We start from the raw sequence: 118,493 nt of genomic DNA on the forward strand, positions 1-118,493 counted from the left end.
GCTCTTGTATAATGCAAGCTCCTTGAGCGTACAGACTCTTCCTTAGGCCAGGCTTTCCAATGTCCACCCACAGCCACTGGGGTTATCTTAAAACCGAGTACTGAAGAGAGGCCACCCTACTCACCAGTGCTGTTTAATTCAGATCAGTGCAATTCAGCAAACTTCTATTTAGTGTTAATTCTGGGCTGAGCACTGTGCTAGGTACAAGGCTATTCAACGAGGACTTAGAAATAGTCGGGGCCCTCCAGGAACTCCCACTGCCTATGAGATGCTGCCCAACTCCATGGGATGGCATTTGGGCTTTGGAAAAAAAAAATCTGTCACCAATTTAATAAACTAACCATGTAAAAAGGCAGTTTTGAGAAAAATGGAGAAATTTAATATGACCTTCTATTAGATGACATTTAAGAATTATGACTGATTTTGTTTGTGATAATGGCATTGTGATTATTTAGGACAATGCCCATTTCTAAGAGACACATATTGAAGTCAGAAGAGTTGAACTGATACATGTCTGGGATATACTTTTAAAAAACTCAGGAAAAAAAGAAAAGAAAGTAGATGAAACAAATCTGCCAAACTTGATAATCTTTTGTTTTTAAAGTGGAACTGGTTTTTTTTTTTTGGTGAGGAAGATTGGCCCTGAGGTTTGTTGCTGATCTTCCTTTTTTTTTTTTCTCCCCAAAGTCCCAGTATATAGTTGTATATCCTAGTTGTAGATCATTCTAGTTCTTCTGTGTGGGTTGCCACCACAGCATGGCCTGATGAGCAGCGTATAGGTCTGTATAGGATCCAAACTAGGGAACCTCAGGCCCCTGAAGTGGAGTGTGCAAACTTAACCACTTGGCCACAGGGCCAGCCCCTTGACAATCTTTAAATGTAGGTGATGGGCATTTGAAGGATCATTTTATCATTCTCTCTCCTTTTGTAAATGTTTGGAATCTTTCATAATAAACACATTTAAAAATTGATTGCCTAGGGGGCCAGCCCTGTGGCCGAGTGGTTAAGCATGTGCACTTCGCTTTGGTGTCCTGGGGCTCACTGGTTTGGATCCTGGGTGTGGACTTACATACCGCTCATCAAGTCATGCTGTGGTGGCATCCCACATAGAAGGAATAGAATGATCTACAGGTAGGATATGCAACTATGTACTGGGGCTTTGGAAAGGAAAAAAAAAGAGAAAGATTGGCAACAAATGTTAGTTTAGCGCCAATCTTCCTCACCAAAAAAAAAAAGCATTAAAAAAATTGGTTACCTAAACTTATAGCCTTTTTTGTTCTTCCACTTTACCTAGGATAAGCCTGAGCACCTTCAGCATGGGCTACACACTGGTGTGTGTGTCCTCAAGTGGCATGGAATGTCTCCAGTATCCTATTTGATACAACCCTTGAAGGCCTCAATGTCACTTCCGCTGGGAAGCCTTTGCTTAGTGGCTCAGATGGAACCAATTTCTCCCATCTTTGGGTACCCAGAGCACTTGATTCACGGTTCTGTTATGGTGTTTGTACAATTATATTCTATATAATTGTTACTTTCTGTTACTTGTCTTGTTCTTTCTCTAAAGGCATGGAAACACTTCCAGATGGGGCACTGCGTCTTAATTGTCCTTCTTTCCCTTTATTTATCACAGTCTGCTCTCCCTCAAATAAGGCCCTTCACAGTGCCTGTGGGATAGCAGAGTTATGAGTCTTCACGGTAGAGCGCAGCACAATGGTCATTTCATGACCTCAGGGAGGGTAGCCCCAAAAAGTATATTTTGGCAGCTAATCTGTGCAAATTATATTTTGACTGTAGAAATATGGAGTAAGGCAAAGCTTAGGTGTATTTGTTTAGCTTACCCTAGTCACGAGAGCAATTTCTGAAGCCTCCTCATTCATTTCAGGTGTTAGATATTTGATTGAGCAGAGCCAGTAGGAGCCCGTTGTGGAGAACCCTGCTTAACTCAGCCTCATTCTGGTGCCAGGCGCGCTGTTACTATCCACAAAGCGCTTTTGGTTTACCAGAAAGTCTTTTGACAAAGCTCTTTTCCCTTCAGGGAAGTGTGGGTGGTGGTGCTGGCGGGGCCAGACAGAGGAGCAAAAAAAATAGACGCTCCAAATAAAGCAGTGAAGTTCTTCTCCGCTGTGATAATGCGATCTGATCAGATAAAGCCGATTTGCTCTCTTTACTTTCACAGAAAATAATTTTATGAATCTTTGTAAAAAGGAGTGTTCCAGGGGCAAAACAAACATGTGACACTTTCTAAAGGCCAACTCTACATACAAATTTAGACCTTGCTAAAATAACTAGTTATCATGTGATCAGATCTCCACGGGCTTTTAAAAATCAGCACGGGAAATATATTTTGTTAGTTTCATGTGGTTGCCAGAGCCCACTCTGGATGCATGATTTACTAGGGCACGTGGCACATGTTTTGAAAAATCACCCTCCTTTGGGAATTGGACTCCTTAAGATATTTGTTCAGAGATGTTCAAGCTGTCAGTTACAAGATGCTCGAGCCAGAAACGGGCAAGTCTGGGTAAAGTGTGTTGTTATGTAGTCTTTCCTTGTGTGTGTGTGTGTTTGACAGTTGTGGTCAAATGTATAGGTGTCATTTCCCTCCAGTAATCTTTACCATCTGTTGCCTTAGCTCATCTTAGAGTTCATAATTGTGTTGTTTCTCTTAGGACCAAGTTGCGAGGATAATGTTCAGCTTAATATAGAATTGTTAGCAGGTTTTTTTCCCACTAGTCTAACCATATGTGCTTGTCCGAAGAAGCCTACATGCTGTTTATAGTATTTGACCACAGGTTTTGATTTCCAACTTCGCTTCTTTCCTTACCCCACCCTGAAGCTGCAACTTCTTTGTCTTTATCCTGCAAATTAATGATAGTGGTCAACAGCATTTGATAAAGAATTCATCTTTTCTGGAGCAATTATTTAAAAAGGATTTTAAAAATTATTGTTATAAAAACTAAAGAAAATTACCGTATACAAATTTTTTTTTCAGGCAAAATCCATTAGTCGTGACCAAGGGTTCCGGAGTCCTGAAGACGAACATGCATAATAAACATACTTTGGTGGTAAGTTTGCTTTAGGGTAAGAACGAAGCTTCTAGCTCTTCATGGAATAATGTGCCTTTGATTTGAGTACTTGAACGCCATTATGAGCTTAAGCCAATTGAGTATTTTTGTTACATTTAAGCCCCATTTTCTTGGGAATACAAACTCTATATTTGTCATGGGACTTACTTATGGATTTCCAGAGTCTATGATAGGTTAATCTTTATTATTTGAATCACTCTTTCCTACTTTTATAGGAAGTGCTGTCGTTCTCTTCTGTAATGGTTATGTAATTTATGCAGTTTAACAGCAGAATTAGCATCCACTCTCTCAGTTTAGAATAATAACATTCTTTAATAAGATATATTTAGACCCAGATAGACAGGAGTTTACGATATTGTTCAAGTTTTATTTATTGAACAGAATAAGGAGGAAAAGCTGTTTAGAAATTCAACGAAAATCTTATGAAATATACCCAATCTATAATGAAAAGTTTGCTTGTATGGCATCCTTGGGACTATGCAATGAGAGTAGTGACAAGTAAACAATAAAACGAAAGTAAATCAGTTTACCAGACTGAGAAAGGTGAAAGCATTTGATGAAACACAGCTCCGCAAAGAAATGTAAAGTCTGGACAGAACTGTTATATAAGCTTCAATTTATTTGACTAATGCTGGAAGGGCAGATTTCAGAGCTGCTCCTGGAAATCTTTTTGAGGTTTCCAGGATGTCCCTATGAATTTTTTTAAAGCACCTACTGTATTGTGCAACCTGTAACCAGAATTGACTAATTTATATTGTGTTTCCTCTCAAAACTGACTCAGGTTCAGTTCTCCTAAGAAGGGTTCAACTGAGCAGCATGTAGGAGTCATATGCAAAGAAGTTTCTGGATGCAGGACAGAGCACAGCCTCAGGAAGGTCACATGGGTCAAGCTGATTACCTCCTCCAGCTCTGGCAAGCAGAGGGCTCAGCTGGGTTACCCAAGTTCACAGGGAGCTATTGACATTCAGCTGCAGCTCTCGCTCATTACTGATCAGCGGGAGACAGTCTGGGTTAACTCTTGCTGCCCTGTTTCAAGAATACAGGGAGGCCACAAAAGAAGCTGTAAGGTAACTTCGCCTCAGCTCATGCCTGGTTGTAATCCAAGAAATGAACCTTTTAAACCAGTAGCTAATAAACCTCTTACAAAGGGAAGCAACGATTCACTTAATCATTTTAAAGGTGCTGGATAAAACACAAGTGAATATATTTGTCCCATATTTGTTCATTACGCAGTAAATGTTTATTTCCGGGGAGAGTTGGGGGTAGGATATGTTTTATCTTCCCATCAAGAAGAATTCCTGCTTCGTCTTTAAGAAAGAAGGCCCCTACCATTTCTCAAAAGATAATAGCATTTGTAATTCTCCGTCACTTAAAAGTGCATCTTTCCCAAGTTGCTCATGTGAAACTAACCTCAGGGAAAAGCTTAGTGATTCATCATCTGAGAAGTGAAGTTTTAAGGAAGTTTGGAACCTCTCTATTAGGTTACAGACTTGGGGCTCTTGGTGGTAAACCAGTTCCTCCAGGCTTTGATCTCCTGCTGACACATTATGATCTTCTAGAAGTGACTTAACCTGTCTGCTTCTATAAACTCATTTGTAAATTGAGAATAATAGTTAATTAATCCTTGAAGCATGTCTTTCTGGTAGCTATGGGAAGAGTGACTCACTGTTAAATCCGAGGGCCTCTAAATCATCTTTATCATCACTAGCTCTCTGCTTTTCAGCATCCTGCTGGGCCCGGAACACACGTTATGTTGAATCCTTGATTCTCTTTTGTTCCTAATCACTCCTGCAAATGGTTGAGGATCTATACACAGTTGAGGCCGATTTTCACTCAACTATTATATTTAACCAAAATGTGCTAAGCTTCCTTTAAGGGCCAAGCACTTGCAAGACCAAAGTCCTACCCTTAAGGAGCTTAGAGTTTAGGCAGAAAACAAGGAGTTAGAAAAAACAATGTGGTCAAGTCTAGAAAATCCAAAGGAATGGTTTAGACTCCAGGTGGATTTGGTGAGTTAGGAGTTATCCCATTTGATTTCTGACTTTGTCAGATGACCTAGCTAACCGCCAAATCTACGCTTGACCTGAGGAAATGAAAAGACTACTTATCTAGATTCTCTCAATCGTGACTTTAATCACAAATGCAAACAGAAATCCCCAGATCTAGCTCTTTCTGTTACATTTGACGTTGTTGACCGTTCTGTCTTACAGAGGTTCCGGGAGCTGCATCAGTCTTAGTGTTTTAATTTAGTGTAAATGAAGGAATTTGGGTAGTGCTAGTCACGAATAATTATTAGCTCTCTACGTTTCTATCACCATACTCTTGCACTTGATGATTTCAGTCACCCCCTCTGTGGCTTCAACCATTTTCCAAATCTTTAACACTAGCACCCAGCCCTCTTTTGAGCCCCAGCTCCATTTTTGCATTTGCCTGCTCTGCATTTCCTCCAGTACATCCTACCGGCATTTTTAACTCGTTTGTAGTAAAGACTTTCCCCAAACCAGCTGCTTTTTCTGACTTCCTTTATGCCATATATAGAGTCACCATCCACCCAGTTAACCAGGCTCTCAACTTCAGAGTCATCTTTGATTTCTCCCTCTGCTTGACCCACACAGTTTCTCTCCTGTCAGTATCTCACGAATCCGATTTTCAGACTTTCCTTAATCTTTTTTGTACACACCCGTCATCAGATCAGTCTTCTTAAAACAAAACTGCCATTGTCTCATTCCTTTGTCACAACCTTAAGGACCACAGGGTAAATTCTACACTCTTGAATATTATTTTTAAATTTCTATAATCTAGGACAAAAATTTGCCTTTTGTCACCTTTATCGTTGATGATGCCCTGTGTTGTCTTTATAGACATCCTCTGAATTTATTCCATTCCAGAATATGCTCCAGATAGTACTGCCTCCTCCCCTCCACACTTGCCTTCTCTACGCTCAGTATTCTACAACTCCTTAAGAACTAGTTCAGATGTCCACAAAACTGTCACTGACTCATCTTGCAAATAATCTACCCTCTGATATGTAGCTTTTAAGTTCTACTTTAAAAAAAAAAATTAACATTTACTATCAGGACCATCACAACTTGTGAATTTACCTTACTTCTAAGTTCTATGAAGATAGAGACAATTGTGTCTTGTTGATGTTTGATCTTCCTCAGCACCTAACACAATGCTTTGTAGATAGTAGAAAGTTAATAATATTTATTGTAAAAACAATATGAATGAAATAGAATTAACACCTACCTTTTTCTGAATAGTTTGAAATAAGTAAAACTTTTGAATGTCCATACTGTAGTAAGATCTATTTTGGTTCATTACTTCCTGTATTCAAATTTCCTCAAGAGGACAGAGAAAATCAAATTTATTTTTTGACCTGTAGAGTTAAGGACAACAGATAGCTTATAAATGAAGATTAAAATTTAAATGTGAAGAGTTAATGATATCAAGAGTGAATATCATGTTGGATTGCAAATAGAATGGGACTAATCAGACTATTCTCATTTGACTCTCAAGTACCAACCAGCAGTAACAAAGTTGCCTCAGGGATGTTAACAGCAACGTCCAACCAAGACTGTCTGTGATCAGATCTATGTAAGAAATCAAGAGAAAGAAATGAAATGAAACAAAATAGTTTCTGGAAAATGTGGATAATTTATTATTATATTATGGTGAGGCAATTTACAAATTAAATATTAGTAAGTCAAATCCTAAAAGAAAAATAAATTTTATGTCTTTATATATAAAAAGAAAGACTAGTTTGCGTGGCTTGTGGTAGAGGGTATGAGAAGGGTATGAAGTTATTGAAGAGGATGCAAAACTACCTTTTTGAAAAGGAACAGTGACAAATTTGGCAATATGGTAAAATCACTGCTGTGAAAAATACTGTAGAAATACCCACCACATAGATGCACATTTTTCATATCTGAAAAAAGAAAAGAATAAAATTGTATTTTGTCTAATCACTTCTTTTAACCTCTAGGGTTGAGTCTGTCATCCTCGGTCATTAGAAATACATTTGTTTTCTGCCAATGTTCTTGACACAAAATTGCGGGATTCCTATTGGGTATTTTCCCTTCTCTGGCAGTTAACTTTTTATTATTGCTCCTATTAGGAAATGTAGAGCTCCCAAACTGTTAGAGATAGGCATATAGGTATGACATTGTGGCACTTACGATGATTCCGATATGGACTTTCCCATTATACCACTGAAGCCTTGTTTCCATTGTCTGCCTACGTTTTCTCTCGTGTACTTTCACCTGCAGTCTGACCAATGCTTTTGCTCATCAGGGGTGACCTCAGAGGAGGCTGATGTGTCTGCCCTCTAGTTTCCCAGAAGATCATAATCATGCTGCGGTTGAATTGTGCTTCAGGGTAGCTTGAAGTCATCACTTTCCGGACCGCTTATAGTCATCTCAGTGTAGATAAGTGCAGCATTAGGTTACATCTGGCATCACCCATTTTTCCTACAGCTTCATTTCAGTGCAGCCAAGTTACAGTAAGCATTGCTTCGTGCTGGTGTGTAGGAGGCTTAATATTAACTCACCCATGAGCAACCTGTGTGTTAACAAGCCCTCCTGGTGATTTTGAAACATGCTAAGTTTGAGAGCCACTGGTTGAGGTAATTAACAATAACTGCTGGAACAGACAATCCCCAAGCCTCAATTGTTTAACCCAACAAAGGCTCATTTCTTGCTCACATCACAGTCCAATATGGGTCCGATAGGTTCCTTCTGTGTTACAGCTAAGACATCTTGGCCACCTGGCTTCCAAGTTGCCCAAGAAGAGAAAGATCTGAAGGATTGCCTGGAAGAATTTATGAGCCACGCTTGGGCGTGGCTTACGTCACATCTGCCCACATCCCGTCTGCCAGAATGTAGTCCCACAATTTTAACATCTTGGAAGAAAGGCTGGGAAATGTGGAGGAGAACATGATTATTTGTGAGAAATAACAGTCGGCCACAGCAGGATCAGAGAAACATTGCATTACTCCAGCTAGGCAGATAGGTTGTTCTGGTTTTTTAGTATTTTTATAGCATCTGTGGACCCCTGGCCCTGAACTGTTGTCTTGAAAGCCATCTTCCTGCTTGCATTTGACCTTTTGACTAGCATAGGGTCTCTTCCTTCCTTCCGGAGCTCTAGCTCTGAATCAGTCTGTGGCCAGGCTAGACCAGATAAGACAGATGTAGAAATATGTAGACAGACAGAAAAATAAGAGGACTGGTTCAAGTTGTACAGAAGAGTAGAAAGGAAAGATTATTATCTCCCAAACTGTAAGCTTCCCACCCATGATCCCCTTTCTCCAGAGATATTTAACTCCATAACTCTCAATGAGGAGTCATAAACTTCAGTCTCATGGAGGTCAGGCAGGTGATGGAAACAGATAAAGCAGGACATAAGTAACAGAGCTGGAGGATGAGAGAGTGTGCCCAATGGGCTGGCACAGGCTCCATTAAAGGGAAGGCTGTCAGCCAGCTCTGGCCAATTGCTCCCATGCAGGAATGCAACCTCCATGTTGCTGGATCTTCTTCCACTCTTTTTTCCCAAGAAAAACTAGAAATCCAAATGTTTTAGTTAAGTTTCTTCATTTTTACAAACATGATACAGGAAATAAAAAACAAACAAACAAACAAAAAGGTCTCTTTTTCAGAATGGCTTGTGGGCCACCAACTTGCAACCCCTGTGCTTTTAAATTGTGCGTTCACACCTCTGCTTTCCATTAACATCTTAAAACTGTTTAAGAATTGTAAACCCCCAAATTTACAACTTAAAATACCTGTTTATTTTTTCATACGGAAGCTGATGAATTTTCTAACTTCTGTTCTCTCTTTAGTTGCAGTTGATTTCTGTTCCCTTAAGTTTTTATTAGTAATGTTATTGCTAAACATTGTGTTTTATTCATAAAAGCTGACATTCATTAACTCCTTATGTGCTATTATTAAGATAAGAAAATTAGTGCTTCTTCACGTTTATCCTGCCCATTCTCCTCCATACTTTTTTAGCTCTGTTAGCTGTGCCATTATTTTCACATGGACCAAATTCATACTATTTAAATTCTATACTACCATTATAATTAATTTTATGTTTAAATGCTTTATCTATACTTTATATTCTAAAATTTGGAACCAATAAATGTTTTCAATATTACAATTATAGTAATTATTAATCATCATAAAACTAGGTAGAATGATGTAATCCTCTTTCACTAAACTTGGGCCACTTGACAAATGATGCTCTAACAGTGAAGTTCAAGGGGATCTCTTGCATTCCCCTCTGCGAGTAGCTCAAAATCAAGACTTTCTAATATAGGTCTTCGCTCTTCCATGAGTTTCCAATTTTCTTTTTCGTTTCCTTGTTGAAAGAAGCAGCTTAGGCCTTTACTTCAGCACCATGATAATCCTGCCTTTTAACTACACTATACGTCAAAGCGAATCCATTTATTGTTAAAAAATTGTGGTTAGAACCCTGTATATTCATGCTCTAGTTCTGACCATTTTCTTCTCACATACCATAGAGCCTACTCTGAAGGAATTTCTTTTCATGGTACTTTTGTGCTGGGTGCACTATTTCTTGGATCCTATGGCCTTTCTTACTTCAATTCATTTTTTGTTGTTTTGAAAAGAAAGCACAGTTACTTTTTTTTTTTTTAGAGAAGGTGAGTGAAGATAATGCATGATGTGTTTGAAAATGTCTTTGTTTTATACCCTCACATTTTTATTTGCTGTCAGACCGAGAACTGTAAAGGATGCAGCTAGTTCTTATTGGTTCCTAGATATGAATCTTTCATCCTGTACCCACTTAGGACTTGGACATTTCTTTGTTCCGCCTCCATCTTCTCTGCCTTCATTTTCTTCTGTTTAATTTCTCCCACATCTATTTTTCTGTTCTCTCTCTTTTTTTTTTTTTTTGAGGAAGATTAGCCCTGAGCTAACATCTGCTGTCACTCCTCCTTTTTTTCTGAGGAAGACTGGCCCTGAGCTAACATCTGTGCCCATCTTCCTCTACTTTATATGTGGAATGGCTGCCACAGCATGGCTTGCCACGCGGTGCCTGGGTCCACACCCGGGATCCAAACAGGCAAACCCCAGACCCCAAAAGCCGAACTTGCGAACTTAATCGTGGCGCCACCAGGCTGGCCTCTCTGTTCTCTTTTTTGGGAATTCTCTTAGATAAGGATATTGGACCTCCTGATTAAGTCTCCATGCTTCTTAATTTTTCTTTCATATATATATTATATGACATATGGATATATTTCATACACATGCATGTATATATGTGTTAATTAATCAAGGAGGTCATTAGACTGAGGTAATTCTAATACCCTGGGAGCCTATGTAAGCAAACCATAACCTAAGCCAGAGTCAAGGCACTTGACTATGACGACGTGAAACTTAAGAACTCATTGTGAACAGCCAACCAGGCTTTCCTAAATAAGGCAACTGCTTAAGCTATAGCCAGTCAAATAATTTCTTTGCTCTCCTTCCGCATCTTCTCTATAAAAGTCTTTTCCCTAGCTTCTGACCGTGGAGTGCTCCTAACTACTTTTATTTTGGTGCTGTCCAATTCAAATCTGTGTATGCCCAAATAAACTTTCGTAAATTTTAATGTACCTCAGTTTACCTTTTAACATATATGTTTAATCTCTGTGACTTTGTATGTGCTTGATTAAGATTATTTAGACTCTTGTTCCAGCACTTTTAATGAATTTTTAAACTTTTGCCAATCATATACCAAGTTTCCAAGAGCTCTCATTTTCTGCTTGCTGCTTTTCGTAGAAATCTCTTCTGGAGTGTTAGGTTTTTTTGTGGGCAACATATTCTTGAATCTCTCTAAAGAGACTAGATACAACTTTGTTCAGTGAATTGTTTGTCTTCTCTTGGGGGTCACTTGTTCTGTTTTGTTTTTGTTCATCTTGGTCCTCCATTTTTTCATCCCCCAGCTTTCCTCAAATGAATGATATTCTTTGGTTGTCCACTTAATGGACAAAAGACTCAGTTAATGAATATAAATACAAGGATGGTTTTCTTTCCCAGGAATTTTGTGTGTCAAGAAAAGCAGATGCACTTTACCATGTAGAGGAGAGGGGTAGGCAGGAAGATCTTCTTCTCCTCACTCCTGGAACAAAAAGGAAAATGAGGCTCTGCTCTAGAGTATTAACTGCCTCTGGAGCCCATACCTTTCTCTAATCGAGTTAGTTTCTTTAGAAAGGATTTCCCTGAGAACCGTCTCTTGATGTTCACATGGCTGTACGATCTCAGATATATTTCCCGACATCCTTGTGCCCTGCTCCACATGGTAGGAAACTTATTTCTCAAGTTCCCTTGGCAGTTGGCTAGGTTCAGCCAATGGGAAGCATCAGTAGAAGACTGGAGAGTGGGTAGAAGAGAGCAGCCAGGGTGTTGCTCCCTATCTGTGTGTCCTAAGGCAGCAAGAGCTTCTCAGGAGCATTTCAGGAAGTGGTGTTTCTTCCATACCTATCCTGCCAATCCATCCCTTCTTCTGCCGTCTCAGCTTCTACTGGGCAGGCCTGCCGCTCTTTCAACTTCTGCTGGATGGCTACATCTTTGGGCTCTGGTAACACTACTTTGTCCTTTGGTCCCTCTAACCCTTAGAGCTGGTTGAAACTCACGGCTGTTGCCAATCTCTGGGTTGTATCACCATCTCAAGCTCTCAGGCATTGCTAGTTCTTCCCACCATCAGGATAACACATTAACTGCACTGATTGATTTCTCTGGGTTTGGAAGATCTATAAAGGTTTTTGTTTTCTTGCTTAGACCCTGACTAACAAAGTTCCATACCCCATTCCTTCTCTCTAATCTGCTGAGCCTTAGTTTAGAGTTTCTCTAGATCTTTACCCTGAGGAAGGGTCGTCCCCGAAGCACAGCATTCTTCAGTGAGTGTACATTCTGTTGAGTTTATGGCTTCCTCCACCCTGGGGGCGCATTTGCATGTGACCCCCATCTGCTTTCATTTTCTTTTTAAGCCACCGCTCTTATCCTTTACCACCCCCTTTGACAGTGTTGTTACCAATTTATTCTCTTTTGAAAACCCTTACTGTCATTTCAATCGCATTTGGGGAGAAAAAGAAGATGAATGTGTGCACTCAGTTTATTGACTAGTTGTGGGAGTTTTTGTTCAGCTTCTTTTGAGGGCTTGTTTGTCTTAAGAAAACCAGAAACTTTACAATTTTTGAGAGTGATTTTATTTTTACCAATTTATTTATATTGAAAACAACAAGATTTAATGTGATAGTCATTTCTGTCTTTAAAGTCTAGAGGCTAATTATTTTGAACTAGGCAACATTAGGGAAGAACTTGGGTGAGCATCCTCTGACTTACCCTTCATCTGTGTCCAATTACATCCTTAGATCAGGGGCTCCTCCTGTCTGACGTTTCTGTTTGGAGCCTGCCTCTCTGGGGTTTATGTGGTTTAATCAGTCATTCTGTGAACACAGCAAAACTGTTCATTTTGCTAATTTGGTCCTGCAGTGATTTGAGTATGCACCTTCTTTCAGCCACTCTGTTATGACACAAACATGAATATAATGTAATAAGAAAAGATATTTCTTCTGCAGATTTTCTTTAGTTTTAGTTACATTGAACTGAAAACATCAATCTATTTGGGAAAGTGGAGAAAATTAGATAACAACCAGATAAGGTATAGACTCAAACATCCCTAATGATTTTCTAGTGCCTAGAAAATAATGTTCTAAATTTTTAGGATTGGCTCTACTACAAACTCATTGAGAAATTGACTCTTCTCAATATTGTGTATTTTGAATATCTGATCAAATTGTAACATACAGACACTCTAACTGCTTTCCATATAGAAAACTTTGGATAAGAATATGTATGGGATGGATGATTATTGGAGTATCTGCTCAGAGGACACTGACCCCTATTCTCTGAGAAATTTACCCCTACATATCTGTAACTACCTTTTTTTTTTTGCAAGACCTTTGCCACTTTGACTGCTATTATTGGGCCAGAGTAGACACCTGACCACACTGAACCAATCAATTTCTCTCTCCAAGGAACTAATACTCAGAGTCATCTAGTGTCTAAACATAGCTGGAGATGAGTGACATATAAAATGTCCCTGGATGTTGGACAGCCACCCATCTCCCACCCTGTGGAAAGAGAAACAGAGAAATGACAAAGAGGAATGATGGAAACAGGCAAAGAGAATCAAGGAGTTAAGAGACCATATACAGAGAGAGAAAGAGAGACAGAAAGAATCACTGTCTAACAGCTTTTATTACTGATGCCAACTCCTTTAGAGGTGTGAAGTTTGTAAGAGCCTCTTGAATTCTTATAATGAAATCTCCTTTTTGCTTAATCTGGGTTGAGCTGGTCTGCTACTTGCCACCAAAAGAGCCTAAAATAAAACAGAGCACACAGCAGAATGGCGAGTCTGTTTACCGCCAAGTACATGAATAAAAGAAATGCGGAGACTGCTGGGTTTACATCTGTGTAGAGAACAAATTGGCTGTGCTTAACTCCTTTGCTCTGATTCTTAGTCAGCTGCCACTGAGTTTTTTCTTTATTAATACATAAGAACAGCATCTTCAACAATTTACACAATAGATCTTCAGCAAGCATCTAATTTCTGTAAGTTTAGATTTCCTTCATTTGGTTAAAGTGTTATACATTTGTGTTACGTTGTATGTCATACAAATAAATTTTGATAAAGACAGGGAGTTTGGATAAAACTCATTGAATCTGAATAAGTTTAGTAGAATATAGCACAATATCTAGTAAATAGTAGAAGTGCTCATTAAATGTTGGCTCATGCTCCTTTTCCTTCTTAAATTAGAAAAATTTTCATTGATGGATTGCTTCATTTACTCAGGAAACATTTGAAGACCAAGAACCATACCATGTCTTGAGACAGTGGAAACCTTAATTAAGGAAGGAGTCCAGTTAGAACTGCAGAGGGGACGCATTGAGACAAATATTTTCAATACTACCTGCTAAGGACTGCAAGAGGGATGAATAAAAATTTACGGGAGAACAGAGGCGGAGCAATTGCTTGACTGTGAGGGGAATGGTGGCAAATTTGCTCGTTCTGCCTTTGCAGAAGTCCTTCAAATTCTGTAGCTCCCAACTGTTTTTTGTAAAATGAGGTAAAAGGGATTTTCTCTTTGGTTTATGTCATGGTTAAAGGAAGTAATAAAAAATTAGTACTCAAGGAGTACTAACACTACCTGCAGAAGTTGAGGAAAAGCCATAACCTAGAGATGACTCTTGAACTGGGTCAAGAAATGTTTAGTTAGCAGTATAAGTTTTTCCAGAGAATAGTCTAGAAAGAGGAAAAAGGATATATAAGAGCATCTCTTCCCAAGGTCCTGGGTAAAGTGTTTTCAGGTGGTAGGGAAGAGCTTTGTGTGACCCAGTCCAGAAAGTCTTGGAAAAGAGTGATTGAAGAAACAGGTTTTGGCTCAGTCGGGAAGAGCCATCTATGGAGATGGGATTTTATTCCATAGATATTAAGAAGCCAACAGAGGTTTTAAAGCATGAGGATGACAACGTGGAGGAGAAAAACTGTTTTCCCTCTCCTTATTTTAGGTTCATTGGCTGAGGCCCTGTAAATGAGACTAACAAGAGACAGATTAACAAGAGACAGATTAACAAGAGAAAAACAAACAGAAGTTTATCAACAAGTGCATTACGGATACACATGGAAGTACCCAGTGATGACTAACTCAAAGGGGTGGTTAGAACTTGGGTTTGTATGGCATCTCAACACAAGAACAATACATTTTTAGAAAAACAAAAAGACAAAGAAAAAGGACTTTGAGTTTCTAGGGGTTCAAATTGTGGGAAGGTAAACACATGGAGGAGCTAATGAAAGATAAGGGCTAGTTAGTAAAATTTGTTCCGTACGTTCCTCTGGTGCTGTCTCTGGGCTGATAAGGGTCTAGAGTTGTCTCCGGTGATTAACGTCCATTCTTCCTGGTAGAAAGGGGAAGGGAGAAACCTTTACAAATTTATGCCTTACTGTTAGATAAGAAGAGAGAGGGCAGAGAGCTTTTCTTGTATCTGCTTTTTCTCATCCGTCTTCAGCTCAAGATAATCTTTATGCCAAAATGGCATATTTGGGGGTGGCATATTTTCTGCTACCTTTTTGCAATCAAATTTGTTTTTAGGATGATAAACTGCAGCATTTGTGGAAAAAGCACTAGAAGGAGAAGGGGGACAAGCCAAGTCTAGAATTCTCTTAAGATAATAATGCATCTGTACTCTGTGTTTGTTTCTTAGGGACCATTCATTCTCAACACTCCAAAGGCTGGTAATGATTGCTGTGGAAAAATACTACCTTCCCAAAAGTACTTATGGATTTAAAGATCATCCTGAAGACAGAGCAACAGAAACGTGAGGGCTAAAATATAAAGTAAGGAAGAGAAATATTAAGTATTTTTAAATTTGTAGGAAAAATTACAAATGCAAATGTGTAATATGACTCAATAAATAGAGCTGTTTAAGGCTGTTGAGCGGATTCATAGATTGTTGCTTGCTGGAGCCCAGAGCTTTAAGCTAATTAGTCAACTTAAGCAACGTGGATTGTCCTATTACATTACTACAACTATTTGTATCTCTAAATTTTCTTCCCCACTTTATAATATATTTTAGTCATGCACTTAACTTGGGTAATAGTTATAAAGCGGTGAACCATATGGGCCAGTGTCAGAATGTAGCATAGTTAAAGAAAAACTCAGAAACCAAAAAATTATTTCAAAATAATGAAACTTCTTTACCTCTATTTCTAGAATGCCACAAAGAACACAGGTCCACAGCATTCCCTCTTAATCTCTTTCTTCTCTTGTTTCACACCCTGCAGTGGCTCCATGCTTCTCACTCCCAAAACTTCCTGGAAGCTCTTTCTCTTGACAGTCTGAACACTGTTTTTGTTGTTGTTATGTGTTTGGTTTTCTGTTTGCTTTTTATTCCTACCGCTTTCCTTTTGAATTTGCATTACAGAGGTTCAGAAGAACCAATCTGATAAAGGAGGAATTCTCATTAGATGGCAGGGGGTGGGAAGAAACAGAGAGCAATGGCAAATCCTCTTTTGCAAGCAGGAGGAAGGGAATAGCTGGGACCATTCATATACGAGTGGTTTATCTCTATTAACAGATTGCACTAGAATGACCAAGTATGAGAAGAGGGTTATACTAGAAAAGAGGGACAAGATGAAGTATGGGAAAGTTGGCATATATAAGTCTGGTCTTTGGTCTGATAAACAGTGCCTCACTTTAGTTTTCACACTGGGTTAATGAGAGTGAAGAGAGAGTCTGAGGTATGTGTTATGTTTTCTCCCAGGTATTTGGATAGGCTGTGATTGTGTTACATTATAAGTAAGGTAATAATAAAATAATAGTTAATATTTACTGAGTGCTTATTAAGGACCAGGCGTTTTGTAAACATAATCTTATTTAATCCTCACAGATACCTATGAGATGTGTACTGTGTTCTACATTTTATAGATAAAACAATTGGGCTTTAGAAAGTTTAAGTAACCTGCTCAAATTAGTAGAGACAGAATTTGAACACATGCATTTGTAGTCTAGAATTCATAATTTAGTAATTGGCTTGACAATGTGCTGTAATCTTTTCCTTCCACCTTAGGACCCTGGATGGGAGGGAGGGGAGAGTAAAAGACTTTATAAACACATTAAATTGAAGTTATTGTCTTACCTCGTGATACTTCCTCTGAATTGTTAGCTTTTATAAACATGAGACAAATTCTCATGAATATGAATTGGCTAACCTTAGAAAGAAAGACCTTTTAATAATGGCTAATAGAATTAACTAGCAATAATAACATCTATGAGAGAAAATGACTTTAAACACTATTTTTCAAATGAACAAGCATTTTTTGAACACCAACTGTGCCCGCATTTTTGGAAGTCAAACAAGAAGGGTAAAACTTTGATTTTATATATTAAACAATTACCTCAGATATATATAAAGCGTGTCACAGATGTCATTGCATACAACAGGTCAATTAATGTTGGTTCTCTTCCCTGATCTCATTGATGAGTTTGAGATCTAGTTGGGGAAGCAATACCAGCACATGTGAAAAAAGTATAGACTAGAAATATGATTAGTATAGGCGATATGTGTTTTATTTTAAATAGAAGTGAGTAGTTAGGTAAAACTTCTCAAGGGAAAAGGGTCTAAATTGGTATTTTACAGGCTAGTAAGATTTACTTAGTTGAAGAGTTGGGAACTTATCTTACGAAGATGAAATCATTTAGATATATACAAGGTTAAATATGAGTTTAGGGTAACATTGAATGTATTCATATGGCAGAGTTAAACCCCTTTCTTTCAAACTGAAAAAAAAAATTCCATAAATTTTTAGAAAATAATATTTCAAATATTTTCACTAATTTGAGTTGAACAGCATAATCATGATGAATGCTTTGGTGGCACACTATCCCAAGTGAATAAAGGATTATGGGTGAGGATGTCTGACCCCAAAAGAGCTTCTGAAACAATACAAAGGCACATATCAAGTGTTTGGTTTTACTCTAAAAAAACCTCAGCATCTGGCTAAAGGGAAGTATTTTAAACATGTTTCTTAAGATAACACCCTAGGTTTTAGGAGTCTTCCAAGTCATTTGGAGAAGGGACTGTCACAATAAGGGCATCATCTTCAGGACCATCTCATCAATCATTAATTTGCCCTTACAAATATCAACTTTTCTTCTTGTGGTGAAATATTAAATTAACCATCACATGCAACTTTCAGCAGTCAATATACTACACTGGAAGTCACACACAAATCAGAATGCACCGTTTAAAACAGTGATTAATGAAACATCAGTTCATTATACGGCAACGATTTTGTCTATGGCCACTCATTTTTGTTATTTTACAGTCTTGATGTTTCTGATGTATTTTTAAGGGAATAATTTTATAAAATGAAAGTTTAAATCTTGGGAGTGACTTTTTAGCTTAGAGGAGAAAATTGGATCTTGCTAACGCTGAGATATATAGTCATTAGTCCGACTGCGGTATACCTTGAAAAGACAACAGAATTATAGCTCAACGTTTACACTGCCGTTCTGTATTACGCAAACTTGCAATATTCTGCATGGTACCTAGTACACTCCAGAGGATAGAGGAGCCAAAGATGATAACGCTTTAATAACATTAGGTCATATGAATTTAGTTTTGATACAGTGCACATGGAATGAAATACATAATCTTATTAGGGCTAATTGAAATCACATGGCAAAAAGGGAAATATGGTTCATTGTCTTTAATTTGTCTAAGTGCCATCTGATACCAAAAATATTTCACAATTAACTTGAGTATTTATGCATCGTATATTGTGTCTAGTGAACATCAAATGGAATAATATATATTAAAAAGCATCCTAAAATGTAAGGTTTTCCTATTAAAAGCTATCATTGACCAGTGTATTAAAAGAAAAATGTAGTATATGTCTGGCGTTTTTTATTGTAAACCTCCATTTGGCTATTTTGCTAATGAGTGATTCCAAATGATGGTCTATATCAAATCCTTTGGTCCTGTAACTTTCAGAATAAAAATATGAAATGAAGTAGAATAGACCTAACATTAAGATACTTTATCAGTTTCTCTAAATAATTTTGAAAAAGAGTAGAAGTAGTTAAAGCTTCAGACAAAAACTGTTTTAAATGCATTTTTCGCATATCTCAAGATAACGCCTTAAGGTAATTAATGCTTCATTTTGGCCTCTGCAAATATGTGGAACACAATGCTAGGAAATTGTTGGCCCTTGAGTCTTAATGTCATCATTTTTCAGATTCAGCTTCTAAAGAATAAAGTCACTTCTAAGCACAACACAGAGAAAATGGCATTAGTGGGATTGGTCATGACTATACGCGGCAAACAATAAAATTGACACCTTGGGCCTTAGGAGGACAGAAGCACACTTTTATTGCTCTGAAATATGTCAAATTCTTATTAACGGCACTTAAATTTAAAAGTGTCTTTCCAAACACATTTAGGTTTGCCAGATTTCATGGCCCGTACTTCTTTGACCCTGGCAGATAAGCCTGTTTATATTTCTCCTGTTACACCCTCACCCAGGGGTTTCTTCTAATTCCACACTCTGGTCGAAGTCTTGTTGGCAGGGCTTTCTGACCCTTGTGACCCAGTCCTGGGCATCCTGACCTTAGTGGCCTGACCTCTTGGTGAAGGGACTTTTGCCCTTTGGATCCTAGTCTTTCAGGATAGCCATAAGGTACTTCACATTTGAATTCTGATACCTGCCAAGTGTGCAACCACTGGTGAAGGTCACTGGGCTCCAGGTAGACAGTATTTTTGCTCAATTAATAACACTCCAGCTGCATCATTTTCTAATAGGAAGAACAGCTATATTGTCCTGAATGCACCTTCTGACTATTCGAAATTCTCCACCTACAGGAACTTCTCCTGTCCTTAAACTCAAGGACTTAGTGGAAGGGGTGAGCAAACCCAGCGGGAAGTCCTCTTTGAAGTGCAGGAGCTCAGATATGCAAAAGTCTTGATCAGCAAATGCTTGAAAAGTGCTTACTCTTCTCTCCTTTGGGATTGGCCATTAACTCACTGCGAGGCTTTCTCAAGGAAAGCTGTTTTTCTGGTTGCTTCAACTTCAGTCAATAAGTGGCTGTTCATCAGCAAGTGTTAATAACACTCCAAAAAAATTGCCAAAGTCAACTCATTTAGCATTAGCTTGTTAGCATTTGTAAGGGACGGCCCCTAATATCCACACGCACTTCCTGAATTACTGCAGCCTTTCTTATTTGTTTTCTCTGCCTTCAAATCTCTTCCTGCTTCAAAGGATCCTATACACAACTAGGTGAGAAATCTTCAATACTCACTTTATGTCATGACTCAAGAGCGTTCGCTGGGGTCCATGTCTCATCTTGGTGACTCTGCCTGCTCTCCCACCATTATTTCTCTGCATTATTGTGTTGTCCCTCCTTCAGTATACCTCAGGGTTATTTATCTGACCTGGTATCATTATTTCTTCCTTCAGTATTTTTTGTCCCTTCTACAACTTCCATTTGCATTACACCTTTAAATTTTAAAATCTTCTTCCTGCAGAAACTCTGCTGTGGTTTACCTACATTTGACCCATCCCTTTTCTATTCATTATATCCTCAATATGGAATAAGAAATTTTACTTAATTATATTTAAGCTGTTCTTTAGTAGTAATAACAATATTAATAACTACCATTTTCTAAGTCTTACTACATTCCTTCACATAGCACTTTTTATCATAGCAACAACCCTGTGAGATAAATAATATTATATTTATTTTATAGAGGAAAAACTTGAAGCTTAAGGAAAATTGTTAGGTCAGCTGGGTACTAAGTACCGGGGCTGTATGTGAACTCAAATTTGTCTAATAGCAGAACACAAGCATTCAATTACTCTGTTGTGCTCCTGGCTACTCAAGCACCTAAGCTTTAGTAAGCACCTAGAGGGGATCAGATGCCACAGCTAAGTGCTGGAGACAAGAAGAACTTAGTCCCTGCTTGCCCCCATGGATGTAACTAAAGAGATAAATGGTGAAATGTGTGGAACTGCCTGGGTAAATAAGGAAGACCCCAGAATAAGCGACAGAGCTGAATCTGAGGAAGGAGCTTGCCAGGCTGATGAGGAGTGGCTCTCCAGGTGGAAGGAGGTAGAGATACAAAGGTGTAGATGCAAAAAGGGTCTTGATGGCCTTAAGAATGCAGGAAACCATGTCAGGATTAGTCAGAGAGAAGGCTTCAGAGGCCCTGAAGCTCATATCCCAAAGGGCTTGTATAAAGGCGGAGGGGTTGGACTTTATCTTCTGACATTTTGTTGGCTTTGCAACATGTTCTCTCTGCATGATTGTCCCTCCTTATTAAATCGTAAAGGCTTTTGAGCACAAGGTCACTATCATGTCAATTGTTTGTATTCTCACCTGGGTGCTCCTCCAGATTAAGAGGGATCCATCTGTCCATTGGAGGCCTTGGATTCATGTTGTTTTTTCTTAGTGTAGACCTGGTACCATCAAGAAGCAGTCAGGACCCTTATTCTGGGAAGTGTTAGATGACTCTTGAACATGTGGAGTCCCTATCTGAAAAGAAATTAAGTGGCTGTTTTTCAATGGGTGTCATCCTTGTGGAATCTGTATTAAAGCTGTGATAAGGAGCAAAAAGAGAGAGAGGCCCGACAGTGGCTTAAGATAGGCAATTAGCCTGGAGAAGATGAAACAGAAACACATAGTAAGAAATAGACCTGGGAGTGGAGGAAAGTGAGGGCATCATAATCAACAACGGTCAGCCTTGCCTTGGTGAGGAGCAGTGTTCCTATCACCATTAAAATAAGATCGCTCCTCTGTACTAGGTCAGTGTGAACAAAAAGGCTTCAAGAAGGAGATCTAAGTTTAAAAGTGAGAGGAGAATCAGAAAAAAATCCAGGAGTTGGATTGGTAATTCTGTAGAAAAAAGCTTCACGTGGGTGTGTTTTTACATCCATAATAGAGTTATTATCCCTTCTTGCTGATGAAAAGGGTGGATGGTCTTAAAGATATTTATAACCGTGTAGTTTGGAGCCGTTGCTGTTGTAATGGTGAGACGAGATCACTTAGTGCTCTGTGTTCTGTAGGGGATTATTAAAAGAACATGGAAAAGATGGAATTGCAGCATTCTGCAATGCACTGTGACCATCCACTTCCCATGGGATAAAGGAGTTTTTGGCATTCAAGTTCCTGGAAGACTTGATGGAGAAAATGTGACAATTGTCCTCTTTCATGCTAGAGCCTTAAACAGTTTATTTAGTGATCCAAACCTGGTAGGTCGAAAAAGAAAGAATCAGTGTCCTAAATCCAAGTTCATCCATCTAGTATTGGCTTAAAATCACATAGAAAAATAAAATAGCTATGTAGAATTCCTTCAGTGACAAAATCATGTACAAAGGCTTAAAATTCAATAATGAAAACATGGAAAGCAAATGTTTAATAGATGCGGTATAGTCTGCTTGAATTCCAGTGCTTCTTCTACTGCTCATGACCAGCATGACCCTGGGAACTGGATCAAAACTCTGACCTCTGTTTCTTCATCTGTAAATGAGGGGTAACCGTGGCATCTGCCTCACGTGGTTCTTGTGAGAATTAAATGTGTTACTATGCATAGAGTACCTGGAACAGTGTTGGCACACAGGAAGTCCTCACTAAGTGTTAATAATTACTTTTATTCCTTTGCAGTCTAGAAACTTCTTTAAAGAGTATAAAGATTTATAAAAGAGATGTCATTTGAGTACATAATGCAATTGTTTTGAAGATGGTTAAGATGACAGTTTGAACAGATTTACGTATTTAATTTTTGAGTAGACCTATAAGTTGGTACCAAGTGTTTGAATTTCTCTCTATATGAATATACATATATATTCATCTGCCCCGTCTGACCCCTAATGCACACTAGGATGTATACGAGGGAAGGAAGTGGCTGACCACTACTCTGTGAGAATTTAACACACATGCACATTCTACAACAATGTTTCTCAGCACTTGGCACCCTCGCCATCACCCATCGCCTATACTTTCCCTTTACCTACTGAATCAGGAAAAACTAGAGGTGCCCAGGAATCTCCATTTTTAACTTAATACCTGGGTGGTTGTCGGGCACACTAAAGCTTGAGAATAAATGTCCTAGAATCTTAAATGAGATTTAACTAACGCTGAGTAACCAAAGTTTTATATGCTCTGCGTTGTAATTTCCACTTGGCACTTAAACACATAGACTCCACATTCCAATTCTTTATAGTAAATTAATTTTTTCTTTTCATAAATTGGACTCACTGTCAGATGGAATGGCAAGTGTCAAAACAAGCAATATGACATGTTTACTGGCTTAATCTGTGAGACCTTACCACCAGTCTCATCAGGGTTTATGAAAGGGTGATCCGATGACGTGGTCATTTTCCTATTAAAGATCAAAAGGAAATATTTCCTGTTATCCGACAGGTACATCCCTGTGCTGAGTTTAATTTCTGTGTCTCTGCATGATTTGTCTCAGGGTCATCTTGAAATGCTCCAATTCTTTTGAAATGCTCCAATGAGGAATACTTGCCTCAAGGTCCTCCCCTCATAGGGCCTCCGGCATGCACCTCGGCGCTCTAAAACGGGGCACTTTCCACAGAAGTCTTCAACTTCAGAAGGAGCTGCCTTTTATACATCTCATGAATACAGTCTAACTGCTTCAAGCTCTCCTCTCTGACCTTTGTCCTATTTAGTGGAGTTCAATTGTCTCCCACATTTATTTAAGCTAATGATAGAAGCATTAAGCAAAAGTTGAAAAAAGGGACAAATGGACCCATCATGGAAATGCACTGTGCCATAAAAAAGTCCATACACCAAGATGCTATTCACAGAGGGTAGCAAATTTATGAAACTCATTGCCTCCAGATATTATATAGGCTGTTATAGATAAATAGGTTCAAGAAGGACGATAGCAGGTTATTAAACAAAATTGAGATGCCAGGGGTGGAAGTGGCAGGCTCATCCCTTACCTTTGGGAACATTGTGGTGGAACATTGCTCAGTGCCTCAGTCAGAGAGGTGCTCACCTAGGGTGTATTAGTTTCCTGTGGCTGCTGTAACAAATCAGAACAAACTTGGTGACTTTGAACAATAGAAATTTATTCCCTCACTCTTCTGGAGAAAAGAAGTCTGAAATCCAACGATTGACAGGCACACTCCTTCCAGGGGCTCTAGGGAGGAATCCAGCCCTCTTTCAGCTCCTGGTACCTGCCCTGATATTCCAAACTCTGCTTCCATCTTCACAATTCCTTCTCCTCTGTGTGTCTGTCCTATCAGATACATGTGATTATATTTATAATCCAGAACAAGCTCCTCCTCTAAGGTTCTTGACCTAATCACTACCTTTGCCATATAAGGTAATATTCACTCTTTTGCCATATTAAGTAACATTCATAGACTCTGGGGTTTCGGACCTGGACATGTCTTCTCGGGAGCATTATTCTTAGCACTAAGGTTGTTCCATTCCTCCTTTTTCTTTGGAGTTGGAGGGCTACCCAGCCTAGTCATTTAATTGCTATCACGGGACGACCAACCTGAACTTTCTGTGATTGTCCTCTCCGTTCCCTACATCAGTATTGAGCACTAGTTCTGCTGGATGTTAATAGTTGTTAAATGAAAGCACGAAGAGCCAAATATGCTTGAGAAACACTGGATTTAAAACAACATTTAATGGGACTTCTCAGAGGCTTACCATGCCAACTGTCTTCATGATGTTCCAAGAAGACAATATAGCGTGCTCATTTTCCAGACTCTAACCACAAACGCCCTACCTAGTGTTCCCCAGCATACACTTTGGGAAACCATACTCTAAAACTAACGCCTATAAGAATAACATTCAATAACGTCCATTGTTGTTTTTGCTTTTGGGACCGAATGTAGATCCATGGCCATCCTCATAATTTCCTCATAATTATTTGAATTATTACAAGATGAGCTTAGCTGTTCTTTGATTTAACAAGTTCCCTCTGGATTTGAGCAGATTTTCTTTCTTTTGGGTTTTACATGGAAGCCAATAATTTTCCCTAGAGCCATCCAGGTACTATCTTCTAAACATATACATGGTCTGAGAAAAACTGTGTACAGGCTTCCGGGATTTTGCTGGCTCCCTCTGGGCAGAGAGCTGGTGCCGCCTGTAAGAAACGCCTGTGTGCTCGTCTTGACTCTTGCAAGTCAGGCTGGCAAGTTTACAACATTCAGAGGCTGAGCCGATCTTAAAGAGAACACTACACCTGTTCTCCTGACATCTTCGAAGTTTTCTCTTGAAGTCTGGTAAGACAAGAGGAATATTGTTTTGTCACAATAAGTTGATATATTTTTAAGTCTTTGAATTCTCTTTTATTTTAAAAAGGGCTTTACAAATGCTTGTATATTTCCTTCATCTGGTAATTCAATAAATATTTGTTGAATCTTCTGGTGTGCCAACTCCTGCGCTACGTTTAGGATGAAGAAGCATACGTGAATCTGGAGGAGACTCTGTCCCTGCCTGAAAGGCCTTCTCAGTGTGGTGGGGGACATGCAGCATGAGAAAAACGTGTATATTATGAAACACTAGAATGGCAGTGTGAAAAATGTGTGATGGCAGTGAAGAGGAGAGAAAAACGAACTCTGCTTGGGCAAGTTTTGCAAAAGTAACATTTATCCTGGGTTTTGAAGAATGAATAGAAGTTCATTAACTGTGGGAAAGTACAATCTGGGATGGAAAAACAACATATGTAGGGGAACAGAGTCATAGAAGGATTTGTTGTACTTGGGGAATGGTGAGAAGTGTAGAGTTCTAGACAGAGATAAGAGATATAGAACTGGAAAGAGGGGGTTGAAGAGGTAGGGTAGGGTCAAACTGGGAAAGATTCTGATTGCCCAGCCAAGAAGCTTAGACATTATTGTGCTGGAAATCAGGAGCCTTGAGTGGTCTTTACACAAAGGAGTGACATGATGAGACTTTGATTGTAGAAAGAGTTCTGGAAGTCAGGACACATGGAAAATTTCCTTTAAAGGGAAGAACTTGCTAGATTACTAGTAAAGAAAACAATAATAATGTGTTAAAAAGGTGAAGAGAGCCTGAGCTAAGGCAGTGGCATCTGAGATAGAAGTAACAGGATTCATTGACAGTTCGATTCATAGTCCAGTGAATGAGTGGGTGGCTGATGCTGACTTCAAGGCTTCTGTCTTGTTGGGTCAGTTGGGTGGATGGTGAAGATAATAAACAATACTGGCAAGGAAAGGAGCTGCGATGGGTTGGATTTGTGGGTGGGAGTGGGTAGAGAGGTACTAGGTTTTAAATAGGGAGGAAGATAATGTAGCCTTCTGTGGCAGAGACTACGATTGGCTCCCTCAGCTTCCATTCCACCCCCTTTCATTTCATTCTTATCTCCTATACTGTATCACCCCATTTTATTCCTAGATCCTACACTGTGCTATAATGCAGTATTGCTCAAAATATACATTTCCCAGATGCCCTTGCGGCCACCCATCACACGTACAGCCCTGAGATTTAGAAGGTGGAAGTGGACATCCTGAGGTGGATGCAGTGCTGTACTTCAGCTGTTTCCTTTGGCAAGCGTGCCTTGGGTGTTTGTTTCTTCTGCGGCAGCAGTAGTGGAGTTTCCAACGTCCAGTCTTTGGCTTTGCAGAGTTGAAAGGCAGTGTCTAGGACATCCACTTGCTGGCAGAGGGTGTGGAAGAGGTAGCCTGGTGGATCTGGAGCTAGCAGCCTCCTGCTTCACCGATGATGACAGAGGCAGTGTCTCCCACCGAGGTGATGCTAGGGTGTTGCTCTGGAAGTCATTCTTGTGAGATCAATTTAAGGCCTATTCCTCCAGTCTTTCCACAAATCTTAAAGCACCAAAATCTTCTCTTCTTAATGCAGCTAGAATGGTTTCAGTTATCAATATCTGACCCCTGACCAGTCCACTTTCAAATGGGAATAGTATTTTATTAGAGAATTATTTAAACACTGTTCTCTTTATAAAATCATTAAATATGTTTGTCATTAAATGTGTTCAGCAATTTATAGATTTGACTGCTACTGACAATGCAGCAATCTTCTCAACTGTGAGATTATGAAGGATATGGCCTTGTTTTAAACACCTCTGAGCGTCCGCGCCTAGAACAGTGCTTTACACCAGTGACGTCCAATACATCTGTCAGGTTTCATTGCATTTAATGGAATTGACCGAACAATTTGTGCTCCTCCTAACAGTGTCATACAATACAGCTGGCAATCTCCCTAACTCTGATCGTTGTTTTATATGATAAATTGCCCATATCGTTAGTATCTAAAACGCTTTGATCTTAAATTTCTTCAGAATTCTCTGATGCATACCATCTGGCTTCAGTGACTCATGGAAATTTAATGTCCTGAGTTGTGTTTACCACCTGTTGTTTCTCTTTTTGTATTTATGCTAGTGAATCATATTTGCTTTCAATGAAAAGTGATTCTTTAGTAAAAATTCTATATTTATCGTGTCAGTGACGATCACTGATCAAGTGATACAGAGAAACAATTCAAACTTCCTTTACCCTTAAATGCTCCTCTCCCCTCCAGTGAGAATGCGATTGTATTTTGAGTTCTTCTGCAACAACCACTGATCAGACAGGGACCACTTTCAACCCTCAGACTATTCTTGTAGGGAAGTGGTTTTTCCCCAAAGACTTTTATCTGAATTTGCTTGCATTTCAGTAGTATTCATATCTGGTGTTCTATGCCAATATTACTGTCTCTTTCATATGTTGTATTTCTCCTTATGGACACATGATTTTAATACTTTCTATGGTATGAGGCTTTTATATGAGGATGGCACACAGATACTCCTTCCTATTCCTATCAGATGCTTTTCATGGTAAGCGACAGAAACCCAACTCAAACTGGATAAAGATTAAGTGGAGTATATTAAGAAGTACTGAGATAGAAGCCTTTAGATATAGTTCAAATAGAGTTCTTCTTCCATTTCTCTGTGATTTTTCTTGGTTCTGCCTCCTCTGTGTTGGCTTCATCTTTAGGCTGGCTTCTGTATAGCTGGAAGACAACCGTCAACAATAATAGGAATTATATGCTGACTTGTAACATCCATTGAACAAAATTCCTAAGTTTTGCTCTCATTGGGCCACCCTCTAATGAGAAGGCTGAGTCCATCCCTGAAACAACCATGTGAGCTGTACCTCATGAGTATTTTTCAATGAAGGAAATTTGAATGGGTTTTGAGAAGGGAACTGTGCTATATCTTTTTTCTATGACCCAGTTTCAGCATGGTCTGAAGTAGACTCTGGGAGCCAAGAGGGCAATTTCCCAGTATCCTCAAGGTCAGAATAACTTCTAATACATATTGTTGCATCATTTCTACCATATATATTTTTTCTGTTTCCTCTGTTAACAGTGCAAATCCTGAGGGCAGATTTCATCTCTTTTATGCCTTTCATATTGATGCTCCTCAGCTACTGTAGGAGTCTTCTCACCGTCAGGAGCCAGTAAATGTTCACTTCCTAGCTATACGTCATTCTGATTATAGGGGCTTAGAATAATGCAATTTTTAGATTTATTTTATATAATTCTTGACTGAGACTTTGCCTTTTGGGTCATATTGAGCCAGAACTAGGCAATCAATCAATCACTAAATATATATTAAGCTCTACTGTGCCAGGCATTTAGTGGGAGCCTTGAGAGCGGAGATAGAAGGGAGTGTAATATATATAGTATCTCATTAAAACATTTCAAGGCAAAGGCAAATGGGAGACACCTATTTCCCAGGTCTGCGCCTCTCCTCTGTCACATTTGGAATTCTCCTTACTCTCTTTGGTGCTCTTCCCAGGTTACCAGTGCTATTGTGTGTGTCACCCCATGTCTTTGGTTTTCTACCGCTGTGGCTCACCAGCTCTGGCAGGGTTCTTCCTCCTTCGTCTGGGAGGGCTCTGTTCATCAAACCATTGTGGAACATGTTTGAGGACCCCAACATGACTGAAGCATACAGCTGCCTTTGGGACTTCACTGCCAAAAGCTTACATGCAAATAGTAATGTGATGCATGCCAGGATATAGATAAGCACTGGATCTACTCCAAGCTTCCAGAACCCGGAAGTCAAGGAAGTTTACCCTGAGACAGTGATGACTACCTATCAATTTTTTAAAAAAGGGTAAGTCACCCAAGTGAAAAAGCATTGTGATCACAGGCAGCAGCATGGCCAGAGGCCATTTGAAAAGACCTATCTTTTAAAGTGGTATAGTAGTATAAATAATTTCTTTTTTGTTTTTCCAAATTTTTTTTTTCTTGTGAGGAGAACTTTTAAGATGTACCTCTCAGCAACTTTCAGTGTTATTAACTATAGTCACCATGCTGTACATTACATCCCCCTGACTTATTCATTTTATAACTGGAAATTCCGACCTCCTTCACACATTTCACTAACTCCCCACCCCCTGCCTCTGGCAACCACCCATCTATTCTCTGTATCTATGAGTTCATTTTTGTTCTTTTAGACTTCCACATATAAATGAGATCATATGCTATTTGTCTAATACATTTCTGTACCTGGATGGTTTAGTCTATGTGAGCAACTGCTAGGAACAGCCTCATTTTCCACATTCTGATTCAAATGGTGTGGCTAAAGTTTTCACAGATCCTTAAATCACTAGCTGACACCAAGAGGAACAATTTTCCTCATGAATATATGAGGAAGCCATAGTCAGAAAAAGCTTAGGATTATCCTTCTGCTCAGTAGAAAGAACAATTTTGTCTCAAGATCCAGGCCTATGTAAGAGGAGGCCGATTAAGGCAACTCCTTGCCTGGAGTGTCTTGAGAGGGTCTCTCAACAAAACATCTTCCCAGTGGGTTCTCCATTCCTTCTTGTCTGGCCACCAATTCTCAACAGTTAACTCACTAAGTGGTGAGGTCAATAAAAGTGGGGCATCCTCTTCTATAGAAAGTCTCAGGGAGAAGGCAGCCCTGCCTGAAGAGCATATTAGCCTAGATTAGCTCACTATCTAAGACGAACTTGAGAACAGTTTCCTTTCAGGGGAGAAAAGAAGATGAGATCACAGTGTACAGGCTAGGCAGGGCTGAGATAGGAACAGCTAGGGCCTAGGAGGAAGAACTCACTCAAATGCTATCTATTCTGCTCTCTCTTCTGTGGTCGGTTGGGTCCCGAGGTCTTGACTTCTCTGTCTCCACTTCTGGTTCTTTCTTTTTTCTGGTAGGCAGAATAATGCTCCCTCTCTCCCAAGATGTCCTCAACCTAAGCTCTAGAACGTATGAATATGTTATGTGACACGATGAAAAGGACATTGCTAATGTAATTTAAGTTGAGGATCTTCAGTTAGAGAGATCATCCTGGATTTTCCAGATGAACCCAATGTCATCACGTGTCCTTACAAGTGAAAGAGGGAAGTGGGAGAGTCAGGGAAGGAGATCTAGTGACAGAAGCACAAGTGTGGCACAGCCAGTATCCAAGGAATGTGGACAGCCTTTAGACGCTGAGAAACCCTCCCCTGGGCCCTCCAGAAGGAATGCAGTCTGCCAACACCTTGATTTTAGCCCCACAAGACCCATTACAGACTTCTTACTGCCAGAGCTGTAAGAAAATAAATGTATGTTGTTATGAGCCACTAAGTTTGTGGTAATTTGTTACAGCAGCCATAGGAAATTAATACACCTCTCTTCATTTGATGTCCGTGCCCCATGAGGTCACCTCCCCCCCCCCCCCCCCCCGCCCCCGCCACCAGGGTCTTAGATTCAGAGGGCTGATGCTGGGATATTGTCTCAGGGTCAAATCTTTATCAGAGCCAGAAGTGGAACGCAACCCACCTCTCAAGGAAAAGCGAGAGGAATGGAGGGGCTGTGGTGATCAAGTCTGAGGCATACCACCAGCAAAGTGTCAGAAGGAGAAGCGAGCAGTGACGCGAAAAAGAACATTAACCAACTACGTGCAGGGATGGAGGAACTAGCACAGGCGTGAAGCAGGGACAGCCAAGAACATTTCAGCCTGATTGAGAGACATGTGTTTTTGTGTCTCAAAGGATGTGGAACACAGTGACCCAGGTATGAAGGTATAATGACCCTATCCTTGACCGTTACAGCATCTTTAGATGAATGCTTTCAATAAACAGAACCAAGAAACGAGAGCTTCAAGAAACAACTGTTTTAATGTATACATATGTATTTTGTTTGGACAGTTGATGGAGGCTCCCATTATGCCCCAAAATGCCCCAAATTTATCTTACAAATTTTATTTTCCATTTGACAGCGACAGGAAGCCCAACTCTATGAAGATCAGCTAAAATGACTTGAATTTTTCCCATAAATACTGTAAAGGAAGATTTTTGTTTGCTTTTTTAAAAATGTAGTTTTGTTTTAAAAAAATTCCCCAAAGGTATACGATAATATACAATTTTTAAAGGCCATTCATCTTCGTTACCTCCTCACTGTCACCTTAAGAAGTAGCTTGCGAACTCATTATCGTCACCATTTTGCAGAAAACTGAGGCCCAGAGAGGTTAAGTGACTCGCCCGAAGGTATAAACTTGTAGGAAGGGGAGGCTCAAATTGTAATGGGTGTTATTACTTCACTAAATCCTCTCAGCATGAGACGAAACAAGTAAATGGTATTTTTTTCATTTTAAATTTGGGAGGTTAAAGCCAAATTGGCGAAGCAACATAGCAAAATTGAGCAACATGGAAGAGTCTATGACTCATTGCCTTTTTCGTTCCTGAAGACCTGCGATGTCAAAGTTTTCCTTCCCTTTTAAGACCCAGTTTGTATGGTGTCCCCGCCTCTTTTCTTCTTCTGAAACTAAATCCCAATTAAAGTGCTGACAGAGGAGCCAGCGGGGGAGTGCAGCGGCCTTTGCCGACAGGCCCACAGCATCACCAAGGAGACAGGTTCTGGGACAATGCCTGGAGGAACCTGCCCCCATTAACTGGATTAACTGCCCTGGCCCTCCTTCAAGCGCTGACTCGAGTCTCTGCAGACGGGAGGAATTTCATTTCCGAAGTCGCTCGGAACACAGTCGAGTGAGGAGGCCGGCTGGAGCAAGGCCTGAGGTGGAAAGGGAGCTTGGTGCTTTGTGTCAAAAACCGGAAGGGGAAGATTCCTTTCGTTGAATGGCGGTTGTTCTTTGGGTTACCACAGGTCACATTAAGAAAGTAACAACTCAAGAAACCAGTTCTCCCTCAAGTGGGGCCTCCCCTCAACCCCCAGAGAAAATGGAGGTGCCCTCTGTGGGTCCACCACAGCGCTTTCCAGAGCGCGTTCCTTGGAACGCTGGTCCTGCCAGGTGTCTGTGAAAGGGTAGAGTCAGTTTAAAAATACTACCGCTATTACCTCACTTTTAGATTCACAAATGTACATGGACATATTAAAAGTTTTGTTTTGTTTATAGGAAACTTTTCTCAAACTTATTTGATCATGGAACAACTCCCTCTCCCCCCTTAAAAAAATCAAATGAAAACATAATGCGGGAAACTTCTTCTTAGTTCATCTCTAGGGTCTTTTAGCCTAAAAAATTTTAATAGAATTTCAGAAGAAAGAGGATAGAGCAAAAAGGAGGAGAGGCGAGACTCTTGTCTTTCTATTTCTGCCTAGGAGTGAAAAATTATAAAATATCTTCATGTCTTACATCGGCCATCTGTAAGAAGTGCAGTATTTTCCTCAACTCAACATTTTGAAGATTCTGCTGTTATAATTACACTTTACTGAAGTGAAATAAAATAAAATCAATTAAAACACCTTAAGCCATTTAGAAGGAAGTGAGACAAGATTGTTTATTTTTCAGAAATGACTTTAGCAAACAATGTCAATACTTTGCATATTTAAAAGAACAGATCATATGGGGCCAGCCCAGTGGTGTAGCAGTTAAGTTCACATGTTCCGCTTTGGCGGCCCAGGGTGCACTGGTTTGGATCCTGGGTGCGGACCTACACACTGCTTGTCAAGCCATGCTGTGGCAGGCATCCCCTGTATAAAGTGGAGGAAGATGGGCACAGATGTTAGCTCAGGGCCAGTCTTCCTCAGCAAAAAGAGGAGGATTGGTGGCAGATGTTAGCTCAGGGCTAATCTTTCTCAAAAAAAAAAAAATTAAAATTAAAAAATAATAAAAGAACGGGTCACAGTAGCATTCGTGTTTTCTTCACATCTTAGGTGGAGCTTAAAGTTTTAATCCCACATATGAAGTTTTGTATAGAATTTAGAGAGACAACCAGCAATAGCTAAAAAACGCGAAGACCTTTGAAGGATAAATGATGGGAAAACCATGAGAATATAGGCAGCGTATTTTCTCACAAACTAAATACATTGAGTTAGTTTTCAAAGGCTGGTCTCATGAGAGAGGTAAAAATGTATTTACTTAACTGCTATATATAGGATAACGTGGAAAATATATTTCTTGGGATACTGAGCTGCCTGCCAAAGTCTGTCTTTGTATGTCTACTGACTATTAATCAAATTAGCTAACTTAGAAAATAATAAGTTATTCAGAATAACAAGTTATTCAGTAAGACTATTCCGTAAATTTACATCTGTTGCTATTTCCCTCCCATCTCATTTGCTGGGGGTTCAAGGCAGGGTATGTGAAGAGGTTTGTGCATACTTTATTGTATTTGATATATTAACTATTTTATTTACTAGATATTTTAACATATGCCTTGAATTAATACTCTATAGAAATATACAATAAACATATCAATATTTACCTTGTATTATGTGTAAGTATTTAAAATGAGTCCCTTAGGACACAGACCCAGGAAGTTTCAGGGTAGTATTTTTGTTCATGCCTAATCATAGAGAAGTAATGGAGAATATATTAATTCCAGCTGGTATTTTCAATTCCAGTGCTTCCCAATTATACACAGGATGAAATGAGAATCCCATGCCTTTCCATTTAAGACCCACTACAATCTGCTTTCTCCCCGATTCCAGGCTTAGTTCCTATGGTTCTGAAGCATCCAATGTCTGCTCCAGCCAGCATCCCTGGGCCGTACATCCCCGCGTCTCCCTCTGTGTGCCCATGGCCCTCTTCTCCAAACTCACCTCTAACCATCTGAAACCTATTACTATTACTAGAGGTTAAAACATTTGCCTCCGGTCACACAGCAGGGAGTGGGAAAAGCTACAATTCAAAATGGGGGACCCGCTTGTAGAGCCTACATCTTAATTACTACAGGGAACTTATAAAATGCTGAGAGGGTGACATTGACAGAGCTGGACTTGAAATCTGACTCTATGGTTCCCAGCTAGGTGACTGTGCGCTAGATATTTGATCGCTCTGATCATCAGTTTCCTCATCTGTGAAACGGGAATAATAATAGACATTTCCTCACAGATTCCTGTAAAAGTTAAATAAGATGGTCCCTATAAAGTGCTCGGTTCAGTGCCTGGTCTGTAGTGAGGACCCAATAAATGTCAGCAGTTATTTTTACATCCTTATACTGTAAGATTTCTTTATATATGTATATATATCTTTATATCTATATCTATATATCTATATGTTTTCCCCTCTCCAACTGGACTGTATAAATCTGGAGCGGGAAAAAAGTCTATTCATTTTGTGAAGTCTGCCTAGAGCATCAAGAATAGTTCTTGAACTTGATAGGTACTAAGTATATATTTTTGATTGATTAGCATTTAATTGTCTTTTATTCCTTATGTTAAAAATTTCCGGTTGCTTATTAAGAACACTACTATTGAAGAATTTTGTAATATAATAGCTACCTATTCTGTTACAGAACAGATACTTCTAAAAAATGTAAACATTTTAAGTAATCCTTTGGTATTTAGTTAACATTCCGTAAATATTTTTAAATGTATCTTTTTTTGACAAATAGCATAGCCTAACAGCTTTTCTGTTTTCAACCTTCAATCTTTTTTTCACACCATAGGAAAGGTTTTATTAATTATTATTTTTTTGCGTGTGAGGAAGAGTAGTCCTGAGCTAACATTTGCCACCAATCCCACTCTTTTTGCTGAGGAAGACTGGTCCTCAGCTAACATCCGTGCCCATCTTCCTCTACTTTACATGTGGGATGCCATCTCAGCGTGGGTCGACAAGCAGTGCACAGGTCCACACCCTGGGTCCAAACTGGTGAACCCTTGACCGCCGAAGCAGAATGTGTGAACTGAACAGCTACGCCACTGGGCTGGCCCCCGTTTTGTTAATATTTTAGCTGGGCTAGGATGGTGGGTTCATTTAGTATTCACAGGGATAGATACCACATGCTCTTTTCTAGATGTTTCACTATCATTTAGCTTTAGCTAATGGGCACTTAAAGTCTTGCTGATTTTTCCCCAAAGACCCATAGTTATCTATAACATTCTTGAATAATTGGGCTTTAAGTGGACGTTAACAGGGTTGACTACTTCCAGAAATATGCAGAAATATTTTTACTAGTTTAAATTTGAAATTTGTATAATCCTTGAGGTACAAGTTTTAAAATTCCCCTCTCAGAAACTGAAAGTTCATTAATACATGAAACGGGGTGACTTGGGTTTTTGTTATTAGAAGTTATTGATAGAAGTCTTATTTTATAAAAGTGCTATTCACTATCATTGTAGATGCTACGTTAAAGCAACAACACCACCTGGAACCTAAAAACTGCTGCCAGAACAAACAAAATGTATCCCTGCAACTTCTCAAGAAACCTCATTTTTGGGATATTCTCATTTCAAAGTCAACTGCTTTCAAGCCGTTTCTCTTTCTTTAGATCAGCATATACGTGTTGACATTGATTCTCTGTCTAAGAATTCGCCTGCAATCATTTGTAAAATATAGTCTTTCACATATTCAACTGTTTTGAAACCAAAGTCAGTATTTTCTGCAGTGGGGGCTGGCTTTGGGTAGAGAGGGACCCCATGTAGCTCTTCTGCACGTTGGGAGTGGTTTCAGCCGGAGGTGAATGAGTGGTGGTGAGTGGGAGGGAGATTCTGAAGGCAGAATATTTCCAACTGTTACTAATTCTTTTCTTTTGTATTTTATTCTTTTCTTTGTTTTAGGAGGAATGGCCCCCAGGCTCCAAGAGCAAAATATCAGTAACCTCATATTCATCATCTCTTATACCATCTTTTCTAATACCCACAGCAAGCTTGTGAATTTGGTAAGTTATTCTTAACCTCATTTGACAGATAAAGAAATTAAAACTAAAAGAAGTTTGCTTATGAAGATGACACAGGATTAAACGAAAGAATCAGGACTTTAATAGAGATCTCTGACTTTCAGAGTGACGCACCAACCACTTTGCATATTGCCCAAAAGGAAGGTAAAATCATTGGCAAGTTAATGTATACATCTTTAATGGTGTTAATAATTGTAATTGTGCTACATAATAATAATGGCATAAGAGACGAGCAGTGCACATAAGTGGCTGAAATTAACATGACTTTTAAACATAGCCATACTTAGTATTTTTGGCACCTATGAGGGAGGGAAGAAAGTTTCTGAGTTTGCCACTCATTGTCTGAATTTGGGAAACTGAAGGTGACAAAATTTCCTTTTTCCACCTTCCTATCAAAGCTTGTTGATGACAAAGTCTGTGCATTGCAATATGAAATGAAGTGTGGGCCCAAATGAAATCCCCTGTTTTGGAGGGTAAATTAATTCAATCAGAGAGCATTGCCTGCACCCATCGCTCAGATAATAGATAGGGATCTTTCCTTTTAGTATTTCAGCAGTGTTTTTTTCTTAATCCTTAAAGAGAGAGGGGATGCCCAGAGTCTGTGGAGAACAGGTCAAGCGGAGTTGTTACTAAGCGAGGTCAGAAACAGGTTTGTTTTGATAACCTTCTACCTCCCTGGTCTCCCTTGTCTAGACCCCTCAGCGAGAACTAGAGCCCTCTTCTGGTTCTAGGCACTGCCCTGAAGCATCCCAAGGTTCTTCTAAATGATTCTCAAATTATTTTGACCTCAGGGAAAACTCTTAATCCCTCAGTGTAGACAAGGATTCAGCAAATCGTTTTGCTAAAGGGCTAGATAGTAAATATTTTCACCTCCACAGGGCCAAATGTTCTCTCACAACTACTCGATATGCAAATCGTAGTGTGAAAGCGGCCACAGACAATATGTAAACAAATGAGAAGGGCCATGTGTCAGTAAAACTTTATTGACAAAAGCAGACAGCAGGCTGGATTTGACCCAAACGCCATAGTTTGATAACCCCTGATGTAGACCATGTCCTTCATTACACTGTGTTCTAGTGTCAAAGTAACACAGAGGAGAAAGGTAATACTGACAGCGGGTCCTCCTTTCATCAGTATTAGCACCTACACAATTCCAGGGCCTGTGCCCCGTGTGAACATTTAGTGGCGATTAACTCAGACGTGTATTCTGGACTCGTGCTGCTTCTCCCCCTTCTCCCAGGAGAAGAGCAGGACTATCTTGACACAGGATGGCAATATTTCAAATTAGTAATTCACTTCTTTTGCAACAATATATGCGCTCTGCCAATAAAGCCCTTGGGAAACTTGCAAACTACACAAAGTTTGCATATCCACATTCCCTTCTCAACCTTATCTTGTGCTTTATCTCTCACCCCCGAGACAGTCAGTGCCCTTGCTCTATTGCCGAGAGTCTGCCCTCTCCTCCATATTCCACACTCTTCCTCCTCCATATTCTACCCCCACACGAAATCTTCTTGACCTATTCAACACCAACACAATGTCCTTAGAGTCTTGAACTTGACAAATTAAATTTATTAGCACCGTGGTATAAATGATGCAGATTTTCTTGTTTAAAAAGCAAGCTTGTGAACCCAACTTATGCTGCAGCTGGTGATAAAGTACGTATGATCAAGTGTGCATCTCCACACCCTGCCTAAGCCGTCAGGGATCAAGTCCTTCTTTTCCAGGCTTAATAGAAATTAAGCTGAATCCCGTAGAAGGAGAACCTCCAGTAGCGTTTTCAGTTTTCTGGAAGAAGAGAGAAAAGAGAACAGAGGTACTTATTACAGGAGGTACAGGCAGTTCAAGGCCTACCTTGCTGTGCCAGCTCAAACAGACGGTATGTGACAGATTAATTTAGACCAGCACACACCTTACTGGGAAGTAAGTGCTAATAGAAGAAAGCAGAATTAAATATTTAAATATGGCAAAATAAAAATTTGAATTGTCTCTACTCCCTTCTCATTTTTTCTTTCCTAATTTTCCAAGGATGGCTTTTGTTTGGAGATCTAGAGAGTCAACTTTGACTTGTGATTTCAAATGTCGTTTGGACTACAGTCATTAAGCAACCGATGAGAAATAAAAATTTAAGTGGATATTTCTGAGTGAGTAGAAAAATATCACAAGCAATTTTTTGTTTGTAGAAAAGAGAGGTGAGATTCTGTACTAGTCCGAAGAGAAAAGTCAATGGTTATGGTGTGAGAGGACACAGGATAAATGATGTATAGAACCAGGAAGAAAGTCTATAAAATTCAATCAACTTCTATAGGCTTGTTTGGTACAAAAAACCAGGGACACTTGGAGTAGCTCTGCGTTTCAGCAAGCATAATGGATTTTGGCCGTCAGCCTACTCCAGTGCATTTCTTTTCCCTAGGGAGTTATTTTTATAGCCCAAGAAACTGGTCTAAAAAGAGTTGGGGTTACTTAAGAAGTGGTGATTTACTATTTAGTTCTGGAAGGGCTCTAATGGCTTGGAAGTCTAATCTGTACCTGGCTTTACCTGAATGGATTCATTTTTCTTGTGTGATAAACTTCTTCATTGGACAACAATGAAACGACTGGGCTAATTATGATGTCAGCTGACACTGGTGGTGTGAAGGCGTCTTGAAGTTGGATTCAGCCCAGCTCAAGCAAAATGGAGACCATATTGAAAACGGAAAGTAGAAATGCATCAGAATCTCCTCTCCAGAGGAGTTCGGGCTCTCGTCCCTGCTCCTTTCTCATATCTACCTCATCTTTCCTGTCTGTGTGAACGAATGATTATTAGCCATTTTTGTGCTATGGGTGCCCTTGGCCCTTTGAAGAAACCCGTGGAATTCTTCTCAGAAAATACTTTCAGTGTATAAAATACATGATATAGGATTAAAAAAGAAACCAGGCATATTAAAACACAATCATAAAATATTAATTTTAAATTTGATTTTTTGATGTAAATTTTTGCAATATATTAACATACATACTTCTTTACAATGTAGTCAATAAGAAGATCTGGCATTGTATCACTAACTACCATAATTCCAAAATATGTATAAATTCTTTGAGGGTTCTGACGTGAAAATATCAGTAATTTCTGTTGGAAATAAAATCATAGGTATTGCCAGTACTACTCTAGTTTTGCCTAAATTAGTAATGTGGTTAGAGGCTGGTGAAACCAATGTACTCTTTTTCCCTTCCGAGTTCATGAAGCTCCCTGAATTCTATTCCTGGGTTCAGGGTAAGAAGTGCTGCTATTTACTATCTTCTTTTTGATCTCTGTACAAATTGGGAAATGATGAACTAGCTTAAGAGTGGCGTGGTCCCAGATCCAGGGCTCCTGACAACTGTCACATGTCTAGTTGTGCCAATGCTAAATCCCCAAGAGAGTTAATCTGATTGGCCAGAGACCAAGTATCCATTCTTACTCTCAAAAACAGGAGAAGAGTGGATCCTGTAAAAGATCCTTGCAAAAGATCCTGTAAAGCAAGCTCATCCTTGACCCATTCTTTTGGGGAACAAGGAGAAAGAGAATTTTCAAAGACAGGATATGCGTAAGGCAGACACCCCAAAAAGACCTTTTACAAATTCAGGTTTAAGACCTTTAAAAGTAATTTGAAAATTCCTTAGCACTGCCTTACAGGTATAATGAGGGAGTTCTCAGGGTGAACAGTGATCACTGTTCATTGGGAAGAAAAGTTGTCTAGGTACACATAAAAGTCTAGGTACTTGAAAAGTCTTCTCTGGCATTGTCCAATAGAACTTTCTGTGGTGATGGAAATGTTCTCCATCTGTACTATCCAATATGGTAGTCATGTCCAGCTATTAAGCAACTGAAATGTGGCTTATGTGACTGAGGGAGTAAATTTTAAATTTTCTTTTATCTTAATTAATTACAATTTAAATCTACATAGCCATGCGTGGTTAGTGGCTACGGTAGCAGACAGCCCAGGTCTAACTGGTTAAATAGTGCATCTCCCTCACTTTCCTGTAACCATGACACTCCAGCCAAACCAGCAAAGAACTCCTATTATTCAGCTTCTGACCTTTGTTGCGTCTGTTTCCCAGCCAGGCACACATTCATGGTATCTGTCCATTGCTCTGCGTCGTAGCATACTTCATATGCCCAACTGGAATCCCACCTCCTCTGGACGACTTCTATTATCAGCCTAGCCCTCTGAAATCTTAAGGCATCTATTACTATATCACTAAGTGGGACAGATCACATAACACTTGGTACATATTGATCTTTTAAAAATTGTTTACAGTTTACTTTCAAGTAGAGTACAGGCTCCTCTTGGGGAAGAAACAATTTCTCACATTTCTTTGAATATAGGTGTTCAATGCAATTTTGTTGCAAATGAGGTCACTAGATGCTTTGGAGAAGCAGAGGACTCAAATGAAGACGTAAGTCCACTAGAGCAAGGATACCTGGGGGTAGAGAATCACTTTGTGGAAACAGATCATTGAAATAGTTTAGAGCGAAGAGAAGCCAAGAATTCACTTGGGGCTATCTTTAGGCAAATGAAGTATTCTCCTTTTATGGATAATATCCAGGTCTAAGGATATTGAATAATTTACACGAGATCATATGCCGATAAAGGATGGAGGGGACACTGGAACCTAGGTCCCCGGCATTCAACAATGTCTTCAGAGCAGGATGCTAGAAAAACCAGAGAACTCTTAAGAAGCAAGAGAGAGGGGCCAATAGAAAGAAGAGGATAGTGGAGGGGAAATTCACCAAAAGAAATATAACAGAAGGTTTATCATGGATATCCTTGGTCTGTATTAGTTTGCAGAAAACCTAAGAGGTAATTCCCACAAAATTAAAGGAAATTCAAATATTAGATAGATGAAGAAGTCCTTCTAATTTTAAATACCAGTAACTCCTGAGTTAGCTGACTAGATTGAATACAAGAATCCAGGCATAGTAAATAGATATGCTTATGATATCCCCCCCATGCTCAATGGTCTCCAGGTCACAATCTTTCACCTGATACAGACTTGGGGTGCATACCGCACTGCACATTTGCATGCCAGACTGCAATGCACCAAGCATGGATGGGAAGCCTTGCCAGAGGAGAAATTATTGACAGCGTTTTTTATAAGATTTTGCCATGAAAATTGGAAACAATGTTAGGAAAAAAGATGATCAGAAACGTTAGGTATGTAGTGCATAAAGGAGAGATCACCCGTTTTTCTGTCTTCCAAGCGATAACAGCATCATAGAGAGAGGACAAAATTCAACACTGCATAAGCATTAACATGATAGACCCCATACCCCAAAGCTATCCTCTCGGATCTCACCCACTTCTCATCGTAGAACAGGGATAGCAAGGAGACAGAAGAAGAAGGAAAGTCTAAGGTAGATGAGTAGATAGGTAGACGTATGCGTAGAGGAAGGATACTCAAAAGTCAAAGAATTGTGCTATGGATGCCCTTAATTCGCTAAGAATGTGATTTGCTAAGAATATCCACAGGCTAAACAAAGCACTGATTAAAATATTTAGACTAAACTATGGTTACTCTACAAAGTCATTCTCAGCCTTTAAATTGGGAAAACTACGCTCACTAATCTTTTCTTTTTTGAGGAAGATTGACCCTCAACTAACATCCACTGCCAATCCTCTTCGTTTTGCTGAGGAAGATTGACCCTGAGCTAACATCTGTGCCCATCTTCCTCTATTTTATATATGGACTGCCCGCCACAGCGTGGCTTGATGAGTGGTGCATAGCTCCACACCCAGGACCTGAACTGGTGAACCCCGGACCGCCAAAGCAGAATGCACTAACTTAACCACTGTGCAACTGGGCCGGCCTTTTAAAATCTCTTAAAATCGCTCGTGTTTGGATGTTGTTACTGAATGCCTACAACATTGCACTAAGACCCCAAAATAGTAAGTGTACTTCCCATGATGCCAAAGCCAGTAGCGTTTACATGTATTGTGGCCTGCTTTTGCTCCTTACTCATAGACTGTGAAATTTTCAAGTTATTCCATAAGCTCTCGGGAAAATGTCCAATCATCATTGATGGGGATATGTTTGAAAAGCCAGATATCAAAACCAAAAGAATATTTAGGGGCAGAGTGTATTTATATAGGTAAGGAGCACCTTCATCTACTAAGAGGAGTCATTGTTTAAGAGAACCAGCCTGTAGATGGAATCAACGCAGAATAATTTCCAGTGGAGAATAAATGGAGCGTGAACATGTGAGTTACAGAAAGAAGAGAAGTGAAAATTTGACCAATTGAGGTGACCGTGCCTGTGTACTGCAAATCTGATGCTGTGCTTTCAGGACAAGAGTAGCATCATTTTGATAATATTATTAAGAATACGTCTTATGTGCTTATGACACGCCAAGGCATTGTGCTAAATCCTTTTAAGGATTATTTCTTTAATCCTTACAATGATATTAATATAGATTATTTCTGTTATTCTTCTTATATAGATGAGGAAACTGAAGCAAGATAATTAGGTAAATTGCCTACAACACATGGGAAGGGACAAAGCTAGGATTCAAAACCAGATAGGCAGTCTCTTAGCACCTATACTTTTAACCACTGTGCTATAGTTCATACCTTGAATGAATCAATACAATAATTCCACTTTCATCAAACTTAAATAGTATTCAAAGCTCTTATTAGAGGAAAACGTGTGAGAATCCTCATTTTGAGAAACAATGGCTTCGTACCCCTCCACCCAAATTCATGTATTGAAGCTCTAACCCTCAGTGGGACTATATTTGGAGATGGGGTCTTTAAGGAAGTAATTAAGGATAAATGGGTTCATAAAGGTGGGGCCCTCATCCAGGAGGATTAGTGTTATAAAAAACTAATGTCTTCCCGAGAGAGATATCAGAGTGCCTTCTTTTGCTTGTTTGCTCTCTGTTCTCTCTCCCTCCGCATTTGCAGAGATGAGGCCATGTGAGGATTAGGGAGAAGGCGGCCATCTGCAAGTAAGGAGGAGAGCTCTCACCAGAAACCAAATCAGCTGGTGCCTTGATCTTGGACTTCTAGCCTCTAGAATTATGAGAAAATAAATTTCTGTTGTTTAAACCACCCAGTCTATGGTATTTTGTTGTGGCAGCTCAAGCTGACTGAGACAGAAGTTTTAAATTGTAAATTCTTTGTTCAAGCAAAGACTTATGTGTTTATAACCTGCAAAATGATTTTTAAAGCTAGCCATTAAAATGAAAGTCCGAAATTGAAAATTTTCATAGAACTCATAGCTCAACCTTCCCTTAAAAATTATGTCCTTGATTCCCAGTGTTTGTGAATCTTCCATAGTAGAAAATCTGGGCTAACCATTACTAGAAATCTCATCAATAAGAGTTTCATATTATTTTGCGTGCATTTAAAAATTAATTTAGCCCAATTATTTGTAAGTAATGAAAAGAATTGCATACTTGGACTACTCTTGTCATTTTTTTAATGTTTGAGCTAGGGCTCTCTCCTTTTTGAAAAAAAGCACAAAGTTCTTATGAAGAATGGAGTAACACATTTAGTTAAAATAGAGATAACTTCAGGAGTAATTTTTAAAGTGTAAATTTCCCTTTCCATTTGCACAGATAGATTAAGGTATGGTTACTGTATGGTCCATTAAAGTATTCGATTTCCTCTTTAAATGGGAATGATGTTGGCATTGTATATAAGTGGCCATTATGAACCTCAAAGGAGGTAACCCACGAGAAGCCTTGAAAACTGTCAAGTTCTATTGAAATGTTACCCCCATCATTATTACTGAGTTGTTTACTCTAAGTGACCAATATCACATTTTGAATTTAAATCATGTGGTACTTTATTGAAAGGGAGTAATAACCATGTAAGTTTGGAAAACAAATGCGACACTTCCCGAATGACCATGCCTTGTATTCTAACAACAATGGAGCACATTATTAAGTACAGTTTGGTGACAAAAATATTCCTAATAAATATAAGTTTTGTTAAGGGTCTCATGGAATACCATAAACCAGCCTGATAAAGGATCTGTATTACGGGTAAAGTGGATTGTAGAAATTATAATCATTTAATATGGTAGATTTCTGCAGAAAGGAGATACTTAATTTTCATTCAACCTGCGTATGACGAGCATTTGCCACTGTAAGGCTCTGTGCTGGCTTTTGAACCATAAAGACAAAGTGGTTGTATACCTGCTGTTGGGTTGTTCTATATGATGAGGTGTGGTGGTGGGAGGGAGGGGGAATTTGTAGTGGCACTTAGATAAAAGTCCCAGGTGATCAACCTGAAGCATGGGATGAAGGGAATAAATTCAGAGAATAAGATGCAGAGCTTCATCAAAGAAAATAGTAGAATATTATCCTCATATACCCCCTTCAGGGACAATATCGGATTGTCAGTCATAGGCTCACTCTTCAAATATATAGTTCATGCTGCAAGCAGTGATCTTTGCCTTTTGATTCTTGATACACAAAGCACCCAGCATCAATAATGATGCCCTAGTAACCTACGAGAAAAGCCATTACGTAACTTTTTTCTTTTCTTCCTTAATGCTGAGTCTTAGGGCGCATTAAATCTGACTCTTGTGAAACTATTTCAGTTTTTTTTTTAGAATAGAGGAAGGAAATTCCTTTCAATAGGAAGAGAAATGAAAGAAGAACAAATTTAAAAATGATTTTTGCTTAGGTGTGTCTAACTTCTGTATTGCCATCTTTATTTTGCCTCTGAAACACATGCATGGTGTTTAGGATCTGATTGTCAGGCTATTTTTTGGGTCTCTGAAATCTTTAAAGTTCTAATCACTGGTTTTGTGCATTTTTGATTTCCAGTTTAAGGAGAAGAGTGCCTGAATGGGCTATTCCATCCACCATTGCCGTGGTTTTCACCCTTGTGTTTGGTTTTCAAACAAAATGCATTAATTTGCATCAATCAAATCTAAGTGGGTAAATACATTCTCCAAATTTGGATACTATTTAAAAAAGCAATAAACTCATGTAATAGGTTGATTTCAAAATTCTGAGTGCCCTAAATCTATAGTTGTAATGGAAACTATTAGTTTTGTTAAATGAAAGAGTTAATTATGTAGGGTTCTTATGCGAGGAAAGGGAAAGAAAAAAAAGTTTATTTTTTCCCCATATCTGTCAGTTGGAAATATGCAGTGTTGTAGCTGAAACATGAATATTTTAAAGTAACAGCAAATGCCTGTAATTCTTCTTGGCCAGCGGTTCCAGGCATGTCCTTTACTGGCAATGAACCACAGGCGGGGAGAGTCGATCTCACGGTGCCAAGGAGTTAATTACGCTCTCTTAGACTCTCACGACTTGAGTGCCTTTATTATATGCCAACCCTCCCCCCACCTTTTTGCATAAAGTGGAACAAATTTCCTCTCACTCCTCATCAAATTGTTTCATTTTAACCAGGTGCAATTTTTATTTTTCTCTTTGTATTCATGAGTAATGTTCGCAAAATCAAATCAAAGAATAATGATGCTCTAACTTACGCTCTCTTTGCACTTTCATATTTTTTCCTAGGGTTTACAGCGTAAACACAGCCCCAAACCCAGGGGACACTATTTCAGCAGTGCGACAGAGTAGGGTGTCAGACTCTCCAAACTATCTTTAGTTTATAGTTTATACATTAAAGAAAATAAATGCAATTGAGAATGCCTAATGGAACTGTCTGGCACATGCTACGGGAGGGTACTTAAATATAGTCTGATAAAAAATTAAAACCAATTTATCAACATGGCAAAACATTCGGTAATTTGGAACACTCTTAATGTCCATTTAAAGTGCAATAGTCAGTAATTTATTCCATTTTGGAGATTTCAAGTTATCAGCATTTAGTACAATTTATAGCTCGTTATTAATTTTGCTATTATTTACTTTAGCAAATAGGAGTCGTCTTAGTCTGCAAAAAAAAGTGCTGATTCTCATCTGGTAGAGTACCTCCGTGTAACAGATTCAGTGTGGAACACAAATTGACAGCTTGCTACCGCCAAAGTAGAGTTTTCAAGTTATTTCATGTAAGCTTTTAGATGAGTGGCTCTCATGCTTTAGTATCTTGAAGAATCAACAAGGAAGCTTATTAAAAATGCAAATTCCTGGCTTCTAGCCCCAGGGACTCTGATCAGAAGGTTTGAAATGGGGCCAAATAATCTGCACTGATTTTTAACAATCATCCCTAACTGATTCTGTTCGTAGGATACATTTTGAGAAATATTCATTGAAATAGAAGAATCTGTGCTTTTTGCACACAATATCATTTTACATATGAACTCCTGATTATAAGTAAAGTAATCCTACAATTAATCAAGTTGTTGATTATAGTCAACTTTGAGGATTTGCACAATCTTTTGGAAATTCAGTTTGGGAAATTATTCCATGTTGTATTAACATTACAAGTTGCGTCTCTAAAACCAAACCTAATTCATTAAATCAATAATTTATTTAAAATGCTGTGGTACACACTCAAATGAGTAAGGTGTATTTCCTTGTCTTAAATAATATAATTCACGGGGAAATACAGATAGTGAAACATATTATCAAAAAAATAAATATAAAAGTAATAATATTCATATATACTGGAAAGAATAGGCTCATTTATTGAAAGCAATATTCTGTTGTGTTCCAAAGACTTCCTACGGAAGATGGGCTTAAGGGAATACATATGATGCTGAGGTCTCATTCTGGCCAGGCATTGTAGTAATGTTCATTATTATGGAATAGAACCATACCTCACTGTGAGTATTTTGGCCTCAGAACTGAACACATTCTAAATAATATCATTTTAAATGATAATCTCATTTTTTTCTGTTAAGGAGCTAGAGCCGGCGTCATTATAAAAGAATGGTTTGCACAATGAAGGAGATAATCCATGTTCTTTTCATAGGTAAGAATGGAGGACCAGTGAGCCTCCTTAAGACATGCATTCAACCTTGAAATATTTCCCCAAACAGAAAAGTTGATTATAAAGGAATGCTGGATGTCAACCAGTAGATATCATCTTAGACTTGAAATGATGGTCTAAGTAGAAAGTACAAGACTTCTCCATGGTCCTGTATATTCCAGAGAGTGTTACAGAGAATCAGCCTTATTACAGGCAAAATTGAAATACCACACGTTTCCTCAAGGACATGACAATATAAACAGGCCATTTACAGATGAGTAAACAAATTCTAGGTTTTGGAAAGGGAAAAGCAGAAGAGGAAATAAATCCGTGCATCATCAAGGTTTAAGGCCTCAGAGCAGACGTTCATCCCCAGCTCTCGGCAGAGGAAGACAGCTCCTGGGTGATGAGTGACAAGTTGGAGGAGAGGAAAAAGTGACAGGCAGTTTCCAAGGAATTTGCGACCCAAGGCATTCCTGGTCTCTGAAGATGATACCGAATATGACAGGGACCTCAGCAGTTTCATTTTTTTCTGATGTGCCATCTGAGTTTTAAGAACCTAGAGCGGAAGAACAAGAAAATTCAGTTAGGCTCTAGTTCTACATCCATTATCCAGGCAAAAGGCCATACAATGAAACCTACTGGCGCTGTTTATGTTTGCCAAATGAAGCATTTCAAATATTAAAATGGCATCAATACAGGTTTCTGGAGAAGCTCACTGACATTAATAGTATTGCCAGAAATGTAACACAAACTTCTGAACATTTGTCTTATTTAGGAAGTTCTATTTTTTAGTTCGTTTCCACAGAACTGGAGAAAGGAAGTGTAAATTAGATGGTAGTAGGGGAAGGAAATCAAAATTTAACGAAGGCTTATCGTGAGCTTCACATTGTGCTATGCGCTGTGCATATTATCTCGTTGGGTAAGTGAATGATAAACGTTAAGTGTGCTAAAGATGCAAGCGGTAGCAATGTGTGGCTTACAGACATTTCACGGTTTAACAGTAAGCATGCCGTCCCAAGTTACTTTAACAGTTCGGCTTACTAATTGCTGAAACTAAAAGTCATTATCAAAGCACCCAAACTCAAGAGCGGTCTGCAGACAGCTTCCCATACACACCCTTGCACATTTTCATCTGTACATCTTTCTGGAGAACTATACAACTTTAATTATAAGCCTAGGAAAATCAAAAATTATTTTTTGGACTTTATTGATAATTGTCAAGGTGGCAAAAACACAAGGAGGGTGAGGGCAAATTATGCAACCACACACAGTGTAGGTTTTATTTGGGAAACTTACAAGCGAAAGGTTGAAGAGAGGTGGCCTCCATCTCCATTCTTTCATCACTCTGTAGAGAAGCATGGCGGCGCCCAGTAGTGCAGTCGGACTCATAGAAGTTTTCTTCCTGCTACTCTGCTTCTTACAGTGTAAGCAGAGAATGGCTCCATGAGTGGCTGTCTTAGCCTGCATTCTCCTGAAAGCACAGCCCCGAAGACATATCTTTGAGTAGCCTGTTTGGGATTGTATTCCATGGAAGCAGGAAAAAGGGACAGCAGAGAGATACATGGGAGGAGGGAAAATGACCCAAGATGAGGTAGCCACTTGCCACTGCTATGGCTCCTAAGTTGCTCAATACTGTGGAACAGCCTGAGAATCCATATGACACATGTCTCAGGATCATCCACTCAAAGGAAAAAAAGGGGAAATATTTATCGATTGCCTTCTGTCTCCCAATGGCCAAGGACTGTCCCAGAGCGCATTAATTTACTCTATGATTCCTATTACTCTGCTTCTCTTTGTGTCACAGAAGTTCTAGAATAGGATCAAGGGACTCATATCCCAGGCCTGAGGGGAGGTACTGTGGGTTGCCTCTGTAGGAAACTAAGTAAAGCCGATGGCTAGAATAACCAGTGACATTTTACTAAGTTTATGATATATGTAAATTTACTTAAGGTGGAGGACTAAACATTTTGGACTCAGCCACCGGCAGATTAGGTGCCAGTTGTTAACAGCTCAGCCCCTGGAGACCTAGGGAACATGTGAGAAGTTGTAACATCATCTGCTGGGTGAGATGAGTCACTCAGACCACAGAAACCTGGGTTTGAAGTGCAGCCTTTCCTGCTGGGGTGAATGTGGGACCCGAACACAGCATGTCCATTGTCAGACAAGGAAGAAAGGGCTCCCAGGATTGCTTTTGGGATTCCTGGTTGACACTCCATGGTCAGGTCTGGAGATTTAGTGTGTAAATTCTTTCTAAGAATAATAATAACAAAAATGATGAGCATTTTTTTAGCATACTTTTAGGCATAGATTAGGAATAAAAAATCAATTTGGTTTACCTGATAATCCTTACATGGAACTTAATTCTCCCATTTTATGTTCACGAATTGTAAAGGAAAGTTTGATTAGAGGAAAGATTCTCCATGTCTTACTTTGTAGATAGGGATACAGATGTGGGCCAAAGGTCTGTTCGAATCCTCCCAGCCTCCATACGTTATGAAGGATATGCTGCTCTGTATCTCTGATATCACAAATGAGAGAATTATGTTGATTGTGAGCATTTTCTATTTAAGGAGTTTTGTTTTGTTTTGTCAAAAAGATTAGTTTTTCCTGATTAATAGCACCTTCAATGATTTCTAGATTCTCCCAGGACTGCGACTATGTAACTGATTCACCAGAACACTGAGCAACTTTTTGAGGGCTTTGGTTTAATTTTGTTTTTTTAAATACACATACTTTCCTTTCCCATTCTTGTACTTCCTTCCACTGCTTAAAGCACTTTTTGGTACTTTCTTGTGATGTAAAGTCAGTCCAATTTATCTTTGCTCAACATATCTTTCTTTAAAATGCCTTGTCTCCCTGCTCACTTTGCTTCCCCCTTTTCAATTCTTATGGATAACCAGAATTAATTAAGCTAGTCACTCCCAAACCCCACTTCTGTTCATCAGCATATATACAGGTGATGGAATCCAAATATTTTGTTTAATAAAGAGAGGGTCATGTCCGTTGAATGTCACTTATGGGAGTTAGAAAAGGGAGGCACCCATTCATTCATTTCCTCTTTCAGTAAACAACGTTCGAATCATAAGATGCCTAGAATGCTGTTCTCTGTGCTGTGGGGTACTGTAAAATATAAAAGACTTGGGCCCCCAAAGTATGCAAACTAATGTTGCCAACCCCATTTTGTCAAGTAATTTTGGTGTGGGAAATAACCAGTGGGAAAACAAGTGGGGAAAGAAAAATAAGTAGTAAGACACGGAACAGATGTTCAACACAGCAGGAGACAGCATTCAGACCTGGGATCCAACTTGTAAAAAGAAAGTGTGTAGTGGCTTGCATTTTGAAAAGAACCCCAGACAGGAAAAGATTATACTTTGTGGCAAAGACACTACAGGGAGACCTAAATGAGATCATAACTACTTTCCTCGTGGAACCACAGAGAAGAATTTGGGGTTAGGAAGCCCATTAGTGGATGACATGGCCGGGAGCAGTATTTGGCCAGGCTGGGGCACTTGTGGTGAGCTGTGTCTGTGTAGGTAGTTTATAAAGCTCTAAGTTGCCTTTTTATTTAGCATTTTTTGTGTAGAACATTTACTGCATTTACACTGCAGTCTCACTGTTTTCTAATGTTTCAGAATACTGGCTATTTATTAGGTTATAGTAATTATATAAAAACATAAAATTAACAAGCAGCAAGAATCATTTTTAGGATTTCTCCACTTTTAATTAAATCTAGTGTCAATGTTATAAAACCCACAAGAACAAATACAATTTATTTTGCTAGTAAAATGGCTTTTCAAATGCTTTCAAGTCCCTTGGGGATTGAAGTTCAGTAAGACTTGAAGTCGTATCATCCCGTATGCTGGAAAAGGTCTAATGCCGCATGGAGAGTTTGGGAGTGTTCTGAACCAGTGAAGGGAAGTAGCAGAAAAAACACTTATCCACTCTGCAATCAGAGAAGTATGACACTGCCATTCATAATACAGTTCTTCGCAGTCATACAGAGATACAATTCCAGGTCATTAGACGGGTTGAGTTCCAGAAGAGATTTTGTAAGAATCAAATCACATGTGAGCTGGGTCAGAAATCAGGAGGTTACTGTCTAGGTAAAGAATGTGGCAAAAATAAGGTCTAGATGGAAGCAAATTGAGAGTCAGCAGTTTAGAGTCTCAAAGGAGAAAGTCCAGAGAACAGGCCAAGAAATGCTTTCTATGTTGGACCATGGGGATACAATGATAGTTTGTCAAACTGCTTACTAGGTGAAAAAAAATAAAAAGAAAATTCTCTGGCCAAGCTCTTGAAAACTATCAGGGGTGTTACCAGACCAAATGATGTTATGGGGTAACCTGTTACTCTGAGTTTTTTCTTGACCCTCTGCATTGAAATTAGCACCTTCCTTCTCTGTATTGTATTTTATTTATAGTGGTTCTCTCTCTCTGCAGACTTTTTGGGTATTCAATTGTTGACTTGCTGGTCATTTGTTTCTTCCTCTTTGAATGTGGCCTTTGTGCTGGCCACCGTCTATCTCCAGCCCTTGGACAATACCTGATGCATTCTAATACTCAATAACTGTTGAATGAATGAGCACAAAGTGAAATGAAAAGTTTACAACAATCTTGCCATATCATCAGTGTTGCATAGTGTGCACAAATGAATGGTGATGTATGATGCTACTATTGATTAAAGTTCGGACACTTTCAGCAGAGAGCATGGGAGCAGAATTACCGTGATAATAGCACTTATTGTTTGTGGGTGTGTACAGTGAGTTTCAATTCATCTTGTTTATGTAGGAAGAACCCAATATTAAATATAATTTTGGCATAGACTTTAAAAAATAACAGCCTTGGGGCTGGCCCCGTGGCCGAGTGGTTAAGTTCTCGCGCTCCGCTGCAGGCGGACCAGTGTTTCGTCAGTTCGAATCCTGGGCGCGGACATGGCACTGCTCATCAAACCACGCTGAGGCAGCTTCCCACATACCACAACTAGAAGGACCCACAACGAAGAATGTACAACTATGTGCCGAGGGGCTTTGGGGAGAAAAAGGAAAAAAATAAAATCTTAAAAAAAAAAATAACAGCCTTAATGTTGATGCATTAGTATTTTTGACTCTTTTCTCCCAAAAGAGAATTCAATTAAATTAAGGTTAGGGCTAAGGAAAGGTTATCCCACAGTGTTTGACTGAAGAGCGTTTGAACTCCGTGTCCAGTTTTTCAGAAACAGTAGCTTGAATTCTACTTTTGTTCCCCGGGGCAGTGACCACGAAATTGATACAGTATATTCTTAAATATACAAAAACTTAGATATTTCTATATTACTCATTTAAAATATGTGTTCAACTTTAAGGGATTATTTAGATCTTAAAAGTATTTTGCACCCAATATCATCTGTTGCATCAATTGGTTACTCTGCTTCAAGCGACTCACTCTCCCTTTCTCCTTTTAGCTCCTTAAATTAGAAGTGATGTCTTATATCTAATCTGTTATAGACAAGATATAAATTGCATGAGGGGAAGGACATTTCTGCTTCCTTCCCTGCCTAGCCTTCAGTGACATGGTGAATGCATAACAACAACAAAGACAAATTTCAGATAAATGAAGGAGAAGCTAGTGAGCTGTTTCAAGCAGTACTTTCTGGAACATCCATATTTTGGTGGGGTTCAGAGTCTGGTTCTTGACTGCGTGTTGAGAAATCAGTTTTTATTAGTTTGTTTTAGTGGGATCATAAGCTTTTAAAAGATTTAATTCTAATTTTGATTATATATTTTCAAAAGGAAACTGTTGCTAAAAGGCTTATAGCAGTGTCCCTTTCTCCCCTCCACCCCACCACTAGCCCCTTCACACAGTGAGCTTCCTTTGGAGACAAGAAATGTTGTCTCTCTTAGCTCTTCTGGTACTTAACTCTCTATTTCTAAATACTACATAGTATTGTTTTATTTTGCTTATTAACTTTAAACATTATCCCACTCTATCACAGTTTGGTGATAAATGCATTGTCAGTGTTAGCATTATCATGACTAATGTAAATACTATTCATTGCTGAGCCAAGCAGCATGCTGTATTTATATTGCACTCTTTTTTTTAAAATTTTATTTCAGTAACATTGGATTATAACATTATATAGCTTTCAGATGTACATCGTAGTATATTTCAAATTCTGTGCAGATTATATCATGTTCACCACCCAAAAACTGATTATAGTGCATCCCCTCACATGTGAGCCTAATCACCCCTTTTGCCCTCCCCCTCCCCCTTCCCCTATGGTAACCACCAATCCAATCTCCGTGGTTATGTGTTTTGTTTGTCGTTGCTTTTATCTTCTACTTATGAGTGAGATCATACAGTATTTGACTTTCTCCCTCTGACTTATTTCACTCAGCATAATGCCCTCAAGGTCTATCCATGTTGTCACAAATGGCCAGATTTGGATTTCATCATTTCTTATGGCTGAGTAGTAGTCCATTGTATATATATACCACATCTTCTTTATCCATTTGTCCCTTCATGGGCACTAGGTTGCTTGCAAGTCTTGGCTATTGTGAATAATGCTGCAATGAACATGGGGGTGCAAGTATCTTTATGCATTTGTGTTTTCAAGTTCTTTGGATAAATACCCAGCAGTGGAATAGCTGGGTCATATGGTAGATTTATTCTTAATTTTCTGAGGATACACCATACTGCTTTCCAAAGTGGCTGCACCAGTTTGCACTCCTACCAGCAGTGTACGAGGGTTCCCTTCTCTCCACATCCTCTCCAACACTTGTTGTTTCCTGTCTTGTTAATTATAGCCATTCTGACTGGAGTGAGGTGTTATCTCATTGTAGTTTTGATTTGCATTTCCCTCATAGCTAATGATGTTGAGCGTCTTTTCATATGCCTGTTGGCCATCCATATATCTTCTTTGGAGAAATGTCTGTTCAGATCTTTTGCCCATTTTTTAAATGGGTTGTTGGCTTTTTTGTTGTTGAGCTGTATGCATTCTTTATGTATTTTGGATATTAACCCTTTATCTGATATATGTTTTGCAAATATCTTCCCCCATTGATAGGTTGTCTTTTTGTTTTGTTGATGGTTTCCTTTGCTGTGCAGAAGCTTTTTAGTTTGATGTAGTCACATTTGTTCATTTTTTCTTTTGTTTCCCTTGCCTGGTCAGACATGGGACTTGAAAATATGCTGCTCAGACCCACGTCAAAGAACGTACTGCCTATATTGCAGTCTTATAGAATTTTTTTCCCTGGAATTAATAACTGCAACTTTTTTTTCTGTTTCCTTAGTTTACCTTGAAATTATGGCTAAGTCATCATACATCTTCTAATACCTATGTAAAATATTGCCTTATTCAAATTCCCGTAAGCTCAAATATATCTGTTGTTCTATCAATTTCTTCTTCATCTTTATTTTCCCTAAAGCATCCTTCCTGGGGTCTTATGTCCAATCTGGAATGGCTCTTCTCTGTGTGAAGGCTTCTGCCCAGCTGTCATCTTCGACACTCTGCAATCTCCTAGGAATTCCTTTTGCCTCTCTCCGTTTGGGATCTCTCTGCTTTGGATTTGTTTCCTAACCCTAAGTCGTCCTCCTTCTTTGTTGATCCACTATTATGGACACAATATACCATTAGCTTCTGCAGAAACAGAGCACAAAAGGTGATTTTTTTGTGACATAACATTTCTTAAAATGTCTTTATTTCATAAGGACCTTATATACATAACCTTATATATGGTTGATAGTGTGTTTGGGTGTAGACTTTTAGAATGGATATTATATATATTAAGAATTTGAAATGCATTGTGCTACTGTCCTCTAGGTTTCTATGTTGCTATTAGAATACAAAAGCAATTTTTATTCCTGATCTTTTGTGTGTAGGCCTTTTTTCTCTCTGGAGGGTCCCCTTTTTATTCTTGCTTTCTTGTATTTTTTTCATTTATTGCTTTAGGCACTTGGTGGTATGTGTTTTCAATTTGAAGACTTACATTGTTCAGAGGTAGGGAATTTTTTGGTCTTCTCTATGGAACTGCTGTGAGTCAGATGTTAGGCCTCTTTGCTTAGTTTTTTTTCTTTCATCTTTTCTCTCCCATTGGTTATCTCTTTGTATTTATTTATTTATTTTTGAGGAAGATTAGCTATGAGCTAACATCTGCTGCCAATCCTCTTTTTGTTGAGGAAGACTGGCCCTGAGCTAACATCTGTGCCCATCTTCCTCTACTTTGTATGCGGGATGCCTACTACAGCATGGCATGCCAAGCTGTGCCATGTCCGCACCCAGGATCCAAACTGGCAAAGCCCAGGCCGCTGAAGCAGAAGGTGCGAACTTGCTGCACTGCTGGGCCAGCCCCATCTCTTTGTATTTTTGATCTTCCAACTCTTTTGTTGAATTTTTGTTGAGGTGATTATCTTTTTATGTGCTCTAATTCTATTTCTTCTTCTATGAATGTTCCTTTTTCTGCATTTTGGTTTTGTTCTGTGGGTTCAATATCTCTCTTATCTCTCCAAGGATATTAATTACAACTCCCCCCCCAAATTTGTTTTGGTTCTTTTCTCATTTTAATTTTAGAAGCTTTCAGTTCTTCCGTTTTGTTTCTAATTAAGATCAAGGCCCTAAAAAGTGAATAGGAAGTTCTGTGGGTGTGGGCTGCATTTCTGCACTGCTGAACCTGCTGTGTTTGCCATGACTGACCAGCCAGCTTCTGTGTTTTGAAACCCCCAAATGTCTCTATTCCTAATGGGGTTTTCTGTGAGGCAGCATATTCTGTCTTACACCTGCTGAGGGGGAATTAACATGGCTACCAGCTTTCTGGAATTTGGTGGAAAAAGGAAAGCATGGGATCCATAGTTTAGCAAGCCAGCTTTAGCTTAATTTCATGTTTTTGCCAATATAGTACCTTGCTGTCTTCTGTGCCTTGTGCCTGAGGTGTGTGAGAGGTGGGGTAGTCATCTGAAGGGACTCAGAGTGGGCAGGGACAAGGGATGAGGGCTTAATTGCTCCCTATGTGGTTTTTAAATACTCTCCGTGATATCTTCAAATCATTCCTTGTAATCCCAATACCTGAGCCTTTCCAGGGTTGTTAGGAGCCAAACGTGTTAGTAAATCCATGTGCAAGATTTCCTTCCCCTCACTCTTCTAAGTTATTCCTCCATTTACTTCAGTCTTCAAACACTGGGGCTCAGGGTTACAGAAGTCTACTTACTTTCTAAAGAGATATTTTTATATCTGTTTGTTTTCATTTTGTCTTCCTGGATTTTAGGGGGTTGGATTTTGAGAGGAGAGAACATGGAAATGTCGATTGCACCAACTCAAAATCGCAAATCCCATGATCAGATATGGAGAAAGAGATTCTCATTGTTACCAAACTTGTCAAAATTTATTTTTAAAAAGAACAATTTATTAATTAGTACTTATCAAAATTATCGCAAAGTAAATTAGAATATTTCTAAGGGCTGCTGAAAGCCATCTTGTCCTACTAGGAAAGTCAACTTAAGAAACCAAATAAAGATGTAAGCATTTCTGGTGGGTATTGAATCAGAGCAGAGAAAGTTAAGGGATCCTTCTGGTTAACGTTATGACATTATCCTAGGTGCCTGCCAAGATCAACAGAACACTTATATGGGGCAGCCAGGGAACTCTTACCACTGGACAGTTCTGCTAATACAGAGACAAATTTCTATTTTTCTTTCTCGGTTCTTCCTGCAGACTATCGATATCTACTGCTACAACAATACATTTTACAATTATTTTGTGAGAAAGGAACAAACATTTATTGAGTGTCCACTCTGCACCATATACAGTACTGTGGCTTATGCATTTTTATTATTATTATTTCCTTATGATAAAAAGCTTATGTATTTTTAGCGAGATTTTAGGGAAGTATCTGGTTTCTAGATGAAATTTAAGAGATTACTATCATTTACTTGAATCATTTCCTGGGAAATGTTTCACATGTGGCTAACTACATTCATTTTATAATGATTTTTGTAGTTTTTAATTGAGTTGTTGATTTTCTCTGTTTGTTCATAGTTCTGTACATAAGTCCTTTGTTTACCGATAACGTACATTGACTACATACTCAACATTGTACAAAATCTCCCTTACTTGTTTTTCCACAGAAAACAAGGAGCATGAAATCTTTGTGTTTGAAGAGGTCTTAAAAAAGCAGGTCAGAGTCCCAAACTAAACACAAACCCTCACTCAAGTTTGGAGAAAAGCCAAAAAATAAAAAAAGGAGGAAAAGGAAAATTTTAAATTGTAATGTAAAAACACCCACATACAACAACAACAAAAATGTACTTTTCTAATCACTGCACATTCTTATGCTTCCTGGCCAGAACCGAAGCAACACTGAAGAGTTTTTCTGCGGCTGGATTCTGCTCTGCATTTTGCACCTGCTCCTGAGGTGAGCCAGACTGGCAGGGAGAGGAGGTAGGAATGATTCCAAAGTGTTAATCCTTAGCCAATCACTAGAGTCACAAACCCTCAGGGTGAGCTTGAACCACACATGCATGGGAGATGCTCATCCTGCGTTAAAAAAAGATTTTGTGAAAATAGCGGCTGGTTCTGAGCCCAGCAAGCATGGAGAGGAAGAATAAGTTATCCATTTCAAGAAACTTCATAAATATAGGACTTGCTTAACACAGACTGCTGACCTTGAATTCCCTTCTTATGAGTATGTTTGTATTCTGGAAGCAGCCCCAGAAGGCTAGAGAACTATTCACAAAGTGGCTATTAATAAATGGTGGTCTAAAAGTTACAGTAGTCCGAAGTCCGTAGACAGGTGTTTCACTTCAATATTGTAAGGAGATGCAGTAGAGGTCAGGTGTTTCCCATCCACAGCTTTGTCTGAACAGTGTGGGGTGTGTGGTGGGTGTCTACGTGAGTGTACATCTTCATGTATACACATGCACAACCCATGCACACATACTTCGGAAGTCCTCCCTTGTGTGTCCATTCTGTAGTAGATAATGTTTATTTAAGAGCATGGTACAACTTAAATCAATATAGCAATGACTTTGTTTCTAAAATCGTTTCAATGTTTTTAGAAATGTGAATGACTATACCTGGTAAAGTAATGTTGGATCAATATATTTTCACTTCTTCTTCTACTGTTTTTTTTGGTGAGGAAGATTGGTTCTGAGCTAACATCTGTGCCAACCTTCCTCTATTTCGTATGTGGGACGCTGCCACAGCATGGCTTGATGAGCAATGTGTAGGTCCACGCCCAGGATCCAAACCCGTAAGCCCTGGGCCTCTGACATGCAGTGCATGAACTTAACCTCTATGCCACCAGGCTGGCCGCTATTTTCATTTTTTTGAGTATGACCTTAATAAAATTAAGGCTGGGTGGTCTCACAGGAAAAAACATTCAGGTCTCTCGTTTAGACTGGGTTCATCTCAAAACGTAGGAAAAATAATGTGAACTCAACCTGTTTCCTAAAGAGAGTTGGTCAACAACATCTTTACACACAGAGACTGGTTTTTCAATATTTAAAGAGCAGTTACCTGGATCTCTTATGTCCCATAATCAAATAGAAATAGAAGACCAAATACTGTGACATAAGGCAAACATTAGCAGTAAGAATAAATCGATGTTTTCTTTTTCATCTCAGTTCCATGTCTGGATTTATAACATTGCCTTCCCTCCATTTTGTTTTTCGATTTCTTCTATCTCCATCCTTTTTCTCCCTTCTCCTGGAAGTCAGCTCCTCATAGTCATTTTATGGAATAAATTGTAACATGAAGAGCATCTTCAAGAAATTATATCCTACGGCCTTTCTTAAGGTAATTCAAACTTGCACTTGGCCAAAAAAGAACTGTATGCTAAATTTATGTATGTTCCTGGAGACAGAGAGAAACTATTTTTTCTCTGCCCCCTTCGTGAGACGTTTAAACAAGTGGGTAACAGGTGCAGCATGCCTGGAACACACTGTGCTCCAAATATGCTCGTAAGAAGATGTCCACTCTGGGGAAAGCATTTCGCTTCTAAGTCCTAGTGAGCACCACCTGTGCTCGGTCAGTCACTGGCAGCATGCACCCTTGGTGATGAAAAGGGATTTTATTGGGCTGTGGATAGAATCATTTCTCCAGATATTTAGGGAGGGAGCCAATACATTACTTTACATCTACCAAGTTGGATAATAACTGTACATCCTTTGGGATAAGATATTTCACCTGCATTTTGAGTGGAAGGAATAAGGCAAGATTGAGCAATGTACTAAACCAATGGATTATTCTCACTTGGAAAAAAAGTGCTGCTCTTACTAATGTGAAATATAAGATTTGGTTGTGCCAAGATGGTGATACTCATGTAGAAAAAAAAAATTTGAGACAGAAAGCAGGAAATGGTGGTTGGTAGCCTTGAGGGGCAGTCCTCTGTTTTTTGTGTTAACCTCAGAATTCGCAGATCCATCTCATGGTCTTGGCCTAATAAAGATGATTTACCCCACACTATAGAGCCCCAGAGACAATATTTGTAAGCCATAAATTAGTAATACGTATGTACTTATGATGAATAAATTATTCTGCAATATGATAAGCGTGATCTTGCTTTGAAAAGAAAAATAAAATCTAGGTTCTGAGGCAGGATTAACTCTATCGGGCCCTTAGGATACGTATTTTTTCTTGTCATTTTCGTTGCCTAGTGTTTTAAGCATCCTAATGGTTAGAAATGGTGTGCTTGTCCATAGAGAGCATCCTTCTAACTCCCCCAGGCAGAGCTGGACTATGATTGAAGCCAGTGCTGAATGAATTTCCTAAGTATGGCAAGGTGCTCTTCTCCTGCTCCATAGCCCCATCCACCTCCACCCTGATGTATATGCGAGTTACTCTCCAGCTCCGAAAGCATAATTCCACTGTATGTCAATTTAAAGATCAAGTTATTTTGCGAGAATGATAGCTATACTGAGCACCATCTGTGATTTAGTGCTCCAGGTCAAGTTCTCTATGTCTACATGCTAACTCTTAATTATTCTGGATGACCACAGCATAGATTTGGAGTTGGGAATTATTGGAGAAAACTAGATGGTATGGAGGAGTTTGCCCTAGTGAAAAAGAGGTTGTTGAGATCTAAAAACAGAACTCTAGGCCTGACCCCAATACCATTTCTGTTTATATTTTAAAATACGTACTTCCAGTTGTCCAGAGGAAATTTCCACTTGAATGTTTCATCACGTCTAACATTAAATTTGTCTTCCTCTCTACTTAGACTTGATCCTCGCTTATCTATGCCGTTTTGTCAGGGATATCATTATTCTTCTAGCTTTCAGGGCAAGAAGCCAGGAATTTGGGTGTCGTCTTTGCTGCTTCTCACCATCATTCTCCTGGTCTCGCCTTCCATTAAGCCTTCCATTCTTGTCTTTTTTGAAGATTACCTAGGATTCACCCTTCTTCCCTATTTGCGTGTAGTTAGCTTATTAGCCCTCTGGGCTTTCAAAGCTTGCCAGCTGTCCATCTCCAATCCCCAGCACACATTCTCTGCCTTCCTTGGGGCTTTCTTCACTGTCACGACACCTTGTGAAGGCTTATCCTGCCTCTGGAACTTTCTTTATACTCTTCTTGCCTGAAACGTCCTTCTGGTTCTGCAGACCTGACAATTTCCTTTTAATATCAATTCTTTTCTAACCCAACCTGACATCATAATTTAATCACCTAAATGCACTTAAATGCATGTTCATGAGCACCCTAAATTTCTTTCCTATTTTGTCTTTCTTTAGGCATTGCCTACTCCCAGCCGTCACCATGGCAATACACAACCAAAGATGAATCTACCCATTCTTTTTATTTATAAAAAGAAATAAACACTTTTTTTTTTTTTTTGCTACTGTTTGTTGTTGGTGCTAAACATTAACATTCTACAACAGGGCTGAACAGTACACCACACCTTTATTCTAAACCACTGGGCCCTCAATACCACTGGGGAATTCTTTCTCTTGTGTCTGCTTGTGGCTCTTTTACATTACCAGCTGTTGTCCTGGTCAGATTTTTTACATCTTTCTTCTTAGTTCTCGCTTCGCTTCTAGCAGTTGACTTTACCTGATTCTTCAAACAAAAGAGCTCACTGTTCTCCTTGGTACCCTGGCCTCCGACCATAGACTCCATCCTTATCCATCTTCCCTCCTGTCTCAGAGCAAAGTGTCTCTTTGTCTTCTCTCTAAGACGTCTCCCCCATCCTTCCCCCACAGGATCTTGATCATTTAACGCCTCTTTCTGTAGATATTCTATATTTATTTCTTGTTCCCTGAATTCTTCTCTAGACTGAGTTGATATGTCCAAGTCTCCCTCACTCTCAAAAATGTTTTATCTTATCCCTACATCCTCTTCAAGCTACTTCTCAATTCCTTTTTCAATTTGTGGTTAATCTTCTTGGGGGTGGGGAAAAGGACACTTACTGGCTCCACTTTTTCAGATTTCACACAGGCCTTAAATTATCACAATCTAGCTTCCTCTCTTATCACACTACTGAGATTGTTCTCCTTAAGCCACAAATGACATTCTCTTTGCCAAATCCTATTTTCTTCTCAATTTACTTGATTTTTCTATAGAATTTGATGCTCAATATTATTTCTCCCATGGATTCTAGGGCACTGATCTCTCCTGGTTTCTACCTAAGTACTGTCTTTCCTCCTTCCCTTCGGCCCACCCATTGTATTACAGGGTTTGTTTCCTCAGTATGTAAGGGATACTTGCCTTGATATCCATTTGTTTTCTTTATAGAATCCCTAAATTATTCCATATTTATCCAGAGTTTTACCTTATATTCCAAACTGAATTTCCATATGCAGATAACTTCCCATTCTGTTTGTCCAGGCCTTTCCCATTTTATTTCCTTCAGTCCATTATGATCTTTATCTTTTTTTTCTTTTAAAGATTTTATTTTTTTCCTTTTTCTCCCCAAAGCCCCCCAGTACATAGTTGTATATTCTTCGTTGTGGGTCCTTCTAGTTGTGGCATGTGGGATGCCACCTCAGCATGGCTTGATGAGCAGTGCCATGTCTGCGCCCAGGATTCGAACCAATGAAACACTGGGCCGCCTGCAGCAGAGCGTGCAAACTTAACCACTCCGCCACGGGGCCAGCCCCATGATCTTTATCTTTTTTAAGAAAATGTATCTTCTCAGGTCATTACCCCTTGTAAATATCCCTGGTGTCTAGAGGATAAAGGTCAAACTCGTTAGTGGGGTGTGAAGCCCATCAGCATCTGGGCCCTCATCTTCTATTCACAGTTGTATATGTGCTTCTCCAGACATATTGGAATTCTTACCATAAACTTTCCTTCTGCTATATTTGTGTACTATTAGCCTCTCCCCCCAACCTTAGCTCTGAAAAAAAGATTTCATCACCATGGATAAGATTGTATAATCCAGATCTTGAAAAATACTAATATCTGACTAGTTAGAGATTATCTAGTTGGTGCCTTGGGACAAGGCCACGCCCGGAGAGAATCAACTTTTTTTTCCCCTGAAAAAAATGAAAGTGATCATTGTCAAACATTCTGGAAACTTCTTCAATATGGGGTAAGCAATAAGGTATGTCCTTGAACTGAGGGTTGGAGAAATGTCTTACTTTCTCAGGCTCAGGGACTTTCAGGAATGGGATTGACCTGGTGTCCTGGGTGGGGTTTCCACAATACAGATTCTGATGTGAGAGGATTCAGGTGAAAGCGCTTTATTGAGGGGAAATTTGAAAGGGCACAGGAAAAGCAAGACATATGAGGGGAAAAGCCAACCAAGGCTATGATTTCAGGTGAAGTCCCAGCCTGGGCTTCATCCTGTAGGTAACTCAAAACCACACCTCAGACATTGTCCCGCCTTGCCGCAAAGGGACTGGAATTTTGTCTGCTTGCAACAGCAGTTAGTTCCTGGCTACCTGCTGGGCAAAGCGGGTAGGAAGGAGGATTTGTAAACTCCAGATGCTTCCAGCTCTGCTTCAGTAGCCGAAGAACAGTCCTCTGAGCAAGCTGCAGGTGCAAGAGGTTAGAAGTAGAATTGAGAGCTGGGGATGCACGCATGGAGCTGGCAACAGAGGCATGAAGAACATCAGTGATCTCCACTACACCTGGTTATAGAGAAGCAGATCAGGAGCTAATCATCACAGCTCTTGCCCTTCCTGCTGCCAGCAGCAGTAGGAGCAAGAACATCAGCAGGACAGAGAAGTGACAGCTTTTGGAACAACCATCTTCTGGGGAGCAGTGGAGTCCCCTGGCCACATGTGGCCATGCCTAGTCCCACAGCAAGGGAGGAGATGAACCATGACCCGGACCCCCAGGCCCCAAATAGAGGAAGCACTAGTGGTCACTGGAAGCCCAATGTGCCGATCAGAACAGAGACTTCCTGAGGGTCACTCACAGCAGAGCAAAAGCAGAGGGACAAAATGAGCAGGACCGAGAGGGATGCCCAGGCATAGGAATTTCAAAATGCATGCAGGACAGTATCCTGGGAAAGTCAGAAGTAACTGAGAGGTGGCAGAGACACTGAGAGAGAGAAGTCAGAAGAATCTCTGAAGCCAGTTAAAGTTTAGGCTACGTTCCTTTAAGGTACTGGTGAGTGACCAGGATCATCAGGTTCTAAACACCAAGGGCTATTTGGAGTTGGTCCACCAATGAGCCAAGAGATGGAGCAACAAGGGCTTGTCTTCTACTCGGGCTCCGAGACCCAGGAACAAGGTCCCAAATGGCATGAACTCTGTCTTAAGTTCCCCTAGACTCAGTTTCGCCCTACTCTGTGCTTAAAGAGCACTCAGCTACTTTTACTACAGAATTTGCAGCACTGCACTGTGGTGGTCTGTTCCAGTGTCTCTCTGACCCAAAACTCTTTCTGGAAAGGAACTGTTATATTCACCTCTGCCCCTCAGTATTTAGCATAATATGTGGCAAGTATTATGATCTTTAGAAATGTTCATTGAGGGAACAAAGTACCTTGAACCACGGTTTTTATCCTTTTGGAGGGCAAAAACATCTCTAAGAGACTGATGTAAGCTGTGAAACTTCTTCCCAGGACAATGCAAACACACAGTCTTGTATATGCTAACCTAGAAGAATGTCTCAAACAGCAAGAAAAATAAATCAACTTTGTTACCAGGATAAAGCAAGTCCTTCAAACCAAGACTGATAGAAGAGAGCCTTCAAAATTTTTGAAATCCTGATGTGTTCTCTCACAGTAAGCTAATGAGAAACTTGAAATCAATCCAAGCGTGAAGAATCTAGGAGCTTGCTCCCAAATTACATGCACCAACTGCTTTGGAGGAAGTTCATAGGAATCGCAATTAGTGTGAAGTGAAGCACTGATGGGAACCAAGCAAGAAAACAGAGGAGAAGGAAATGAAGAGACCTTTTAATGAACAAAGAAAACTGGCAGAGCAGGCAAGTCTAGCCCTGAAAACGAGCAGTGGGAAGAGGCGCTATTTTTCCCTCCATTTCGTGTAGCACTCTAGGCTGCCTCATTTGACTACTGGATGAGTCACGTCTAAGGTATTTCAGCCAGATGCAGGCAAAACCTCCTTCTTCATAGATTCTTTTTCAAGTGCCCCTGGGAGCCTCTCTTTGCCATTTCATTCCTGTAATCTTAAAATGTTTTTACTTTCTGGATCTTGGCTCAGAACCAATGATATTGACATCGACATCATTTATTTAAGTAAAGGAAACAACTTCCAGTGTTCAAGTTCAATGTGTTAATATTGCCACTTTAGAGATTTCAGAGTCATGTGGTCCTCTGCTGTGTTTTCACCTTTGATGAAAGAGTAACGAAATATTTTGCATATATTAAGTTCTAGGGAGTAATTATTGACTAGCTGATTGTTGATTAAGAACAGGTTTAATGAAAGAGCTATCAGTTTATATACTTTATATCTAGTTGTGAGACATTTTAAATCTTATTCTCTCTTTTACTTTTCTGAACAGATCACCCTGCAATTTCACCCTGCAATTTAAGATGGGCCCTCAGCTAAACACAGGAGGTGAAATTAGGCAGCATCCAGATAGAATCAAATTTTGGTAAACAATTATTTAAAGGTAAATTGAAAATATAATCTACCAAATTATTATGGTTATTAAACCACAATGTTAAACAAAAATTTATTTTATTAAACAAAATTTGGGGTTATTATTTTACTAAACAAAAATTGTGGTTAACCACAATTCTCCTGGCTATAAAAACTCATTCCTTCTGTTGCACCATGGCCATAAAATTTCTTAATGTGTGGAAAGAGCTGGAAATAAAAACATCCAGGTGTGAAATAATATATGTTTGAAAGTTTCTTTAAGCTTATTCACAGAGATGAATTTAATCAAAACTGGTATTTTACTATCAATTGTTAATGTATCCTGTTTTTATATATATTTGTTTGAAATATATTAAAATGTTAAATTTTATGGGGCCAGGCCTGTGGCGGTGTGGTTAAGCTCACGCACTCCGCTTCTGTGGCCAGGGTTTCGCTGGTTGGGATCCTGGGTGTGGACCTAGCACTGCTCATCAAGCCATGCTGAGGAGGCATCCCACATAGCAGAACGAGAAGGACCTGCAACTAGAATATACACCTATCTACCAGGGGGCTTCAGGGAGAAGAAGAAGGAAAAAAAAACAAGATTGGCAACACATGTTAGCTCAGGGCCAATCTTTAAAAAAAAATTTAAATTTCTGATTATTTATGATAAAACAGCATATTTTCTTGATACAAAGACTCAAGTGTTTCTGAAATTGGGATGCAACTTACAATCTGTGGAGATATATAAGGTAAAAGTTGTCTTTAAATTAATGGTGTGTTGTTCAATTGACGGATTCTTAGCATGCAGATTTGGTAAAATAAGATTCTGTTTAGTCTTCCAAAAACTCTTCTCAGAGATGGTTACTTTAATTGATATTCTATAGCTTCTAAGTTCTCTATCTACTTTCCTCTTTCTTATCTTCCATCTTAACTAATTTGTTTGGGGAAAAATTAGGCAAGGCTTGCTGAGACTGGGTAAGAATGAGATATATTGGGCTTTCTAATCCTGTAGGAAATATCTGTGTTATCAGTGAATCAATGACAGATGTCCTTTTGTCACTGATCTACAAATCAGCTTTAGGAAACCCCCTTCATACCTGGCCTTGTTGCCTTGTGGAGTTAGACTAAAGCATTCAAACCAAACTTTCAAACAATATCAGACCATAGAGTTTTCTTTTAGCACCTGGCCACAATTTCTCCCCAAATATGAATTTATTTGTGTTAGAATTGGCCAAAGGGTTTGTCTCATTAAACTGTATTCAACTGAAAGTATTTATCAGTGATGAAAAATAAAATGTTATGTCAAAGTTGCTTAAAAGGTGATGGGGAGAATGAAAGTCATTTCATGAAACAATGTGAAAAATGAAAAGGCTCTCTTTGATCATAGTTCATAATTGAAGGTTATTTCCATTTTTCTAGGTAGTTATTTTGGCAATTAAATCTACTCAAAAGTTTTATCTCTAAAAAAGTTAATTGTATGTTGAAAAAGTGAATTGGGATAATGTACTCTGTAAAGGTTAAAAGAGGTTATTCCAAATGTTATTTCAGAAACATTAGATTTGTTATCATATGCACAAAAGTTTAAGATATTAAAAAAATATAAGATGCTAAAAATGTTCTCTGTAAGGAAAAAATATTGTTTAGTTTTATTAGTAAGAATTGTCGTGAGCGCATATATTTATTATACATATTATTAACTGCTAATTTAAATCAGTGTTTGTAAGGGTGATACCAGTCTATGCTGGTATGTGTCATGTTATTTATGTTGCTTATAAATCTCCTTTGATTTAATAGCTAGATTATAAATTCCTGAGGGCACTGATTGTATTTCATATTTTTAAACATCTTTATTGAAGTATAACTGATGTATGATAAACTACATATATTTAAAATATGCAATTTGATAAGTTGTTCTATAACTTACTGATGCTCTGTTCATTTTTTTCCAGTCTTTTTTTTTCTCTTTGCATTCCATTTTGAAGAGTGTCTATCACTATGTCTCTGAGTTCACTAATCTTTTCTTCTGTAGGATCTAATCTGCAGTAAATCCCATACAGTGTATTTTCATCCCATATGCTGTAGCTTTTTAGAGAATATCCTAGACATTCAATTTGGATCTTTTTATATGTTTTATGTTTCTACTTAATATATGGAATAGAATCATAGTTGTTCTAGTACTCTTGTCTGTTAATTCTAACATCTGCATCAGTTCTGGGTTACTTTCAATTGATTGTATTCTGGTCATCTTTGACTGGTTGCCAGACATCGTGGACTTTACCTTATTTGATGCTGGCTATTTTCATATTTCTATAAATGTTCTTGAGTTTTGTTCTGAGGCATGGTTAAGTTACTTGGAAACAATTTGACTTTTTCAGGTCTTGCTTTTAAGAATTGTTAGGGGGGACCGTAGTAATGTTTACTAGGACTAATTATTTCCCACTGCTGAGGAAAGATGCTTCTGAGTTTTCTTCCCAATGCTCCATGAACTATGAGGTTTTCCAGCATGACTGTGGGGACCATGTGGTATTCCACATCCTGGGTGAGCACCAGGCACCGTTCTAATCTTTTCCTACAGTTCTTTCTCTGGCCTTAGGTCGCTTCCTTACATGTCTGTGTTGATTAGTACTGAGTTGAGTGCTACTTGAGAGGAACACTCTGTAGACTTCTCGACTTTTTTCTTAGTGCATCTCTCTCCTCTCAGTACGCCGTCTAGTGAACTCTGGCTGCTTTGGCCTCCTAGACTCTCAGCTCCATCTCTCCATCTGAGGGAGTCTGCCAGGCTCCTCCTGGGCTCCCCGTCCCTGTACTGCAGCCTGGAAACTCTCTCAAAGGAGTAAGCTGGGGGCATCATGGAGCTCACCTCTCTAGGATCACTTCCTTTGTTCCCTGATGTTCATAGTCTAGAAAGCTATTGTTGCAAATATTTTGTCTTTCTTTTTTTGTTTTTGGCTGTTTTAGGTGGGAGGGTGAATTCAGTCCTTGTTACTCTATCTTAGCCAGAGGTGGAAATCTACACGTTCTTATAATATATGTTATATATAGTATATATTTATGTATAGTACATATGAGTATCATTATGTTTTAGTCCAGGCAAATCTCAACTATCTGGAACTATTGGGAAAAGTATTATTTCAGGCTTTCCAATCTTGTAAGAAATATTCATGCATTATCTGGTCTTGATAGTGTTAAAAAGTTTCATTTGAATGCTTCAGTACAACTCCATATGGCAACATTGCAAGATATGAAGGTGATTTGCTATATCATATATATATATATACACACACACATAATCATGGCTCCATCTCTGTGCCAAGCCCTTGTCTCAGTGTGGTCTGTGAGGGGATAGAAGCTGATGTATTGTTTTGATCAGAAGAACTTCAGTGATTTTGAAATTTATTCATAATTACTTTCCTATCCTCTCAATTATCTTTTTGCTCAGTTCTCTTACTCAAAGGTACTGAATCCCCTTTACAATAATAGCAGAAGAATTTTTTAAACCTTGTCCATTTTAGGACATGGTTTCATGAGTCATCGATAGACTTTTTCTAAGAATATGAAGACTACTGGAAGGGAAAAAGCATTATTGAAAATAAATTGGAAAACATTTCAGTCATTTAAAAAATGGGCTCTTTATGCAAATCATTTCCCTGTGCCACATACAAAAGAAATCTATAACAGAGTGCTTGTTCTTGAGAATCACTGTTAAAGGATACGCAAAGTATTCTTTCTCAAGAGTGGGTAAGTGTGGCTTCTAGGGTTTGATAATAAGAGCAAGACTATTCATGCATAATAGAATCAGACATTTTACTTTTTTTAAGCATGCCTTCCTTTGCTATTCTGGACAGGTGTTTCCATAATGCAATTTAAACTACAAAAATGGCTCATAATTGCCAACACCTAATTTAACATTCTGAAGCTAATCATAAAACAACCTCCTCTTTCAGGGAGAGACAAAGTCTCAGCTGGGCTTTAAATCCTGATTGTATGACAAGCTTCCAATTGAAATTTTAGCTATCAAGTAAGTGACCTTCAGTGACCACAAGCTGGGAAGCTTGGTAACTAATCTAAACAGATCTCTAGGCAAACCCCCCACCCCAGTGTTGGTTTCCAGACTCTTGAAATATTCACCTCATGAGAAAAGACAAGCAGAATTTGAAAAGCAAATGGTTGTAGCAACCTTCGATCCTCAATTCTCGAAAGGCCACCAGCAAGCTGTGAAAATATTCCCATAACCCTACTTCCTGTGTGGTAGCCTAGGACACTGATAAAATGTTTATATTGTCAGCCCACATACAGCAGTCAGCAATTCATTCCACCTTTAAGAAAGTGTTATTTCGAAGAAATATTGTTCATATTAAAATAAAAGAAATCCTACATTCGTAGCTGCTTGCAGATCATAATAAGGTCATGCTTAATTTTTTTTACTTCCCATAATCCTTTTCAGCAAATTTCAGTTTGAAGGAAGCTTAACTAGTAATCATTTTGTGTAAAGTTTTCCTTCTCTTTATAACAAAACTCTCCCATAACAAAATTTTATCTTTGCAAGATTTCTTTTCCAACTTCACTTAAAAAAAAATCCTGGCGTAGAGGCATATGATGCTGTTGGACCAGAAATTCCTCATTCTTGTCTTTAAGTAAGATTGGTAAACATTTCACTCTTATTGCTAAGCCATTAATTTCTTGAGGGTAATCCATTTTTCAAACCAAGTTTGAATTCTCCACAGTGACCAATGTGCTGCCTTGCACAACGCTGGCACTATTAAACATTTGTTGAATGAATGCTGGACTTTACTAATACAATGAATGAACAAATTGATTTTCTCTATGGCTGCGGTGATTATACCCCTGAGGTTTTTTTCCTGATTTACCACTTTATATCTATAAAATTTTGCCAAAGGCATGTGATTAAATAACACTTAATTATACATTTAACAAGGTGTCTATCCTATGGTGAATTCAATAACATTTTATAAAACAAAACAGAAAATACCTCAAAAGATCTATATCAAGTAAAGCAATATATTTGTAAGTTTTATTTGGGCATGCTCAACCATTTTCTAATACAGATTTTGGCTGACTTACGTAAAAAGACCTATACAATAATATTATTAGAATAAATTAGAGGAAAGTTAAGAAAAAAGGAAGAAGCAGACACGCCAACCACAAAGGCCAACCAGTGGATACGATTGTACATTAAAACTGGCTGTACGTTTTTTGGAAGCCAAGATTAAAAAAAAAAAGGAAACACAAGGGGTTACATAACTTACTAATAGAAAAGAAGAAAATTTACTACTTTCTCAAGGAAGGCACATTTTTTTCCTGGTACGAAACTCAGAGCAAGTTCTCATGTGGGTCTTAGGTAGAGAACATTGAGTAATTTAATGGACAATGTCCTTATACCAATTTCACAGCAAATGCGGAAATGGGCCTCATGTGGCTCTTTCTTGTAAAGGCCTTCAATAAAAGTCGAAGGCATAATATTAAAACACCAGGGAGGAAGACAGTTCTGGGAGGAACCCTGCAAATGAGATGCCAGCGTGTGTTCAGTCTTGACCCCAAGCTAGAACTTAGAATGCTGGGAAAAGTCAACTGCTGAAACTGGTTTTTGGTTGATATTTCCTACTTGTTAGGAGCTGGCTAACTGCAAATCCTTCAAGGTAACCCTGAGTTGGGGGCCTTGGTTGAGGATTTTATGTTTACATTTTAGAGTAGACTAGTAAGACTTAGAATCCACATGAATGGTGAAAGGCCAATCTACTATTAAAAAAATTCAAAACCCTAACCAGTGTTGTGGTCTGAATCTCCTCACTCCACTAGATGGTGGGATGTGAGGGTGTCATCCAATATGGCGGAGCTTCTCAATCTTTTCCATCAAGGAACTTCTAATGGTAGGGTCAAGTTAAACTGTTACCACTAGCATTTGGGATAAATTCCCAAAGCTTTGTGCCATAAGTCAACAATCTCTTTAAAATCTCAACTTGGGATTTCAAAATGCATACACATTATTATTTCATGAAATGCTCACATTTCGTTTTAATATAAAAATAATGACAATATCAAATGCTGATGAGGATGTGGAGCAACAGGACTCTCATTCATTGCTGGTGGGAATGCAAAATGGTACAGCCTCTTTGGAAGACAATTTGGCAACTTCTTACAAAACTAAACATACTCTTATCGTATGATCCAGCAATCATGTTCCTTGGTATTTATCTTAAAGGAATTGGAAATTTATGTCTATGTGAAAACTTGAACACACATGTTTAGAGCAGCTTCATTCATACTTACCAAAACTTGGAAGCAACCAATATGTCCTTCAGTAGGTGAATGGATAAATGAGCTGTGGTGCCTCTAGACAATGGAATATTATTCAGCACTACATAAAGAAATGAGCTATCAAGCCATGAAAAGATATGGAAGAATCTGAAATGCATAAGAAGTCAATCTGAAAAGATATATAATGTATAATTCCAACTGTACAATATTCTGAACAAAACTATGGAGACAGTAATAAGATCATTGATGGCCTGGGGTTAGGAGAAGGAAGGGTGAATAGGCAGAGCACAGAGGATTTTTAGGGCAGTGAAACTACTCTATATGATACTATAATGATAGATACATATCATTATACATTTGTCCAAACCCATAGAATGTATGACACCAAGAGTAAACCTTAATACAAACTGTGGACTTTGGGTGAAACGATGTGTGTCAACATAGATTCATTAACAAACGTACCACTCTGGTGGAGGATGTTGATAATGGAGGAGGCTATGCACATGTGTAGGAAGGAGGTATATAGGAAATCTCTATACCTTCCACTCAAATTTGCTGTGAACTTAAATCTGCTCTAAAAAATAAAGTCTACTTTAAAAAATGTTTAAATTAAACTCTAAGAAGATGAGCCTTGTTTAGAAATTAGCTTCAAGTGCTTCCTGCCCCATCTCTCCAAGAGTAAACTTAATCCAGTTTGAATAGCACAGCTAGAGATGGGCAAGGTGGTTGCTACTTGAAAAATTGTCAATGTATGCTACCACCTATCCACTACAGCCCTACGAGAACCCCATTAAAGTTCTTGTAGAAAGCTGAACTCTGAGTAACATCATCTCCCAGCAGGTTTGCCGGAAACATCAGTAAAGAATAACTTAAACAATTGACATGTTATGGGAACTTACATGATTCCCACAGCTTGAATGTCCATCAAGGGAAATCGCTGCACTTTTTTCAGACACAATGCTGAGTCCCTCTTCCTGATAATAGGAAAATTACTCAGGCTTTGGTCTTCTGGGGTCAAAATAGTATAGAACTTGTGCTGTGAATTTTGTCATTCAAAACTAATAAATCAATAACTAACACTTATACAGCTCTTGGTATGTGTAGGTTTTATGCATATTAAGTAGCGGTCGCCTGTGAGGCGGGTACTACCATTATATCCATTTTACGAAAGTAGAATTTGAGACACAGAGGACATAGGTAACTTGCCATTGGCCACACAGCCAGTAAGAGGATGAGCAGGCATTTGAAACAATCAGCTTGACTTCAGAGTCTTCCTTTTAATGTCCATGCTAAACTGCCTTGAGATTATTCTATTTGAAATCTTTTCATTCTACAAACTTGAGTTGCTTCAAGTCTACAGATGGCCTAGAACTATCCTTGGAAGTGTCTGGGCCAAAGCAGTGTCAGGTGCAGACTACAGCGAGGCAGCCGCTCGCATCGTCTCTCGGCATTCTGCGTTGCTGTCTCCATTTCAGTGACTTTCTCTGGAGTTCACGGATTTCTCCTCCATGACCATTTTGCCTCATGCCCTCTGAAAAATATCCCATGTTTCCATTATACCGTTTCTACTTTAACTCTCCCTTTTAATCGGGTCCATCATTCAGTGCTTTCCAGTGCACATTCTGAGAGGAAATCTTGGACCAGTTCCTTTTTCACCTTAGGCCATACCGTAACTTCTAGTCAGCCTTGTGCTTCATCTGGTCTGGTCAGCAATGGCTGGGAGAACTGGGATGTGGTGTATGGAGAGCAGGACTAGTCAAGGAGCAATGATGCAGGTGAAGTTTCCCTTATAAAGAGTGTGTGTGCATGACAGGCTTTCTCAGACTTGGCCTGTCCACTCCAAAGTTGAAGTAGATGTTATATTGTTGTTTTGTATTTCCTTGAAGAACTTAGCTCGTTCAATAACCACTTGTCCTTCCTTTATCAAACATGTCTTGGCAAGCCACTATTAATTCACTTGTATTATAAAGAGAGGTGACATGATTTCAGTGGGCATCTGTGGCTTGTCCAGGTCCTCAAAGCTCTTAATGAGTAGAAAACTGACCTCTAAGTTGCAGTGAATGAACACTTGAAAGCATTTGTAAGTGTTTGGAATGCTGGCATTAGTCAATGTGAGTTTTCATGATGGCTTACTCCTTGTATACTCAGTTTCTAATTTACAAAAAAAAAAAAAACCCCAAACAACCCTTTTTCTTTGTTATGTGAGCTTTTCCCATTTTCCAGGCAGCTGCAATGTGGCATTCTTCCTCTCTGGTTATGTTCCGAGTTAGCGAGGACCATCCCTATACTATTATCTTAGATTGTCCTTGTTTATGTTCTGTGTCATGCCATCGCTGTCACCTGGCCCCTCTCCCTCCTCCACCGTCACTTCTGGTTTCAGATGCCTGGTGTCCTGCTAGGGTTTTGCTATTTAAGTGTTTCACGTCCATTTAAGTATGTGCTAATTTCGTGTTGAACCGACGTGGCACTTGTAGGTAACCAAATCCGGCATAAGAATGAGATGAGCAGTTCTGTCTAATACCTATTAGAGACATTTTCTGTGCTTTGAAAGCAATGTTTTTCTCACAGCTGCTTTGCTTTTGTTTGTATTGATAGCATTCTAGTTTCAAGCAATGAAAAACTAAGATTAAAGGTGCATGCTTAAATCTGAAATTATGTTTTTCAAAGGATGATATGCAATTATACTTTTATTTACCAAAACCTCCTGTTAAGAGGATTATCTTTTACAAAAAAGTCTGTTGATAAAAGTTCTGGAAGCTACAGACTTGAGAAGCCAATGCTGCTTCTTTAATGGGAAGGACAGCATATAAACTGATGTCAGATTTCCAGCAAGAGCGATGTGTATCTTGCTAATATATTGAGTGTAAAATACTGTATGGGAATATTTCTTTAGAAAAAGATACTAATTTTCCTTCAAAGTTTCTTTAAAATGTTTTTCTTTGTCTTGTCATTTGGGACAACTTTTTATTACATTAAACATTTTAAGTTATGCAATTTTGAAACAAACTGTAGGAACAATAATCAGAATGATGTCATGTGATATTCACTCAATGCATTGATCACCTTGGATTACTGCCTTGCTGCAACACTTATAAACTACGTTTTTTTTTTTCCCAAAGAAGATTGGCCCTGAGCTAGCATCTGCCAATGCTCCTCTTTTTGCTGAGGAAGATTGGCCCTGAGCTAACATTCGTGCCCATCTTCCTCTACTTTATATGTGGGGCGCCTACCACAGCATGGCTTGCCACAAGGTGCCATGTCCATACCTGGAATCCGAACCCGCGAACCCGAGGCCGCCTCAGTGGAATGCGCATACTTAACCGCTGCGCCACTGGGCTGGCCCATAAACTACTTTTATAATCTCAAGATTTCAACGGCCATAGTGTTTTGTAATGACTCCTTAATGTGCAGTTACAAGTATAGATATATTATATATATATATATTTATAACTGACTGCTTATATAACTATATATATAAATATATGTAACTAATTATATTATAACTAAAATGGCTATCTTCTTTCTTTTTTGAGGTCATAAATATGTTTTGCCTTTTTATTTACATGTTTTTATTTTAATACTTATTGGCTTGTATAACGTATGGTTACATTATTTGCGAAAATTTTAACAGTGAATTAAAAACTAAGAGTTTAAAAAATACATTACTTTTTAAATGGGATGCTATAAGTGAAATCACACACATCATGGCATTAGTTTATAATAGGGCGACCTCTTTTTAGTTATTTTCAGAAAATGAATTAAGCCGTTATGGGTGATCTTTTTACCAGTGGGTCTAGAGAAGATGGAAAACATTTTGATAGCCTTAGAGTCAAGGGATGTGACCACTTGGAAATGCATCGTTAAAGACTTAATCCCAGTCACAATATGGGAAAGGCAATTCCACAGACCTTTTCTAGAAGAAATACAGATGTGAGGTCAGGAAGGAGGATTTAAAGTAAAGCGCATCTGGGATCGTGAAGGATAATCAGAAGCCATGATACAAGACAAATAGTGAATGTGTCTCAGCCTGCTCCATGGCCAGCCATCTGCCTCGATGGACTTTCTATATTGCACAGGATTGTTTCAGAGACTTCCTTTTTCTCTCTCTGACCTCAGCTACTAGAAAACTATAGTTTATACAAAGTCAACCCTTTCGTGGAATCCCTGACAGGGTTAGTATATATTTGAAAAATTTCCAATTTATGGTAGCCTTATCTTCCTACATATTGGATGTTCAATGCCCAAGACAACTTATGGTTCCCTAAAATTACACATAGATTGTCATCCTATTGTTTATTTAACTAAAGACATTTAGTGATTTTTCCATAAACAAGCAGTGGTCATTTGAACTCCTGAGTGAATGGCTAAAACGAATGCACACCTGATGGTTTTTTTGACATTCAGGATGAAAACTGAAACATGTTCTTCTTTTTAATCTACGTAGGAAAAAGGTCCATTTCCCTTGGGAGGAAAACCTCAAATTTTTATTTTAATAAAAATAGTGTGAACTAAACATATGAGAACACTTTTTAAACAATAATTAATAGACTTATTTTTTAGTACAGTTTTAGATTTACAGAATAACTGGGCAGATACTAAAAGGAATTCCATATACCCCTCCCACCTCTCAGAGTTTTCCTTGTTACTAACATCTTGCATTAGTGTAGTCTATTTGTTATAGTTAATGAAGGAATATTGATACATTATCAACTATAGTCCATCAGTTATAATAAGCTTCATGCTTTGTGTTGTACAGTTTTATGGTTTTATAGTTTTATGGTTTTGAATGCATAATGACGAGTATCCACCATTACAGTGTCAAACAGAATAATTTTACCAGCCTAAAAATTCCCTATGCTACACCTATGCTCCCCTCAAGCCCTAGGCAACTACTGACTTTTTACTGTCTCTATATTCTTTTTCCAGAATATGTACAGTATGTAGACTTTTCAGACTGGCTTCTGTCATTAGCAATATGTGTGTAAGGCTTCTCCATGTTTTTTCGTCGCTTAATAGGTCATTTCTTTGTATCACTGAAGAATTTTTTATGGGCCGGCCCCGTGGCCGAGTGGTTAAGTTCGCGCTCTCCGCTGCGGCGGCCCAGGGTTTTGCCGGTTTGGATCCTGGGCGTGGACATGGCACCGCTCGACATGCCACAACTAGAGGGACTTGCAACTAAGATATGCCACTATGGACCAGGGGAAAAAAAAAGAATTTTTTAAATATGAAAAATTACCATGACCAAATATAGCACTGAAAATTAAAGGTCTTTAAAAACGTATCTTTAAATAAAATTGAATATAAAATTGAATATCAAAAAGTTGTTTATTTCAGATGCACAAATAGTTTGCAAAGGCCACTAGGCTCAACAAAATTTCTTTTAGTCTACAAAATGTATTGTCCTCGTTTACATTTTCTGGTACCACTAACATGCCTCTAAGTCATACACAGTCCTTTCTTACCCATCTGTAATACTTGGACCATCTTCTAGTGTTCGGTAGGCTAGTACACTCCCACTGACCAGAGGAATTGACCCATAATCAATATTCCGTGGATCCCAAAGTCATAGGAACCATTCCTCCTCTTCCTTGTCCTTCTGAACTGCTTCCTCCTCTTTCCTGCACACCCCTGACTTAGACATTAATAATTTAATTTATCAGAGGAATTTTTTTGATAGGGGCTGAAAAACCACAAAATTGTGGGACACTTCTCTACGGCTATTCTCTCCACATCTCATCGTATCCATGGTCAATGATTAGCTGTTTCCTGAGTCCTCCACAAACATAAATTTCCATGGAAATGAAAAACACATGAAACTGAACAAACTAACAAAAGAAATGAGAAAAACTATTTGAGTTTTTCATTGGATCTGACGTCTCCTATTTATATCCTTTCTAATAATTACTCAAGCATGGTTACTTAAATTAGGATTTTTTAAGATGAGTGTACTTATAAAAAATTACTCTGACTTGAAATAAAAACAAGTTTTAAAAATACTCTGTTTTTCATGCACTTATGACCTAGACCACATACAGTAGTAGCTTCTGTTTTCTTCAATAGGAACAAGTTTGTTATGCAAGTATTTCTTGAACATATGTTTGAGAAAGCCATTGGAATGATCTAGGCAAGATGGCTTTATAACCACAAAAGACTGGCATAAATTTAGTATACTAGAAAATATAATTGACTAGTATAATTAAAAGTTCATCTTTCTTCTAAGCAATTTGTGTAAACAGAAAGACATCTTGTAAAATGGCTTGGATCCAGCATTTTTGGTCTGCTCCCTTTTTCTAGGAACCATATTGATCACAGTTTTAGAAATAAAGCTATTTAAACAAAATCAATTACAACGATATTAAGAAGGTCGTGAGCATATTTATAAAAATCAAATGATCTGTTAATTAAAAAGCACAACCCCTTAGGAACATTGGAGCTTGAAATTTCCATGGCAACAGTTACAAAAAATTTAACAGCACACATTTTATTTATTTTGCAAAGAGATAGATCCAGTCACACGTGCCGATGACCTAATACAGGGCACATTTATAGTTGTATGTTTGAGCTAGTCGATTGAGAAGAAGTGTCAGCAAGACTGGCAGGGAAAATACAGAATGGAAGTCACAGCATATTCATGCATTAGTTATAGCTATCACACTGGAAAAATATATTTAATACTAAGTGATGTACTTACGTGTGCTTTTACAAGTTTGTAAATTTTCACATTGCTGAACATGCAAACATCTATTAGTTTTATGAATATGGAATTTCCCCCACAGTATTACACTTTTTCCATTTCTTTGCGTTGATTGTTAGGAATGCTATATTTTCTTTCTCATCTTTAGTATTGTTTTTAACAACATAACCCCCCTGGCCACCACCAAGGCGTTTTCAAGTCTACTTCACCCCGCTCCCTTTTTAATTCCTTTGTATCATTAGAAATAGTGAAAATAATAGTTTCATCTACTTATTTATCTTTTTTCCTTATTTTCAATTATGCTGGACATTGTTGTCCTGCTACCTCAGGCCACTGTAAACTCTGCTTATATTCAGATTTCACGTGACTGTAATTCATGACAGTCAAGTGTACAAATCACGCAACGTATGCATCTATAACATATTTTCTAAATATTGTTTGTTTAATGGTAATAAGAATGAATATCAACAAATCAATGATGCTTTTGTTGCAGAAAAATCATAAATGTAAAGATACATAAGTTGCTTGATAGTCTGAGCTCTCAGAAGGCATATGAGTTATTGGGGGAGATGTTATGAATATAAGTGAAATTACAGCAAAGAACATGAGGCTGTGAACAATCCGCGTTTAGAAAGTGGTGCAGTCCAAAGAGGCAAAGAAGGGCAGAAGAGGGAGAGGCCATCCAGCATTGGATCATCAGGGTACATCCTGACAAAGGAGGCGGGGTTTGGTCCAGGTCCTGAAGAATGGAGGAGATTTAAATAGCAGGGAAGGAGGAAGAGGAGTTCCCAGCAATGAGAACACAGTGAACTAGGGCAGAGAGAGGGCGAAAAGTTCAAGGTATATTGGGGACACTGAAGGGAAAGTTCATGCCAGGCTCTAGTGAGAGATAAGTTTGCAAAAACAGACTAGGACCAGATGTTGGCAGGCTCTACATTGCAGGCTAAATAGTCCTAGTTATGGGTAGCAGGGGATCATTTTGTGGGTTCTGAGCAAGGGGATGGGTGCTCTTCAGACAGATTAATCTGACAGCAGTAGGCAGGCTTCTTTGCTAGGGGAATGCTGGAGGCACGGAGACCAGTTAGTGGAACTATGAAAGTTGGGAAGAGACACTTATTGGATGGGAGGTGAGGTGGGGATGGTCAGTGACGATTAGTTCCAGTAATGTTGAATTTGAGGTGAATGTCAAAGCAGTCAGTTGAAGTAGAAATACCCACCTGAAAACTGTTTCAGGAGAGAGAATTTAAATTTAGGGAGTCATTCCAACTAGGAAATTTTGACTAAATTCCTCTGCTTCCTTAGAGGTCTAAAATTAATTGAAGGTAACAACCAATCAAAACAGATGACAGATTTGAGGGTGAAAAAATATAAAGAACAAAAATTGGAGAGAGGGCTGAAGATGCAATCTTGGGGACCCCTACATTCTCTTGGGAAGAAGAATCACAATAGGAAAAAAGAAGTCGTTAGAGCAGTAGATGGACCAGAAGAATAGAACCTTGTGGAAGTCAAGGGAAAGAGTGTTGATCAACCTAGTTAATACTAATGTCCATCTCTCAGAGACTAAGGCAGAGCATTTGTTTAGTCATGATTTTTCACTACATAGTTCACACATTGCTAGGAAATGCTTCATGTAACTGAATATACCCCTCCTCTGCCAACAAGTATCAACATACGCTGTGACCTGTTGCAGAGTGATTTATAATGTGCATAAGACCTAGAAAACTTGTTTTCCTTATGCTTGTGGATACACGTCCGTCAAGACATTCAAAAGCATGACCCCAACGACATGAAAAACTCTAGAACCAAGTTTTCTTCTCTCTCCTATTTTTGCTAATTCCAGAAATCAGCTGTTAATCACAGAGAATACAATCAAACACGATCAGATCTTCTTTAATCCCTAGGTCCAAAATGACTAAAAATCTGCTGAGGCAACCTCCTGTCAGCAGCATCTGGCCAGATGTAGACGTTGCTTGTGATAAGAGGGTAAGAAATCCGTTCAGCTCTGCATAAAGAGATTGCTCTTGGCACACTACACTGATGCACCTGCGCGTACTTCACAGAGGGAAAAGCTAGGAAAAGAAAGTGGATTTAGATTCTGCTGTACTGGAGATTGTGCAATATGATGACTGGTGTTGGCCCCATTCGTTGGGCCCAGAATAGTAACCACTGTAATAAACCATCAGCCTTTAGAGCGTAATGTAAAATTCTAGCTAAGGGACAGTTGCTTCTTGGAATAATGTATTCATCCCTTGGGTTAAAGGTAAGAGGGAAAAATTGCTGAGGTTAAATTACTGTCACTTTGCCCTGATGACTTAGAATACTAGATGAGGGTTGCTACTGGACATCTCTCCTGCTAACGTTGCTGAATCCAGTTGAGAACTTTCGAGACTCGTTATATAACTAAGGCTCGCAGGGCAGCCCAGCTGGGAGAATCCTGGGCTAGATCCAGTCCTTCTGCGTCCGCCTTCGCTATGTGATCCTGAGCAAGTCACTGAACCTATATTGCCTTGGACTTTCTCAGAAAAGAAAGAGATGCGTCTCATCCACAATGAAATCAGGAAGATTCTTTTAAAAAGCAGGAAGCGCTGTGGGAATGGTTTGAAAAAGTATTCCTGGATCTACAAAATACACATTAATTTTCCTCTAGGTTGATTTCAGATTGGTAATGGCAAATATTTTATTAAAAATTTGTAAGATGGTAAACTTCAAGCATAAGTTTACCACTTCTGGAAAACGAGAGTGGTTCCAAACTTGGAATCACATTTTTAGACACTGTACCCCGGTTTCTCACCAAACTCCCGTAGTTTTCTACATGGCCTTTGCATGTTATTCAGTTCTTTTGTTGTCCTTTCTCTTTCCTTTGCATTTTCTCTCTTTCTCTCTCTGCCTCCCCCGCCCCATCTCTGCTGTAAAATAGTTTCTGTTTTCAAACCAAAGAGGTTCTTTGTTTTAACTGAATGACATTTTTTTAAAAATCCTCTTTGGGATAACTACTGAAGAGTAGACATCACTGTGTAATTTTATGAAAAATAGGTCCAGCAAAGAGTGGTTAGGGTCAAGCGATCATCAGACTGGAATTGCCAGAGATTTAGCTTGAGGCTGGAGACTAGTACAAGAGGAATAGCAACGTCTTTCTGCGCATCTAGATTAGGAAAGGACTTTTTTCTTTAGGTGGCAGTTACTAATAAGGCTGATAATAGAAGATGGAAATGTTAGCTTGGAATATAATAGATAGCAGAAGATATCAAAACTGTATAAATCTGCTAACTACAGAGTGCTTATCAGAACTAACAAAGATTTGGAAACTTTGAAAAAAGTGTATTCATTCCTAAGTAATAGGAGCTACATTCATGTAAAAGAATATTGGTTGGAGAGACTTAAAATTGTGTGGCTCGTTGAATATTAAGCAAACTTGAATATGCAGTCATCCCTCATTTTCCAAAGAGATGATCCTAAAGGGAGTTTTTCGTTTATTTGTTTTGTTTTGCTTTGTTTGCCACCTTGAATGTACGTACTTTTAGGAATGTGGTTTAAAGAGCTATTTAGAAATTTTAATTATTTTATTTGGCTGCGCACAATTTTAAAATCACATTATTTTCAATGAGATGGTCATGAACAAACATTGCTCTTTTCATGCTCTCATTCTATGAAGCAAGTATATTGAAACTCACTTGCACGAATACTTTATAATGCCTGAATATAATGAAAAGCATTTTCCAAAAAGTATCCTTTAGACATTGGTGTCTTTGTTACAACTGGAATCACTTTTTGAGTCATCTGAACCGAAGGATTCATCGCCTTCCTTCCCATGTAAGTTGCTGGAGATGTAGGGGTCTTTTACACTTTATGGGTAAGGTGGTCACTGAAAATATTGCCCCACACCACAAATATCACAATATGATGAAAAGCCATCAGTTCAACGACTTAATTATCACTACTTTACTTTTAAAAGTGATATATAAAAGGTGTGTTTATATCCAAACCTTGTGATTATCAGGTCATACTCTAGGAATAACTAAGTAGGTACAAATTTATTTGCCATCTTTTAAAAATTTGATTTCATCATTAATTGAATTATTTGGGGTTAGTGGATCTTTCCTGAATAGAATTTTGTTGTTAAGATAAGAGGACCCGTTTTAATATGAGAGATTCTGTAAGATTACTTTCTTGTTTCTGAGGGGTAATTTTGAAAAAAAAAAAAAATCACCTTATATTCAAGCATATATGGTACTTGTGCTTTTTAATGATTGGGTCTGTTGAGAGTAATGTAGTAAGGACAATATTTTTGAAATACTTTGTGAAGTGTATATCCTCTTCCTGGTAGCCACTTTCATTCCCTGTGGCCCTTCAGCTAACATCACCATAAAGAAGGGAAGGGTGAATACTCAGGACTGACGAAGAGGGAGCACAGAGAAGCTCCCACCAGCTGGAAGAGGAAGTAGAAAGACCTTCTGATTCCAGAAGAAGGTAAAGAGAAGGTGTGAGCGAGAGGAGGGTAATGGCAGGAGTAAGACGTGAGGGTTCTCTGGTCCCACCGTTTGTTTAAAACCCAAAGACAGAAGGGCATAGAAATACTCATATAGGTTTTGGGGAGTCTTGGGCATATCCTGGGGCTGATGGCAAGTCTCTCAGAGAAGATGTCTGTTTGGGGTCACATTCAATATGGCACCAGGTAGTAGAACAGAAAAAGCCAAGAAAAGTGAGGTAGAGGTAAGCTTCACAGAGCTCTGTACACTTCAGGTGAGTGTGAGAGAAAGCATTTATGAGTTCTGCATGGAAATGAAGAAGAACTGAGAGAATTCGAGAACCTGGGGTCGGGATGAGGAGCCTGGAGCACACGGGGACTTCATGACTGGAAGGTCTGACTACACAGACTTCAGCAGCAGGTCCCAACACCATGCTCAAAGATCTAATCAGCACAGGCCGAAACCGAGTCTCCCATTGCCAGGTGCCCAGGAGAAAGACCAGATGACACATTGCAACAGTATGAAGCAAAAATACTCGGGGACAGTACGTACACCTACAGCCCCACTTCCTCAGTTGTAAATTTTAGGAGTCCCCCTTCACTTAGATGCCAGGTTGGCAAGGAAGGAAGACAGAGACATCTCTTGAGAGTAAAGAAATATCCTTGATAAAGATTTAAATTTTGGATGGGCTGAATATTTATCTACCCAACAGAAACTCAGTTAACCTAAACAGACTTTTAAGCAGAAAAAAAACGAAGTTACTTGTCATTGACCAGTTTCAATATTTTTTGATACTACCTGTGGAAATGTGGTCTTCTGATCAAAATATGATTTACTTTAGAAATAGAGAAAGCACATCCCTACTTTGCATCTCTGAATTATAGAGTTTAAGTACTTCACCCTAATTTATATATTGAGCTATCAGTTAGGATAGTTTAGGTTAAGTTGCAGTAACAAGCAACCCCCAAATCTTGGTACCTTACAATAAAAAAGGTTAATTACTCACTCACGCTACATGCATGAGAGTTGGCAGGGACTGCTAATATTGCAGTTACTCAGAGAGAATTCCAGGCGTATGGAGCATCGACCATCTCAACTAACTGTGACGGGGAGAAAGAGAATGTGGTAAGTCATGCACTGGCTCTTAAACTTCTGCTTTGAAGTGATAGGTATTCACTCTGCTCAAATTTTACGGGCTGAAGTAAGTCACATGGTCATATCTAACATCTAGGGTACATAAAAGTACAATTTTACTATACACCCATGAGGAGAACCAAATGCTTGGTGAACAGTGCTAATGGCCACCACAATTTGGAAGCCATTTGTAACTTTCTATGGTTTCAGCATGGAAAATCATCTTACCAGGACCAGATTTGAGAAACAGAAAGGACACCAGTGACTAAAATTTCAGCATAAGTAATGTATTGTTTATAATTTGTTCCACCTTTTTCTTAACATTTCCTAACATAGTAGCATCCATACTGCTCAGAGTTCAGTCAAACTAAGAGAGTTCACTCTAGATCCAAGGGTGACAGACTTTTTGTATAAACAGGTAGATAATAAATATTTTAGACTTTGTGGGCCATATGGTCTCTGTTGCAACTACTTGATTCTGCTTTGTGGTGTAAAAGCAGCCGAAGCTAATATGCAAATATATTGTGGTATGTTCCAATACAACTTTATTTAAGGACACTGAAACCTGAATCTCGTATAATTCTCATGTCACGAAATATTATTCTTCTTTTGATTTTTTCCTAGCCGGTTAAAGAAGTAAAAACCATTTTTAGTCTACAGGCTGTACAAAAACAGACAGTGGACTGGACTTGGCATAATAAGGAATCTTATATAGAGAATCGAGAATGTACAAAATTATTGGAAGGAATGGAGGAACAGTTCCAGCCTTAACAACCAGGAGCAACTAGTGGCTCCAGAAATTACTCTGCTTTTGCCTTGAGCAGGTAAACCACTGTCCCAGATGCAGGAAACTGAAAAATTATGAATCTGCTGCTAATAGTGCTGACTTCCCAGGCTGCAGTCCAGGCTCCTCTGCCATGAGCCAGAAATACGCCGCTGCTGCTCCGGGAAGCTGCTGACTCAGGAATCCACCCACCCCGCTGGGAAGGTTCTGCTCTAGCTATCACCTCGGCCTTGATCCTCGCCAGCAAAATGCCTCAAACTTGACTTTTTCCTACATTTTCTTCAGTTTCTAAACGTTCCCACAAATGTACGATAGAACTTAAATCATGGCCTAGCCCCCAAAGAGTCTGAGAAATGGTTTTTTAACCTTCCAGCTGCTGTATGTTAGCAATGGGCTAGAACGGATGTTGGACAGAGCGATTAAAAGTATGGGACACAGATTCACATAAGGGAGACAGACTCGATTAAGATGACTTCTTAGAATTTCTAGAACCTTCTGTGAGCTCTCAGGAAGATAAAAAGTCCTCTATATAATTCCTACAAGTAAAAATAATTGTATACATGCTTCCTTCCCACCAGTGCTACCATCCCAAAGCAATCATTTATCCCATCCCACTGACCTGTGAGTTTCCCACAGTTGCACAAAGAGATTTGTGTAATCACGTTCGTAGAAGCATTATCGGAATAGCAACAAAAAGTGCTTGTCAATAGAGAAAAGGGTAAAAATTTTGGTAAAGACATGGTATAAAGCAATTAAAAGAAAAGAAATGGGTGTGGACACTGACATGGAGGGGATCTGAGACTCATTGTAAGCAAAGTGACTGAAAGAGTAGTTTGTGAAGTATGATCTCACTTTTGAAAGATAATTTTTCAAGTGCATTGCTGTCTTTACTGCTTTGTTTTTATTTTAAATGTAATCCAAAAATACAAATATATTTCATAGAAGTATATAAAATAGAAAGTGAAAGCTCTCTATAATCCCAATCTCGTGAGATAACAGCAGTCAACTTTTTGTATGTATGTTACTTTTTCCTGTACATACAAAGTTTGGATTACATTTTTAAAGGAATTTAGTTTTGAGAGGCACATTTTTATTTTGAGGAATAACATTGGTTGTGTCAGGGCTGTAGTACTTGGGGATCTTTGTGGCACTCTGAATTTCTTTATTTTTCTACCAAAAAAGCCATAGGGGGTCGCTGATTCCTTCACAGATATAATTTCCATGTGCTAACACAGAGGACTAACTAGTCTCATAAATTTGAGTTCAATTTTGCACAATTTTAACTTGTAACATTTCAGAGACTATTGTTTTCCACAAGTACTAGAAAGTGCTCTTATTTTCAGTGCAAGGATGCCATTTAATCAATCCAAGCTGGGCAAGATACATGCAAAGATTAAACAAAAAAATTGATAATCTATCTCTGAGAAGCACTACATTCCATTAGGCCCTTCTCAAACATTTGTGTACATCTCAAATTGTAAGGCTTCTAGACAAATCCTTCATTTTCCTATGGTACAAAAAGATAATCTCCATAAAACAAGTGTATATAATAATAATTTCATTCCTTACTTAATATTTTAATGAAAGTATCTCCATCATGGTTTCTTCTCATGCAATAGGGTCCATCGCTGTCATCCATAAAATAAGCTATAAAACTTAAGGTAAGTTTATTAGTTCTGCTACTACAACACATATTTATTTTCTACTTTAGCAAAATACACATCGATGAATAAGCTATGTTTAGAGCTCGCTGTAAAAACAAAATGCTCAAAGCAATTAAGTCTAGAGGTAATAAGGCACTTAAAGTAATTAGTTATAGTTAAACCTCACTAATTCTACGTAGAAGAAAAAGGAAACAAAAGAGAAAAAGGCTGAATGGCAGAATGCATTTAAGGAGTGGTTTTCAAACCATTTGGTCTTAGAACTTTACACTCTTAAAAATTATTGAGAATGTCAAAGTAGGCCTGCCAGATAAAATATAGGATGCCTAGTTAAATTTGAATTTCAGATAAACAATGAATAATTTATTAGTATAAATATGTCCCAAATATTACATGGGACGTATATATAGCAACAATTATTCATTGTTTATCTGAAATTCAAATTTACTGTTTGTCCTGTAGTTTTATTTGCTATATCTGGCAATTCTACCCTATTTTGTTTATCTGGGTTATATCTGTCTGTATTTTCCACATTATAAATTAAAACTGAGAAATTTAAAAATATGTGTGTGTTATTCATTCTAAGATAACAGTGGATCTATTACATAAATAGCAAATTTTATGAAAAATAGCTGTATTTTTCTTAAAAAACAATAAGAGGGTTGAAATTGTTTTATATCTTTGCCAATCTCTTTAATATCTAGCGTAATGGAAGAAAGCTACATTCTCCTGCCTGCTTCTGCATCAAATATGTTGCCATACGTTGCAGGATGTTGTTCTGGTTAAAGTACGTAAAGAAAATCCGACCTCACTAGATATGTAGTTTAGAAAAGGGAAGAATATTTTAATGCCTTTTCAGCTAACTGTGGATATTCTTCTGTGATCTACACTCAAAATCCACAACTGATAGCTTCTTAAAGGTTGGTTGCAATAAGGACCCTGAAACCATGGCCGTGAACTTTTCATACCATCACATGAAAACCCAGTTGTCTTTTTAGCCCTTTGAATGGCTCTTCTATCCTTGCCTGATTTTATAGCATCATGGGCATTAGCCATTTGAGAAATAATTTGTTTACTGATTTATGTAGTTCTTTCAAATGATTTTTATACAATATCTAACATTTGTTAATATCACCAACAATCTCATCAGAAGAGCCTTAAGTGTTAATTGAGAAGGTGTCAACCTCAAGGGGGTAGATCCATGTTTCCCAAAACACTACTTTTTGCTTAAGTTCAAATTTTATCGTTGGCGTCAGATTCACGTAGTTGTTTTCCTTGAAGTAACTGGCTCATTTTGCTTGTTTTCAAGAAAACGTCTGCCAAATACCCAAGTCTGAATAACCACAGTCAGTCATTTTCTTAAGCGGGGATGGTGTTCCACTACGAGAGCAGATAGTTCAGCTCACAACGACGTTTCCTTGGGACCTCTGTCACACTTTGGCACAAGTGCTTTTATATGTACTTCCAATTTTCATCACACACAGCATCTTCAAATGTGTATTCAAGGGTAGAGATTTAATTAAATTAATGCTTAATCAAAGGGATTCTTAAGCGAAACTGGTTTTTGTTCTTTCCCCCACAAGTGTGTGGCAGTGAAGACTATCATGATTGCTAGTACAGTTTAGTGTCATTGCCTTTTTCATGCTAAGGTGCCAGAGCCATTGCTCTTTCACCATCAGTTCAAGTGTCAGCATGGTGAAATGTAAATGGCTTCATAGTATTATTCTGAAAACAGTTTTGACTTTGCGGACCTACTGAAAAAACCTTGAGGACACTCAGAGGTCTACATGCTAGACTTGGAAAACTTCTGCTTTAAAAAAATTTTTTTTGTTGTTTTCAAAAGTACTTTAAAGCAGGTAGTTACAATGGAAAATACCAATATTTCTATGTGCAATAATTAGCAAACCAAATCAACATTTTTTTCTTTCTTTTTTTTTTTTTTTTTGCAGGGGAAAATTTGCCCTAAGCTAACATCTGTTGCCAATCTTCCTCCCTTTTTTTTGCCTTTTCCCGGAAAGCCCCAGTACTTAGTTGTGTATGGTTGTAAGTTCTTCTGGTTCTTCTGTGTGAGCCACTGCCACAGCATGGCTACTGACAGACAAGTGGTTTGTTTCTATGCCCAGAAACTGAACCCAGGTCACCAAACCAGAGCATGCCAGAGTGGCTTTAACTTCTAGGCTGCCAGGGCTAGCTTCCAACATATTTCCTTAAAAATTTATGCCTAGCCATTTCCTTCTTTTCATAAGATGATGCCCTTATTTTTTGTAGCTCCAATTTGCCATCTCTTGTACTTACTGTAAAGGTTGATTTTTGCCTGCATTGCCCACAATTACATCTTATGCACCTACAGGTACTTTCCAAATACTTGTATGTACCAATAAATATTTGTTGAATGAAGGAATAATTTCAAACAGCACCTCCTCCGTAGCTTCCTTCACCTCAGTAAGGAAAATTTAATTATTTTTTTCCTCACTATTTTCATGCTCCATATAGCACTATACTATTTATCACTTTGTTTTGACCTTATCTATTTATTTATTTTTTTCTTTTCTTTTTGCTTTTATTTTTTGCAGGAAAGATTAGCCCTGAGGTAACATCTTCTGCCAATCCTCCTTTTTTTGCTGAGGAAGACTGGCCCTGAGCTAACATCTGTGCCCATCTTCTGCTACTTTATATGTAGGACACCTGCCATAGCATGGCTTGCCAAGCGGTGCTTAGGTCCTCACCCAGGATCTGAGTCAGCAAACCCTGGGCCAACAAAGCAGAGTGCACGAATTTAACTGCTATGCCACTGGGCTGGCCCCGTGACCTTATTTATTTTTACACTGTAGCATTTCTACCAGACTATGAATCCCTTAACATATACAACTTGTTTTATTCATCCTCAGCTATTGGCATAGGCTGACACTTAGTAGGTGTTTTGGAAACATTTGTTGAACTGAAAACTAAGTGAGTTACATGGGGCAGTTAAAATTAAAAATATAGAATAATTTGGAGTTTACATAAAATGGGATGCCTAATCTAAGTAACTGTTTTAAGTAAAATAATGATATTGAGTGGCTTTTTAAATATGGTTCAGAACTACTATTCCCATTGAAACAAATAGACCATGTAAGTATTCCTTTCTGTGTTCAGACACAGTTGATATGAAACTGGGCTGTCATGAGGCAAAAATTTCCCAGAGATTCTGTCTTTGATGCAGATGGGCACCTCTGGGTTAACCACCCTCCTTCTGGTGTTTGTCTTCCTGTCTTAATTCCTCCATGAAAGAGATTCTAATCTTAATCAGTTATCTCATTGGTTTGTGGTGCTTGCTATTTTTAGTCTTTAATCTGTAATTTATTTAAGGGATAGCTTTTTCTCCTTTAAAGAAAGTTCAGACACCAGCCACCTTGGGAAGGAGATATTTATCAGGATCTTCCCTTAACCAATGAAGTCATACTGTACAAAGGTTCTTCCTGAGGATGAGTCTGATTTATCCAATTTATTGGTCACAACAAAATGCTTCTATCTTCTAATGTTGTTATCCACATTATAGTTAAAAATAGAATTGAGGATTTTACCCAAAGGAGTAAATAACATCCTCATGGTTCAGATATTTGGTTACCACAAGCCCTCCAGAATGTAGAGAATCCACTGCAGGGGTGAGGCTAGGGGTGGGGAGAGCTTCCGTGCAGAAGGAGCAGCTGCACGAGCTGTTTGAGGACCTGGGGCCTGACAGGGGTCTGAGGAGGTGAAAGGGGAGTGGGAAGAGTTCAGAGACCAGCAGCCTGGGGCCAAAGGTCAGACCCCTGACCTTTTATTTAACATGCGTCTGTGGGAAAGGGTCTACGACAAAGATTGAACTAAATGGTTTGCTCCCCACCTTGATCCCCATTTACAAATCAGAGAAATAATAGTGGAAGAGAGGAAAGTGAAAATTTTAGACTTGCCTACATAAAATTAATAGTCACATATGTAAACTCTGTGCAGCTTGTTAGATTTTCATATGACAATAACAATATATCTTTATTAAATGTGACTTGTTAACCATTGTAAATTTTAATTTGATTAGAATTGCTCAGTCTATCATTAATAAACAACAGTATAATCTGTCCACAACTTTAAAGAACAAGTGAATTGTCACAAAAGGACTCACGCTTAATCATCTAAACCAGATAAATTTTTGATGCTTTATGGGAAATGTTACTAGTGAAAGAGGGCATGTATGTTTCAGATAAACTTTTTAGGTTGTTTGCGTTCTGCGGTGCCTGGGAAAGTATTCCTGGCTGATCTTTCTGATCTTGATGATCATAGCTTTAGGCTTCAGTGATCCAAGTCCTTTAAAATACATACCTATGTCTTAACTGATTTCTAGGACATCTTCTGAGGACACAAGATATGGCCTATAATCTGACCTCTGTTATCCACTGCATAAATCTGAAATTGAGGAGGTGACACTCCAACTTCCAGATGCTTCTCACGCATCATGGCTGCTGTAACTTTTACCACCAGAAATGTATGGTATAAAATGAAGATTCTGCATTCACAACTAATCTTGACATGGTGTGGGCTAACACTATTTAAATTTCCTTATCAAGCAGGTAAATGTAGCCTCTTCATATCTCTAGAGAATGTTAAAAAAGAAGGTGTTCACATTTTCAGAGACCAGCTTTCAGCTTCGAACATATTTGGTGGCATCATAATGATGGAGTTCATTGGTCCATCAAGCTGTATCCTTCTGTCTGAAGCAGCTTTTCGTTTGCATATTGACAAAAAGGATGACCTTCTCTTCTGACCTTTTAACCCCAACCAAGCTAATCCTGCCTTTATTCCAAAAGGGGGTGGGGTGGTCCCACTCCTTCAATTGTTTTCCAAATTTAAGAATAGGGCCTTTGTGATTTTAACAAAAATTTACATTATTAACACAATTAATAATTAACAATTTAGGATGCCACAAAATATTTAACATGATATGTTGAGCTGCATAAATGCTATTAAAATTAATTGTCATAAAAGTAAAAGAAGCACATGAACATAATTCATTGCCCATCAGATCAACAAACAGTAAAATGAATGGTTATATATAGAGCATTGCCTTTTACTAAATAGAAAAACTTGATTTTTTTCCCCAACGGCCCTGTAAGACTATTGAACCCAGACACAAACTGGCTGAAGATCTTACTTGTAGCTTTAGAATAAAAGGTAAAAATTCCTCCCATCGACCCTGACAATCTAACCTTTGACGCTGATAATCTGAAATAGGACAAAATGCCCCAGAAGAGATATATCTGGGGGTCATCTCAGTTGGAGACTGAAGGTCACCTCCAGCAAAGTAATCAAATATCTAATAAAACCTTAAGATCACATCTTTGGCGTATAGGCAAGCAGAATAAACCAGATAAGAGTGAAAAAGCTTGGACTCCTTTTATCTGTAGTAAGAGAAACATAGCCACTGAATGTCATTCCTTCTCTAAGCATCAATGCGGAGTTTGGCAAATGCTCATTAAGGCTGTTTGTTTAAAATAACTAATAAATTCATGCATTGAGATTGCATCAATTTATAAAACGAGAAAATAAAGTTGCCTTATTATCTGCTAATGAAAAAGTAAATTTTTACAAAAATGCTGTAAACTCCTCTCATTATTTTGATTAATTTGGCTTAATTTGATTGGCTCTACAAAGATCATTTTTTCTACAATTATAGAAGAAGCTGGAGTCCTGTTATTAGATACATCCATCAGTATTTATCAGAGAACATGGAAATAGGGAAAATGAATTTTAATTTATTCAATTCGACACCTTTACATTAGGAATAAAAATAAATTTGCTTTACAAAAAAAGTCTTACATTGTTTCTAGGTTTGGCCATTTGATAAATGCAAATCTATCGTTTACATGCCTTACAGTTTAGAGACTTGATTTGAAATAGTTTAGAAAAATTCAAAGAAAAGCTCTGGATAAAAGAGGGTTTAAAATATTTGTTCCATATACCACTCATATAAGCAAACTCAACAGCTAACCCATATTTTCTTTTCTCTTCATTAGCCACTGAATTTTTTGATCATATTACCCTGACTTCCTTTAAAGCTGCAGTCACACGCATCACTTTGGAGCAAACTTTAGTTATAACCCAATGTTACTGCAATTAAAAATAAAAAATAATAAATAATAAATAAATAAATTTTAAAAAAAAACCTTTACACTAAATTTCACCTTAACTTTCCCATAGCATCCTCTTTCCCCTGTCAAAATCTCACTCAAAATTAAATTTCTCAGAAGCCTTTAATGGCAGATGTTGATTGGTTAAGTTCACCTCCCCAAATTTTCACAGTGCTAAATTATATTTATTAATATACATTAATTGTAGTCTTTTCTTGCCCCCCAGAGATAGTTTATGTCTTTCCCTTCTTCTATATTTCATTGAGACATCTACTTGAATAAGTCTTTTGGAGCACTTTGGTTATTACTAGGTATTTTTGGAGACCACATTAACAAATTAAGACTAATATAAAGTGACATTTACTAAATTACAGCCTCAGGGCCCTGAACCATACTGTTCCATCTGAAAGAGAATAAAATCACTTTTGCATTATAACATTCACAAGTTATTTGATTGCTTACTGCCACTTTAAAATGGATGATTAACTAGTTCATTTTTCTTCTGGAACTTTCTGGAAGGTAGATGAATGATGTGGACTTTTAAGTGTTCTTCACACTTTACTCGCGAATTACCACTTAGTGCAATCATGGAAAGAGAATATTTTCATACTGGTTATTATGTTTATATACCATTGAACCTGATCTCTGGGAATTGAAACTCAATCCTTTTTTCATATGAATGTTATGTTTATTCAAGATTGGAGTTTGAGAAAAGTAAAATTCTGTGAAATATTATAATTTATACTTAAAATACATTCATCTTTCTGCTGGATAATGGAAGAATTGGAGTGTTTGCTCACCTTGCTGAAATTTTGAGAATTCTAATCACACACCCTTCTTATCATGTACCTTCGTTATTAAACTGTGATTACTGGAGGAATTTCGCTTGAAGCAGGGCACTTATAAAGTGAATAGCAGTTGGCATTACCTGTGCCCTGTCTTTGATTTTGATCCTAATAACTCTGAGCATGAGGTTGTGTTATGAACAAGTAGATTCAGAATTCAACATCCTAATGCAGTAAAAACTAAATCACATTCATGTAAAATGGAGGTGTTCCAAGAATTTTATGACCTGCTGTGTGGAAGTTTGAGTTCTTGGCCCTGATGTCCAGGGCTCTCTGTAGAACAGAGCAGACAGATCACCTCTCTGTAGAATTCATTGTCAGGAACTGGAACATTATTAGTTGGATAATGACACCAAGTCCCGATCTTGCACAAAACTGAAGCAATTTTCTCAGCACGGTGTGGCATTTCCATGGGTCTGTCTTTAAGACTCATTCTATACCATCAAGACGAGACTATATGAGGTACTTTATAAAACCAAAAAAAGCTGGTATTTTACTATATTTCAATACATATCAATATTTGGGTAGGAATATAGCCCTTGGAATAATAGTTCTAGTTATTTAATATAAAGTTTAAAAATCAATAGAAACTAAATCTCTTTAGTCATATCTTGCAAAGTGTGACAAAATTTATTGTTTTTATTTCCTTACTCAAAAGCAGTGGGTTCTCATTGTTAAAAATTTAGAAAACACAGAAAACGACCAAGAAAATAAAATTTGACCATAATCTGACACTAAAGGATTTCTGCTAGTAATATTATATTATTATTTTCTACTATTTTTCCACTATATGTACAACACATTACTGATTTACGTATTTGCGGTGAAACTGTAAATAATGGATATTTGGGATTATTTGGGTTTACCTGGCATTTAAGCCCCTTCCTAACAACTCCTAATTTCCTATTTCAATATCACCTTACCATTGTGTGTAATCTTGGTGGGATCATAAATCAAGAAGCCTTTTCCTTCCCCAACCAAGGGACCGGCAGTTGACCCAAGATAGAACAATTAGTCTCTTTCTCCCACAACTTTGGATCTTGAGCGAAGTGACAGAAAGAAGGGTGGGATGGGGCTAGGGGTTGTAAAACATTTGGAACTCATTTGTCTTGAGAGACAAGATGGGAAAGATGGTTGAGTAGTTCCCTGCCTTGTTTCCAGTCTTACATCTTATCCTGCTTTCTGGACTCCTTTGTCTGGATTCTCTTAGCTGCCCAGTCTATAAGTGCCTGAGCCAAAGCTGTCTTTTGTGCTTACAACCAAAAGACCCTGACTGATTCTCTGAGCACACAATTTTATAACCTGTTTATTTCACATCTGTGTCTTGTGACTTTAGCAGGTACATACATATTTGCAATAGTAAACAATTTGTTAAGTCAAACAACTTACATTTAAAATTTTTAGCTCTTAATTACCAGTAAGTTGAAAACTTTAATCTGTTGTTTTGGTCATTAAAATGTCTTCTTTGAGTTATATCTTGTACATATTCTTGTCCATATTTTTTCTACTGCTGAATTTGTTTCTACCTTATTTGTTTATAGAAACTCTTTATATATTAAAGATATTAACCTTAAGATTAAATATGTTGTAAATATTTTCATAATTTATCATTTGACTTAATATTTTAAGTATTTTTTAGCACACATAAATTTAATTTTTTTAAATGATCAAATTGCTTATTTTTTCTCGTTGTGGTTTCTGTCTTAAAAGCTGGGACTGGAAAGCCCTTCTTCAGACCAAAACTACATAAAAATTCATCTTTATCTAGTTGAAATAAGGGTTGCTTATTTTAAAGTTAACTTTATCATACCTGAAGTAATTTTAGTATATTATATGAGGTGAAGTTCTAATTTTATTCTTTATAAATGGCAATTGAATATCACAGTGTGTTTCAACTGAACATATATCAATGAAAAGTTTTGAATAATCTTTCCTTTCCTACTTATTTGAAGTGCCCCCATTATCATATAGTACCTTGCTATACAAAGCGTGGTCCACAGAGAAGCAGCATTAGAATCAGCTGGGAGTTTGTTAGAAATGCAGAATCTTAAACTTCACCCCAGATCTAATTAATCAAAATTTGCGTTTAAACAAGAGGTCCAGGATTTGAAAGCACATCATTTGAGAAGCACTGGTTTAACTCTCATTCGTTCCTATGTCATTCTCCAGGCACCTAATTTTACTGTAGTACAACCTCATTGGTTTTATTTTTTTAATTGGCTGTTTTTCCTTCTTCATTCTTTGAGATGAACTTTATCATAATATGGTCAAATTCCTAAAAGGATTCTTTTGAATTTTTTCGTTTTGGAACTGCTTTGGCATGACAGAGAGTCTTTAATATGTTCCGAAGTATGCTTCTATTCCTAACATGCTAAAACATTTTTGTTTCAGCTAGGATCTAAATTTCTTTTTTTTAAAGATTGGCACCTGGGCTAACAACTGTTGCCAATCTTTTTTTTTCCTGCTTTATCTCCCCAAACCCCCCTTGTACACAGTTGCATATCTTAGTTGCAGGTCCCTCTAGTTGTTGGATGTGGGACACCACCTCAATGTGGCCTGACGAGCGGTGCCATGTCCGTGCCCAGGATCCAAACCCTGGGCCACCGCAGCGGAGCGCGCGAACTTAACCACTCAGCCACGGAGCCGGCCCCAGAACTAAATTTCTAAGAGCAGTTTCAAGATCTATTGAGACAATCATTTGATTTCTCTTTGATTCATAGATGTGACATATTACACTAATTGGTTTACACATACTAAATCACTGGTGCATTCCTAGGATAAAATCTGTTTGATCATAAATTTTTGTTGTTAAAAAAAGCTTCTATAGTTTCTAGTATTTTAAGATTTAAAAAAATCACAGACAAATAAGACTTACCTGTAGATCACACAATGTGTGAGTGTGTATGTTATTATTGTCAGATTTCATTATCAGAGTAACTATAGCTTGAGAACATAAATTTTGACACTTTTCATCTTGTACTATTTTTTTCTAGCATTTAATTACAAAAAATTTAAAACATACACAAAAGTTTAGAAAGCATTGTATTTGAACACCCGTATACCCACCACCTGGATTGTACAATGAACATTTTCTTATAGTCGTTTGTCACCTCTCTATCCAAGTATCTATCCTTCTATTCATAATTTTTTTGAGCAAGATTAGCCCTGAGCTAACATCTGCTGCCAATCCTCCTCTTTTTGCTGAGGAAGACTGGCCCTGAGCTAACATCCGTGCCTATCTTCCTCTACTTTGTATGTGGGATGCCACCGCTGCATGGCTTGATAAGCAGTGTGTAGGTCCACACCTGGCATCCCAACCGGAGAACTCCAGGCCACTGAAGAGGAGTGCACGAATTTAACTGCTATGCCACCAGGCCAGCCTCTATTCATATTTTAATCTATGTTATTTAATGCATTTCAAAATAAGTTGCACAAATCAGTACGTTTCCCCACTAGCCATGTCAGCATGCATTTTACTAAATTTCAATATTTGTCTACTGTTTTTCCCTTCTGATGTAAAATTTACATAAGATAAGATGCATAAATAGTAATTGTTCCATTTCATGAGTTTTGACAAATTCATACACCTGTGTAACCCGATCCCCTATACAAAACATTACTGCTGCCCCAGAAAATTCACTAGTGTCTCTTTTCAGGCACTGCCAGCCCCCAAGAGGCAACCATTATTTTAATTTTTTTCCACCACAGATTTGTTTTGCCTATTTTAGAAGTTCACATAAATGGAATCATACAATATGTACTCTTTTTTGTAAGCCTCTTTCACACTCAGCAGAAACTTTTTGAGAATTCATTCTTGTTATATGTATCAGTAGGGCATTTAAAAAAATTCCCAGCTAGTATTTCATTTTATGAACATACCCCAGTTTGACCATTCTTCGGTTGATAGACACAGGGTTCATTTCCAGTCTTTGGCTAATATGAACTAAGCTGCCATGAGCATTCTTGTAAAGCCGTTTTGTGGACTTGTGATTTCAGTTCTCTTGGGAAATTTCAAAAAGTGGAACTACTAGGTGATAAGGTTTAGTTTTATGAGAAACTGCCAGGTGGTTTTGTTTTTTTTTTTTTTCCAAAGTGGTTGTAATATTTTATGCTCCTACTAGCAATGTATGAGGTTCTGGTTGTACCACATCCTCGTAAATATTTCGTGTTGCCAGTTTTTTTTTAAACATTTGGTGTAGCCATTCTGGTTAGTATGTAGTATTTACTAAGCTATTTAGATAGCACTGACTATGATTTTTGAGTTTCTTGGAAGTTTGAGAAATAATTTTCCCCAGAAATGACTGGACCTAACAGTGTTTTTGGAGTCAATTTTGGGACATTTTGGAGACATTTTTGACTTTTGCATTTAAGTGTTTTTTTTTTCTCTGAACTCCCTTCAAGATATGTTTTGGTAGTTTTTTTACATATAAATTATTTTCTTATTTAATTTTCAATATTATTGGCTTATATTTGTATATTTTTTCTCTCACAGTTTAATCTCTTTTATTTATTAAATCTAATCTTTTTAACCTTTCTTTTTTCTCTTTTTAACTAGTTTTTAAATATTCAGTTTTAAAATTTCTTTATCACTTATACTCTGTAGATTAGTGGCTAAGATCTCTTGCTTCCTCTTAGAGACCTAATTTGGAGCTCTATCAATTCTGAAACGTATGACCTAAAATAATTTATTTATATTCTATAAACCCAAGTTTTGTCACTTATGACGTGAAGAATTTAATATCTCCCATCTTAAAGGATTGGTATAGTAACCGAGACCAATGTCATAAAATAGACTGCTTCACAGTGTTCAATAAATGTTCCTGTAATTTTAATATGATTGTTTTTGTTTTGTTTCATATATTATTGATTTTATCTTTGTCTAATTTCATATTGTTTTTTATGATTGATTTTCCCTAAAATTTTTAATTGAGTGCTGTTCATTTATTTCACTTTTTGTTTATGATAGAAAGCATTTAAGTGTACAGTTCAATCTCATCCCATACATTTTGATTGTCATTTATTTATAAATGTCTGCAATTTCTGTTTTAATGACGTTTTTGAGAAAGTTTGGGGTTCGGGGTTGTATGGTTTATAAACTTTATTGAAGTAAAATACTCTGATTTTTTAAAATTCATTGGAATATTAATATTAACATTATGATTTTAATCCATTTTCTTTATTGTTTACCTAATATGACTTTGTACAATTTTCTTTCAATTTTTTTTTTTACTGTTTTCTTGTAGGTGTACTCTTGAAAACATCTTATATTTGGATAATTTTATTCCTTTTATTTAAAACTTCAAAACCAAGTATTTATCTTTTAATGGGTGAGTTTAATTCATTTTTATTTTTGTCATAATGGTATATTTATTTTTTCTTCTGTTATTAATGCTTCTTAGTTATTACCTTCATGTTGTTTTTTTGGGTTTTTGGTGAGGAAGATTGGCCCTGACTGAACATCTTTTGCCAATCTTCCTCTTTTTGCTTGAGGAAGATTGTCGCTGAGCTAACATCCATGCCAATCTTCCTCTATTTTGTTTGTGGGTTGCCACCACAACATAGCTTGATGAGCAGTGTAGGTCTGTGCCCAGGATCAACCCGTAAACCCTGGGCCACCAAAGCAGAATTCACCAAACTTAACCACTACACCACCACGCAAGCCCCTAAACATGCTTTTTAAAATAAGTATTCATCTTGCTCTATGTACATTTAGTTTATTACTTCTGCAAGCTGCATGTTATTCCATGATAGCCACCAAAATGGAAATATCTTTCACCTAGTGATGGATACAAACAATTCTTGCTCTTTTCTCATGGATTTACAGGAGAAATTTCAGAGTGTGCTTCCAGGACTGAAACTGTTAGGTCGTAGTGAGTACATGCCTTAATTTTCGTGAGCGCTATTGTATTCTCCAGAACATCCACGCCTGTTTACATTTCCAGCAGGAGTGTGAAGGGTTCCAGTTTCCTCACATTCTGACCAACGTTTGGTATTATTTATGTTCTTATTGCCAATCTGATAACCATTAAGAGCTCTTTCCGTTTTCATGTAATTTGTGTTTTTCTGAATACTAAAATGTTTGAGAATTTCTTCTAAATATTTGCTAGCTATTTAGGCTTATCTTTTTGTGCATATTCTATACACTTTGTCCATCTTTTTCTGACATATCTGTCTTACTTTGTTAATTTGTAGGAGTTCTTTCTATATTTTTGACTAGGTATTTTAGGACTTCCTTGGTAGTTTAGGATTTTAAGCATGTCTTCTCCCAATCCATCATCAGGATGTCAAGTTCTTCTTTCATCTCTTTCATTGCACAGAATCCATCAGTTTGGGGTGTCCTGGTTTTGGGGGTTGGTGTTTTTTGGCTCTGGTTTAAGAAACTATCCTCCACCCAAAGGTGGCAATCAATTTCTTGATAATCTACTATTCCCCTTCTGGCTGACCTAGTATGTGTAAGTTTTGACTTCTAGGAAGTTTGTTTTTCTCTGTAAAGTGAGCTAGTTTTCCCAAGGCAATCACTAAATAAGCCGCTTTTTCTCCACTGACAATGCCACCTTTACTGGGCCCGTGTCTGCTCTCTGTTCTGTTCCCTTGGTTATTTATCCATCCTGGGCCAGTCCTTCAGTGGTCTTATATGTCTTTGAAGTATGCCTTACTGTCTGGTGGGACAATAAATCCTAGTTTGCTTCCTCCCCCCGATATTGCATTAGGTCCTAATTTCATTTATAGTTACATATGAATGTAGAATAAGTTTGTTGAGATTCTCAAAAGATTTTGGTAGAGTTTTGATGAGAATTGTCTGGGACTTGTAGATTGATTTGGGGAGAATTCTCACCTTTAAGATATTAAGTCACTCTATCCATATACATGGCCGCTCTCTCCATTTAGACATCTTCTTTGTGTTCTCTTATAGTTTAACTCATTTCTTGTTTAAAAGTATGTGGATTTTTTAGTTTAATTCCTAGAAAGAGCTTGTTAATATGGTGAATTATATTTTCTTTCTTTTTTTTCTAGTTTATAAAAATGTTACTGAGTTTTGAAAGCTGTTCATTCATCTGGCTCTTACTTAATTTGTCACCAGGTTTTATATTTTATTGATTCTTTTGGGTTTTTCATGTAGTTGATCATAAATCAAATCATCTATATGAAATAGCATTTTTGCCTCTTCCCTACCAATACTTGCATCTCTATTTTGTGTGTGTGACTTAATGCAATGGTGAAAACATCCATTGCTGTGCGGAATGGCAATGATGTGAGCTATCCTCCTCTTATGCTGACCTTCCAGAGATTGCTTCTGAGGTTTCTGCCTTGCAGTGATGTTTGCTCCCAGATTTGGGATGTTGTCTTCATCCAGCTAAGGGTGTTCCATCCTATACTTGATTTTCTAAGAGCCTGTTACAGACTTAAAGAGTGAAATTTATTAAATAATCTTTCTGCGTCTATTGAGATATTCATGTGAATATTTCTTTTATATATTAATGTGGTGACTTACATTGATGGATTTTTCTGATGTTAAAACATTTCTGCCTCCCTGGGATAAGCCTTATTTATCACGATATATTAATATTATTATTTAACTCTGAATTATGTTTAGCTATTACTTTAATTAGGACTTTATACCTTTGCTTATAAGAGTTATGGGCTCATGTTTTTCTCTTTTGTATACTATCATTATCTGGTTTTGAAATCAAGGTTACCCTAATCTTTTTAAATGACCTGGTCAATATTTTCTTCTTTTCTATTTTCTGAAAGAATTTGTAATAAAATATGCGTTAAATGTGCCTTGAAAATTTGATCACACTCAGTATAGAACTCTTTTGACAAGGGGCTCTTTATTTTAGTGGCGGGACAGGGGAATTGATTGATTACTGATTAAATTCAATTGTTATTAATCCATTCAAGATTATATTACTTTTCTGCCAGTTTTTACATCTTATAATATGCAAAAATTTATCCACCATGTAATTTTCAAGTGTATGCTTTATAGTTCTTCGTAGTATTTTATTATATTTTAAATCTCTCTCTCTCTCTTTTTTCTTTTTACTGAAGAAGCTTCACCCTGAGTTAACATCCACTGCTAATCTGCCTCTTTTCTTTTTGTATGTGAGCTGCCACTGCAGCATGGCCACTGACAGACAAGTGGCGTAGGTCCATGCCTGGGAACTGAACCCAGGCCGCTGAAGTGGTGTGTGCCGAACTTGATCACTAGGCCACCGGGACTGGCTCTTAAATCTCTATTTTATCTGGAGTTTTTTCTCCTTTATCATTTTATTTTGAGTTGTATCCTTTCCACCTCCTCTCCATCTTCCCATTGTCTATAGCGTAAATTCCTACAAAGAAACCAACTTCTGGTTTTATTTTCCTATTTCTGCCTCTCTCTTTTGGTTTGTTTCAATTTCATAGTTTTCTGTTCCTTCCTTCTTGTTTTAGTAGTATAATCTGTTGCTCTTTTTTCCAAATTGTTCAGCTAATCATTTACTTAATCTGTTTTTAGTCATTATTGTATTACGATAATTTACTTCGCATTAAATTTTCCTCTAATTACTGCTTTGTCTTTGTTCTAGATTTTTATTCACATTCTCTTCTATGCATTTAAAAAATATCTGATTCCCAACCTGGGGAACCAGCATTTCAGTATTCAGATAAGACAAGCAATATGCTTAAGCAGGCTAGCCTGGTCCCTGTGGAGCCATGTAGCTCCTCCAGAAAGCCCTGTGTCCTGGGACTAGAGATGCAGAAAGTCTACAGATGACGAGGGGTGGCTCCTGCCTTGTTTGAAACTCCACAGTCAGCTAAGGGCTTTGGAGCTGGCTGCTGGATCAATAAAGAGCAGGAGTCTCCTATAAGACCTTGAGCCAACATCCTATTCATTATAGAAAGGCTGGAGAATACTTATAAAATAATAGTACGTATGTGTATGTATATCTCACCCACAATCATTCACCCATAGTTAACTACTATCAACAAATGGTATATATCCTTCCAGATTTTTGATGGTTTATTTACATGTTCATTTCTTCGTTTATCTTACACATAATAATAAAATAAACTCTCATGTGCCTTCCACTGAGGTACCCGTGAAACTTCCCAAATGCGTTCTCCTTCCTTTCCCCTCTAGAAGTAACAACTCTGAATTTTATTAGTAAGTTCCTTGCTTTTCTTTATACCTTTGCCATATACATGTGTAGTTTTTAACCTCAATATGCTGTTTTTCTGTGACTTCTCTTTTTTTGCCTGATATTAAGTTTTTGCTATTCAATCTCATTTAAATGTTTAACTATGATTAATCACTTTATGTTCTTGTGTTGCACTCCATTTTGTAAAGATACTGTAGTTTATTTTTCCACTTCATTATTGGTGGGCATTTGGGTCGTTTCCCAGCCCCTGTTATTACAAACAGTACTCCATGGAAATTCTGTACATCAATTCTGGTTCATAGGCACAAGAGCTTCTCCAGGGGATAGTCTCCAGAGTGAAGCTGCTGCTTCACAGGTTTATGCATCATCAGCTTCACTAGACAAAGCCAAACTGTTTTCCCACGTGATGGTGTCCTCGCTGTATGAGCGTCCCCATTGCTCCACATCCTTGACAAAGAAATTGTTGGTCTTTTTCATTTTAGTCAGTTTGGTGGGTGAGACCAAGTATGTCATTATGCTAAAATATATACATATATTTAAAATATATATTCTTCATAAGTTATAACCTATAGATTGTTTATTGGTGTCTCAGTTTTAGACATATGAGATTCTTAAAGACATTCTTCTGTTATATATTTTGTGTGTGTGTGTGAGGAAGATAGTTGCTGAGCTAACACCTGTGCTAATCTTCCTCTATTTTATGTGGGATGCCACCATAGCATGGCTTGATGAACAGTGCTGGGTCCACGCCTGGGATCTGAACCTGCAAACCCCGAGCCGCCAAAGCGGAGGAAAAGAACTTAACCACTATGCCACTAGGCCAGCCCCAACTATGTATTTTTATTTTATTACATTATGATCAGAGATTATAATCTCCAAGGTGTTTGTTAGTTGGAATTAAATGTTTCCTTTTCCGTGGAAAATAGTACATGGACTATTTGTCTGTTTGGAAAAAAATGTATATGCCCCATTTGTTTGGTAAACTTTTGATATATTTGTATGCCATATATGCTAGTAAAAGGTTATAGATAATTTAATTTAAATTCTTTGTAACATTTATTTTTATCTATAGATCTATCAGTTCCTGAAACATTAAATTGCAACTAAATTGCTCATTTATCTACTATTCATACTTCCATTAGAAAACATATATAAAAATACATATATAGAAAAGGGAGAAATGTGTTTATGTTGTTAGGTGCATATATTTTGATAAATTGTTATATCTTCTTAATCTACATTTCCTTTTGCCAGCATCCCACTTTGTGGCTTAGTTTTATTTTTTTGCTGAGGAAGATTTTCCATGGCTTAGTTTTATTTTTTTATTTTATTTTTTTGCTGAGGAAGATTTTCTGTGTGCCAATCTTCCTCTATTTTGTATGTGGGTTGCTGCCACAGCATGACTGCTGACAAATGGTGTAGGTCTGTGCCTGGGAACTGAACCTGGGCTGCTGAAGCAGACCACACCAACTTAACCACTAGGCCACAGGACTGGCCCAGTTTTAATTTTTTGATTGAATTATATACACTTTTTTCTAATTAAAATTTGTTTTCCTTACTTTCTATGGTTCATATTTGGCCATTATATCCATTTCCATGTCTTTATGTTCAGATTTTTATATCTTTTGTTTCAAGTATGTCTCTTATTGATAGCATATGACTGGATATATTTTTTAAAAGTCCAATCTGAGAATTGGCTTTTGATTTGAGAATTTGATCTATTTACTTCTTTTTTTTTTGGGGATCTGACAATTAACAAATCTATTCTATCCATCTATCTATCTATTATCTATCTGTTTATCTTTGTATCACTATCATTTGATCACAACTCTCCATCTTTACCACTACCAACCTGGGCCAAGCCACCATTATCTCTCAACCGGCTTTTGGCAATAACTTCTTTATTGTCCTTTGTGCTTCCACAGGTGCTCCACCACAGTGCGTCTCAACTCAGGAGCCAGCATGATTCTGGTTAAGTGTAACCCATGTGACATTCATTGTTTACTCAAAACCCTTCTATGGCATCTCATCTCCTTCACAGTAAAAGACAAAATTCCTTACAAGGATTTCTAAGACCCGACAGAATCTCTGCCCCTCATAGCTTCTCTCACCACATTGCCTTATACTTTCCCCTTGCTCATCAGCCAAGCTGACCTCCTTTTTACCCTGAACAGGCCAGCTTTGCTCCCTCAGCATCTTTGCACTTCCATTTTCTCTTCCTGAAATGCTCTTCCCCTGCTATCTTAAGGGTTTATTTCCTCACCTCCGCAAGCTTTGGATCAAATTTCAACTTCTCACTGCAAACCAAACTGCTGGGTCCTTAACTCCTTCCCTGGTTTACTTTTTTTTCCATAGCATTTATCATGCTTACTCTGCCATACTCTTTTCTTATTTATTTTATTTATTAGTATGTCTCTCCCAATTCACAGTAGGCACACAATAAGGATTTCCTTAAAGTAATGAGCAAATTATAATTACTGACTTACTAGGACTAATTCTGCCATCTTCTTTCTTTCTTTTTTTTTTTTTTTGAGGAAGATTAGCCCTGAGCTAACATCCGCTGCCAATCCTCCTCTTTTTGCTGAGGAAGGCTGGCCCTGAGCTAACATCCATGCCCATCTTCCTCCACTTTATATGTGGGACGCCTGCCACAGCATGGCTTTTGGCAAGTGGTGCCATCTCCATACCCGAGACCCAAACCAGCTGCCAAAGCAGAACATGTGCCCCTAACCACTGTGCCACTGGGCTGGCCCCAATCTTATTTCTTATTTTCTCTTTACTATATTTTCTTTTTTAATCTTTTCATACGTTTTATATATTCTATTTTTATTCTTCTATTATTTTTCCCTAACATTTTTTGCTATGGATTTCTTAAGGTTATCAACCTCTGTCATTTCCCTGATATGAGAGAAAAACCTTGGTATGAACTTACATCTCTCTGGTGTCCTTCTTCTTCTTGTCACTGGTCCTATTTGTACCATGTTAGAATTACCTAGACTTTTAGCTATGAATAGATTATAATGATAGAAGTAAACTTTATTTAGCTTTTTATTCACTTAACTTTCTATAGATTTTTCAGACTTCTCTTGGGTGTATTTCCCTTTTTATTGAAATAATTCCTTCAAAACTGTTTTCATGGGAGGTTTTCATGGGCTTCACAACACCGTTTTGTGTGTTCATGTTTCAGTACTAATTTAGCTGTGTGAGACATTTTAGGTGCAAGGTTGTCTTCATTCAACACATTGCAGTAATACTCCAATATCTTCTTGGATTAGTGTTACTATTAAGTAATCTGATGGTATTGTTTCTTGTCCATTTGTAGGTGAATTGTTCTTTTCATGTCTGAAAAACTTCTTAGAATTTTCTCTTGGTCTTCAGTGTGCACTCTAATATGTCTAATTTGTGAGGTTTTGTATTTTTTTAAAATTCATCTTTCTGTTACCCCATAGGCCTTTTTAATTTGATGTGTTTTCTCATCTTTAATTCTTTTTCTTTTGCTGAAGAAGATTTGCCCTGAGCTAACATCTGTGTCAAGCTTCCTCTGCTTTATATGTGGGTCGCCACCACAGCATGGCTGATGAGTGGTGCAGGTCGGTGGCAGGGATCTGACCCTGTGAACCTGGGCCACCCAAGTGGAGTGCACCGAACTTAACCACTACACCACAGGGCTGACCCTTCATTTTTAGTTCTTACTATTACTGGTTATCAATCTTTAAATTATTTCCTCATTTGCATATTTACCTCCGGAATATTGACATTTCTCCTTCTGTCACTCATTTTGCCTGACTTCGTATTTTTCCTTTGTCCCTTCTTGATTTCTTCTGAGGTAGGGTTTTGGTCTGATCTTGTGGTTCTCTGATTTGTTCTTCCCTGAATCGTCTCTGCTATTCATGACACTCCTTGAATCTTTATTTCCCTATTTTTCGCACCTATCGTTTCCACTTTTCCTTGTTTATAACTGGTAACTGCTATTAATATCCTCCTCCCTAAATCTCTTTTAAGGATGTTTCTTATTTTTATGCTAAGTTCTTGTTTTATTTGGTTCATTAATTCTCCTTCTTTTTCTCTGCATTATTCCATTTCTTTCTCATTTTTATTTTTTGCTTTAGTAACAATTGTGCTCCTCAAATGGCTTGTGAGGTCTTTTTCTCCTAGGGTTATCTGTAGTGTGACTGGCCATATGCCTCTAGGTGGGGATTGAGAAATTAAAATCCAAGTGGGCAGATTTTATCCCCTTCTGGTGGTTTTAGATATTGATGGGCGGAGAGCCATTGGATCTGCAGTGTGGGTTTGACCATTCCCATTTGTTATCCTCATCAGGTGACTTTGTCTTCAAGGAACTTTCCTGCACCTCTTCCCTGAACCCCTTCAAGGGCAAGCTCAGAGGCCAGCACACCAGCTCTGATTATCATCCATTTTTCTCTGGGTCCCAGAGCACCTGCAGTAGCATCTCATGTTTAAGCTGGAGCTGAGCTAGTACAGCTGGGGTGGGTAATATTCTGCCACAGAAAATGTAAGAAAACAAAAAAAGCAGAACTAAAATGCTCTCCCTTATCTTCTTACCTGCCTTGGTGGTTGGCCCTTTTTCATTCTAGTTTAAACTTTACCCCAGGACCAAACACTTCTCACTCCAGAAGTTTCTTCCAGTTTTTAATGTTAATTTCTTTGTTCCTTCAGCTTCCTCTCATCTTCATGATATTTCCAGTATTGGGTTTGTTTAAAGAGCCCGAAGCCTCTTCCATGTTGTGAAGCTCTGGAAGTTTTCTAAGTTTTTATAAATTATCTAATTATCTAGAAGGTATATTTTACAGGAACTGCTAGTTTCCCACCATCATGGCCAGGAAACCAGAAGATTGTGTTCATCTCTATCATCTCTATCAAACTATGAAGATGAGTGCCTCCATTCATCTTGCCTTTCCAAGGGTATCTTCCAATTCAGTAAAGGCCACTCTCTTTTGGAATCTCAGTAAGTCTTCCTTGGACGTTTCAATATCAGAACTGTTAGGTGCATAACAAGAGGTGATTTCTCAGGTATTGCAGCCAGTGACCCTCTTTAGGACATGAGTCTCCTTGGTTTGAAAGACATATGCTCCAGGGAGATCAAACAATGTTGACATAAATTCTTGTTAAGTGTATAGCTACTTCTTAATTTTGGATTGTACAAATTTAGTATAATTATTGGTAAATTTTCTGTTAATATAATTTGTTATCTTCTGTTTTCTTTTAAACACCTCTAGCAGCTTTAACTCCAAAAGATTTTTAAAAATAAACTATTATATTGTGTTTTTCAGCTAAGGAAAAAATGCTGAAAAACCAAGTGTCTTAATAAAAGGACAAACTCACTTTAGGGTTCTGTTACATAGCAATTTGAATGGTGAAACTGACTTGGCAAAGAAAAAAATAGGAATGAGAGGCAGAAAGTGAACTGCTTTCCTGCTTCTCCTAATTCGAGGCTTCGCCATGTAGTTTCTAAATATTTTACTCAACTGTTGCAAATAATGTACACCACACTCAAAAGAAAGTACAAAAGTAGAATTTAATCTAAAATAATACCGATTCAGACTGAAAGCTTCCTCCCCAAGATCAGGAATAAGACAAGAATATCTGATCTTGCCACCTGTACTCAACATTGTACTTCTATTCAACATCTAGTTAGGGCAATTAGGTAAGACAAAGAAATAAAAATGAAATCAGGCAGTTGGAAAGAAAAAAGTAAAACTATCTCTACTAGCAGATGATCTTATATATAGAAAACTCTAAGAAATCTGTACAAAAATACTATAGCTAATAAATGAGTTCAGCAAAGTTACAGAATATAAGATCAATGTACAAATACCAATTGTATTTCTATACACTAGAAATGAACAATCTATAAGTAAATTAAGATAATAATTCTATTTACAATACACCAAAAAGAATAAAACACATAGGAATAAATTTAAACAAAGAAGTGAAAAACTTGTACTAAAAACTACAAAACATTGTTGAAAGAAATTAAAGATCTAAATAAACAGAGGGGCCGGCCTGTGGCCGAGTGCTTAAGTTTGTGTGCTCTGCTTCAGTGGCCCAAGGTTTAACAGGTTAGAACCCTGGGCGCGGACCTAGTGCCGCTCATCGAGCCATGCTGAAGCAGCGTCCCACGTAGCACAACCAGAAGGACCTACAACTAGAATATACAGCTATATACTGGGGGGCTTTGGAGAGAAGAAGAAGAAAGAGAAAAGAAGCTTGGCAACAGATGTTAGCTCAGGTGCCAATCTTTAAAAAATAAAATAATAGAAGAACATTAAATAAATAAATAGAAAGACATCCTGTGCTCATGGATTAAAAGACTTAATATTGTTAAGGTGGCCGTATTTCCCACATTGATCTAAAGATTCAACACAATCCCTATTAATATTCTAACCACGTTGTTTTGCAGAAATGGACAAGTTGGCCCGAAAGTTCCTATGAAAATTCGAAGGACACAAAATAGTTAAAACAATCTCGGAAAAAAAAAAAGAAGATTGGAGAAATCATACATCTCACTTTCAAAACTTACCACAAAGCTACAGAAATCAAGACAGTGTGGTAGTGGCATAAATACAGACATACAGACCCCTGGAATGAGATTGAGGGTCCAAAAATAAATCCACATGTCCATGGTCAATTGATTTTCCACAAGGTGCAAAGACTGTGTAATGGGGAAAGACTGGTCTTTTCAACGTGTGGTGCTGAGACAAGTGGATATCCACATGCAGAAGAATGAAATTGGACCCCCACCTCATGCTATGTGCAAGAATTAACTTCAAATAGATCACAGACCTAACTGTAAGAGCTAAAACTATAAATCTCTTAGAAGGAAAAATAGGTGTAAATCTGCATGGTCTTGGATTAGGCAACAGTTTTTTAGATATGACACCAAAAGCATGAGCAAAAACAACAACAAAAAATAGATATATTGGACTTCATTAAATTAAATACTTTTGTGTTTCAAATGACACTGTCAAGAAAACGAAAATACAACTCAAAGATTGAGAGAAAATATTTGCAAATCATATAACTGGTAAAGGTCTAGTATTCAGAATATACAAAGAATGTTTACAACTCAACAATAAAAAGACGAATAAGCCGATGAAAAACGGGAAAAGGATCTGAATAGACATTTCTAAAAGGAAGACATAAAAACAGCCAATAAGCATATTAAAAGATAAGTGAGATACAACTTCACACTCACTAGGATGGTAATGATAAATTTTTTAAAAAGGAAAACAATGGAGAGAATGTAGAGAAAATGGAATGCTAATATGTTGTACTTTTTGATAGTGTACAATTGTATGTTTTAAAATAGTGAATAAATAATAATGAATAACTAGGAATGTAAAATGATGCAGTTGCTGTGGAAAACAATTTTGTGGTTTCTCAAAAAGTGAAATGTGGAATGACCATAGGGCCCAACAATTCCACTCTTAGGTATATACTCAAGAGAATTAAAAATATACGTTGACACAAAAAAATATACGTCTACACGAATATTCATAGCAGTATATTCATAGTAGCCAAAAAGTGGAAACAGCCCAAATGTCCATCAAATGATGAATGAATAAACAAAATGTCATATGTCCATATTATGGAATATTATTCAGCCACAAAAAAGGAATGAAGCACTGTTACATGCTACAACGTGGATGAACCTTGAAAACATTATGCAAAGTGAAATAAACCAGACACAAATGTCCACATATTGTGTGATACCGTTTATATGGAACGTCCAGAACAGACAAATCTACACAGACAGAAAATAGATTAGTGGTTGCCAGGGGATTGTGTGTGTGTATGGTGGGGGGGATTGGGACAGATGGCTAGTAAGTAGAGGGTTTTGTTCTGAGAGGATGGAAATATCCTGGAGTTAGATAACGGTGATGGTTGTGCAACATAGTGAATATCCTAAAAACAAATCTCTGACATGTACACTTTAAAATAATGAATTTGTTCTGTGAATTATATAAGAAAACTTTAAAAAAGACAATTCATTTTGAGCTGTACATTATTTCCAGTAATCTTTCCATCACTCTATTAATATTTTAAATTAATTGCAAGCAAGAGTACCTTTTTATATTTCAGAATGGCCCTTCCTCAAAACACACTATTTAAAACTGAATCCCCACAGTCTCATTCTTCGTTTGCAGAGAATAACTTTCTAATTTTGCCTGAACAATGTGCATAGATAGACTCTTAAGTCCTTTTAGCGTGCCCAAAATATTTGTTGGCTTCTTATTAAAAATTCAATGATACTTAGAATTTATTTTCAGAGTTATTATTGGTAAGAACCTATAATGACTTGTAGTAAAATGTTTCCTTTCCATGTTTGTTACCAAAGGTGCTATTAAAATAAGAGCCCTACATAGTGATGAAATGGGAGGAGCCATTTCACTTTCTCCCATTTGGTTAAGAAATAGATTAATATGCTAAACTACTACAGATTTTATAAAAAAGATCCCATCTAAGAAAAAGAGTTTTAAATAATTAAGATGAAAAGGGTAAATGATCCATTATTAACAATGACTCAACTTTGCTCATTTAACTAAGGGTAGAGTTTCTAGCTTAGAGACACCAATAGTTGAATGCAGTGGGGTAAAAGGTATAAGATAACAAAATTTAGATCAAAGTCTGACCCAAAGCTATCTACCTGTCCAAGAACAAACTCTTGATTCTCCCCTTTCCCCAGTAAAAACCTAATCCCAAATGAAACCCATCACTTTTCCAGTGTTTCCTGTCTCAGGAAGTAGTATGCCGTAGTCATCCTTCATGTCTTGCTCTCTATTACCAGCTATATTCAGTCCAACACTGTATGGTGCCTTCATTGCAATTTGCCTGTGAAGCCTGACGTGAACACCCTTGCAGTGAGGAGAATCCCACATTGGCTGGGTCCTTGTGGGAGACAGAGCACATCATCTGATTATAGAAGCTAAAGAGGAGAAAATACTCCCTCTCCTTGCTCCCAGAGCCATCAGGGCACTGGCCCATAAATTAGGCTCAAGTAAGTGGATGCTCCACATGGGTCTTTGACTCTTGATAGGCAAAGATACAAAGATGCAGGAGCAGTTTGAGATTGTCCTTAGTGGCCTTGATTGAATTGAGTCCAGCATGGTGTCTTTATCAGCCTAGTCCTGTGAGGTGACTTTGTCTTTGTTCGTGACTCTCTACTCTTCTTTTGTTCTCGCCTGCTTTCCAAGCTAACTTTTCCAATTTCCCCTCAATTCTGCTAGCTTCTGGATGTCTTTCCAATACATTCCTCTTCTTCTAGAGTTGTTTCTGTTATTCTCAATAAAGATCGGCGATCAACACAATCTCTAAATACTTTCAGCTTTACTTCCTAATTGTCTTCGAAACCATCCACTTGTCTCAATCTCTGTCACCACTACCACCCCAGTCCAAGCTAAGGCAACTGTTTCCCACACCAATTCTTCCTAACTCTTCTACTCCTAACCATACTGGTCCATCCTCCACACCAAAGCTGGAGGGAGCTCTTGAAAACATAAACCGATCATTTAACTCTGCTTAAATCCTTCAATGGCCTCTCCTTGTTCTTAAGACAAAGACCAAATCCCACATGGTTTGGTCTCTACCTACTTCTCCACCACTTTAACCCTTGGCTGTCTTTGCTCCAACCTCACCGGCTATCAATTTTTCAGATTAATCATGTTGCTTCCTGCCACAGAAAAATTACTTGGAATTTATTCTCAGTCATTTAACAAATATTATTTGAGAGTGCCCCTTTCACTTAGTTAATTTCTATTCAACCTTAGAACCAAAGCTCAAACATTTTCTTACTCCTCAGCACAAGCCAGGTTTATTTGTCATAAACCCATGTTCTTTTTCTTGAGTGTCCATGGGCAACGTTGTACACCCTCCAGTGTGATTTTATGATTGTCTGTCACCCTCACTGGCCTATGAAGCCTTGCATCATTGAGAATCACATCTGTTTTTATTTCCTGTTGCATACCCAGTACCCGCACAGTGCCTGGAAACTGCTAAATATTTTATTGACGTATCTTAAATAAAATGTTCATCAAATAATTCACAGAATATGACAGATTTAGAGGGCTAGTATTGCAAGACATTTCTAAAGTTAAATATACATAGTGTAATTCCTTCTTTGTGATTCTACTTTGTTCAAATTTGTGGTTTATTGCTACATTTCTAGAGGTAAATATTTCCCTGTTATTTGTGTTTTCATTCATGCTTCCTTTGCAACATTTTTTCTTGCATTGTACTTCTCCGAAAAAGCAATGTCTGAGATCATGCAACTCGAGTTTATTGAAGTTTCTCAATTTAAAACCAATCATCTTAAATCCTCCTAAAGATTGCTAAACTGACCTTCTGCTAAGAAACTGAAAGTGCTTATCTGCAGAAAAGAAATGGTAGCCTTCCTACTGAAGATTTTTCAACCAAGCTAGACATGTAGAAATACTCTCTCATCCCCTGAATTTTACTTAGTCATAAGTTTTTAGCTCAAGTTCCAATTATAAGAGCTGACAAACATTAAATGCTGAAAAAAAATGAATGGCTGTTTCCAAGTAACACTCTGTTCTTTGAGAAAAATCTCTTAAAATATCAAATTCATCTCAGCCCCATGATCAGTTGTTCTGAAAGTCTCCTTTAGGTCATTTATCTTTGTGCTCATTGTTTTGATCCGTACGTTGGCATTTAGACAGGTGGGAAAGACGGACAATATCTAAAAAATCACATACATGTATAAAAATGCACCCTTTATTCCCCTACTAAAATATTTATGATAAAGGAACTAAATTTAATGTGTTCATTTTTATAATAACTTTAAAGAATTCATGTTTAATTAAAAGTGATGTATAAATCATGCTGTTTGCTAGCGCTATTGACTGTGCCGTTCCCATTCTGCCAAACTTAATATAAAATTAATTGTTAATTTTCAGGCCAGTAGTCTGCTCTTCACCAAGACATATGCTGATTATTTAGACATGAGTCAATGAAATACTAAACTTCATAATTGAGGCCTCTCTTTGTGATGTCTTAACGTGATTCTCAAGATTTGACACTACTCTCAGTATATAAGTTTGCCCCTTTTATACATTGAGAAGAATGTTTGGCTATATAACATTCAAGACATGCTATGCGTCAAGTCTATTTCACATTCAGATGAATGGTTACTATTTCAGTAGAGGGCACTTAACTTTAAGAGTAGTGTGACCTTGGAGGATGGCAAAGAATGGCTTATCTTTTGTCCAATCACAGACACAACTGTGGGCCAATCTAAACATTTCTCACTTTGTAATACTTGAAGACCTCTGGGTTAGTCTGACCTTCTATAAACATATCATTTCAGTAGCCTTTCACATTCCTGTTCCGAACAAAACTTCAAGCTGAAATAGCCACCAACTCCAAAGGAAGTGATGATTAACTTAGGGAGTACTTGTCTCTGTCTTCAAGGTTAACATGACCTCGAATGACAAGCTGATATTACTAACATATTGTATGCACGTTATGCACTGCTAGAATAGAGGCTATTTCATTTTTGGAGAAGGTTAGACTGAAAAATTTGACCTGTAAATGTTTTTGTGGCATTACGCTCTTTGAATTAGTCTCCAACCTTACACAATAGTTTTTTATTTCTATTATTTTTTTGCCTGATAAAAAGGCATACCGACTCTTTCACTAAATAGAAATCCTATTCCATTTCTCCAGTGAACAAAATTTCTCAATGTCTTTATATTTCCCAATATTTTCACCCGATGAATGACAGGATGGAGACCTTATCCTTTCATATCTCTACAGCATCTCCCGGAGCGTCCCGTCCCACTTAACTAGGCTAGTGTAGATCCTTCTATTATGCCAAGCACATTCTGGCATCTGCACTCCTGTCGTTCCCATTGCCTGGGATACTTTCATTCCACCTGACATTTTCCTCTCTCCTTTCTCTAAATATCCAACACTTTTCCTGATTTTCTTTGCACTTCATTACCATGATGAACAAAACCTATGTTTGGGAAACACCACCAGAGCTGCATGTAACTGGTTTTCTTATGCTTCTTAGAAATTCAGCTCTAAATTTCCCCATTTATCTTTCACTCAGGACTTCAACTTGGCATATGAATGAGAATGTACTTATTATACGCCATAAATTTAATCTATTGTTTTAAATGATAATCGGCAAGGTTTTGTAAACTAGTTTTAGCAGGAAATTATTTGTGGCCCATGTCACAAGTAGTGTGTCATGACATTCGTTGAAAAGCACTGACCCAGTCAAATTGAATTCTGTTTATTTATCAAGGCCCAACTCAACTCCACTGTAATTTAGAGTACATTTATTCGTTTGTTTATTCATTCACTCAACAGTTGTTCATTGCCTAGGGCAGATGCTGCACAAGGTGTGGGGGCTATAAAGACAGATGGGAAAAGTCCCTGTTCTCAAAACGATCATTTAACTTGCACTCTGACTTTTGAGCTATGCCCCAGTCTCAGTCTTATTGCAACCAACAATCATCTCCTAGCTTTCAAGTACAAAGAACTCTTTAAATTCTGTGTTTTATTTGACCTTTCCATCGAATTTAATATGGTTGATTATGCCTCCTTTGAAAATGGTTCTTCTGTTTCCAAACACTATACTTCTGGTTTTCCTCTTTTCTCTCTGACAATTCCTATTCAGAATCATGTTTGGATTCTTTTTCTTCTCCCACCCCCGATATTTGGTGTTCCTCACGGTCCTGCAGCCTCCTCCCTCTCCTCTTGAAACATTCCATGTGGCTTATTTTCTCCAGTCTGAAGGTAGCTGCATCGAACAACTCCAGTAGGCAGCATTCACTGCACAGTCTGAGTGAACACATCCCTAGATTGTACAGGGCACAGTCTGCAAGGCCAAACACAGACTCTCAAATCTATCTCTGGTCTAGGGACTCAGGTTTCCTTCCTCAATTTCTTCTCCCTGGTTGATTTCATCAGTTGCATGAATTAGTCTCATGTATAATTCCACCATAAATAATCATACTCAAATCTATATCTCCACTCCTGAACACTCCAAAGTTCCAGAGTTGTGTTTCCAACTCTCTACTGGACACCTCTACCTGGAAGTTGTAGAGGTTCCTTTCTACATTGTGTTCCAAGGTGCGTCCATCACCCAACTCTTTAAACCTGATCCCCCTACTCTATTCAATACTTTAGATATGAACGCTATCATACAGTCAGTTCCTTAAAGTTGAAATTTAGCATCCAACTTTGGCTTCTCCCACCATCTCCATCCAAATCTAAGCAGAGATTATGTCTTGTTAAGTCTAACTCTCAAATGTCTTTCATATCTGTCATTTATTTTTTTTTTTTGAGGAAGATTAGCCCTGAGCTGACATCTACTGCCAATCCTCCTTTTTTTGCTGAGGAAGACTGGCCCTGAGCTAACATCTGTGCCCACCTTCCTCCACTTTATATGTGGGACGTCTACCACAGGATGGCTTACCAAGAGGTGCCGTGTCCGCACCTGGGATCCAAACCGGTAAACCCTGGGCTGCAGAAGCGGAACGTGTGCACTTAACCTCTGTACCACCAGGATGGCCCCATATATCTGTCATTTTTTATCCACTCTTACATAATTTTATTTATAGAATACATGTGGTCCTTTCTACCTTTCATCTGACTCAACCTAGCCCTAATGTGCCTCAATACTACTAATTTTTTATGCCTATTCACTTTTTTGTCTCTTCTCCCTATTTTCTGAAAACCTGCCTTTGCTCGTCTTATTTTCTTTACCCAGGTAAAGTTTCTTACCAAACTCTTATAACAAAAATAATTTCTCAGGTTCAACTCAAATGTTACTCCTTTTGAAACTTTTATTGATCCTTTCCTAGTTTGATTCTCCTTCATGCAATATTACCCTTTCCTTTCTTCAGCTTCCCATAGTGTTTTATTCATGTTGCTGGTTAAACATCTTTGATAATAATCGCTGCTTGAAAAATACTCGTTTCCTTTATTGGACTGTAAATTCCTTCAGGACAGGAACCAGGAGTCTTATTTATCTATGATCTTAGAATATAAATAAGTGATTAACACATAGAAGATACGCAGTAAAATTGGGGGGATTAAACTGCACTCCTAAAATTTATATTAAAGACCTAAACAGTTTTTTTTTTTATATAGTACAAGCTGATTCTCATCCAAAAAACATGTGTATTTTAATGCAAAATGTTCAGTAATTCTGCTTATGAAAGTAAAGGGAGATTGATAAAAAGATAAAATGTGTGTACAGTTCCTGAAACTCACAACTGCTATTAATCTACACAGTGAGTTGAGGTGGTGTTACTCATTTTGTCTGTTTGCAACGCTTAAAGATTATAGGGGAAAAAAGGTGGTTTCAACTCTTGCAACTTTTCTTGCTCCCATTTTATACTCTCTTCTACTTCGGCTCCCTAATCTTTAAAATAAACTGCTCAATAAGCACCATTTATGCCTTAAATATGCCTTACAATAACTAAGTAACATTTATGAAGCCACACTTACTTTGTTTATAAACTCACCCTTTTATGTTGTTCCTGAAAATGGATCAGCTATCAATTTCAGCTGTCTCTAGAACAGAATACTTTTCTTTTGCTAAATCTAGACTCACCCTCGTTCTCCTGGTTCACAATGTGCTGCTCAAACTTTGAGGCTCCCTTAACTCTGCTTTTTCTTGTCCCATTCTTCAACTTCATTCAGTTCTCATTCTACCTTCAAGCTGTGTTTATCCCTTCAGTAGTAGTTTTCTTTTATTTGCTTTGTACAGAGTTCAAAGAGCAGTGGGAGAAAGATTGAAGTGAGATTGCAAGATTAGGTAGGATCCAGAAGTCACTTGGTTGAAACATTGGGCCCTATTATAATGTCTTGCCTCAGATTTCAGAGTCAAGCAAGCATAATGGAGCCCTCCTAGTACTTTCATTGACTAAACCTTCTGCTCAGGTTATTCAAAATGTGATCCTATTTATTCATTCACTCAATATATAGTAAGCGTGTGTCTACTATAGACCCAGTCGTTTTCTAGGCTTGAGGGTTGCTGCAGAGTACAACAGAGTTCCTCTTAAAATAGAGCTTCCATTGCATTCTTATGGGAGAAGATAGGCCATAAACAAATAGATAAATAACATGTCAGTGGGTGAAAAAATGCTATACAGGGAAAAACCTAACAAGGCAACGGGATAGAGAGAGATGGAGGAGGTGGTGTTATTTTATGTAAAATAGTCAAGGAGTGCCTCTCTACCAGGGTGACATTTGAACAGTGACAGATGTGAGGGAAGGAAATGAGCCATAGGACTATCAAGGAGATGAATGTACCTGGCATGGGAAAGAGTGAGTACAACGTTCTGAGGTGCCGAAGGAGAAGTGTTCTTGGTATTTATATCAGTCAGGGTCCCTGCAGACTAATTTGAGTAGAGTTTAATCACAAGTCTCTATGTAAAGAGCAAAGACAGAGTGCAAGGAATTTTTGGGGAAAAATATAGTACCTAGGACAAATAACAGTGGGTCTCCGTTACTGATATTAAGCCCAAAAGGGTGAGGGGCTAGATTAGTGGCAGGAACAGAGACAGGGAGGACTGCTTTGTAGGACTGGACTCCTTACATGAGGGATGCAGCCTGCCCGCAGAGAACCTGCGGGGGGAGAGCCGCCAGATGTAAACTCTGACTTGTCTCTCTTTCTCCCTCTAATCTTTTGGCAGAGATCCCTATTGGCCACAGCCAGAGGGCTCAGGCCCCTGCTCATCAAGGCCAAATCTTCCCCCCTTCAGGGCACAGAATAGAAGGGAGAAACGTGAAGAGTGGATCTTTAGGAGCAAATGGAAGGTAATCACCATAGAAGCTTGAAGGACCCAATGAGGTCAGAGTGTCTGGAACCCAGTGAGTAAATAGGAGAATGGCAGGAGATGAGAGCAGTGAGGGAGAGGGCAAGATCACAGAAGCCCTTGTATCCATAATGTGGACTTTGTAGTTTATTCTGAGTGATATGGGAAGCCACGGGGTATTTCTGCACAGAGGACAAGGCAAGGATAAAAACGGCAAGGCCATTTGGGAACTATTCCAATAATCTAGGTGAGAGACGATGCTAGCTTGGACTAGGGATGTAGATGAAGGCATGGTAGTATGAGAAGGGGTCAGACTCTGTAGGTATTTGGAAAATAAAACTGTCATAGTTTCCTTACGTTGGCTGTGAGAGATAGAGAGGATCATCAAGGAAGACCCCATTTACTGAGATGGGAAAGACTTCACAAGGAGTAGGTTTCACAAGGCTATTAGGCATCTAGCTAGAAATGTCATATGGGAACTTGGAAGAGCTTGGGTCTGGGGATATAACTTTGACATTTGTCAGAGTGTAGAAAGTTATATAAAGCTATGGAACCAGATGTGATCAAGAGCCAAGAATTAAGTGTAATGAAGCAGTACCCTGGGAATATTGGGAATGAAGCACTGACTCCTGGGAAATTCCAGCATTTAAATTTTGGTAATGCAGGGAGCATATAGCAAAGAAGACTGAGAAGGGACAGAATACATTGCAGCAGGATTCCATTGCACATTGAGTATAATTGGATGGTATAACTTGAAAATAGTTCAGGTCACAATGCCTAGAAAGGGGGCCAGTTGGTGGCATAGTGGTTAAATTTGCTTGCTCCATTTTGGCAGCCTGGGGTTCGCAGGTTCTGATTCCAGGTGCAGACCTAGCACCATTCATCAAGCCAGGCTGTGGCGGCATCCTACATAAAATAGAGGAAGATCAGCACAGGTGTTAGGTCAGCAACAATCTTCCTCAAGCAAAAAGAGGAAGATTGGCAACAGGTGTTAGCTC

At 38.1% G+C, this 118,493-nt stretch overlaps 1 long non-coding RNA gene across 2 annotated transcripts; it reads left to right on the forward strand.

Annotated features, from left to right (window-relative positions):
- The first annotated feature begins 2,348 nt into the window (after positions 1 to 2,348).
- LOC139079964 (uncharacterized) lies at positions 2,349 to 109,401 on the forward strand. 2 transcript variants are annotated; one of them, XR_011534021.1, is made up of 7 exons: positions 2,349 to 2,518; positions 2,990 to 3,062; positions 15,347 to 15,479; positions 35,609 to 35,709; positions 97,787 to 97,870; positions 106,492 to 106,646; positions 108,102 to 109,401. It is a non-coding gene; the product is annotated as an uncharacterized lncRNA (long non-coding RNA). The 2 variants fall into 2 exon arrangements; XR_011534022.1 differs by lacking the exon at positions 97,787 to 97,870 and having other exon boundaries at positions 2,383 to 2,518.
- Positions 109,402 to 118,493: the final 9,092 nt, after the last annotated feature.

Source organism: Equus przewalskii, chromosome 27, assembly GCF_037783145.1.
Source record: "Equus przewalskii isolate Varuska chromosome 27, EquPr2, whole genome shotgun sequence".
In the NCBI taxonomy this organism is placed as follows: domain Eukaryota; kingdom Metazoa; phylum Chordata; class Mammalia; order Perissodactyla; family Equidae; genus Equus; species Equus przewalskii.